General features: G+C 43.8%; 1 protein-coding gene across 1 annotated transcript; it reads right to left on the reverse strand.

Moving 5' to 3' along the window:
• Nucleotides 1–17,538: 17,538 nt before the first annotated feature.
• LEKR1 (leucine, glutamate and lysine rich 1) lies at nt 17,539–106,115 on the reverse strand. Its single transcript, XM_063131954.1, has 14 exons — nt 106,034–106,115; nt 92,486–92,700; nt 76,437–76,556; nt 74,935–75,110; nt 67,927–68,112; nt 64,800–64,924; nt 57,650–57,748; nt 55,470–55,579; nt 44,765–44,842; nt 43,236–43,439; nt 35,778–35,871; nt 30,123–30,278; nt 22,735–23,034; nt 17,539–18,075 (listed from the first exon to the last, which is right to left on the reverse strand). Exons 1-14 carry the CDS (start codon nt 106,079–106,081, stop codon nt 17,668–17,670), a joined length of 2,319 nt encoding a protein of 772 aa, XP_062988024.1. The 5' UTR covers nt 106,082–106,115; the 3' UTR covers nt 17,539–17,667.
• Between the last annotated feature and the right edge of the window lie 38,064 nt (nt 106,116–144,179).

Here is a 144,179-nt window from a genome sequence, read left to right on the forward strand (position 1 = left end):
AAAAAGTTGTATAATTTTTTAGCTTTCAATGCAAGCCTATGGGGGGGGGAAACGGAGCTCCGGATCCGGATCCGGAGCTCCGGGCGGAGCGGAGCGGAAGTGGGCGGAGCGGGGGCGGGGCGGAGCGGCCCGATCCGAAAAATGGCGGATCTGCAAGTGAAGCAGAGCAGGGGGTCCGTGCACACCCCTAATACAAATGACACCTGCTGAAAATCTCTTTTCTCTACAACTGTTAAAGATACAGGAGCCCTGTCCTCCTTTTCATATGGTCACCCTACATTATCCCCACCCACCCCCAAATGTTTATTTATCTATTCTGCTTTGCCTCTTCTTCGATTTCTACTTTTTCATTCCCTTTCTTTTGGTTTCACTGAATAGCACTTCCAGTTTTCGTCTTCGCCACTGACCTGCAAAGACATCCACCGTATTGTATTCCCTGTGTTGTTGGCTAGATACTTTCTGCAAAGGCTCCAGCTTGCCGCCGCCTCAGATACCAGGGATTTGCTTGACCTTTGGTGGGCTTATTTGATGTCAGGTGGCTGAGTACATGTTTGCAGCAGCTACACCTTAAGTGTCAAGCGAGGTGCAAATGTCCTCCTGCACATTTTTAATGGGCTGTTAAGTCTATAAAACATGTCACCGAAACACCGAGTGCTCCATTTAAGTAATTGAAATGCAATAACACGGCACAGCTGTCAGGCTGTATTTTCAGTTGAGCTAAAGGCAGCACATGAGGCTATCCTTTTTCTTCCTTCCATAATTCAAAAGTAAGCCAAAGGATTACTTGTTCAGTCTGTGCCATTCTACAGAGTTACCCTTTGACAGTGGCCTGGTTCGCACATGACACTAACTCATGGAATTCTGGGTTGTAGTGACGCGTGAATCTATGCTAACAAACCACGGTTTGTTAACCATGAACAAGGGCCCCCAACAGTTGTCAGTGCACTTCAGTACCGCTATAAAGCAGTAGTGTGGCTCCTGCCTTTTATATACCTCTTTCATACTTCTTTCATAGTGCAATATCCTGCTTGGTGTAGATTACTCAGTACAGAAACATGGGAAGCTGCCTTACAGTTAATCCATCTAGCTCACTGGGAGCAATAGCTCTCCAGGGTTTCAGGCAGGATTTTTTCCAGCCCCACCTGGAGATGCCGGGGATTGAACCTGAGACCTTCTGCATGCAAAGCATGTGCTCTACGTGCGCTGACGACTGCAGCTGTGTAGAACAATCCAAAGCATGTTTACTCAGACATAAGTCTCCCTGAATCCAATGGGCTCTATTCCCTAGTAGGATGGAAGGAACCACAAACCAGTTTTGCAAGGCTTACTAGTGAATGCCTCCCTTTCTCTCCCTCTGCTTTGTGTGAAGGGAAATAACGTTGTCCCAGAAAATGAAGAGCTGTGGGTTGAAGAGCCTCTGAGAAGGCAAGGAACAGCTCTGGGAGGACAACTGCAAAAAATAAACACAAGACCCATCCTTCCTTGCAGGAGCTTCTGCACTCCCCCATGCCCCCCCCCGCAAAGCCATAACTGCGTAGTAAGGAGTGCCCAAGTAGGACTTGAGACTCAGAAGGAGCTGTTGCCCAGTCAGTCGTAACATCAGTGGCATAAATGATGATTCCTCAAAGCCTCTCCAGCCGATTGAGCATCGCAATGTTCTTTTGGAGTAATTTCATCAATATCTACACCGCTGACCTTGGTGATCGCAACAGGTCCTCCAGAGCTGTTGTGTGAGAACGTGGTGTTAGAAACAGTTTGGCTCTTCAGTGCCTTAGTGCTATTATGAGGTCTAGCAAACTATGTTTATCGTGCTGCTCAAGCACTTCTCCTCCACCCTATCTTTCTGTAACAAGCAAAATGAAGCTCCGCAAGTCATTAATTATATAGGGTGACCATATTTGGGAAACCAAAAAAGAGGACACCTAGTGTGTGTGGGGGGAAGCAGCTTTCTGAGTCCTGCAGAAAGTACGTTATTCCCCCGCCACCTTAAAGAACCCGATTGGAGTGGAGGAGGGGAAAGGATTTCATTCTGCACCACCACCATCCACTCCAATTGGGGCCTTTTCTATCATGTCCACGAATGACCCACTTTCCCCTTTAAGACCTCAATTGGAGCTCGGGGTGGGGGAATGATGTGCCTCAAGAAAGCATGTCATTCCCTCCTGCCATGCTAAAGGCAGCCTTAAAGGGGAAGGTGTGTCATTCCAGGACATTATTGAAAATTGTAGAAAATCCCCCCTGAGAACATGGAAAGAACAAAAACCAGGACAAATCCGGGGAAATCCTGACAGTTAGTCACCCTAAATTATAGGAACGTCATAGCAAAATGGAGTGTACTGTTTCTTGTGTTCATGTGCCAGAAAAGTGCCCCTTTGTAGGTTTACACTGGGACTTTCCTTAAAGACATTGAAAGAGGAGAAGCTGAGTTGGAGTGAAGCCTAATCTATACCAAGCAGGATATTGCACTATGAAAGTGGTGTGGTATATAAAAGGCAGGAGCCACACCAAGCAGGATATAGCACTATGAAAGCGGTATATGGTCTGTGTCAATGGGCCCCAACAGTTGTGAGGATAAAATGGAGAGGAGGAGGATTATGTACGCCGCCTTGGGTTCCTTGAAGGGAAAAAGGTGGGATATAAATGCAATAATAAATAAATAAAAACTTTTTTTGAAAAAGAAACGTATAAAGTGTGTAATAAAACTATATTCTACTTAAAGAGCAGCTGAATTTCACCTCAGAGGCAGCTGTTTCTATGACATGTGTTTCAGATATCATTAGGAAATGTCTTAAATAAATAAACATTGTTTTAAAACCCTAGTTACTAGGATAAAGACTGTCTGCCACAGGACAATGTCTTTTTAATGTTCCTAAGGCCCAGCAAATTATTAATCTCTAGCCTTACATAACACATGTAGTGCAAGTATGATTGCTGCTCTATGCCCCCCACGCCCCCACTAACAGCAGCCTGAAATGCAGGAATTAAAGAAGTAAACGTGAAGCTTTCCTGGCAAGGAGATGAAGCCAATGGGTTGGATCCAGACTTAGGCCTTAGCTAGACGGGGCGATATCCCAGGGATTGCCCCACGATCGTCCCTGTGCATCCACATGACGCATAGGGGATCCCGGGAGCAGGGAGGGATGATCCCTTCCTTTCCCTGGGATATGGCCCTATAGTTGTAGTCCGCTTTTTCCGCAGTCTCGAGATGATCCCAAGGCCATGGAACGTGTGGGCGGGCATTGCGGTTTGTCCCGGCTCCTCGCAGTTACTTGAGGAGCTGGGAACCGTGCATGGGGCGCAGAGCTCCTCAGGAGCTCTCCGCCCATCAGGGGTGGGGTGGGGGAGCGGGGAAATTAATTTTTTTTTAAAAAACAACAAATCTACCTTTCAATGCATGAGCGCTTGTGCGGTCCTTCTGGTTTTTTGAAAAAAACAAAATGGCGGGTGCGACGTCCTGTTCCTCTGAGGTCACCACGTGTAGACAGAGGGGGAGACCTCGTGATAACAATATTGCGAGATCCTCACCCCTCCGTCGCGCTAGACCTGTAGGTATAGCTGAGGCCTAAGTCACTGAAAGTGAACACCCGGAAATCAACAGGTCTACTCTATGACTAAGTCTGGTTCCAACCCAATGACTACCTTTTGTAGTTGTGTAGAATAGCAAACTTCTCTTGTTCCCACAGTGCTTTATTTAAAAGGTGGCCCTTATTCCCCTCATTTCTCCATTCACTCCTGATCTTTCCTCTAACCACCAAATTTTTAAAAGATCTTTTTTCTTTCCTAGCAATCCATATACTCAGAAACACCGGGCCTTGCTAGACCTACCTGTTAATCCGGTGGGGAGTAGGGACAAGGCCGCGCTGCAGCTAGCACGGGTCGTCGCCCCAGTCTACATGTGACATGCGACGGGGTAGGGGAAAGCCCCGTCGCATCGGCCATTTAAAAATAAAACTTAAAGGGGCCATGTGCGCAGGAGCGCACCAACGATAAGGTAAGTCTTTTTTTAAAAAAGGGTTCCCTCCACCCCCGCTTCCCCCCAATGTCTGATCCCCCTGCCAGCTCGCCCCCCCACTTGCTCGCTCGCCCCCCCGCTCGCTCGCCCATCTGCTCGCTCGCTTGCCCCCGCTCGCCATGTCCACCTGTCCACTCGCTTGCTCGCCCGCCCGTCCGCTCGCCATGTCCAACCCCCCGCTCGCTCGCTGGCCCCCCTGCTCGCCATGTCCGATGCCCCCTCCGCCCGCCCCCCGGCTGCGATCTCCCTACCCTGGCTCCGCTCTTCCCCCCATCTCTCCTGCCGGGTCCGCTCTTCCCCCCTGGCCCCCATCTCTCCCCTCCGCGATTCCCCCTCCCAGCCCAATGGGCACAGCGCTCCTATGAAGCGCAGTGCCCAGTGACCTTCTCCCGGTTACTCGCGAGTAAGCCACATAGCTGGGAAAAGCCACAGAACCAGCTAGAGCTTCCGCAGTCCCAGGCTCAGCCCGTGGCTGCGGAAATACCGGGCCACAAGCGGATCCGGTTATCCCAGGTCAAGGGAGGGTTTAGCCCGAGCTGACCCTGGATCCCCTGTGTGTCATCTGCACGCGCAGGGGTGAGCCCGGGTATCAGCCCGGGCTAAACCCTCGTCTAGCAACGGCCACCATTTTCCTGTTTGAGGCTTAAACAACACCTTCAAACCCTTGAAATTACATTTACTGTAATAACAATAGCCTTGTCGGTTTTTGCTTGCCTACAGATACCTGGTGAAAGTTTCATAAATTAATGCTTATTGAGCTATGAGCCTGCACATTTGGTTTTATTACCTTTTGATATTTAAATGCTTTGATTAAAAACAAGAACAACTGGTCCCCTGAATGTGTATCCAGGGCAGAATCTGGTCAGTTATTATGGTGACGTCTGTCAGATTTGGGGATTCATTGCCATCAGGTTGGAGCCAGGATCTGCCTTCTGTCAGCAAAAAGGCTCCACTTACGAAATGTGCCTCTGCCCAATTTTGGGGATCCCCCTTACTGACCATGCCTCACCCCGTTCAGCAGGGCCCCTGACCCTCTGTATAGCATTTTCAGGAGGCTAGAAGGGCTGTCATAGGGAAAAGGGGCCCGGTACCTCCGCTTTTGCCAGCTCAGTTGCACTCACCTTTATCTGAATCCAGCCCATTATTATTTAGTTATGTAGTTACACAGTCCCATCTATTTACACAGCACTTTAGAAAGAACGGGCATGACAGGCACCTGACCCAAGGGGCTTACCATCTGAAAGAGACACCGGAAAGCAAGAGAGGAAGGAGCGAAACGGAGATCTGAGTAGGCAGGAGCGAAATATGTGATTATTTCAATTGCACGTATTTTGGCTTATTTGCAATAAGATATAAGACAAGGTGTATTAGGTTTCAATGAGGGCAAGTAGCTTGAGGAGGCAAGAATGGGGGGGAAACATATTCTGGGATCATATCTTCTGGATGAGGGAGCAGCAATTCCAGAGTGAAATAGGGGTTGAAGGAGAGACTGAAAAGAATGAGATTCAGAAGGAGATAGAGAGAGGGATTGAGAGTGCAGGTGGGGGGCCTTAACGTTTGGAACAGGCATTTCAGGCAGTCTCAGGACAGGGGTTAAAGTACTCAGGGCACACACAGGCTTATCAGCAGCCTCAGGCAGTCACTGGAGTTCTTAGGGTGCAGCAGAGAGCAGCTGCCTGGGCAAAGATGCCTTTCCCATGTGGCCCTTCCACCTGAGCACAGGGTTCATAAGCAGAGTCTAAGGGGTTGTCTATACGCAGGGTGTCTGTGGATCTGCATCACGTTGGTTAGACAATGTAGGCACAGGTTTGCAGCCACTGCATGGCTTCCCCGCGATGCTGCGTTTTGAAAAAATCAGGGATTTACCCAATTTTTTTAAATGCAGCGACAGCAACATGGCGCTTCTGCTGTGTACGTCACTCCTCAGCCAATCTGGGGTCAACCTAGGGGCGGAGCCTGGTGGAAGGCGACCAGCGATTGGTCGCCTTCCACCAGGAAGAGGGCGGGGGAGGCTCCAGAACCCGGATGGCCTCCCAGAAACTCCTTCCTTGGCATTGGGATTACTCGACGCCCAGGAGAGGGAAAGTGTGGGGTTGAAGAGGGAGGCGGCACCAACCAGAACTGGGAAGACAGCCTCTAACATTTAATTACTTTCCCGTACTAGTTATCTGTGGCATGAACGTAGTATTTACTTCAGCCTTCCACAACTTGGTGTCCTCTAGATGTATTGACTACAACTCCCAGCATCCCCTAGCTAGCATGGGAAATCAGTCAACAGTGATGTATTTCCAGCCCCATGTTTTAGGCTGAGGATTTTCAGCATCAGGCCTTGCTAATCCATGACACACCTCCATTGGTACTTCACGTCTTGCCGTTTCCAACTCTACCTTAGAAATGACTGTGGGATTATGGACAAAAGTTGAACATCTGCATAGAAACACACTATGGCCCATCTTTGGGGTACCTTTGTTGTCTTCAAATGGCCACAGGTGCCAAAACCAGGCATCCAGAATGAGACAGGTGGGGATCTCTTTAAAAATCAGCCCTTTTATTTCACTCTCATACCCAGTCCTCCTTTTGAAACGCTGCCCCCCTGACCTGCAAAAAACACCCCCCAGGCGAGTTTTAAAGACCTTTTTTCAGCTCTGCAGCTGGTCTTTTGATTTCAAATGCGTTCAATGTAATCAAATGCCTATTTACGTGAAATTGTTCTTCAACTTTTGCCACAGTTGAGACGCTGAAATCTCTGAAATATCTCCAGCTGTAAACACTGATCCTGACCCACACCCTGGTGCCTGGAATCAATAGGTTTTTATTGCATCTGCAAGAAATAAACAAGGTGTTTTGACAAGCATCTGCAGCTACCCGCATTGCCCTGGAAAATGCAGAGTGGCTTGTCAGTTTAGACCTCCGAAGTTTTTCTCTTTGACATGTTTATGGCCCCATGATGTCACCCTCTTTTCATACACACTCTTGGCAAGTTGACATTTGCAAATGTCCTCCAGTAACTCGTTCCTTTGAATCAGAAGACTTACCAGTGACCTACGTAGCTTTTAAAGCATCAGACTGAAGGAATGCTTGCAGGTAATCAAGGAGAACCAAACGCAGTGGCAGCCGTAGCATGGCTTAGAAAGACAATGCTCTAACAGGTGCTAGACTCTGAATCATACACCTAATATAAATAACTAGACCTGCTTTTAAGAAAGGATTGTGGGAGATACCCAGCCAGAAGCCACTTACTTATTTACAGCAATTGTATGCTGTCCAATAATGGTGTTCTCTGGGGGTTTACAACAATAAAACCATAGCTCAGTGGTAGAACACATACTTTGCAGAAAGAAGGACCCAGGTTCAATGTTCGGCATCTCCCGGTAGGGCTGGAAAAACTCCTGCCTGGAGCTGTGGAGTCAGGATTGACAATGTTGGGCGAGATGGACCAATGGTCTGACCCAGTATAAGATAGCTTCCTGTTCTCCTAAAACATTAAAATGCAATACAACAACAACACATAGCAGCAGCAAGGACAACAGTATCATGAACTACTTAGGAAGCATCATCAAAAGTACACTGCAGATCTAAAATTCAGTGAATTAAATGTGCAGAGATCTAAAAAGCCTGGGAAAATGAGAAGGTTTTCAGTTAGCGCTGCAAAGATTATAAGAAGGACTTCAGGCAAAGCTTTCTAAAGAGGGCATTCCATAACTGGAGTGTCACCACGAAACACGCCCTTTCCCTAGTGGCCACCCAGCATACGTCTCATGGGAAGGACACCTGGGCCAGATCCACACCAAGGAGGATATGACACTTTGAAAACGGTTTGAAAGCTGTATACGGAGCATGTCCTGGGCTCCAACAGTTGTCGCTACTGTTAGAAACCGTTTTAAAGCAGTAGTGTAGATCCTGCCCTGGAGAAGGACCTCTGAAGAACTCAGCCGCCGAACAAAAGACATTTTCTGTTACAACTGACCGGAAAGAGAAACACTTGGAACCCTCTAATTTCCAACTAATGCAGGAAGCTTGTATGGGCTGCTAAAGAATATTTTGTTGATCTCTCTGAGCCATTCCCTATATTGTTTTTAATGACTGAAAGAATTACCAAAACATTTTAGTAATTGTATCTGAGCAAGATACATTTATGCAGGCCAAATATAAACATGACGCCGGGAAGCAGCCTTGCGCAACTCAGATTCTGCTCTCTCACCAAAGAACGAAGGCTGGCCCAAAACACTTTGTTGTCTCCGGGAGAGTCCCCTTGCTGCCCAAGTCAACGTTATTTTGATCCCTGTGCCAAAAAACCCCACAAACACCTCTCCCCATCACTGGCAGTTAAAATACAACACCAATAAATTAAATGACTAACGATTTGCTGCCCTTTCAATACACCCAAAATCTGTTGCCCGAGGCAACTGCCTCACTCTTCCTAATAGTAGGGCCGGCCCTGAGACAGAGATGATACAGGAAGCAGCTCCTGGGATTAAGAGTACCCCTTAACATACAAAGCAGCTTCAGATAGGGAAGGGAGATTTGCTTGCAGCCAGGAAGGTCAAACTGAAAATATGATCCATGCAATAAATACCTGAGCGTTGGACTATATTAATTCAGGAGGCAAATATTGACCAGATTAATAATGATTTTTTAAAACAACAATAACAACAACACACGTTGATCATGTTAAATCTTGGTAGCCCCCCACCCCACCCCCATGCTGATGGGAATCCATAGAGTTGTATCTAATGGTGGCTTTCTACTAGTGAAATGCATTTTTTTGCTCATGCAAGTTGGGGCACCCTGAATCCCCTGAAAATCTAGTCCTTCAGGTCTGGAATAGTATGAGATATGGCACAGAGGGCTGCAAGATGTAGGTAGGTAGGATCAGCAAAAATTGGGTTCCCGGCCTTCCACTAGCGTTATGGGTACATCATGTTTGGGCACATCAAAGTAAATGTTCAAGTCCACCTCTCCAAACAGAATTTAGAGGGCAATGTTTGATTTGTTTAGTTTTAACCTTAATATTAGAAAGGGAAGATGAATGACTAGTAAAATATATAAATGACATCAAAGAAGACAATGCTGTTGCATCAGTCTCCAGCAGTGTGGATGAAGGACGGAGAAGCTAGAACTCCGCCCCCCTCACACCCCAATTTCACGGATTCAGATTGGGACCTTGCAGCCAACTCTAACCAGCATTTTTGTGTGTGAAACTATTTGTGTTAATAACACAGTACGCTGTGATCTTCAGTCTGATGCACTCCAGAACTAGGTGTCTTTGGATAGGTTGTGCTGTATTACTAACCCTTTGGGGTCAAGCGTTTCGAGAGCCTATTAAAAAACATTCTGTTCTGCAATAGGTACAGCACGTTCGCTAGTAACGTTAGGTTTTCATTCCGTCACAGGCACTCATTTTCCTTTAAGATCCCTGTGAAATATTTTTAACTCCTTTCATCAACTGCACCATATTAAATACCTACTTGGGCCGCAATGCTATGCATGTTCAGACCAAATCCCCGTCCCCACCAACTACAACTCCAAGCATTCCCAAGCTAGCATGACTAGCTGAGTAATGCTGGGAGTTGCAAAATGTTTTTGTTTTGTTTTGGTCTAAACGTGCATAGGATTGCACCCTTAAACACTTGGAAAAAACAACAGCAAATAATATCAGTTCCCTGAACACATCTCTCTACGTCTTCTGTTCTAACTATCAGTGGGGAAATTGTTCTTTTCCCTCTTTGTATATTCCAGTGTAAAGAACTCTGTGTAACTCTTTGATACCAGAATCTTTACTAGCTGGTGGGTAGAGCACCCTTTTATTCATAGGGAACACTGGGTCATTTATATCCTGGCACTGTGTTAAAATAATGACAAATACAGGATTCCGGATAGAAAGCTCTTAATGCTGGAATGTTTGTCATCTTATTTGTGCTCAGGGGACAGAAACAGTCTCTTGAGGGCCGGGCAAACATAATGCACAGCATAGGCTCAGTGCCTCCTTGTCAGACAGATCTTCTTTTTCATGATCCAGGGAGGAGCTCACCACACAATGTCAGAGGCTCAGATTGTCCATTGCACAAATGTTCTCTCCAGCGCTTCAGATCTTTCAAACAAAAGCCTCTTGCAAAAAGCTTTCGAAACCGACTCTTAAAAAGAAGATAAAAACCAAACAAACAAACCAGGGAATGATGAAGTGAATGAATGGTGAATATGAATAGATACCTGCTAATATTTGCTCCTGGAGTCTGTACAAAATAGGAATTCGTTCTAGAAGAAGAAAATCTTCCTGCCGTCATCTGAGGCACATTAGAAACAAAATATACAGACAGGTTTTGAAAAAAATGGAAACTCTTTGAGGGGTGTCACAATCCCTGCCATCCATGGGGTAATAATAGGGAGACTACTTATGCATTGTCAAAAAAAGAGAGGAAACAGATCACCAAAGGGGACACCAATTTATATAGTATTTACATACACCCACTTGTATGTATAGGTGCCAATTTGGAAATATAACTATAATTCAAATAGAAATCCAATACTTTCCACCTGAAAAATGCTACACAGATGTTGTGCTGAATGGGGTAAGCTGTGGTGCTGGCCGGAGGAGGGGAGGAAGGGGGGATCCCTGAACATCAGTTGGAGACACCTTCAGTGAGCGGAGATCTTCTGTCAACAGAAGGCAGATCCTGGATCCACCTGAGACTTTGCTATCGCACAGCCTCATGCATGGAATTTTATGGGATATTCAGACATTGTATTCCATTTGTAGCCTTCCAATTAAGGAAAGAAGCTGCACCATGCCATGTGAGCGTGAGTGTTGGGAGGTCCTGTCTGGAAGCTCATTACAGCCACTGCAGGTGTAACTGTGCCCAGGGCAACCACTAGGATGGCCTTGTGTCCTTCTTTAAAATCCTCTATGTAACTCTTTGATATATAGAATCAGTCCAGTCGAAATCCACTTTAAAGAAAAAGAATCATAAGCTAGGAGAGAAGAGGCCCTTAGTCTGCCCATCTACCGTTAGCACCCAGACAACACACTGAGCTATAACAGTCTTCTCTACTATGGTGAGATGCATTGGGTTTCTACTGAAGCTGTAGTTTATTTCTAAATATGAACCTATACATACAAATTAGCATTTGCAAATTTTCTGCAAGGGGGTGTCCTCAAGGCACATTGACACTGAGGAGGGAGTGCCGGGTATCTGGGCAGCCATCCGGGGGTAATCCCAACACTGAGGAGGGAACGCGGGGTTTCCCAGTGACCATCCAGGGACTGGAGCCACCCCTACCCTCTTTCTGGTGGAAGGCGACCAATCACAGCTCGCCTTCCACCAGGCACTGCCTGGCCATGCCTCGGCTGCGACTCCGGAGCAAAGTTTTGGGTCTGTCTTGACACCGTCTTGTGCATCCTCACCTCGCTCTGGAGAAAAAAGTCAGGATAATTCCCTGACTTTTTTTCTCTGCAGTTTTGGTGAAAAGCCCTGGGGTGGGTACGCAATTGCAGCTGTGTCTTATAAATGCTGCCACGCCGCCACACACCCACTCTGGGGCTTTCCGAGCGTTTAGGCAGCCCACAAGTCTCTGTCCACTTGGTGTCCTTTTTTCATGATGCAATTTGTCTTTCTTCACGATGCGTACTACCTGGCAACCAGCAGGGTTTTCTGGGCCTTGGACCTAATTTGATTTCAGGTCCACTTTCCTTTTAGACATGAGCAAGCACACTAACTTGAGAGACCAAATTGTTAGCAATCCTGCAGTATGGTCATTGAATTGACACATTAATTAAGGGACCTTACATCAGAAGACATAAACACGACCTCAATTTTAATGGACTGTACATGCTGGCTAGAAATGCTGGGAGTTTTTTTCTGTCTAAAAATGCACGGGATTGCGCCTCTAGTGAATCGACTATGAAATGGCCCTATCCACACAACTAATGGCGAAGGAGGAGGCAAACAGGACAGAAAGAAAATTTATTCAGCTCTACACGTTTTGGAGGGAATACCTCCTTCTTCAGGAGCTGTTTTATGTCCTTTTTTAAATATCCTTATCTCCAAGACCAATAGTATTTCCTTCTTTTTTTCGAGTGCTAGTGGACACTGTTTCTTTCCCTCCACATTTCTGCCTGTCCACACAACTCCCATGTATACTGCACTACTGTGCCCTGGCCGCAAAAAAGAAGCTAATAATTAATATTTCAGGAAACCTTTACTGAATGGGGCAAATCTCTGAGTAAATATTTTAGGGAAATTTTGGCTATGGAGTTAGGAATTGCTGGATAATATAGCACTATATTAAGTGCTATGTGGAATTATTCTAATTCCCTTTCCAGCCAATTTCACAAAAACAATGCTGCAGCTGTGCTAGAGAGCCCTAGAATGGAAGCAACTCCAAAGACGGATGTATTTATTTTTATTGATTTTTAAAATGCATAAACAGCCCTTCATCCACAGGATCCCACAGGGAAAAGTCCAATAAAGAAAACAAAAACAAACATACATACATACAAAAGCAATTCAAACAATAACTCTTCAACCAGCAAACCAAACAACAATCAATTTAATTTTTGTTGTTTATTCGTTCAGTCGTTTCCGACTCTTCGTGACTTCATGGACCAGCCCACGCCAGAGCTTTCTGTCGGCTGTCACCACCCCCAGCTTCCCCAAGGTCAAGTCTGTCACCTCCAGAATATCATTCATCCATCTTGCCCTTGGTCGGCCCCTCTTCCTTTGCCTTCCTCTTTCCCTAGCATCAGCCTCTTCTCCAGGGTATCCTGTCTTCTCATTATGTGGCCAAATACTTCAGTTTTGCCTTTAATACCATTCCCTCAAGTGAGCAGTCTGGCTTTATTTCCTGGAGTATGGACTGGTTTGATCTTCTTGCAGTCCACGGCACTCTCAGAATTTTCCTCCAACACCACAGTTCAAAAGCATCTATCTTCCTCCGCTCAGCCTTCCTTATGGTCCAGCTCTCGCAGCCATAGGTTACTACGGGGAATACCATTGCTTTAACTATGCGGACCTTTGTTGTCAGTGTGGTGTCTCTGCTCTTAACTATTTTATCAAGATTTGTCATTGCTCTCCTCCCAAGAAGTAAACGTCTTCTGATTTCCTGGCTGCAGTCAGCGTCTGCAGTAATCTTTGCGCCCAGAAATGCAAAGTCTGTCACTGCCTCCACGTTTTCTCCCTCTATTTGCCAGTTATCAATCAAGCTAGTTGCCATAATCTTGGTTTTTTTGAGGTTTAACTGCAACCCGGCTTTTGCACTTTCTTCCCTGCCATGATGCATTCTTTCATGAAACATGCACTTAGGATACTACTACATGGCTTTTGGGGCTCAGCCATGATTAATTAAATTCATGTACTCCACCCTAGCTGATCTATGAATCAGACTGATAAAGATTTTTTTAATTATTTTTAGAATGGTACAAGTTAACCTCTCCCTGCTTACTTTGGAACAAACACAACTAAACTGAAGTGTGAAACTGGGAGTCAAATACCTTGCAACATTTTCTCAAAACTTGTGTTTTTCTCTTTCACCGAATATTTTCGCCTTGATTCCAGTTTTTCTGTACGGAATGGGATTAAATGGAGTAATTCCTAATTCATTCCTGCTGGAGATCACACATTCTTGTTAATGAAATCTAGCCATACCATAGAGCACAGCAAAACCCTGAAAGGATATTCTACTTTTTGGTTTTTAAAATGTGCTTCTGCTAAGGGAATGCATTCCAGAGCAAAACCATGCTCCTTTTGATGTGTTATCCTGCTATGAGACAAATTGTGTATCAAACCCTGCCAAATTTGGCAAGTGCCTGTAGTCAGGGAGGAACATAGGTGTTCACATGAAAGAAACCATTAACATCAGCAAAGTTCTGGCTGAACAAGATGCTTCATATTTTGTGGAATTTACAAAGTCTGGTGAGAGGTGAGCATGTTGGGAGTACCCAGGGGTGGAGAAGCAGAGCAATTTACGTGTTGGAAGTAAACACATATAGAAACAAACACTTTCTTTGCTTGTGTATGCAAAGAAACTTCTTTTGTTTTGTTTTTTGTTTTGTTTTTTAGGATAGGCTAGAAGAGTGAAAGATGAAGAAAAAAACACCTCAAGAAGAATTTCTTTCGAGAACCAAGAAAGAAACTCCAAATGATGCTGCCATGATGGCGGTCAAAAGAGAATTGAGGGAGTTGAGCGGGAACTGCACTGGGCATGTGCAGTATGTGTTGAAGGCGGGGCCTACACCCAAAATGCCTCAGCTGTAGAATCTTCCCAAATGAGCTCCGCGCAGGCGCAGAGGGAAATTATGATTCAAAGCTGTTACTACTGCTGCTCCCAACCCGCATTTAGGAGCAATTCACAAAACTGCCATATCGAGAAAAGGGATCGAGGGTGACTGTCCAATGTGTGCGTGCAGGCATGTGCAAGCTGCGGGATTGTGGGACTTGCAATACAACACATCTGGAAGGTGCTGGGTATGGCGGGTAGAAGGGCATGTTCAAACATCTCTGCTTTCACATGTCACACAGAAGAGCCTTCCAGTGGCACTCAGTGTGGGGGAAGCAATGTCTAATTCAAACCGCGGCTCTGCACAGTGACGCAACTCACTCCAGGCCCCCGTCTTGATGGCGGCGCTTTGGTTCCGCGAGGCCTCCGGCGTCCGCACTTGCGTTCCTTCCTGGCATCTGCATGGGAATGAACGCAAGTGCGGACTTTCTGCCACTGCTGTACTGAACACTGGGAGGGACGGGGGAGGAAGGAGGCAGCCAGAGGAGGATGAGGAGAGGGATGCAGGGTGCCCAAACCACCTCTCCTACCTGGCTGCCCGTTCCTCCCCCCCCCCGTTTTTTTGAAAATATTGTCTTTATCTGCGCAGCTTCGCAGATAGATTAAAAAGATAGGGGGAGGAACGGGTCCGTTCCTCTCCTCTCCCCATTTTTAATTTTATTTACCAGGGGGCTCTCCTGAGCTCCTGGAGGCCGCCTCCTTCCCTGTCCCGCTGATGGCAACCAATCAGGGAGTTCCATCGGCTGTGACACGCCTCTGCAGACAAAAAAGTTGGGGTAAGTGCCCGACTTCTTTTCAGCAGAGTTTCTGGGGTTTGCTCCTGGATGGCTTCACAATGACAGCTGCGTCATGTAGATGACCTGCCGCTACTGCAAATCCACCCCCGGGCAAACCCATCATCTAGACAAGCTCCAAAGCTCCGGAAAGCAAGTCAATGCAGTATATATGGATTGAGTCATGACCTGAGCATGAGGAGAAACGATCACACAGTGACTAGAATAACGTGCCAAACTTGGTGTGGATGCCAGCTTCGCACACCAATCTGAATTGGTTTTCAGCCTGAGAACAGACCGGACTTCCAAAACCTTGGGAGTGCAGGTAGCTGTTGGATTCTGTGGCTCATTGAATTCTCCATACCAGAAAGTATTTCCTGTGCTCTTGGTGATACTTTTTGGTAGGGGATGGAGACTGCTAGCCCTGGGTCACATTTGACCCTGAAGAAGCAGCTATATTGTACCTCAGTTGCCAGCACAGAAGCAAGAGGAAATGTCAGGAGTGGTGGCTGTGTCAGTGAGACTTGTCACTAGAAAGTTGTGGTATGGAGTGCAGTTGTTGGTCGGCCTATCTGTCTGTCTGTCTGTCTGTCTGTCTGTCTGTCTGTCTGTCTATCTATCTATCTATCTATCTATCTATCTATCTAGGCAGCCCTACAGCAAAAATAGTTGCTGGCCAGGCGTCTATCACAAGGGTCACTTTCTGTAAAGACATTGTGCTAAATGCCAAGGACTGCTTGCAATTGCAGATTAAAAACATAAGAAGAGCCATGTTGGATCAGATCTAGTCCAGCATTCTGTTCACACAGTGGCCAAACAGCTGCCTATGGGAAGCTCTCAAGTAGACATGACTGAATCTAAGAATCGAAGGACTTTGAAATTTGAATCCCTTATGGTTAAAAGGACTGATGAGTCTACAGAAAATAAATATAACTATGGTGTGAAGGGAAAACTTACACAAGCAGGGAGCCAATTTGAACAGCAACTCCACCCACATCCATATACTGTATAGGCTGCTTTCCCCCACCCACAGAGGCTGCACCCAAACCACTTACAATACTCCCAGTTGCACAGAAAATCTCCATGCCAATGACAGCTCCCACCAGGAATATGGAGCACAGGCATGGAGATTTTCCATCTGAAATAATCAGATTTGAAATATTACGTTCTCACGGTGAATGCTGCCACATGGAAGCAGTTTTCAGTGGGCTGCATGAGTGGGGAGAGGGGTTAAGTGACACATCTCCATCGACTTCACTAGTTTTATACAACTTATGAGTTTTGAGCTTGTTATGGAATCACCACCACCATCTTCAGGTGTCTTAGCTTGCACACTGTCTGATCTTTATACAAACCTGCAGTAGTTTCCTTTGCCCATTATGCAATCTGCTTATTACTTAGGAAGATACTCTGCCATCTTTCTTCATGCTGCACTGTTTTACTATTGGCAAAGAAGCGGCGACTCGACAATGGAATGAGAAAAGACAAACCTTCAGGAATTCTCTGGTGTTTGAAGATAGCCATCTTAAGTGTGTGCGTCCATGTCCGCGTTGTCACGTGGCAGATGATTTCCCACATCCAAAGCCCTACCAGGTTACTGTAGCTGGTGTGTGTGTGTGTGTGGTTTTTTAGGGCCATGTTTTGGGGAGCAAGGGAGCTTTGGATCGAGAAGATCCAAGGCCACCCGTGACCCACCTTGGGCCCGCTTCTGCTAACAGGAACACCACGAGTAGTAGATCAATACTGACAGAGCTTTTCATGGATGGACAGGTGACCTCTGGGGAGGCGGTGGTGCCCCTTCTCAGCAGGTCTCTGCTGGGGGTTAAGATTGCTTGGTAAGCCACATTATAGCAATGAAAAGCAGGAAAACTCCAGAGGTTGCAGCAACAATTCTACACTGCTTTTATTAACGTTTTAACAACCGAGGCAAGTGACCTGAAAAAGACCCACTGCAAAATGGCGTCTATGTGAATGAAAGAGAGAAATACCTTCATTAATTTACTGATCCCATAGGCACATGTTGGATACAAGGCCGAGTTGGCATTAAGGTGGTACATCTGTGTCTGTATAGTTACACTTCCGATTGCAAGTGAGGGCTCGCTTGATTAAAGGCTCCTCTACAGACATGTCTGTGGTTAGCCTAGCCATCGCCTTTGTCTGCTAGTTTTCTATGTTCCGGAACAAGGCGAGGTGGAGATTCTTTCTCCTGACATCAGCTTTGCTATATGGAGGAAATATTTTTTTACATGGAGGACTTCTCGATCATGCAAGTCCCCATCTGCATCATGAAGCAGTCCAACCCAGAAATCCAGACACAGGTTTACTACCCCCGTGAGAACTAGACCTAAGTCACCAACATTCATTGAGCGAAATGCCCATTCATGATTGCACTGCAAAACATAAACATTTGAGACGTTAAAAAAAGGAGCTTAATTTGATGTGATTAGTGTAATATATATACCCTAGAAACATGCTAATTGCTAGAAAATAATATCTGGTAATGTTTGTCCCCTCCAGGGGGACATATTGAAGTGGCCTAATCATTTGCACCAAAGGTGTGTGTGTGTGTTTGGGGGCTGTTCTTGATGAAAGAGGACTGTCTTTGACTCATCATAGTTCACTCAGCTGCCTTTTTATAACGGCTGTGATCCTCCTCCTCCTGGATTCATCTAGAGAAGACGCTCTTCCATTTGGCAGCTGAAGTGCAGGCAGAGCAGGCAAACTCACATTGAGGCTGCTTTTGTGCCTATTGTAGGCCGATGCGTTAGTGGCTCTCGAAATCATACAGGGTCCCGAGAGTGTTATTCCTTTCCCAGAGTTTGGGCTTTTCTGCCCGCGATTGCTGACCAATGCAGTGGAAGAGGTTAGGCTGCCCTGACTGAGAGAACACTGTGACAACGGGAAGTTTCCTCCAAGTTTCTTTAGCTCCATGACTTGTTCTCTGGCTTGAGCCAAAGCTTCAGTGAGCTCATAGCGTTCCTCACACTCCCTGCGCACCGTGTCCTGGAGAAGAGCATTCTGCGAGCAGAAAGAAACATATATTTCATAGGAAATTGTCAAGACGACCAAAAAGAGAAAAAGTATAAATATCGGGTGCAGAGCATTCAAGGAACAGAGTGCGCAAGCAACGTGTTGTGTGTGGAAGAGCTCGCAGCCCAAGCCCACAAAACCCACGCAGCCACGTTAGTAAAGCGCTCTTTCGTTGTCTTGGGTGTGGTGAAAAAAACATCTGTGGCTGGGACCCAAGGAGGTGCTTTAGATGCACTGGAAGGGACTTAAAAAAGCTTCCCCCCTTTCTTTGAACAGCGGAGTCCCATGCCACATCGCCAACACGTTTTGAAGCTCATTTCAACTTCAAAAGCACCTTTTGCTGTTGGGCAGTGCACATCCACTCACTTCTTTGGACACAGACAGAAACTGCTCCCCCACAACCTGACGACGTCAGACTATATGATCTGAATACATCAAGGAAGGCCCATGCCTTCAACCTGCTTGCAAATATTGGCTTTATATTTGGAGGAAGCTCCAGTTAAATCTAAGCTGCAGATTGACACCATTTAAGCTGTTGTCCATCACCATCCATCTTATGGCACTGAGTTCCACAGGTGAATAATTTCTGCTGCATGGAGAAATGCTTCCCTTTGCCTTCCCTGAACCTGCTGCAAGTCAAGTTTCACCGAATGACACTGTGTTGTTCTCTTTCCATGCAGCCGTCCCCGACCTGATGGCCTCCATGTGTGTTAGACTACATTTGCCATCATCTCCATGGGTCACACTGGCTGGAATTGATTGATGGGAAATTTAGTCCAACACATCTGGAAGGCATCAGGCTGGGGAAGGCCGCACACCATTCATAATTCTGTGAACGTATTTCTAATGACTCCCTTGAGTTGCCTGTTTTATTTTCCTCAACAGAGATGCAAGGTTAAATGAGAAAAGGATTATAATGCTACGGGAAACATTCATGGCCATGTTAGATCTTCGAGCTGCATTTTAGTTAATAAATGGAGCAAAACCTATTTTCCGGAGTCACAACAGAGCAGAAACATTATCTTGCACGAGGCCCGTTGAAATGAATGTGACTGGTGTGCTTTTTTCAGCTGTTGCGTGGCACTGAGAATGATTCATTGACAACAGAAATGCTTGCCAAGGTGACATCATTCAGTGTCCAGAAATGTCTTTAATTCTGTTGCTTGCCTGAAGCCCTCCAAATGGAGCAAGTCAGAAATTTATATAAAATAAATGATCCCCTTTCACTGTAGAAATAATAACTGGGAATGAAGGTCAGAGGTTCACACAGGGCAGGGCTTTGGAGCAGAGTTCCAGAGCTCCACTCACAGCATGAGCAGGGGTGGGTATGTCTTTATGCCGCTGCTTTGCCGCTTGGTTCCCACAAGACCCCGCAGCATTGAAGCTGTGGGTTGGGAATGATAAATCCTGATGACAGGAGGGAGCGCAGGCTACTGGCCGGAAAAGCCGCAGCACCGGCGGCCATTTGGCTTAGCGAGTCCGCCCCCTGCCTTCCCATGCTTACCTGGACCTATCCTGGGCTTCAATCCTCCCCCATGAAAGCCCACTGGCTCAACTCGAACCAAGAACAGTATAATAAGAGTGATAACACTCAAACCACAAGGATATCAAAATAGCTTTCATAGATGAATATTTCAGAAATTTTTACAAATGTACAAAATACAGGCACTTCAACAATATTTAACAAAGCCTGCAATATCAACATCCAATATACATAGGTGAACTATTCACATGAAGCGTCTTTTATATAAACAGTAGTCCGGTACTATTTTGCTGTTACGAGGGTTCTTCTTCAGTATAACGCCACTAAGTTTACAGAAGGAGCCACGGCTACAACAGAAAGAAACCCACCAGGGTTTAGCACCATATCATTCTCGTTTCCTCAAGCCGACAGTAAGGCTCTTACTGAAGAAGAACCCTCGAAACAGCAAAATAGTACCGGACTACTGTTTATATAAAAGACGCTTCATGTGAATAGTTCACCTATGTATATTGGATGTTGATATTGCAGGCTTTGTTAAATATTGTTGAAGTGCCTGTATTTTGTACATTTGTAAAAATTTCTGAAATATTCATCTATGAAAGCTATTTTGATATCCTTGTGGTTTGAGTGTTATCACTCTTATTATACTGTTGTTGTTTCGAAACCACAGCCTTCTATTTTCCTCAACTCAAACCAAGGCCACCCCTGACAGATGGAGGAAAGAACACGGTGGCCTCGAAGCAACTTAAACAATCATCGTAAATCAACACTGTGAAAAAGCGCAGTTTTGGGGGGAAGAAGCCAGACGTGGCTGGAAAGTTGGTGGCTGCATCATATAAACAATGCAGCATCACTGTGCAACCAGAATGGGCTAAACAGGGCATATAGGCAAGCCCCAGGAGAACAGATGAATTCTCTAAGGGCATAATCTTATGCATGCTTTGACCAAAAAAAAAAAAAAGTCCATGGTGGCTGGAGAATGGTTGGAGTTGTAGGCCTTTTTTCTGACTAAACATGCATAGGATTGTGCCCTAAGACCCTTAAGTCCAGAGTAACCCCCTCCCCCTGCACCTCTAATAAGGGCATGAAGTCTAAAGTTATCTAAGAGCACCACTGATGAAAGACTGGGAAAGTGTTAGATGACTTTGCATTTATAAAGAAGAATTAAACTAACAAAGCACACAGCCAAGGACACTGTGAAGGATGTAAATTATGAGCTCAATCACGAACTGATTTGATTAGTGGTGAATCTGAAAAGAGACCTCATCAAGGAAGAAATGAAATCACTTCAATTCAATCTTTTTTAAAAAAGAGACATCAACGGAGGTAATCACAGATTTAAAAGCTGCAAGAATGAATACATCATCAACAACCAAAGACGGGCAAGCCCCTATAACATTCAAGGAAGTTTGGAGCAAGACAGAAAACAGAACTAGTTCCCCAGCCTGGTGCTCTTGGCTATGTTGGCAGGAGATTATGGAATTCCAATACATCTGGAGGGCATCACCTTAGGGAAGGCTACTCTAATGGCAGGTGTCTATTTGTGTGGCTCTAATTTTCAACCATTCAGCAAGTGAGGCAGGCATTGTAGGTCACCATTTGAGTCAAGCACATCTAATTGAATTGCAGAATTTTACAATGAGCTAAAAGTCACTCTGGCCACTGAAACACATTTCTGGATGAGTTTCTGTTTGGCTTCCCTTGAATATTGTAGAGGGAAATGTGGTGTTTTTTAAATAAATGAATGAATAGACGAACTGATGCATAAGAAGAAGTGCCCTGCTGGATCAGACCAAGGGACCACCTGGCCCAGCATTCTGTTCACACAGTGGCCAACCAGGGAATCACCAGCAGGACACGAGTGCAGCAGCACCCTCACACAAGGCCATGCTTTCTTATTGACCCTAGAGCATGTCAGCTTCGTGGCAAACAAAAGGCAATATTGAATATTTGATTCTTAGAGATTCAGTCAAAGGTGTAAACTTTTCCCCATTTGATCAGCTCAAAATGGGAAAAAATCAACCTTTATGCTTAGATTTCTTCCTCCTAAGATATTCATTTTTCTCCTTTGTTTTCCTCTTCAAAAAAATAGAATCAAATCCTAAGAACTACCTCCTCCCCCTCACACCCGCCCTGTTCTCGTCTTTTCCTTTCCTGACCTCTCCTTACTTTATTTTCACAGTGTATTTAGATATTGGTCCTTCTCCTCAGTTCGCAGCTTAATACTTAACAGCGTTTGCCCCCCTTCTCTGCCATTCTCCCATCTGCGTGGTGCCCATTATATTGTAAGCCAACAGACAAGGCCTGCTTTGGACTTCAATGCTGCTACAGTGCTGTGGAGATTTTAAATGCACTTCCCATGAAGTGTCTCCTCAAAAGGGGAAACTCCACTTTTGGGGTCATCCTCTTTGGGGTCGACCTCTCAGGGGTTGGGATTAGCCTGCTGTCAACGTCATGCCTAGGGGAAGTCTTACGAGACCTTTAGGGCCAGGTGTTCCAAATGTCCCGGAATGAGGTGGGAAAGGCTCTCCTCAGCCAGGTCTAGATTGTGAAATACAGGCTGCTCCTTCTTCCAGCTGTTCCTCTGCTGGACTGTGGCAATATCGCAAAAAATGGGGCAGGTGGAATAAATAGCTCTCATGATGACCCATGCGTAGAGTTCTACATGCAATGGAGTTCTATGCAGACGGTCAAATTAATGCATAAATGTTGGGGTCGGAGACCACGTGCTCCTCTCTTCCATACATTCAACAAAATGGCTTAACATGGTTTATTAGATTAGACTGTGTGCTCCCTCCATCCTTACATCATGTGTTAAGTCAATAATAGCCAGTTTAAAAACACGGTTTCCCTGCCAATCCATACAAAGCAGGATATCAAACCATGGTTTGATCTTGGTCTGATACCATACTTTGTAAGGATCACTCAAACCATAGTTTCCTGTTTCAGACATCTCGGGAAACTGGTTTAAGGAACCAGGAAGTATTGAATTAAGGTACACAAGAAAGAGGAGGGAGTGTCTGGAGATATAGCTCATTCCTCGTCCACCAAACCAGTCTGTTGGATCAGGATTGTTACATCCCAACCAGACAAATCTATGAAAAGGGCTTAAGAGATGAGATATCAAATAATGAACCAGGTTTAAACTTGGATTGAATTCGTACCTCTTCTTGAACTTGATTCATATTCTGAATCAACTCTGTGTGCTCCTGAGTCAATTTTTCCAGTTCATAGGACTTCTTTTTTATTTCTTCAGCCATGTCTTCTGTCACTGATTGACAGGTGCTCCGTTCTTCATGCAGTTGGAGCTCAAGGTCTGCAAGGTTTCTTTTAAGGCCTTGCCATTCTTTTTCACATTCATGGTTTTTCTCTGTAAGCTTGGCCTGGGCCTCGCGGAGCTTCTTTTCAAGCGTGTCCATTTCCATCTTCAGGTTATTAGTAGCACTGGATAGCAATACAGGTATCTGAAAGGCAAACATAGTTTTCAGTGTTTACAGGGTATGTTGGCCACAAGGCATCCATCCTTTGGTTAAACAGATTTAAATTGGGGTTAGGAGAGATTTTTTTTTTTTTTGCAAGAGACAGAAAAAATTGAACTCTTCATGTCATAAATATGCAGCATTAACAATACTTAGCGCACATATGAAATGACTGGTATGTTTAAAAAGTGCTTTACAGAAGTGGATTACTGAGGTAGAACGAGAGCAAGCAAAATGCACAAGGTCAAGGAGGAATTAAAAATGATTGAACAGGGAATATTTATTATCATATTTATTTCCCACCTTTCAAAATCATTGCAAGGTGGCTTACAACATGAGAAAGAATGACCCCAAAGAATATCATAGCAAGACAGGTGAGGTGCCGGACGACTGGAGGAGGGCTAACGTTGTCCCTATCTTCAAAAAGGGCAAAAAGGAGGAACCTGGGAACTACAGACCAGTCAGTCTGACATCCATCCCTGGGAAAATTCTGGAGCAGATTATAAAGAAGTCAATCTGTAAACACCTTGAAATCAATGCAGTGATTACTAGAACCCAACATGGATTTGTCAGGAACAAATCCTGTCAGACTAATTTGATCTCATTTTTTGATCGGGTAACCTCCCTTGTGGACTGTGGGAATGCTGTGGACGTCATATATTTTGACTTCAACAAAGCTTTTGACAAAGTGCCCCATGATATTCTGATTAACAACTAGCTAAATGTGGGCTAGATGGAAAAACTATTAGGTGGATTCACAGTTGGCTACACAATCGGACTCAAAGAGTACTTATCAATGGAACCTTCTCAAACTGGGGAGAGGCAACGAGTGGGGTGCCGCAGGGCTCAGTCCTGGGCCCAGTGCTCTTCAACATTTTTATTAATGATTTGGACGAGGAGGTGCAGGGAACGCTTATCAAATTTGCAGATGACACAAAATTGGGTGGGATAGCTAATACCCTGGAAGACAGAAACAAACTTCAAAGTGATCTTGATAGGCTGGAGTGCTGGGCTGAAAACAACAGGATGAAATTTAATAGGAATAAATGCCAAGTTCTACATTTAGGAAATAGAAACCAAATGCACAATTACAAGATGGGGGATACTTGGCTCAGCAATACTACAAACAAGAAGGATCTTGGAATTGTTGTAGATCACAAGCTGAATATGAGGCAACAGTGCAATATGGCTGCAAGAAAGGCAAATGCTATTTTGGGCTGCATTAATAGAAGTATAGCTTCCAAATCACGTGAGGTACTGGTTCCTCTCTATTCGGCCCTGGTTAGGCCTCATCTCGAGTATTGCGTCCAGTTCTGGGCTCCACAATTCAAGGACGCAGAAAAGCTGGAGCGTGTTCAGAGGAGGGCAACCAGGATGATCAGGGGTCTGGAAACTAAGCCCTATGAAGAGAGACTGAAAGAACTGGGCATGTTTAGCCTGGAGAAGAGAAGATTGAGGGGAGACATGATAGCACTCTTCAAATACTTAAAAGGTTGTCACACAGAGGAGGGCCAGGATCTCTTCTCGATCCTCCCAGAGTGCAGGACACGGAATAACGGGCTCAAGTTAAAGGAAGCCAGATTCCGGCTGGACATCAGGAAAAACTTCCTGACTGTTAGAGCAGTGCGACAATGGAATCAGTTACCTAGGGAGGTTGTGGGCTCTCCCACACTAGAGGCCTTCAAGAGGCAGCTGGACAAGCATCTGTCAGGGATGCTTTAGGGTGGATTCCTGCATTGAGCAGGGGGTTGGACTCGATGGCCTTGTAGGCCCCTTCCAACTCTGCTATTCTATGATTCTATGACCAGCCAGGACTATCGGGCTGGTGTAGAAACTGCCATAGTGTAACTTATTGATAGAAAGACTTGTGGAACAAAAAGGTCTTTGTAGCATGTCTAAAGATGGCAAGCAGCAGGGGGCGGGGAGCTGTCGGATTTCCACAGGGAAGGAGTTCTACAGCTGTGGAGCCACCACGAAAAAGGCCCCCATTTCTAGTTCATGCCAATTTGATCTCAACTAATGACAGGCCAGAGAGCAAGGCCTCCCAAACTGATCCTGCTTCTAAAACTCTTAGAGGAAATCTGAGATGATCCTTGTCAAGTGAGCTGTAGTGCTGAAATTCCTAAAGTGCACCTGTGTCATGGAAAGTGATGTGAGAGCAGTTGGTGTGCCACCATGAGAAATCAATGAAATACGTAAAGGCTACTGGGAGCTCAGAGCATCCAACTACAGAGGAGGCTGCCCTCTGCATCTCTGCATTATCACTGCTCTGGTCTTGCCTCCTTCTTACCTCACTTAGAAACAGGTAATTTTGCTGCATGTCTAAATTGAAAGGTCTCTAGGTACGTGACCCATATAACTCAATTACTCCTCTTGCAGGGATGGAGCAAAATTACCCAACCTAAAAGGAGGCTGGCAGTTGTATCTCTGAATGTCACAGCTCCGGGCTTGCTTCCTTTCAATCAGGAAGCACAATTAGAAAACTACCTCATCCAGGGAGGCGGCAGGGTGGAGGGGAACTCCTCCAAGGGTAGGAGATTCTTGTTCTTACACACACACATGGGAAAACTAGATGTGATATTGTGTATTTCTCCCTTGTGTGCTCGATTTCTTTTCTTTACTAAACAGCTGCCATGATGGGAAGTGTATGTGTGATCTAATCTATAGGGGCAAAGAGTTAAAGCCCCCTCCCTCAATGCAGTGGCCCCGATCCAGATTCTTCGCCCACAGATTCAATTTAATAAAGAAAAGGCAGGGCACGTAAAAGCAAAGTACTTCATTCATGTCATATCTTTGGCTGTTAGAGTAAAATATGTGTCCGATTTCAATTCAGGAAAAAACGAAGTGTCCGTAGCTATCAGATGTTTGGGAAACCCGGCTGGAGAGGCTGTTGGAGCCTAATGTTTGACATTACGGTTAATTTTAGTGAAATTACTTGTGTTAGTCACGTGGTTAGCCTTTAACGCTTCCATATGTTTCCATACGTTTCTAGCATCAAGAAATTAACAAGGCTATGAGGTAAGGCACTCTGTCAAAACACACACACACCGATTAAATTTGTGAAGAGGAAATAAGAAAAGAGATTTTCCAAACTTGAAATATCTATCTGGGAACCATATTTGCTCTTTGAAAGGAGTAAGCACACTTAAGCCCCTCCACCCCGCTCCCCAACTCAAAGGTGAGATGGGCCCCTCTCGGAGAGGTAGGATGTTGCAGGTAGGGACACAGGGAGGAACAAAAGAAAAAGAGAACAGTAAAAAATAAAAAAAGGAACTTAATTAGGATTGCCAACAAGCTGGGTGTGTGTGTGTGTGTGTGTGTGTGTGTGTGTGTGTCTTTGCGCTCTGTTAACCCCATAGTGGCTGGGCAGTGGCTCTGTGTTGTTTAAAATACACAGCCGCCAACTCGCAGCCCCATCAGGATTGCCCCCCCCAAAGTGCGCATTTTCAGACTCTCGATTTACAGTGACTTTTACCTTTGCTCTGAGGCTACCCCATTGTTTCCTGGCTTCAATTTGGGCTATCCAGCAGGTGTAGCTTGGGTAAGTGCGGGAACGCAGGGCAGGGGGCGGGCTTGAAAACGGAATGGCTGCCAATGCGGTGTTTTTTTCCGGCCAGGTAGCCTGCACCCCCTCCTGCCCAATCTAGCTATTTTGATTTAGCTTCGCAGCAACGATACTGTGGGCTTTTGAGCTGATCCCCTCCCAATGACGTGTCATATAAACACCTTCCCAGGAAAAACACCTCCTGGTTTCCTCCAGTATCTTTAATAGAGGTTTGATATTAAGAGAATACCAGATGAAGCTTTCTATGGCATAGAGTAGCCTTCTCCAACTTGCTCGCTATGCTAGCTGAGGACGATGGGGTTTACCAGGTTGGGGAATGCTGGTTCAGAACCAAAACATTATCATCTGCTAACTCGCACAGAATTCAGCTGCAGTTAAAGAGGCAGCTACAGGGGCAACTTCAATACCCTATTCTAGGTGACAAAAACAGAGCTGGGAGCAAGACCGATTGAACAAAACTTTTCAGAAGATATCGGAGAGTCTGCCTTCTTAAGTATAGGTGGTGCCAGTCTATATGTTTTGAAAGGGGAAGCACTTGCTGACCCCACTGCAGCTCATTTGGCCATGGTGGGGAGGAGGGGCCTTCTCAAGTGTGGCAGCCACCACGTCGAACCATCTCCCCGCTGAGATCAGGTGAGCTCCTAGTGTGGCGTGTTTGCCCAGGAATTCTGCTGACAGCGAGCATTGCCAGCTATCCCAAGTTATGTTAATTGAGATTTTATTGATTTTATTATCGTCGTTTTACTATTTTCATGATTAGCTTTATTTTAGATCATCCCGATTTTATTTATTTATTTATTTATTTATTTATTTATTACATTTCTATACCGCCCCATAGATAAACCGCTTTGGGATTATTATTATTATTATTATTATTATTATTATTTAAAATGAAAAGCAGTATAGATTTTTTTTAAAAAAATAATTAAATAAATAAATAAACAAAATACAGGAACATCAGTTATACAAGACCTTTTCAGATTATTCTTAGCACTCCCAATGGTTGTGATGCAAAAATGGGATCCACCGCTTGCGCAATGAGGAGTCAGCACTTTGTAAAGGAACCCCGGAAACGAGCGGGTTGGGACAGCTCAGAGGAGCGCCCTTGTGCAAGACCCGCTGACCTGCCGCTTTCTGGGAAGGAGTGTTTCCAAATGGTTTAATTTGTTTTAAACTGTGTATATTTGTTTTATACTGTATGTTTTTATCTGGACGCCGCTCTGAGATCTTAGTGATATAGGGTGGGATATAAATATTTTAAATAAATAAATAAATAAATAAATAAATAAATAAATTTGGGGTTGCTTTAACAACCGCTGGGCTCCCTCTTCCTCACTGGTGGCGTGCAGGCAGCAGAGGCTACTGCCCAATGAGAGGAAGGGAAAAAGAACGCACGTTTGAAAAGACATGGGGGCGGTGCGGTGCAGTGCAAGGCAAGAGTGGTAGTCTTGCTCCAGGCGCACTCTCTTAAACATGATCTACACAGCCATTGACCAAACTATTAAAAAAAACAAAAACCCAATCACAATGGGCACAATTACCAGGACTTGGTTGTTGGGGGAATTAACATTTTCCAAGAAACAAAATATTGCTTTTTGTGTGATTTGTCTGCAACATAAGCACTCATTTGAGGAAAGATATACACGGATCATGAAAGGAAAGGTTCCTCAGTATTATGAACGTAATCCCATGGTAGCCTATATATACTGGGGTGTTTTTTTTTACCAGTTCATCATAATGAATGAATGAGAGTCAGGCCATTGATCCTCCTAACCCAGTGTAGCCCACTCTGACTGGCAGCAGCTGAGTTTAGTGCCTTGGGTAGAAAAACAATCACCTTATTTTCTGACCTGATACTCAAGATCCTCTAAGTTGGAGATGCTGGTGACTGAACCTGGGACCTTCTGCAGGTGCTCCACCACAAAGCTCTGGCATCTCTCTAAAGAATGTAAACTATAAATATTTTTAAAACTGGGGAAGACATGTCAACTTTTAAAATTCTTGAGTTAAGGCTCAGTGTTGTTCTGTGACACTGAGAACACCATCAATCAGAGGCAACATGTTTTTATACTGTTTGTTTTATACTTTGAATTGTTTTAGTTTTTGTGAACCGCCCAGGGAGCTTCGGCTATTGGGCGGTATAAAAATGCAATAAATAATAATAATAATAACAACAACAACCCTGCTCTTAAACCTCCTTACCTCATCTCAGAGGAGAAATGAGTTAAGCGAAAGCAGTCCTTGAGGAACAGGTTGACAATTCATTCTTGGCTTTATTTGGGGGGCGGGGAAAACTAAAGAACTACTACGGGACAGAGCCTTATCAAAGAATGCTACCTTCTAGGAGGATGGCAGTAAAAACACCAAAAGTGTGCAGAGGACAAAAGCAAAGAATCTTTTAAAAAATGAGACGTCAAAATAACGAGTACAGAGAAAGAAGGGATAAAGAGTTACACTTTAAAAAGGAGTAAAGTTTTTTTTCTTTCTTTTTAAACCCCAGTGATGCAGCAAAGTTCCTTGAGATGCTGTGGCAGTCAAAACAGAACTGAGCAGGAACATGGGAACCACACGCTTTGAGTGTGAACATGGAGGGTGGCTGCAGGACATCTGCCAAACTTCAAACCTAGCTTTAAAAGTTTCCCGAATGGAACTCTGTATAGACACGGAAACCATATATGCAACTGTACAGTGGCCAGAAAGAAGAATCAGAATTTATGGGAGGGATGATTGCTCAGTGGTAGAGCATCTGCTTTGCATGCAGAAAGTCCTAGGTTCAATCCTCAGCTTCTCCTGGTATGGATGGAAAAGCTCCTGTCTGAAATCCTGGAGAGCTGCTGCCAGTCAGTGTCAACAATACTGGGCTAGATGGACTAATAGTCTGACTCAGTATAACACAACTTCATATGTCCCTATGTACTTCAAGCATATGGAGATGTGAGAATGACTGAAAAAGGACCAGTTTACGTCAGTTTTCCCGGGACAGCAACACTTGAAGTCACTTCTGCCTCTGAATTGTCAACCTGTTCCTCAAGGACTTCTTTCTCTTGACTCATTTATCCTCTAAGATGAGATAAGTATGTATAAGAGCAGGGCTGTTACTTCCGATTGACGGGGTTTTCAGTCTCACAGAACAACACTGCTCTGTGAGTGACCCAAGATATTACTAAAGGGGTGGTGCTTGAAACTCCCTGAAATTTTATAGACAGGATAAGAACTCAGACATGGCAACCTCTGAGTCCTGATTGTATAAACATGTCCATTTTGAGCAACATGCTGTGAGTAAAACATCCTTAAACGGCCTGCCCATGTCAACAAGAAAGGTTGATTCTGAGATTGTTTATTAATGTCAACCCTAAATCATCCAAATCTCATAGGAACTCAGGCAATTCTGACCATGTGTCACAACCCTATTGTATAATATGACCTACATGATGACATTAAGGGAATGTGTTTCCCCCCGTTCCTTTTTTTAAAAATGTCAAAGCAGTTAATTTTCATTTGCTAAAACCTTCATGTGTAGCAGCTCATCTTGATCTTTCTGATACTTTGCAATTAATTCCTGATGTTTCTGTTTCTCAATATCTAATTCCATTCTGGCATCTTCTTTGAGTCTGAGAATTTCTTGCTTGTGATGGGCTTGTTCTTTTGCTCTATCAGTTTCAATCTAGAAAGCAAAAGATTTGGGTATCAGTAAGAATCTGTTCAATTTAGGCTATCTTTACATTTAACATATGAACATACAATCCAGAAAAGGTAACTTGTGAAAACAATGGGATGTTAGTGAAGTGATGCAGCCTAATCCTTATATATGAAATGTTAATAGGAAATATACAAAATATACAAAAACATAACATATTAATTACATACAAATCTCAGTAATATTGAATGCATAGGTGCAGCTATAAGGGTTTCATATGTAGCACTATTCATAACAGTTTAAGGGAGCAAATCCCTTTTTATTATGAAAATTCATTTTATCTTAAAATAAGGTTAATAAAGGCAACAAAAATAACGTACATAATAATAAATTAAAACCACTAGAACAACAAAGGAATTTGCTTATTATAAATCTTGGGGCCTCGCTAGACCTGCCAGATAAGCCAGCAGGGAGAAGGGGCGACGGTGCGCTAGAGTTAGCGTGCGCCGTCGCCGGCTTCCACATGCACGAAACAACGGGGCAACGGGAAGCCCCGTACCGTCGGCCATTTCTTTTTTTTTAAAGGCACCATATGCGCTGGAGGCCCGCCGGAGAAGGTAGGTGGTTTTTTTAAAAAAAATATAGCCCCCCCTGCTCTCCCTGCCCCTGATTCCCCCCCTGTCTGCTCGCTCATCCTCCCCCCATCCGCCAGGCCCGATCCCATCCCCAATCTTCTCCCCCCCCTTGCCATCGCCGATATCCGGCCTTCCCCCTGCCCCTCTCTCCCTCCCGGGATCCCCCCCCCCGGCCTGATGGGCACAGCGCTCGAACGAGCGCTGTGCCCAGTCTGTGGCTTTTCCCGGCTACTCGCGAGTAAGCGAGTAGCCACAAAAAGCCACGGACCCTGCTAGACGTTCCGCAGCCCCGGCCTCAGGCCGGGGCTGCGGAAAAGCCGCACCATAAGCGACTTCGCTTATGCCGGCTTAAGGCAGGCTTCAGCGCGGCCTGACCCCGGATTCCCCTGTGCGTCATCTGGATGCACAGGAGGGAAACTGGGCCTCACACTGCGCTAACGCCTGGTCTAGCAAGGCCCTTAGTCTATAACTGATATGCCTATGAAGAACATCTAGGAAAGCATCTCAGAGACCACAGGATATTTTGAAGTTCCTCATCCGAGGCTGTAGATACTGCGGGCTCATCTACACCAAGCAGGATATTGCACTATGAAAGTGGTATATAAAAGGCAGGAGCCACACTACTGCTTTATAGCGGTACCGAAGTGCACTGACAACTGTTGGGGCCCATTGACACATACCAGATGCCGCTTTCATAGTGTTATGTCCTACTTGGTGTAGATGTGTCATGGGCCTCCACAGTTGTTAGTGCACTTCAATACCGCTATAAAGCAGTAGTGTGGCTCCTGCCTTTTTTATACCACTTTCATAGTGGAATATCCTGCTTGGTGTAGATGAGCCCTGCTACAGCCTCTGGTTGTTTCTCCCTGCCCCGTACAGCACTGAGGAAAGAATCATGGCAGCTTCCTCACCTGAGGTTGGAGCTCCAACCTTGGGTGAAGATGCAAATGAGGGGGGAAGGAAGTGGAGAGGGGAGGTGCTGAGGATCCGCAACATCCTGAAGCCTCCCAGCTCCTGCCCTGCAATTCGACTAGATCCACTCAAAAGTGTGTCTAGTGAGAAATGAAACATAAAAGAGGACAAAGAGGTGAATCCAAATGAAAATGTATTCTTCTAAACACTTCTCTTGGTGGGGAAGGCTGCTATTGGTCTTCTCACTTTCTGTAAGCCACACCTCTTTTTCAAGCATTAAAAGGGAAACGCCACAAAAGAGACTTCATATCTTGGTTTTTAAAAACCCTCCGTGGTTTTTAAAAACCCTCCATACATGCATCACTTCCGTTACTCATCACTTGATGACTTCCAGCTGTATGGGTGGATTGATCCAACTGAAATCCATTGTGTCTGTAGGGGTGCAAGTTCTATCTGTGGTACCTAAACCGTGCTGGCTCATTGACAAATGTGCACGATTATTTGATGCTACATTTGTTCAAGAGACAAACAAGATTATATGAACAAGCCTTATATCAAACAGATGTCCTCTCTACCTTCCATGCAGATGCCTGGAGCGAGGAGTCTGCACTCTTTAGCTTCCTGAAAGGTCTATTTCTGCTATTTTACTTGTGCTTGGTCATTAAACCTCAAACTTTGAAAACACCTGGCTCTCAAATGTGCATATCCTTTCTCTCGGTATATACTGATTATTCACACTTGACATCATTTTAGGCTTTTGTTAATAAATACATCAAGCTGTCTCAAGCAACTTATTTTCTCACACACAGGATATAATTTTAGCATAAGGTCAGTCTGTTTGCACAATCAGACTCTCTTGTCAGCTTGGCATTTAAAATGCGTAATGAACTAATAGAAATAAAAGACAGCAGTTACATATTTGCTAACAACTATTAAAATGTGCTGAATGTCAAGTGTTCTCAGAAAGCTCATCAGACCAAAGAGATGTTGCTGTCTTTTTCTTGGGTCACTGTGCCATTACATAGGCATAATGTGTTCTCCTTTTAAAAAGAACAATCTTTCAATCCACGAGTTTGTTAAATGGGTGGGGGGAATCTCTTTCAAAATCAAGTTGCTTAAAGTGGTGTTTTGGCATTTAATGCATTGGCTTATAAAAACGTTCTAAAAAGAAATCAATTGTTGCTATGCAACATTGAGAAACATCTTTCAGAATGCTCATTATTATGGTTATTAGTTACCCTGATTTCAGGTGTTAGCTAAATGGGAAACATTTTCACCCTGAGAGTAGCTTCCAATGATGTCAATACCATCAGTCAATATTTATTTCAGTCCTTTTTGTCAAAGAGCCTGTTGACGCTGAGAATTCGTAAACCCCTTCCTGACCTATGTACTCAGGACATAATAAACACTTATGACACACTTCAGTAGCGATGAGGTACACTTCTTTATTCGCATGGAGATGATGCCAAGGTAGGAAAAACTCCATTGTCCTGATTCAGTAGGAAGAAGTATGCGCACCCCTAAGAACATAGAAACGTAGGAACCTGCCTTATACTGAGGAAGACCAATAGTCCATCTAGCCCAGTATTGTCAACACTGACTGGCAGTGGCTCTTCAAGGTCTCAAGCAGGCCTTTTTCCAGCCCAACCTGGAGATGACAAGGAAGGCTGTATATGAGGTCTGGTCCCCATTCTGCAAACCTTTTAGGTGCACACGGGATTTTTACTCCTCTGGAGTAATTGCGCAAGGTTTTGTTGTTGGATCGGGTGCCTCCCGATTAGGAGAGGCTATGTGTGAAGTTTTGTCCCAATTCTATAAAGCCACAAGATTTTATAGACCACCCCTTTTTGGTGCACTCAGGATTTTCATTCCTTGGTGAGTAGTCACGTGGGGGTTTGATGTTGGTTTGGGTGTCTCCTGTCTGCAAACTTCCAGTGTTTGAGAGTAGAAATTCACTCAGTATTCACTCAGTATTTTAACACTTAATTTTTTACTTAAATTATACTGTTTTAACTCTGTATTTTAACCTTATATCAATTTTGCTGCGTGGTTTTATCCTGGTTGTGCTTTTTATATTGTATTTTGTATTTGTGTTTTTTAACTTGTTGGTTGTTTTATGATGTTTTTAATTTTTGTGAACCGCCCAGAGAGCTTCGGCTATTGGGCGGTATAAAAATGTAATAAATAAATAAATAAATAAATAAATAAAATAGAAACAGCGCCACCGCATGGGTGGGAGGACTGCAGCAAGATAGGGGGTGGGGGATGAGTCAAATTACACATGGTATCTTAATAAGCTATTCATGGTATCTTATTAAACCATTTGTGTGGTAGGGGATCATGGATTATTTTTTAAAAAAATCTACAGAGCATAGTTTATTAACCCATCATGGCTATCATGACATCCAAACGCAGCCATTGAGTAACTGCGGGTCAAAGTCTGGACAGCGAATTACCCACATAAAGTACGTGGGAGGAACAAAAGGAGTCAGAGCTGTCTCAGAATGAAGTTTTATTGAGGAGGTGCATTAAATGGCAATTTCATAGTTAACTATGAAGGTTGTCACAAAAAAAGGAAGCGGGAGAGAGGGAGATGAGGAGTGAGGTGACTGCCAGACACCCAGGCTTCACACGGTGATTGCTTCAGTTTCAAGGGAAACAGAGGGGAGAAGCTGCAGTAGGAATTGAAAGACTGACAAGAAGGATAGCGAGAGAGACAGACAGACAGACAGACAGCATTTGTGGGAATGCTTCGTATCATGGTAAATCCCAAAGAAATGTATAAAGTGGAGACTTCCCTTGGCCTATCAAGGCGTTACCAAGTGCAGTCCTCCTGCACTCCCACTTCCAGAGGACTGAACCTGGTAACACCTTGATAGGCCAAGGGAGGTCTCCACTTTATACATTTCTTTGGGATTTACCATGATACGAAGCATCCCCACAAACTGCCCCTCCCCGGGTCTGGACACAGCAAGAAAAAGAGTACTCAAAGCTGGGGTCCCAGAATAAGTCATGCTAAGCTTTTAACAGCAAGACCCTTTTCTGGAATCCCCTAGAATTAGGAATGCAGAGGTGCACAGAGGCTCCAAACATTTCGTTAGGCAAGAACTTTGTTCTTGCTTAACAAAGGAGAGAAGTCTAGGCTGTAGTGGGATTAAAAGTACTTCTTAAGAAGGAAACTCACCATCTTGGGGCTCTCCATAGCCAAGCAATACGTGATACTATGCTTTGATTTGCATTTTGTGAACCGCCCAGAGAGCTCCGGCTATTGGGCGGTATAGAAATGTAATAAATAAATAAATAAATAAATAAATAAGGAACTGGAAGAAGGTCAGCCATTGACAGCTTCAGGAGGTCCCACACTAATGTATAGAGAAGCCTTCCCCAACTTGGTGTCCTCCAGACATTTTGGACTACAACTCCCAGCGCTCCTGACCACTGATCAAGCTGGCTAATGGCAGTTGAAAGCCGAATCATAGAATCATCTGGAGAGCACCGAGTTGGGGAAGGCTAGTTCAGAGGGTGTGGACACGCCTTTGTCCATTTCAATAGAGGGTTTTGGTGGGAAACTTCCAAGTATACCTTGTCCTAGTTCGTTAGACAAAATGTAGTCTTCTCAGCAAAGGTGTTCTGAGGGAATACACAAAATGCTCATAGAATGATGAACAATTTTAGTTATGTTTTGCTCCCTGAGATGCTGGTACTTTTACTCTAAATAAAGAACCATTTTGTAGTAATGTGTAGTGCTGGTTGTTGTTTTTAAGTGCTGTCCTGATTTTACTTGCTTTTATTATGTATTTTTTGTAATAAATGAACAAATGATATTCTTTTGTGAAGTAATATTAACTTTGGATGAAGAATGCTAAACTCCAGAAGAACAGAAGCTGTTAGGAAATGGATGTCAGTCGCGTTTGCTTGACAACTGACTGAAGTTAAAGTAAACAGATAAACATGGTGATGACTGGAAATCCAATATTACCTTTTCTTGCCAGTTCTTTTCGTTCAGCACCTTCTGCCTTAATGTTTCCTGCAGCTGCTCTGTCCTGTTCTGATGGGAAATCAGCACAGACTCCCTAAACAGGACAAATATTCATGAATATTCTGTGCAAAGTGAGTATGAAAACAGCTCTAGATCATGCATTTTGCTTCCATCTTGTCATTCAGCTAGTTTAATTTTTCTTCTTTACTCTAATGCACTATGGTCAGTGGTCATGTTAGACTCTAACCTTGAGAGACTGTTTACATCAGGGGTGTAAATATTAATACCTTAAAGACAGAAACATTTACTAGTATTCAATGCAAAATATTACTGAGATCACTTTCTGTGCGCTTTTCTACATGAGGCTTTTAACCCACCACTTTACCAAGGCTTCTGCTTCCAGATTCTTTGTGGGATTAAGATTAGCTTCTTTGCACGTTGTTTTTTTTACCCAGGGTTTTTCTTTCTCTGCCTTTCTATATGTTCCATTATATGGCCACTAGGTGGTGGTGTAGTATAGTGGAATTGCAGAACTCTGCTAAGGTTTCATGCTACCAATCATGGATATACCTGACATTCCTTGTTAGTGGGGGAAATGCTAAAATGATTCCAAAGAACAGGAGAGGTCCTGGAGAATGGTGACATTGTCTAAAGCATCCACAAACTCCCATGAATGAGGAATCATGAGCGCACAATAAATGCATCATGTAGAAAGGCTCTAATTTATTTCTTAAAATTAGAGCCTAATGAGTTGTAACACATTTGTCTGAGAACTGATATACACAATCCACGTCAATGTGTGATATCCATCATTCTGCACATTCCAAAGGGTAGACATGTGAATGCTCTGGCATGTGTGGAAATTCTTGCCACTGGAAGTGTTGCCACTGCATCAACATACAAGGTGGCATCAGGCGAGCCACTATCTCTCAGCCTCTGCAATACCTGATTTACAACATGGGAAAAATACTACTGACCTACCTTACGAGGTTATTGTAATTTGTTGTATGATTACTGAAACAATGCAAGGTGCTTTGAACAGTTTTTTTTTAATGTATCGTAAATATTCTCACGGAATACTGATTGCTGGAGAGAGGGGTACTCAAGCTCTGCTTGTGGACTTTCCAGGGTTGAGCAAAATTGGCCTTCCAAATGTCTCCACCCTATTTGGGGTGGGGATTTAGATATATAGTTTCTGGAGGAGGAATACTTATGCCTGGAACACTCTTCCAGAACATTTGCGAACTACAAGTTCAATCGCAGTTTTTAAAGCTCAGCTAAAAACTTTTTTTTCCTAAAGCTTTTAAAACTTGATTTTGATCTGACTTTTATACTGTTAGTTTTACTCTACCCTGTGTCTGTTTGGTGCATTCTCTTCCCCTTCTTATTGTTTTATTGTGATTTTATTAGAATGTAAGCCTATGCGGCAGGGTTTCGCTATTTTATTGTTTTACTCTGTACAGCACCATGTACACTGATGGTGCTATATAAATAATAATAATAATAATAATAATAATAATAATAATAATAATATAGGGCGGTGTGTATGTGTGCTGAAATACAAAATCCTCAGAAAATTCTTGTCCAAGTAATTTTGGCTCAGTTTACTGAAATGTGGAAGGGAGTGCATTTCACTTAATATTTTCTGTGCTAAAATTCTCCAAAAGTTTGAGGGGAGCTCAAAAAAGTAAATGCTCAGAAAATTTATCAGAAACCTCTTTTCTGAGAAATTTTAGCCCACCTTTAAATACAGCTTAGCTACTGTGGGGAACAAAATGTTGAACGACATAGACCATGGGTCTGATTCAGCATGGCTCTTATATTCTAAATGTTATTGAGACGTCAAGATGTAGATTGATCCATAGTGTATCAAGGTCCATTTGTATGTGTCTCTGATCATCTAATTATAAGGCTTTGGCACTGCCCTAAATAGCAATGTGGCTTAGAGTGTTCACAGAGACTATAGGCTAAACTTGAGTGTCTCTTTCGGTCTTGCCATTTTGGACACATTTGTACCTTGTGACAATCCCAGTAAGATCCATTCTGAGACTGTGCAGGAGTTTTCAGTCATGTGGAGAAGGAAGAATGTACTGTAGGTGCCCAATGTGCAAGTCGTCAGTTGTGTGGTTACTATGTCCACAAAGTACAAACCATGTTATCAAATTGAGTCCACTATAGCTGGCTACCACACACTGATTGACTTCATGTGATTCAGCCCTGATTTCAGTATCCTCATAGTTCTTTATTCGTTCTCCTTTTTGGGTACAGAAGTCAAGCAAGTGCTAACATGCCCTGTCCCAACTAGTTCAAAGCAGGTAATAGCTTGGGTACAATTTTTATCCCATGTTACATTCTCTCAGGTGCAGCTTGTCATACTGGGAAGTATGAAATGTTTCTGTTAACTGGGGTTGGAATTGGGATTGTCCTGTGACCTGCAAAGATTTCTGGGTGTGTTTCTGGAAGAGATTTTCCTTGACTTAAAGGAAGCTGGCAAGGTTTGAGAACACTTGGTCTAATTATGATCTAGTATAGTTTAGTATAATAAATCGTCTACAAAAAATACGCAAAGTAAGAGACTTTGCATTGGTTCCTTAAAACACAGAAATGCTCTGCAGGGTTCCAGTCTATTCAGAGAGCTTCATGCAAGAAGGATTGGTCATCTTTTCAATGTTGAGGGAAAGGACTATAAAAAGAATAAGGCAGTTCCTGCTCACAGGAAGGACTATGCATGAACTGGAGTCCTCAGCTGAAACTGCTGGGATGCGATATGTATGCTGACAGATCTGGAATGTAATCCATTCCCATCTATTCCTGTTAAATATCTTATCAGAGGCAATACTCATAAAATATTAGGAAGGGGAAAAACAAATTCATGAGGGAAATGAAAAGTCCAGGCAGAAAAGTCCATTTCAGTTCCAAGCAGAGAAAAATATACAAGCTTTCCTCAGAAAAGAATAGTCATATGATTAATCATAGGATTAAAAAAATACTTCCTGGCTTTCTATGTGATTTGTGGCAGGATCAGCAGAGGCCTATATTTGCCAGCACCTAAAGGAGGCTGCTGTTGAACAGGGAGAAGTTTAGCAAAAGCAGTTTTTACCTGCAGTTGCTAAATCCTTCAATACCACAAAGGAACATGAGCCTATTAATTCAGACCAGAGCTGCCAACATTTCATCTGTACTTTAACTTGCATGTGTCAACATTTTTCATCACCTGGTGAGGGGATTTACATGAAACAAATCTATCTGAAGGAGTCCAGCAAGTGTGTTTCTTGACTCAAGTGGTGTGAATCAAGTGGAACTAATTTTTCCGAAGTCTTCAACAAACAGCACATTGCAGCCACCACTTGACAAGCTGCAAAAATCAAGTTTGTCCAGTCACTAATGACTGTCAAATCCATTAATTGTTGGTTCTTTTATATCCACCATGTGTGTGTTTTTCCAAGTTAAACCACTTATGTGTGTCTGTGGCAGGATGTCTGTGTGTGTCAGATTGGAGCCCTGGCACTGAGGAAAGAGGTTAATCCTTTTCCTAATCAAAATACCCTGTCCCCGAAAGCTGCTATTTGTCCCACAGGGGAAGATGTACATGTATCATATGGGTACCTGTATTTTTCCCTCTGAGGGTCAAATGTGGGCCCCAATTTTAGAATGGGGAAAGGCCCAGGTTAACTTCCTCTCCCCCAGTACTGCAATTTCATCTGTCCTCCAGTTTTTGGAGCTGCTTTTAAATTAAAAAACAAACAAACCAAACAGTGGGAGATCTGTTCACCTATCTCCAAATATCTTGTCTTGACCTAAATCTCATCTTCCTTCTAAGGTAAACTAGACTGTGAATCCCCTTGGTAGGCCCTTGTTGAATAGAAAAGTGGTATTAGTGAGGTTCCTATATTAAATACATTGGAAATGACCTTTAACTGGGCCACAATCTGAAAACCCTATCAAACTATAGGTGCTTTGAACCTTTGGGGAGCCTATCCAAAATCCATTAAGAGCTATGAAAACTTGTTGTTTCTTTAATTGCCAATGGATGTTGAATCAGTCCTTATTTAATATGTGACATATGTAACCACAGCAACCTGAAGAACTGGAAAATAATTTAATTTAGTTGAATTATCTGCCACCACTATTGGCCAATTCCAACATTAACAGTTTTTCTCCAGAGAATATACGTAGAGAAATAAGGCGGGGGTGGTGGTGGGTGGATCTAAATGGATAGTGTTCCAATCAATACAGATTGCATAGATTAAGGTATTAAGGATGCTGAAACTTTCTGGATGTACAACACTGCACCCATCATTCAGGAAAACTCCAAACAGCTTCAGAGATAAACCTTCCACTCTGGGCTCCTTGGAGGAAGAGTGAGATAAAAATAGAATGGCTAGATCATCTCGATGCAAAATACTAGAACCCTGGTCATCACATGAAGCTAATTGGTGGGAGATTCAGGACAAATGAAATGAAGTACTTCTGGCTACTAGCCCTGATGGTTGTGTGCTATCTCTAGTATTCGAGGCAGAAGCCTGTGTGCACCAGTTGCTGGGGAACATGGGTGGGAGGGTGCTGTTCCACCATGTCCTGCTTTGTTGGTCCCTGGTCGACAGCTGGTTGGCCACTGTGTGAACAGAGTGCTGGACTAGATGGACCCACGGTCTGATCCAGCAGGGCTCTTTTTATGTTGTTATGTGGCAGCTTCAATGGAGCTCCCACACGCATAACAGCTTCCCCATTCACTGCCATGTCAGGGACAGCTCTACAAGCCTTCCCCGTTGCATCCAGACATCTGCCCCACCTTGCCCAGAGAGCTTCAGCTATGGGGCGGTATATAAATGTAATAATAATAATAATAATAATAATAATAATAGATTGGGGGCAATCACTTCAGAACAGACAGCTTAAAAAAACACCTCCCACCCACCAAGCTATCATTCTGCACAATCATTTTAATGACTGTTATTGGTTTGCAGCCTTAAGAAAATGAAAACATAACTGACACCATTGAGCATGCTGGATTCTGTGGTGCCATTTGTTTGCAAACGTTACTTGAAGATATACCACTTACCAGAAAGGTCCAGCAAACTTCCCTCGTAAGATAGCATGTTTAGAAAAATATACAGGGCACAATTTTACTAGTTTACACTATTTTTGTTTAAAAAGAAAAAAAAGCGAGAAAGATGAATATGACTGTAATATATACATGATAGTCACAACTGAAAGGGATGCACCGTAGCTGAGAATCGATAGTGTGATGGCTGTGTGCTGTTGACTAAGGCCACAGCTAGACCTGAGGTTTATCCTGGGATCATCCAGGGTTCACCCCTGCCTGAGCACTGGATCCCCTGTGTGTCACCTAGATGAACAGGTTTGACCCCTGGCCGATCCGGGGATGAACCTTAGGTCTAGCTATGGCCTAAGACATCTCAGTTACATGCACAGTTACAAGATGGGGGATGCTTGGCTCAGCAATACTACAAGCGAGAAGGATCTTGGAATTGTTGTAGATCATAAGCTCAATATGAGCCAACAGTGTGATGTGGCTACAAAAAAAGCAAATGCTATTTTGCGATGCATTAATAGAAGTATAGCTTCCAAATCGCACGAGGCCCTGGTTAGGCCTCATCTTTAGTATTACGTCCAGTTCTGGGCACCACACTTCAAGAAGGATGCAGACAAGCTGGAGTGTGTTCAGAGGAGGGCAACCAGGATGATCAGGGGTCTGGAAACAAAGCCCTATGAAGAGAGACTGAAAGAACTGGGCATGTTTAGCCTGGAGAAGAGAAGATTGAGGGGAGACATGATAGCACTCTTCAAATACTTGAAAGGTTGGGCCAGGATCCCTTCTCGATCCTCCCAGAGTGCAGGACACGGAATAATAGGCTCAAGTTCCAGAAAGCCAGATTCCAGCTGGACATCAGGAAAAACTTCCTGACTATTAGAGCAGTATGACAATGGAACCAATTAACTAGGGAGGTCGTGGGCTCTCCCACACTAGAGGCATTCAAGAGGCAGCTGGACAACCATCTCTCAAGTATGCTTTAGGGTGGATTCCTGCACTGAGCAAGGGGTTGGACTCAATGGCTCTTTGATTCTATGATTCTAGGAAATCTCATGTTAGCCTTAAGCTCACATGGAAATCTATGGTAGCAGTAATATGGGGACAGTAATATTGGCCCACCTTTCAGGTTTGTCAGCACTGATTAGGGAGGTGGGCTGGAGGACATTAAATGGCCATGGATGCTGAGCAGCATCCTAGTTTATGCGGGGGCTCCTATCATTACAGGCAGATGGTCCAGGGAGGCAGGGGCAGTACAGGCCTCCCTCTCTTCCCAGTGGCATCAGCTTGTAAGGATGTGAGCCCTCCCTCCCCATAGATGGCTGCTAAGGGGTGGGCAGAAGCCATTCTTGTCCTCTGCTCCACTTCACCAGCCACTGCAGTGGGTTGTTGTACAGAGACTAACAAGGTAACAGATGTGAAGCACTTTGAAAATTTAAAGTACTATACCTAGGTGAAGTATTTGTGTGACTACTCTCGATTCAGAGGCCTCAGCTAGACCTACCAGGTCTAGCGCGACGGAGGTGTGAGGATCTCACAATATTTTTATCATGAGATCTCCCCCTCTGTTTACACGTGGCGCGTGACAAACTCGGAGGGAGAGGATGCTGCGTTTTGTCTTTTTGTTTTGTTAAAGAAGAAGAGTGCACGAACTCTCGTGCGCAAAAGGTAAGTTTTTTAAATTTTAAATATTTTTTCCCGCTCCCCCCACCCCCGAGCGGCTCCCAGCTCCTCACAAGTAACTGCGAGGAGCCGGGACAAAACGCAATGCCCGCACACACGTTTCATGGTCTCGGGATCAGCCCAAGACCATGGAAAAAGCAGGCTCAAAGGCTAGGGCGAGATCCCAGGGCAAGGGAGGGATCATCTCTTCCTGCTCCCGGGATCCCCTGTGCGTCATGTGGGCGCACAGGGACGATCCCAGGGATCGCCCCGGGATACCACCCCGTCTAGCTATGGCCAACGAAAATCAGCTCTACTTGAGTTCCACTGAATACAAATGTGATTTGTAAATTGTTAGCTAACCTCTCCTGTTGATTTTAATGGGAATGAAGTATGATTAGCCTCCACTGGCTTTGGGGGCATTATTTCTATTGTAGACCCTATCCATTTAAGGTTGCAATCCTAACCACACTTCATAAAGAGTAAACCCCACTGAGTTCAAGGAGATGACTCTTGAGTAAACATGTTAAAGCTTGTACTAAAAATTATCATCGTTCTTCTGATTTAAAATATTCTTTCACTGCACAGCCATACCTTGCCCTCTGCAATTATTTCTTTGGGTGTGGAGAACTGCAAAGAATCAAATTGTAGGGGACTTTTAGTTTTATGACATTCTCAGAAAGAGAATCTAGGCAGAACATCCTGTCCTGTAATGCCACACGTGACAAGTCATTTCTGATTACCTTTCTTGCTTAAGTGTTACCACTTCTTCCTCCCGCTGTTTGAGAAGGCTCTTAATTGTTTCCAGTTCACTCTCCAAATGGTCGGTTTGTTTTTTAAGATCCCCTTCTTTCCTCTCTTTCTCAACTGCTTCTTCCTGTAAACGCCGGCATGTTTGTTGGCAGGCAAGCAAAGATTGCTCTCGTTCTGTCAGAGTATGAGTAAACCTAAAAGTAAAAAAATAAAAGAGAGACCAAAAGTCAGAACTGAAACATTCAGTATATATAAAGATGTATTTTTACAGGGCTGTTACAGTAAATGTGAACATTATGCAAAGAACGTTTCTGTAGTAAACCAGAATACAGACGAAGTGTATGAAAGGTAACAGGAATGAGACTTGGTAACATCATCATCACCATGTGAACATTATAAAAATAATGTTTCTGTAGTAAACCAGTATACAGATGAAATGTATGAAAGGTAACAGGAATGAGTCTTGGTACCGTCATCACTACTACTACTACTACTACTAGGCAAATCCCATGTCACCGTGGGGACTAGTAGTCTGAGAATGATTGGATAAAAGTATATTTGCCTGTTCCCTTGCGACTTGAACAACTTTACACTTTTAAAATAAAGATACTACAAATAAACCAGCAAAGGAGAAAACAAAACAAATAAATAAATGCTCATTTTAAAAAGATTGTTTACTATTTCTTGAAGTTTGAGGTTGAAAACATATGATGTAAGATTTTTCTCACTCTTGTGTCCTTTCAGTAATTTCTCCGCCCCTTCTCTTATTCCTACTCTAACTATTGTCAACTGACTGTTCTTCAGGCCCTTTCTCAAAATTCTGTGCCTGCCCTTTCATTGGCCCAGCACTCCAAGAGCTCACAGGAATAAGCATTATTACATGTGCATACACACACTGGCCGTGTTCAGAAGACACCTTAAACCTCCTCCCTTCCCAAGCTGCCAAAAGCTCGAACTCTGAACATTTTTGAAGTTTCAAAATTTTCTGCACAGCTACACTGTTAAACTTCAGTTTAAAACAAAAATGAACAAAACTGGTCTAGTAGATCTCGAGTAATAAGCCTTATACGCTATCGTCTTCTTATATAAGATTGTCAATAATAATAATAATAATAATAATAATAATAATAATAATAATAATATACTTTAAACTATGTAAGTGCTTTACTCAAACTAGAGAAGAAAAGACAGACCTTGCTGCCCACTGGCTCACAATTTAAAAGAGAAAGAAATTAGAGAGTTTAACACAAATTGGTACAGGAATAGAGGAGATGGAGAGGATGTGGCAATTAAAAAAACAGAAAAATCATCTGCCTCGGGCATTTTATAATGGAAAGGCAGGATATAAATGCAACAATAAATAAATAAATAAAGATACATCATAAAAGCAGGGCAACTGAGATAATGAAAAATGCTATGGGGCTCCACAAAATAATTATTTAAACAGAACAATTTGATACTCCCTATTTCAGCGCAGTATTTGCATTTGCATACAGTTGTAAACTATTGTGACTCATACCGAGATTCAGATCTTTCAATTTCAGACACCAATTTTTGGAGTTCACTCCGACGGTCCTCAACTTCTTTTGACTTCTTTCTAGAATACAACATTTTGAATAATAAATCCCCCTCTTTTAAAAAATTGACAGAACCTTTCTCATGCCATGGTCTTCATTTGCTAACTTGTTAATGTTGTCTAGCAGAGTTTCTATTTCATCCTAGTGCAAAATGAAGGGCACTAGACAGGACTCCTGTATCTTTAATGGTTGTATTGAAAAGGGAATTTCAGCAGGTGTCATTTATATGCATGCAACACCTGGTGAAATTCCCTCTTCATCACAACAGTTAAAGCTGCAGGAGCTATAGTAGAGTGACCAGATACAAAAGAGGGCAGGGTTCCTGTCCTTCTTTTCATTTGGTCACCCTACATACTAGAGGCCTTCAAGATGCAGCTGGACAGCCATATTTCAGATATGCTTTAAGGTGGATTCCTGCATTCAGCAGGTGGTTGGACTCGATGGCCTTATAGGCCCCAACCAACTCTACTATTCTATGGTTCTATGATTCCTGAACATATATGACAAGAGTGGGAGGAAGAATCTCTTATTTGCCTGGAATGATTTAAATAAGGATGTCTCAGAATACCTAATTGTTGGACTCCCATGTCACAAAATCCATAACCAGAGGTGGTATCCTTTCTGATAGGTGAGCTGAATGAGGGCTGAATGATTTATCCTCCCATCCAGAAAGAGAGAGCTGCCATATCACAACACGAGCAAACCCAGAATTTGTAGAACTTTGTGGGGCTTCTATTGTTTCACTGATCTACAGTTTAGATTTTGTACATATCAAGGCAAAACTCTAGTTTACAAAACTTCTAAGTTTACTGCAGGAGTACTACATTAACATGCCCCCCCATCCCAATTATTGATGTTGATTAGGTATGCAGATACATCAAGCAAAGGCCGAAAAGCAGTGTAAGGATGACTTAAACTAGCAGAGTAAGAAGATTATTAAACACATTGTTTTTGGAATGAAGCTAACCTCTTGCTGGAAGACTGGAAGAAAACACAGTGAAGCTGAAAACAGAGTAGTTTTTATTTTATTTTATTTATTTATTTACAACATTTGTATACCGCTTCACATCCAGACACATTTCGGAGTGGTGAACAAATAGGATGTAAATAAAAGCACCATATTATCATAATTATTACTTTTAAAATGAAACAGAGTTGTGATAAAACTGTAGTCGGTGGCTCAAGGAAGGCTTCCTGAAATAACAATGTTTTCAGGAATAGTAGAACCATAAACATGGCCTGGTAGCAAATAGACAGCCAGTGCAGTTCCTTCAGCAAAGGAGTTGCTGAATTTTAATGTATCAAATGCATACAAGAACACTACAGACAAGTAAATTAAATGAAACCAAAATAGGACTACTTGCTTCAGGCAGCACTATGAGGGTGGAAAAAGATGAAGGTCGGAATTGATGTCCTAATGGTGCAGCAAGATGATTGATTTTATTTATTTATTACATTTTTATATTGCCCAATAGCCGAGGATCTCCATGCAGTGCACAATTAAAACCGTAAAATACAACAAGCATGCGAATAAATTTAAAACTTTAAAAGTTAAAGAAACCTATATAAAATCAAACAAGTTATAGTCCAGGGAAAGCCTTTGTGAACAGGTACGTTTTCAGGAGGCGTTTAAAGGACGTTACATTTTCCACCTTCCAAACCGCATGAAGGAGATTTTTCCAGATGGTGGGTGCCGCTACAGAGAAGGCCCACCATCGAGATTCTTCATGGTGACGTTCCGTTTGTTTTGAAAGTGTTGACCCTAGCTGGGGGTGAGGTTATGCCATCTGGGCTCTGGTTCAGGCAGCCAGCAAAATATCTTGGGACGGCACTACAGAGCTATACTTTTTACAGGAACAGGTGGAAGCCTATTGGCTCTTTGTATCACCTGACCCTTGCCAAGCTGATACATCCAATTCCACCCTATGGCTTTCTTCAAGCCTTTGTATCCTTTCCTCAACAGGGAAAAAAGCAGGTCCGGTGAGCAATTTTCAGCAGGGAATAGCCTGAGAACAAAGTGTTAAGACGCCCCTCTCAGTCCCTAATCTCCAGTCAAGATTTCAGCTATCCTTAGGGGCAATAAAATAAATGAACATTGGGCAACAGTTACATACAACTGTATCTAACATACTATTTGGTCCCTGGGGTTGTCAAATTATTTACTTTGGTGCTGTAGTGGTATACTTTGGTATAAATGTGTAGCCAATTATATAGTCTGTTGATGGATTTTTATATAAAGTCATAGCTTCAAAAAGCCTTTCTATTTGTTCCATTTCTTCTCATCTCTGAAGTCAAAAATAATTAGTCAACTGTCCAATGATTTTATCTACCTAATTACTGTCAAATAACTGCTACATGAAAGTAAACACAATTGTTGAAAAATGCAGGACGACCTTTAAAGTCTAAAGAATTTCTTTTGAAATTTGTCTAGTCAATGCTTTCTATAACTGGCTGTCACAGCAATTTATGTAATTGCTGAATTCAAGTATTCAGTTCAAAAGAATGGTTTATAGCCGTTACATGTGGCATGTAAAAATGATGTCTTGACTTAATAGCATTATGTGTTAACATAACCAGTAGGCATTCCTTTGAAATTTATAGATTATTATTTTTTTTGGTAACATGACTCAAATATTCAAGATTATAGCTGTAAATCCATAGAATATAATAGAGATGTCACAGATCTCAATTCCATCTGAAAATCACTAATTATAGACCAAAAGCACCTTATTCTTAGTAGGGATGTGCTCCGCTTCTCCTCGGACCGGAGAAGCAGGAGCTAATTGGCCTGATCCGCCTTGCCCAGAGGCGGAGGAGAAGCGAGTTAGGGGCCTGGAGGAGCATGGCGAAGAGAAGCAACCATAAGAGGAGCGCTCCTCTTTTTGCGGAGCGATCCGCCCACCATTTTGGATTTTTTTGCCCATAGGATTGCATTGTGGAAAAGATTATCGAATAACTTTTTTGTTTTTAAAGCTATCTTTCTGAAATTTCGTGTGCTTAGAGAGTCGTGGCAGGGGGTCATTTTGAGCCTACTCTCAGCACTGTGTGGTGCGGTTTGCTTGAAGTGCTGAGAGGCAGATTCAACTCCCAGTCATGATCACCTGATGAAGCATCCTCCAATCCCAAAGTTGGAGGAGGGGATAGGCAAAACGGGATACTTAGTAACTTGGGATACTGGGAAACTACTCTTTCTTCGTCTGAACGGACTTTTCCCAGTGTTTTTTAAAACAGTAGTCCCACCAAATGCACAAACACAACCTGAAATCATATACTACGCAAATAAATAACAGACAGGAAACACAGCACTGCTACCCACCCTAACCTTAGTGAACAATTTAATAGATGTGGTGCAAGGGGATGAGGTCCCCTAGGGCATGTGGACATGCCCAGTGCACACACACTGTGTCTTGCCCTTGGAGGGTAATCAGAGCCCTCCAAAGAGTAACCAGTGGAGACTAATGCCTGTCATGAGTTGAAGTGACAGGTAGCTTCTTAAAGACTGGTACTTACTTAGGGCCAGTCAAAAATTGGCATATCCCCCTCCCCCTGGGCACGTCCACTTTCCTCTTACTGGTAAAAGACAGACATAGCCTTTTTTAAAAAAAATTCTTCTTGTTGTTTATTCAGCAACACTGTTGCTTTTAATTCCACCCCTCCTTTATTTATTTATTTATTTATTTATTTATTTATTTATTTATTCCATTTAATACACCCCATAGCCCAAGCTCTCCTGGTTTTTCCTCTTCAGTGAAGTCAGGCAGGCTTTCATTGTGGTTCAACTCCTTATTGTTGTTGTTATTATTATTATTGCTATTACTATTAATTAGTACTGCTATTATTAACGTTACTATTGTTGTTGTTGTTTAATAATGGCTGTGATCACAGTGCAGTCAATCAGCTCTGAAGCAAGGATCACAAAGCTTTACTCTTATCCTCCTAGCCTCCTAGTAGTTATGGGATGCAAAAGAAAAGGCATCTCTCTGTGCTGCTCCCGCCTCACAGGGATGGTTTGCATTACTGGCTTTGAAACAATCCTTGGCTAACTTCCTTGTGCCCCAGGAAATGTCTGCTGCCTGCCTGCCTGCCTGCCTGCCTTCCCCCCAGGGTGCTGCTGTGGTGGGGCATCTGCCGAGACTGACTCCCCCATAGATCTATGGCATATCTCTGCCTGCCTCTCTGCCCGCCTGGTGCCTGGGAGATGCGCTTTGTGGTTCGTGCCCAGCAGCCTCCGGCATGCTTGCTCCCAATCCTCCTCCTCTGTGCCCGCCTCAATGTGTTACTGCTGGCTTAGAAAGAAACAAGCCATCCTTGCCGTACTTCCTTGTGCCCCCAGAAATGTCTGCTGCCTGCCTGCCTTCCCTCCTCCCCTGCCCACCTCGCAGGGATGGTTTGTGTGTGTCTTGCTTTGACTCAGGGGATAAGTCATTCCTGCGCTCACTTAGACTTTTGGAAGTTCCAAATCAATTTTTCAAGTGTGGAAGAAGATTCATGTTTAGGTTTATCTACTCCCCAATTCATGGCATGTTGGGATTTCCTTTGAAATGGCCCCATTGAGCTGTCTGCAGCTTTAAATCCCTGAGATACTGGGGTGTCCGATTTTCAAAAATTCCCCAAAAATCAGGGGAGGCTTGGATTGGCTTGAGGCTTGGCATGCATGGCATGCATGAGGTGTCACGGTGCCTAATTTGAGGTTTCTAATGTGAAAATTGACAGAGATATTGAAAGGGGTGTGAATTGGGGTTAGGGGTGATGCGTTAGAGGTTAAAGCCCCCCCCAAAAATCAGGGGATGATGGAATTTGCTTGAAACTTGCCATGAATGTGGATGTGCCTGCTTCCAAGTTTTTAGCTGTCAAAATGTCGGAGAAAAGCCCATGTCTGAAAATGGGGTGTCCGATTTTCAAAAATTCCCCCAAAATCAGGGGAGGCTTGGATTGGCTTGAGGCTTGGCATGCATGTGTATACATGTATAAGCTATCATGGTACCGAGTTTGAGGTTTCTAACGTTAACATAAAAAAAGTTGTAGGCTTTTTTGGATTTCAATGCAAGCCTATGGGGGGGGAGCTTCGCAGTGAACCGGAGCGGACTATAGGCAGAGCGGAGCGGACCCGATCCAAAAGTTGCGGATCTGGAAGAGAAGCGGATCAGGGGGTCCGTGCACACCCCTAATTCTTAGTACTAGATCTGAAACTAGCAAGTGTAATGTTTCCTGTATTTCAGAATTGTGTCATTTTGTTACTCAAGTGAGCTGCTTTAGTAGAACTATTTCAGAAACCTTGCTGTTATCCATTTGTCATGGTGAGTAACCATTCTTTCTGGCAACCAGCTTATTCCATACATTCTTGAAACTTCTATTTGCCATAAAATTGGACATATGGGACATGTGGATAGAGGGAAACACCTCCCCCTAATAGTGTGTGTGTGTGTGTGGAATGGGACATTTTCTGTAATGGAATGCTACAGCTTTCTCCAAAGCTGTATTGAAGGTCATGCTTGGGCATGGAATGAGTCACAAGAACAGAGAGAGACATACAAAATATGTATGAATAAGTGCACCATTAGGTAGGTAAATTAAAGAGCTTCCTTATTATTCAAACATCTCGTAGGAGATTAAAACTCTCCATGCCAGATAATAAACTGGAAGGAAATATAAAGCACATAAAGAACTGAGTAGTTAAGGAAATCAAGTTTAATCAATATACAAAGGATTCTAGTGTGACAGGCATCAAGGGGCCTGCTCCATGGCCACAGCCCATTGGTGGCACCACATCACTTCCTCCCTAGCTGGGTTTACTCCGGGCCAGACTGGTTTTGCTGCAGAGCCACTGGAGATATGAGTGCAGTTGTGACTGAATCACCCTGGACTCCACCAATGCCATGCAACTTCCACTGTGGGGTTCCCTCCCCCTTGGTAGCTGCTCAGCAGCTGAGTTTTACATTCCACCCCACATCATCAGCCTCTGTTGGCTTGCACACTTTCTCCCTGACTCCTCTCACTATGGGAAGAAGTCAATGACTGCACCTGGAGACGCTGCATGTGATCCATCTTGCAGGTAGAAATCAGGAGACACTGGTGGAAGATGAGCTTTGGAAAATGAAGGAGTCATGCCAGAATAATCATAGAATCATAGAATAGCAGAGTTGAAAGGGGCCTACAAGGCCATCGATTCCAACCCTTTGCTCAATGCAGGAATCCACCCTAAAGCGTCCCTGACAGATGCTTGTCAGTAATATTTCAACGTACTGCTTGGTTTTAAAGCTTTGAAATATGGAGGACTCTAAATTGAGCAAATATTTGGGAATATATTAATCTATCCTTTTTAAATTGGATTTGGCTTTACTACCGTTGTAGATGAAATGATAGGGATGGCTGGAACTTCAGATTTATTTATTTATTTCATTTCTATACCGCCCAATAGCCGAAGCTCTCCGATTGGAGGACTCTCACAGCACAATCCTACGCGTGCCTACTGGAAAGTAAGTTCCACAAAGTTCAATGGGCCTTACTCCCAAATAATCATGCTTAAGATTGCAGCCTCAGCCTCCTTTAGGACTTCCAGAAGTTGGCAGATATGTTTTACAAGTGAGTGATGTGCAGCGTGACATCTTAAACTTCGGCAATGTATGTTCTCAGTGAAATTTAAACTCAGTATGCAATCATTTACTGTAGCAACCACAAAATATTGAATATGTAGTGCTGTTTTCCCCCCCAGAAAGGCAGGAATGAAAACAGGCAAGTAGCGCAACAATTCAAATGACGCTAGAACTGGAAACTCAGCGACATTTCTCATCATTATAACATTACTTCACCTATTAATAACTCTACTTTATATTTACATTTAAACTGAAACAGGATACATTATTTTGCTAAATAAGAGCCAGTATATCAACATCTAAAAATTACATTTGGAAGCTCATTACTGTATATTTATGTACAAGTATTCACGGTGCTTTTCATTTACATTACCGTTAAAATATTTAGAATGCTTAGCAACAGTGTATTTTCTAGTTCTAATATAAAAATGTGAAAGCAGGAATTGCAATGCACAATGTCATAAAAAAACTTGAGTGTGTGTGTTCGTATATATAGAACATGGATGTTCATACAGACACAGAGGACACTCTGCGAAAAGAATAATTATGATTATCCTTTGAGATGACAGTGCAAGTACACTACTCCTGAATGTAAAGTTATTATTTTTTTAACTAGGGCCAGATCAACATCAAGCAGGATATAGCACTATGAAAGTGGTATAAAAGCGGTATATGGTATGTGTCACAGGGCCCCAACAGTTGTCAGTGCTCTTCAATACTGCCATAAAGCAGTAGTGTAGCTCCTGCCTCTTATATACTGCTTTCATAGTGCAATATGATATATGCTTGATATAGATCTGGCCTAAAACCAAAAAAATAAAATCAGCCCAGGCAGTATAAAAAGAAGCTCACTCCTGCATTTGTTATGTTTAAAAGTTCACCTCCTACAATATGGGCAGAAAGCAGAAATATTATTAACAATAAACGTTGCCAATCCTGACTGGGACCGAATGGCCTGCCAGAGGAGATTTGTCAACTTAACACTCTTTCCGAGTTCAAGACAGTCATAAAGACTAATCTCTTTTGGCAGGCAGATGAATTTTAAACCTAAGAATTTTAAGATGTCCTGATTGTTATTTTAATATTGTCTTGGTTTTATATGCTCTATTAATTAATTTTATTATTTGATTTATATTGTATTGTTATACTAATGTTGTTATACTAATGTTCCCTGCCTTGATCCAAAGAGAGGTGGGTAAGAAATATATTATTATTATTATTAATTATTATTATTATTATTATTATTATTATTATTATTATTATTATTGAAAGAACTGTACTTCAATGATAAAGCCGATGCAAAAGTTCCCAAAATTTCTGCTATCTCCAGGTAAGGCTGGGAATATCCCTTGTCTGAAACCCTTGAGAGCCACTGCCAGCTAGCATAGACAGGGCAGATCTAGATGGACCAATGCTCAGACACATTCAGTAAAAGGCAGCTTCCTATGGTCCTCCGAGGCCTGCGCTCATGCACAAAGCCTGTCCATGTGTTGATGGGGAAGCAGGCTGCCAATTTCTCTCTCTGGCGCCAGTCCCTTGTGCTGCATGGAATGCTACCCTGGAGGAATCCGGGTTGGGGGTGGAGCTTGATGAGCTTTCATCAGCTCAGCTCCCTGGACTTTGGATTGTCTTCTGCTAGCTGGCCTGCAGTGAGTCTGGCCAGCTAGCGAATTTCCATTATTTTTTTAATTTGTGCACATTACGACTGCAATTTGTGCAAAATTGTGTAATTCACGCAAGTTGCGCAAATTACACAAACTGCAGCTGCAATCTGCACAAATTACGCAAATTGCCAAGATAAAATGAATACAGCCGAGACGAAGGGGGGGGGGAATGCAAAAAGTCCTCAAAGTTTGGGGAAAACTTGTGGGACAGATTTCCCAGTGATGGACAGAGTTCCCTGCTTTTTGCAAACAGGTGTTGCAGGAAGTTAGCTACACTGAAAACAACCTACACCTGGACTAAAGTCCAGAACCACTAACTTTAATAAGTACAGTGGTGATTGTAGACAGGTTACTAGATCAGATGGATCCAGTCATAGGATCTCTGACCCCACAGGATTATTTTTATGAGGGTTCCAGTGGATTTTCTACTTCAACCCATTCTGACAATAGCCGTTCCTGAACCATCCTTGCAGGCTTTTAAGAAGGCCTTAAAAACATTTTATTTTACTGTGGCCTTCTCATGATGAGTACTGTTTTGCTGCTATTGTCATTGTTTCTTGATGATTTTCTCAGAAGATTTTATTGTTTTAATTGCTCTTTTATTGTGTTTGGTTTTATGGCTTTTAATGTTTTAAATTGTTTTTTTAAATGTAATTCATTGTTGCAAGCGGCTTTGTGAGGGCTTCTGCCCTGAAAGATGGCCAAGAAATGTTTTAAATAAATAAATAAATAAATAAATATTCACCACCCCGTCTTGTAACGCCTCCTCCAGCTAATACCTATTTGATACCCACTCGCTCCTCTTCCTGTGCTCAGCAGCAAGCCTTCTTCACGCAGGGTAAGGACTCGGCCTCTTCTGCACCTGCCGTTTGTGCGCATCCTGAATCAGCCAAGCCTTCGTCCTGTCACGCTGCTTTCTCAGCCCAGGCTTTGTGGCAGCCTTTCCTGTGCTTCTTATTCAAAATGCACGGTCTCTGCCTTGCCTTTGGGTTTGTGCAGGTGTTTTCCACTTAGCAGCCGAGCTGCTCTGGCCCCTCCGCCAGCCCTACTCAGTCTCTGACTTTGCAGGATTTCCTGTTTTCTTTGGTGGTGCATGTGCTCACCCCCACCCCACCCCGCTGCTGGATATTACACTTTGGAGGAGGGGGGGCTGTGTGCAGCTGTTCTTTATCACTCCAGCGCCAGGAACGTTGTACTCAAAAGCTGGAAAAACAATAGGGCTTTTGCCCTGGATCTTGTCATACCATTATATATTCGTTATGCTTCAGCCGTTGCCTTTACCTATTTTTTCCTTTGGCGTAAAGTGTTTTGAGTGTTCTCTCCAAAGCCGGAGTGCTGGGTTGGGTTTTGCAGGATACTGTCAAACAGTGTGTTGCAGTGGTTAGAACGCTGAGCTAGGAGATCCAACTTCACATTCACATTTGGCCATGAAGCTCACTGGATGATTTGGGGCCAGCCACTATTTCTCAGTCTAATCAATATCACAGAGTTGTTATAAAGATAAAATGGGTGAGTGGAGGAGCTCCATCTATGTCACCCTGAGCTTCCTCCTTGGGTAGGGGAGATGAATGAATACATTTTTTGAAAAAACAAGCAGCGCCTGAATTGTTTGAATTGAGGAACTGAACTGCTCCAAATCTCATAGAAGGGGGAGCTGTTGAGGATCCTGTTTTCAAATGAAAGGGGCGTGCTCATAATCTCCCCACCACCACCACCACATTGCTGTTGTTTACTTCCCTGCAGCCCCATTTCTCCAGGCAATTTCTCCCCATTGGGGCTTGGATAGCAGGTATGACCCTGGCTGGGGGGAAAATACCCACATAGATGGGGCTGCAGAGAAATATATCAGTGAAGAGTTCACCTTCTCACCTGCATGTACCTTTGCTTTTAACATTAACATTCACTCACATCTTTCTAGGCCGTTCCGTGTTTAAACAGAAAGGACTGCTACTGTCACATCTATATTGGCATCTCTCAGCTACACCTCACTAAGGAAAAGGGGGAAAATGCATCTCTAGTCTTTCACAGTAAAAGTTAAAGCTACCGGCACCTGTTTCTTCCCCATCTCTTCTCCTGTTCTTTCTTAATATCACTTCTCTTGTTAGCTCATTGTTTCCACAGAAAACACTACTGCATGCAGCTACACCATAATTGCTATTCGTGATTAAAAAAAAAAAAGTATAGGAGAAATCTGGCCTTTGTCCTATGGGTGGCGTTTAATCTGAGCCCTGTCCTACTTGAGAGTCACATAATACTTAGCCCAAGGAGATTTGCTGAGAGATGGTAGTTCACAAATCCATTTCACAGCATTCTCTTAATTACGGGAATTCATGAGGTTATATCTCTGGCTACAGATTGGAGACGTGGCCAATCACTGGAGGACGCATTACGCATCATTCCTTATGGCTACTATAAAGACAGGTCTGAGGATACACTCTTTTTCCGATATGACCTGGCCATTCGACAAATAGGGCTGCTGTCCATTATGCAGACGGAGGGGCTGTGAGGGAGCAGGGAAAGCCCTGAGTTACTTGCTTTGCGTTTCCTTCCATCTGCCTCATACAGCTCTATTCCAGGCCTTGTGACATCAGAAGACCTGCATACTCAAGAGTACTAAGAACAACCCAAATACTTTCCACGCATTATAAATCCTAAAATAAAAATCTGTATTACTTTCTCAATTCGTATTGTAAATTTAATAATGTCATTAAAGCATTTATTTAATCTTGTACTTTAGCACATAATTATAAGGGAATTAGGCAGAAAGAACTATACTTGATGTGAATAAAATTAAGTGTCTTACATGAATAGTTCTTTATAGCGGCTCATTTCAGCAGCTGATTCATGGAACTTGAGTTCAATTGCTTCTACTTGTCTCGTTAAATCTGAAACGAGAAATTATTATTATTATTATTATTATTATTATTGATGATGCACATTTCAGTAGACAGACTTTTACAGTGTGATTTATATATTGACAATTATCTTTTATGATTATTTCTCTTGGCTGTTTTAGTAAAAACTGAAGCCTGTTAAATATAAATCTCTTGAGGCTTTACAATATAATGTAAGACAATGTAAATATGCAATACATGTAAGTTATGGTTATTTTTTGCAATAAAAACAACAGCAACAACAACAAAATAACCAAGAAACAAAATGAACTCCAGAAGTTATAGACAGCAATGCTGATTAGGCTTCCAATAATATTTACATGATCACTAGCAAGTAATAAGTACCTTTCAGGGAGAGTGATCCTATGGCTCCTAGGCAGTGTCTGGAGGCTACAGGATAGTTCGGATTCCTGGATCTGAAGTCCCCGCCCTTCACCCTTGCAACCGCTGCCTCTCAGAGGTCACATAAACGACCTTAGAGAGGAGGGAAAGGGGGCGCTTCTGTGGCAGGGAGGGGAAGGGACTGTGGAGGCCCGCTTACGAAGAATCCTCTGTCCTCCCCTAGTCTCCTTCTACCCCGCTCCATAAAGCTCCATAAAGTCAGACAAAAAGCCCGTCTAGCAAAAATGCAGAGCGGGAGAAGCACAGAGGCGAGGATTGGCATGGCGCTCCTGCAGGTCTGCATAAGCTGCCCATCAGTCTCCGAGTTCGGAGGCTGATGGGCATCCCGATAGGATTGCACCCTAAAAGGGTTCTTTTATTATTATTTTGTTTGTTTTGAACTGATTTTAAATTTGCCTATGAAATGCATTTTAAAAATCCTTTTGGATATAAAAGCCAAAGATTTACATTCCATTCTATTCCACCAAAATCAGAAAGTGATTCTTAAATTTCTTCATGCGAGGTTCTTTTCTTAAAGATAAGCCGCCCACCCCGTCAACTGTCACCCTGGCAGCAGCCATTCCATCGGGCTGCAGTGAGGGAGGAAGAGAAGAATGCAGAGCCACCATCAGAGACCAGCAGTGTTGGCTTCTCTTCTCCTTGAACTGTTTTCCATTCCAGCTAGTCATTCTTAAGTACTGAGGCCTGGGCTTGCTTTCCCTCCCTCTTTCTTCCTAATCCCTTTTCCATTTGTGTTATGTCTTTCAGACTGTTAGCCTGAGGGCAGGGACTCTTTGGTTTTGAGTGATATGTAAGTACCTCTGGGAGTCTTTATTGGTTTAAGAACAGGGTAAAAAAAGTTTTTTAAAAATAAAGTAGTACAGATGGCAATACATTCTCACTGGTCTCAAGAAATACACATAACCAGGAATAAATCCAAATATTCTGACAACTGAATATAAAAATATTCAAATAACTAGCTTAGAAAAATGAGAATATTATTAATGTAGTGAGGACCAATTCACACTTTGCTTTTGGCAAGTTTTTTGAAATACGGGAATCACACGAAACCTTACAATTCCTGTACAGAACTCTTTAACAAACAGAATTTGACAGCAGAGGCTGGTGGTTTCGATGTCAGTAGGTCAGTGAATCCGCTCCAGGTTTCAGTCAGAACCAGTCAGAACTCTAATGGAGCTACCCAAGGTGAACCACCAGTTTCCACTGCAATTTGATTATAATTACTCCATTAATTTTGGCAGGCTTTCCCCGCTTTAATCTGAAACAATTCCTACCCTGATGGGCATCACAGACCAAAATTTAACTTCATTGTCATCATTGCCTAACATTTCCAGAGCATAGGAACAGCACTGTACATGGCTGACGTTCATAATCTAAATTAAGACAAAAAGGAAAAGGAAGCTATAGGAAACATAAAATTTGCAAGCTGATGATCAATAGAAGAGAAGAAGTGGCTTACTGAAAACCTTAGTTTGCTTTTAACAAGTACAAGGGCCCATACAGACAAATTATCATGGCAAGTGATGAAGAAAAGAAACAAGTTTCACAGATGCCCCCCACCCCAAGGAATTAATCTGTCAGTTTTTGTTAGGACACAGTGGCTGCAGAATGGCCTGGCTTCCTACTCCCTGCTGGGGCAATATTGAAGCACCTCCGATTCCACATCTCCAAACCCTGCTGTTTCCCCCTCAGTGAAATCATTCAAACTAACTGACTGACTTTTGAACCACAAAAACAACAACAAATACAAAAAGCTCCAATGCCTGGGAAAGCCCCAAAACATAGCCACAGTCATTGGAACATACCTGAGAATTTAACGTTCCAGAAGAGGAGCCATGATAGCCTGTAAAACCTTGTTGTGCATATCTGTGGGTGCTTAATTTGTTGGTGGAAAGTTGACTCATAAATGTTTTAATTATGAGTACATTGATGGCGCTATATAAATTAATAATAAATAATAGAATACTACTACTACTACTACTAATAATAATAATAATACAGCAGGGAGACAGCAAGCATCTTATAGTTTCATTGGTTTATAGTGCCATGGGTTTTTGTAGGCAGCTGACTGCTTCTAAGTCAATTACTGTATTTCTTCAATTCTAAGACACACTTTTCCCCCCATATAAACATCTCTAAAAATGGGGTGCGTCTTAGAATCGCGGGTGCATTTATTTCTTAGAATCAAAGGTTTTTTTTCTGTTGGTGGTACTGAAGTTAGTGTGCATCTTACAATTGATGGCGTCTTACAATCAAAGAAATACGGTATTCTCTAAGGTGCAACTTCACTCTCGTGCCTAACTAAAGGGCTTGACAAATGGATAGAGCTTCCTGACTAACAAAGGAATTCTGTCTTCAAGTTAATACAGCCACTGGGCACGTTTAAAATTCCTTGCACTTGTGGAGCACAACAGTACACCAGGACAAAATAATTACATCAGTGTAGCGATATCTCAGAGAGGTGTAACCACTTGTGTAGCCTTTAAGCTGGCAGGTCTCCAATCTCCCACCACAGCTGTTTTCCTCCCTGCAATGCTTCTAATGTAGGGATGGGCAACTTATGGCTGCAACTCCCAACAGCCCTTGGGAGTCTTTACATTAAGGGGAAATCTCATTCCTTACCCAGGGCATTTGTGTTTCCTGCTTTTTGGCGTGATTGCTATGGGCTTAATTATATGGACGGAGAAGGGCGACCATGTGGTTTGAATTTAATACTTCCACTCTTTTTAATTCCATTGAGACAGCGCCATCTAGTGGTGGAAGAACCCACTTTTTCAGATGTTACCACTTTAAAAATTGTTCTTTTCAGGATGGAATTTCCAATAGATACCATGGGAGATATCCTGGTCATTCACAACATTGTTTAAAAGACCTGCAAACTTTCATGATTGGCCAATCATGAGCATGCAATAAATCACTCATTTAGAGGAGACACTAGCTGGCATAGACAATGATGAGTGTGAATGGGAGTTGTAGTCCAACAACATCTGGAGGACCAACCCTGAGTAGGCCAACACACGAGTTTGAACCTTATCAGGCAAATCAGCTTCCAGATGGGGGAACTTAGAGCATAACACAGAGAAAGAGCTGAGCTGGCTCCCCCACCGCGCCCCCCCCCCCCACCACACCGCTCCAAATCCTTGTCTCCTTGAACTGCTTTTTTTGTTTTTTGGAGAGGGGGAAATCTGCTGGGTTTTTAATATGTGTATTTGCACAGCCCCATATTTTTTATTAAAAATAATAATACTTGCATTTGCCATAGTTCCACATGACTGATGAAATTTTACTTCCTCGGTTATCAATTGCAGAATTTTAAAATTATGTTTTATTTGTATTGTGAATATTTTATTTATGTTTTCCTCCCCAGAGTGTTTCTTACGTAGCTGTTAATTTATAAGCTGTTCAGTTATAGGCATCTGAAAAATCTGACAAGGACAAAAAACCCATAACTTTAGATTATGTTAAAAACGTATTGTCAATAGCTATAACAGAACTGGTCACAGTGACCTCTTGTTACAGCCCAGGCATTGCAGAGATATTAAAGATTCCACATAATCGTGCTGAATGTTGCGATAACTTTTAAGTGAACCTTTTACATTTTTTTTTAAAAAAAGGCCCATCTTTTCAGTAAATCACATTTACTGAGAGAACAAACTTACATGCAACAAGTAGAAGAGCTGTTACATACAAAATGCTACCATAACAATTTCAACAATCGTTTCAGTAAGAGAACAGAGTTGGAAAGATAAGTGTACCAAAAGGGGTTTGTCGACATAAGAGAAATAAAACCGTTTAAAAAGTGTATATAAGTTTGTCAGGATTCATTAAAAGACATGAATAAAAACAGTTCCTAATAACATAAAATCTAAGGTCCCATTAACATAGACCCTACATATTTTCCATTGGAAACGCTTACATCCGCTGACAGCTTTCACGTGGAAAGCAATAATGTATGAAGCACATCACTGTCATGTAATCAGTTTCCACATGAAGGCCAGCCACTGCCAAAAGCATGTGCTCTAGCATGGAAACTCTCCGTGTGATAAGGTCAACATGTAATAAGCGGCTTTTGCACAGTATGGTGGCCATAACATGAGGCTCAGCGTTAGATTATTTATAAGATTATTCTGCCTTCAACTTCTTGGAGAAAGACTGGGATAAAAACACAATGAATAAATTTGTGACAGATAATGATAAATTAGATCAGCCTGTTGTTTGTTTATTTGTTTGATTGTTTAAAATTATCAACTATCCTTCATCCACAATGGACACCAGGACAGTGTATATAACATTATACAAAGGAAAATACGTTATAGTGAGTTATGAGAAAATTACAAGAGGCAAAAACACACACATCCTATTCAACCTGCAAACAAATATAAAACCTTTAAATTTAAAATTTCAGGATAAGCAGGAACAATTTGATTTGGTGCCAAAAAAAAGCAAGGTTAGCACCAATCATGTCTGCCTTGCGAGAGCATTTCAAAGTCCAAATATTCCACCTAAATGAAGCAAATGTACAACTATTTGTGTATGTGTGTGAATATTATTCTCTGCAATGTTTTTTTATACTTCAGTTAGCATACTGAAACTATAGGTTTTGTTTTTTGCAAGTTTTGTTTTGTCAGCATAAGCCACAACAGCACAATTCACTCTTTAAAAGACAACACTCTTGGGGAGCCGAGTTCGGATACAATCCCATATATACATACCAAGGAATGCAATTGGACTTACTTCTGAGTAGAGATGCCTAGGATTGCACCGTTAAAATTCTTTTATATGAAACTGTTGTTTTAGTTGGAATGCAATCTCACACGGTAAAAAGCTTACGCAGTCATAACCTCCCAAATACATTTTCACAATATAATTTTTCAGTTTTTTTTAAAAGCTATTGTATTTTTAGAGCCATTGTTTACACTAAAGTAACTTGGATAATTCAATAAAGCAGAAGCCAAAGATACTGTTATTTCTTTATTTTTGACATTTCTGTCATGCCTTTCTAAAACAATTATTCAGAGGAAATTAACAACAAAAAAAGTACAGATTTAAAACAATAGTTAAAATATAATCAAAACCAACAGTGTAATCAACCCACAATGAAAACGGCAAAATCAGTGCAGAAGATAGTGACAGAGATAAAATTCAAAATGCAAAAGCTTTCTTGAAAAAAAGAAAGCAATACCTCATCCGCTTGCCAAAAGGAGAGCGGTGAGGAGGCCAGACAGTCGTCTTTTGCCAGGGCGCTCCCGTCTTGGTGCCAGTACGGAAAAGCCCTTTGCTTTGCGTCCACTCGCTGTACTTTATTTATTATTCATTTCATTTATTACATTTCTATAGTTCAGAAGGCAGGGGAGCGCAGTGCACGACCACAGCAGACAATCCTGAAGATCAAGCAGATTCAAAGAGGTAGAGGCAATTCTTGCTGCTTTAAGCAAAGCGAAGGAGCATTCTGAATTAGGGTGACCATATGAAAAGGAGGACAGGGCTCTTGTATCTTTAACAGTTGTATAGAAAAAGGCATTTCAGCAGGTGTCATTTACATGCATGCAGCACCTAGCGAAAATCCCTCTCCATCACAACAGTTAAAGCTGCAGCAGCCCTGCCCTCTTTTTTGTCTGGTCATTCTAGTATAGCTCTTGCAAGTTTAACCGTTGTAATAAAAAGGGAATTTCACCAAGTGCTGCATGCATACAAATGACACTTACTGAAAATCCCTTTTCTATGCAACAGTTAAAGACACAGGAGCCCTGTCCTCCTTTTTATATGATCACCCTAAGCATTCTATTAAAACAGGGGTGTTGAACATCTTTCGGTCTGAGGGCCGCATTCCATTTCAGAGATGCTTTCCGGGGCCACATTCCAGTGGTAGGTGGGGCTGAAGGCCAAAGGGGGCAGGGGCAATACTAGAATGTTTTAGTTTAAAGTTCTTGCCATCAGTAACTCTTTTACAGAGGACAATCCTCTCTCTGAAAAGCTCCGAGAGGACTGTCCTCTATATCCTGTATCCTCTATATCCTCTATCTGAAGGCCTGTCCGTTCCATTCTAAAGATAAAGAAACATCAGAAGGAAGTGCTGGGCCTTGAAGTTGCCCATTAGCACCACCTGGACAGCAGACTGAACAAGACACACACCTGGTCACATTTTCCCACACTGGCCTTAGCTAGACCTACCTGTTATTGCGCGGCGGAGGGGTGAAGATCTCATGATGTTTTATCGCGAGATCCCTCCTCTGTTCACACGCAGTGCGCGATGACCTCAGAGGGAGAGGCGTCACACCCGCCATTTTTATTTTTAAAGAGGCAGCAGTGCACGAGTGCTCGTGCGCAAAAGGTAGGGTTGTTTTTTTAAAAAAAAATCCCCACCCCCACCCCCGATGGGCGCAGTGCTTTTGAGGAGCTCTGCGCCCTGTGCGCAGGTTCCAGCTCCTCATGAGGAACCACGAGGAGCCAGGACAAACTGCGACGCCTGGCCACATGTTCCATGGTCTTGGGCTCAGCACGAAGCCGTGGAAAAAATGGGCCTAAAGTGTAGGGCGAGATCCTGGGGAGAGGGAGGGATCATCCCTCCCTGATCCCGGGATCCCCTGTGCGTAATGTGGATGCACAGGGACGATCCCGGGGATCGCCCCAGGATTTCACCCCGTCTAGCTATGGCCACTATAAATGCCAATTTAGGAATAATTTTCATACTTTAAATAAAAATACTGTTCCTCTCACCACAGTTTCCCACACTATGGTGATAGGAACTGTACTTCTATTTAAAGTATAATAATTATTTCTAAATGGGCATTTATACCTATAAGCATATGCAAATTTTATGCAAAGGACTAGCCTCTTCTGTCTCTTTTCTTGAGTGATGCGTGTCCCCTTTTTAATTTTTAATTTTTTTTATTTATTACATTTTTATACCACCCAATAGCCGAAGCTCTCTGGGAGGTTCACAAAAATTAAAATCATGAAGAGCATAAAAACAACCAACAATCTAAAAACACAAATACAAAATACAATATAAAAAGCACAACCAGGATAAAAACACACAGCAAAAATTGATATAGGTTAAAATATGGAATTAAAACAGCAAAGTTTAAATTTAAGTTAATTAGGTGTTAAAATACTGAGAAAATAAAAAGGTCTTCAGCTGGCAATGGAAGGAATACAGTGTTTGGCAATTCACAAGTGGCCACCCTATCTGTTCCTTCACTAAGACTTTGGAGAGGCAATTCAGACTTTTAGAAAAGTGGGGAGTAAGACATGAAAAAGCCAGGAAATCATCCAGTGATTGGTGGTAGGGGAAGGGGGTGGGGTCTATTGGGCATCCCTGGAGGGCCAGCTTTGGCCCCCGGGTCTGAGATTCTGCACCTCTGTGTTAAAAGATAATTCAATAGGAAGCTAACCCATCATAAGATGGCAGAATTCCATGAGACCCTGGAGAGCCTCTACCAGTAGGCAATACTGGGGTAGATGGAATAAGGTCTAAGGCAGCTTCCTATATGCAGCGAAAAGCAAAGGGTAAGGCCAAAGCAAAACTTTCATGAGATATTCACTTTTCTGTTTTGTTACTGCAAATGTGTTCCCCTAAAAAATCACCAACTCTGTTCAAACGGCACACTAAGCCACAGTGGCTAAGCATTTTGAACTAAACATTATGACTTAGCTAATCATGTGAACCATGACTTAGCATGTCGTGTGAACCATTCCTAACTATGATGGCTACATATGGTGACCATATGGGAAAGGAGGACAGGGCTCCTGTATCTTTAACAGTTGCATAGAAAAGGGATTTTCAGCAAGTGTCATTTGTATGCATGCAGCACCTGGTGAAATTCCCTCTTTATTACAACCGTTAAAGCTGCAGGAGCTATACTAGCATGACCAGATACAAAAGAGGGCAGGGCTGCTGCAGCTTTAACTGTTGTGATGAAGAGGGAATTTCGCCAGGTGCTGCATGCATACAAATGACACCTGCTGAAATTCCCGTTTCTATACAACTGTTAAAGATACAGGAGCCCTGTCCTCCTTTTCATTTGGTCACCCTAGACTACATAAACATGGTTTAAACACGCTCACTACCCATTTGCTGCAAAGGAGTTAGCAGCCTAACCGTGGCTTAGCGTGTCATCTGAACAGGCCAAAAATGTTCTCAGGATATCAGTGCAGCGGTTAATATAGGAAAGCTGCTACAGCCCCTTCCCATTGAGATCCTCCTCCATGGAACAATGGCTTTCTGCGCACGCTTTTCTGTCTTTCTAGCACCCCCAATGGAGACAGATCATTTTGAGAGTTAGAGACACTTAAAATAAATAAAAAATAAGCCTTCTTCCAAATTAGATTTATTGAAAAATAGAAGCATAACTCCCCCAAGACTAGTGAAAGTAAATTTTGGGTTGTTAAGTCCTTTCTTGGATAAATAGAAATTCAGTTTACTAGGGCTTTTTCTTCTTCTCCATGACTGGTCATAATGTCTTTCTGTTTATTGAAAATAAGAGAGCATTCAGCTCCTTCTGGAGGAAAATAGGAATTCAGTTTACTAATTTTCTGGTCATACTGACCTCCAAGAAGAGAAAGATAGATTAGGGAAAAAACAAGCATTTTTAAACATGAATATTTAAAATTATTTGGTGGGAACAAAATGTGCATTTATTATTATGCCAATTTTAGTTTATTAGCCATAACTTGTACTTCACTGCCTGTTACTCAAAAAATTTATCACTTTCAAGAAAACCAAACTACTGCCAGAACTGCATAGAGAACTATATCACAGCTTCATTAAAATGCAGCAGTTAAATTTGGCTGGTTTGTTTCCTAATCAACCACTAACACTTTTCTCAAGGGGGTCCATTATGTCAGTGGAATATTACAAGAGTGGGGCAGGGGAACATTTCTATATGGGGTGAGAATAAGTATGAACCGAGGCCATCTCTTCCTGATCTTTGCGGGATCGTTTTCCTCCTGTGAAGGTGGTGGGGAAGAGTATAACAAAGTAGCTGAAGGGCTGTAATTTTTAATTTTATCCCCCCACCAAAAAAAGATAAGCTACCACTTGGAAAGGCAGCTTGACTGTGCTCAGCAGCCCAGACTTCTGCTCAGAATGTCTCTGGGAGTGATGCAGTGTGATGATGTAGCATCATTGCTAGGGGCATTTTAGGAGAGGGGGGGAGAAGGCTTGGGGCAGCTAGCTATCTTTCCCACCCAAGAATGTCCCCGGGAAGATGCTATGCTGCTACGTCATCATGTATTTTATTTATTTATTTATTTATTACATTTCGATACTGCCCAATAGCCGGAGCTCTCTGGGCGGTTCACAAAAATTGAGCGTTGTGCCCCGGGACATTCTCGACAGATTTTCAAAGGTACGGCAGCCCAGCTGCTGAGTGCAGCTATGCTGCTGCTTTAAACAGTTGCTTAGCCTTTTTGTTGTGTAAAATATTTAAATTTAAGTACCGCTCTACCTGAAAATGCTGTGACTCCCCCCTCCCTCCCAAGATTAACACAATTTTCAGAAAGGGTTCTTTGACCATCATAAGTGCCGAATACTTCAGCTCAGTGCTAGTTTTCCTATCCATCGCTTACAGTTGGAGGGGAGATGGCAACACAGTGTGGTCCTGCAGCAGGCACATGGTGCAAGATACTCTCTCTCTTTCTCTCTATTTAATGGAGCACGAACAGCAACACGCCAAGAAATTGGCCACAGAAGGCCAGATGCAGGAGCAAGCAAGTGTTTTACAGCTCCTTCATTCTGCCCAAAAAACCCAGTTAATTCCTTTTGTTATGCTTCTACTACAACATCATGGACCCATTTTCTAGCACACGACAAAACGACAAAATCCTCAGCCCCATTACCGTATCGCCATTACTGTTGGCTATGGAATGAAAGCCATTCCGTACCGTAAGTACTGCTGCTCAAGGCTTGAAATCACATTTTGTGAGAGAAGCAGCACTCTGCAATTATACTGCAAATTTGGTGAATCAAAGCTACTTCGTGAATAGCACAACCTGTACACTTTTAAAATGTTATAGTCGCAAGTCAGGATTGTGGACCGAATGATGGCATTGCTTTCAAAATGAAGTTTTGAATCAAAATGGCAAGGCAATAAGCTTTTGAATGCACTGGGCTTGTAAAAGGAACAAGAGATTAACATTAAATTTCAGAAAGGAGACCACGAGACACAATTAGCAGAGGGCCCGGACAGCGCCAAAATGGATGGATGTTTAATGTGTCTAATTGCACCGTGGCCTGGCCACATCCAAGGTTCATCGGGGATGCCACAGCTACTAAAACTATCTGGCCTAAAACAATCAGCTAGAACATTTATGCCCAGCCAAATATTAAAAAGAGGTACTGTGAATGCTCCTTTGAGCTCTCATGTGGCTCCAGCATATCAGTGAGTTGAACATTAGTATGTGCTCTTCTCAACCCAGTGACCCCTCTGACACTGCTATCTCCATTCTCCTCCCTTCATAGGCAAATGAAGCATCCCACAGCTGAGTGCTTGAGTCTTAGGCTATGTGTGTTATGACACTGATGATACATAAAATTAGCATAGCTAAAGGACTTAGCCATGAATCAGGAAGTCCCTGATGAATGAATCTCACTTTTGAAATTGATAGGCAAGCCACTCTTTCTCAGCCTCAGTTCCCCCATCTCCAATATGGGAAATAATACTACTTATCTTACAGGGTTGTTGTAAGGGTTACAAGTATAAATGTAGGAGAAACGCTTTGAAGACTTGAAAGTGTTAGACAAATGGACTAGTATTATTATTAAATATTATGATCCCAAAGGAGGAAATGAAAAGGAAGTGGCACGATGAATTGGTTGGCCAGTGAGGAGTGTACCATCATTTGATTTGCAGATATGCCAGAGCCATGTGTACAAAGACTCTTTTTAATGTATCTCTTGGACACACCCTCAGTAAACTCTCCATGGAGCATGATGTTCACAAATAGACACGGATGTAGATCAAAGAGTAAATTAACTGATATGTAGAATAGCCTGTGACTCTTCAGAGGCACAGTTGGTGCAAAAGGTGGCAATTCATGAACCATCAGGTTCGCATTGCATCAGGTGCTCCAGTTTCTGCTCTGGGTCCTTGTATATCACAGAGGAAAGTTCTGGAGATATTTGCAAGGGGAATGTGGTTGATGAGAGGGGTTAACCTTTCTCTTGCCTACCATTCCTCCTCTGGCATTCCCATTCCTGTTACAGGGATCTGACATTCCCATCCCAGGATCTGAAACCACAGTTTGATCCCAGCTTGTAATAATAAACAACAATGTAAATTTAGATTCTCCACGATTGGATGTAATGGGGAACTGTAATTACTCTAAAAGTAGAAACGAAAACTTCCAATCTTCTCCTTATGGCTATGCCAGGGGTGGGGGAAACATGCAAAGCGGTGGTTCATGTAGGTTTGTGTCTCAAGCAGGAAACCATGGTTTTCCATTACCACCTCCATGAGTAGCCTATTGCAACAATATACAGGTTTGAAACATGCCACCTTTCAATGGACCCAGTCACTTGTTCTTAAAATTAACACCAACTTTCTCTTACCTTGTGTTTTCACTTGTAGTTCATGACATCTGTTTTGTAATTCACTCTCTCGTAAGAGAGAAGCCTGAAGTTGCTCAGCTTCCAGTTCAGCTGCATTTGAAATCAGCCTTAAATGTTGCACCTCCTCCTGGAGGACCAGATTTTCTGTCTGGCATTTGCCTAACTTTTGGTTCAAACTGGAGTTTTCTAAAAAAAACCAAAATAGTTGTGGTCAAAGTCCAAGATGCAATTGTAGACCCAACCACAATAAAAAGATATTTTGGTCATGAGATTTATCTGAATCAATTACACTATTTCATATATCTTTATTTGTTGCTACATGTCTCTTTAATACAGGGAAGAGGTGCCTGATAATCAATTTATCCCGGCTATTTAATACTAAGTATGATATGCAAGGTAATTAATTTTTAGTGAAAAACCAGTGTGTTGATTTCTACTTGCAAATGCAGTTAGCACCAGCGAGAAGCCCTTAACCTTCCGCTATTCATTAATATTAGGTAACAGCTATGAATACAGCCCAAGTCATTATTCGCATCTACTCTAAACCTGCACAATTAAAATATTAATATACAATGTTGGCAAGCCTCCCTTTTTTTGGTTAAAACCAATCACAAGAAAGTTTGGTCAATTTCATTAACACCCTGCAGCTTTTCAAGGGGCCCAGGCCCACGCGACGCGGTCAGGGAGGCAGCTGAAACCCTGAGCGGGTGTCTGGAGGCAGTATTGGAATCAATGAGGGCTAACAAGCTGAAACTTAATCCAGATAAGTACTGTAGGTTGGGAAATCTGCTAATTTGGATATAGCTTCAGATCTGACTCTGAATAGGATCACACACTCTCTGAAGGGCCAGGTATGCAGCCAGGGAGTGCTTCTGGAGTAAGCATTGTCTCTGTTAATACAAGTAGTGTCAACTACCAGGAATTCTTTTTACTGGTTTAGGCGAGTTCAGAAGCTGTGGCCCTATCTAGAAAAAGCTGACCTGGCCAGAGTGGCACGTGCTTTGGTTACATCCGTGCTAAATTACTGTAACGCACTCTATGTGCTCATCTGTAACTCGGGCTGATCACTGGTACACCTAGGGGTGACCACATTACACCAGTTTTAAAATCTCTTCACTGGCTGCCGATTAGTTTCCGGGCAAAGTACAAAGTGTTGGTTATTACCTTTAAAGCCCTACATGGTTTGGTTCCAGGCTACCTGCGGGATCGCCTTCTCCCATACAATCCGCCCCGCACACTCAGATCCTCTGGGAAGAATCCACTTCAGCTAGCAAAAGCTAGATTAACAACTGTTACCCAGAGGACCTTCTCTTCTGCTGCTCCCAGACTGTGGAATGGCCTGCCGGAGGAGATTCGTCAACTTGACAGTCTTTTCGAATTTAAAAAAGCAATAAAGACTGATCTATTCTGGCAGGCCTATCCAGTGAAATTTTAGAATGTTTTCAGGATGTTTTAATCGTGTATGGTATGTTTTAATGTGTATTTTATATCATGTTTCCATACTGTTGGCTTTATACTTTGAATTGTTTTAGTTTTTGTGAACCGCCCAGGGAGCTTCAGCTATTGGGCGGTATAAAAATGCAACAACAACAACAACAATAATAATATATCCACCAGGATATTACACTTTGAAAGCAGCGTGAAGATGGTATACAAAAGGCAGGAGCCACACTACTGCTTTATAGCTGTGTGTCAGCTGTGCACTGACAACTGTTGGGGCCCATAAGACACATTTCATATACCACTTTCGTACCACTATAACCTGCTTGGTGTGACTCCTGCCTTTTATATACCACTTTCGTGTCACTTTCATAGTGCAATATCCTGCTCAGTGTAGGTGAGCCCTACATGGAGCTACCCTTGAAGACTATTCAGGAATAGGACTGGTTCAGAATGTGGCCGCTCGAATGCTTGCGGGACTTAGGCTTTCAGATCATATTACTATTCTTTCTCATTTACATAGCTGCCTGTTATTTTCCCAGCCCTACTTAAAGTGCTGGTTTTGGTATCTCCCAACCATCCTATTATATCAAAAACTCACTCTCTGAATGCTTTATGTAACCAAAATAACACCATCCTGCATAAGAGAGAGGAACCCTCCCAATGAGGACTGAGCATTCTCGGAAGGTACAGAGTGCTGGATTTTCCCTGACGGGTTGGAGAAATGGAACCCTAGAGAGAGAAATAGGATAAAGTGTAAGCCGCTCCGAGAGCCTTTTTTGGCTGAGGAGCGGGGTATAAATATGATAAATAAATAATAAATAAATAAATAAATAAATACATTTGGTCAATTCTTGGGGCAGGGGAGGAGGACCATATTCCTTTGCAGGTCCTTACTGAGAAGCTATATGCTATGTTATTTACCAGTCAGGTGGTATACAAATCAAATAAATAAATATATGGCTGTCAAGCCCTTCCAATTCTAAACGATTGAACTCTCACATCATTCAAAGCGGGAGACGTTACATTGCTTTCCAAATAAAACCTTGAATTTGCACGTCGTCTTGAATGCTTAGGGGGAGGAAAGGTCCATCCATGCTGAATGATGCTGTGATACTTATTTATTTATTAAATTTATATACCACCCCATTGCCGAAGCTCTCTGGGCGGTTTACAAAAATTAAAAACAGTGAACATTTAAAAAGTATACAAAATTTAAAACCATTAAAAATATAAAAACAACAGTATAAAACAACAGTGTCCATTTAAACAACAACAGTTCTGGGGTCCATTAACAAACAAACAAACTCATCATATGTTGTTAAATGCTGTTAAATGCCTGGGAGAAAAGTCTTGACCTGGTGCTGAAAAGATAACAATGTTGGCGCCAGGCGAGCCTCATCGGGGAGATAATTCCATAATTGGGGGGCCACCACTAAAAAGGCCCTCTTATTGCCATCCTCTGAGCTTCCCTCGGAGTAGGCACTTGGAGGAGGACCTAAGATGTTGAGCGCAGTGGGAGTGAGATGTTCATTGGGACGGTTAAAAAGGGTGTGCTGCAGTGAGGTGGTAGCTTCCCTCTCAAATGGACAACTGTCGCAATTTCATGGGGTCAAGTAATTTCAGATATTCTTTTGTGTGTGTGCGCGTGTGTTTTAATCTTTTTTATTATTTCCAAACACCAGTAAATAAAAAACGCTAAAAAACAAAATATAATACATATAAAGACACACCCACAAAAATGAGACAAAACAAAATCAAAGAAACAAACAAAACACCAAATAAAATGTTCTTCCAATATTCTCCTCAGCAAAAATATATAACAATGTTGTTGTTGTTGTTGTTATTATTATTATTATTATTATTATTATTATTATTATTATTATTCTTTATCACTGTCAAATCCAAATCTCTAATTTCTCTCTCAACATTTTCTACACTATTGGTTGAATCCACAGATATATTCTTTTTTAAAAAATCATTATTTAAACCACAGGAGATTTAGATGCATCCGCCACTGTGAGCTTTTTTGCAAACCTAAGTGTCTCCTTATGCACTTAATGGTTATTTTTGTGTGTGTGTGTTTGTGTGCGTGCCTGCGGAGGAGGGAGAAGAGCATAATAGTGCCTCTAGGACTAAAAAAATCAAAGTCAACGTCTCTCTCTCTCTATGCCTTGTTCTTAGATATTCATGTTGACGCTCACTTTAAAGATCCACTTGGCTCTCAAGGTTGTAGAGGAATAATGGGGCATTCAGTCTTATTTTTCTTATGATGATTAAATATCAGGAGCTGCTGAGGCTAGAATAGAGTGAGTGGATCTTTGCACTGCTGCCCCACATCGTGAGCCACTGGGACTGCAGGCTGGAATGTTCCCTAGGTTGTGAATCTTCCAAGGCTCTGGAACGGCCTCAGCTAGGTCAGGCATTGGCTCCCTCTGATCTGGAAGGACAAGAAAAATGGGACTTTGTCTGGAAAACAACAGAATCTGGCATTTGACTCCTGGCTCTTTCCCAGTGGCTGTCTAAGAGGATCAATGGAGAGGCCCTCCTTCTGAGACCACCGCCATCAGAGGTGTGTTTGGCTGCTCCCAGACTGTAGAACTCCCTACCAAGGGAGGCTAGGTTTGCTCCCTCTCTGCTGTCCGTCCACCAGCAGGCAAATATCGCTTTATTCATGAAGGCCTTTGGCCTGTAAGTGGGTCTGTTGGGTTGGCTACTGCTTTTATTTTATTCTAGAATTGTTATGTTTTTATTGTATTTAAATGTAGTTTTATTGTTTTAATCCATTTTAATTGTGCCTGTAAGCCACACGGAGAGCCATTTTGGTAGGAAGACAGGGTACAATTCAAATCAATCAATCAATCAATCACTGACATGAAGTGAGCTTTCTCCTATGGGGAGCCAGGCACATTAATCTATTACACTACCGAACAAAGGATCTGACACTGGGCTGGTTCACATGATCAAAATAAACCATGGTAGAGCATGATTTCAATCATCACTGCCTGGGCGCAACTTGTGTTGTCATCCAAACCTAGGCAGCATGACCTTTTGGAGGGGGAAACAACCCATGGTCTGTTGTAGGGTTATTGGAGGATTGTTTCTCCCTCCACCAGGCCATGTCGTCCAGGTTCAGATGACATGATAAGCTGTGCTTGGATGGTGATTATGGAAATCGCGCCCCTATGGTCACATTCCTATATTGATGAACTCCTTCAGTCCAGCCCCTGCTTCACCATCTCTCCTTTCTAACAGGTGTTTGGTGTCATTACTTACAGCCTTTTGCCCACAGAAAGGTGAGCTCTGTACACAGATCAACCCACACACATCTCTGGATGAGTGTTTTTTGTCCATTATATTACATTTACTCATATCAAGCTCTTGTTTAAAATGTATCATATGGCTAAAATTGAGTCTAAAACAGGATGCATTATTTATTTTTGTTTAAAGTATGTATAAGTTGCCTTTTAGGGTAAACCCTGATTATTAGAATTATACTTCTACAGTGGTTTGTAATGGAATACATCAATATATTACAACTTGCAAGGATATTCTGGGAAAACAAATAAACACACAAGAAAGCAAACACATGCAAATTATCTGGTGAAAATTTTTTTTAGTATAGTTCTCCAATGTTACAGCTAAGATTCCATCACTCACATACATGATTTAGAATCCTTTGCTCCATCTGCAACTTAATTTTAATTTGTATAATATTTCTGTATTTGGTGAGTTCCCTTCCTATTTAAACAAGATAAGGATCCAAAATGCAGTCTCCTTTTGCTAAGAATGCATATTTATGCCAGCTGCTGCTGGAATGTACATTAATTTTGACAAGTAAGGGCTGAAAGACTAAAATTGGAGGCAATTATAAGCGTGGTCTGAATTGCCAAGTGCATAAATAGCAAAATGCAATTTCAAAATGGCATTGCCTGCCCAGGGGCACAATGTTCCCTAACCTACAATTTCCGCCATCCAAGCTTTAAAACAAGAGTTTTTTTTCACAGCACTTCTGCCTCTTGGAAAAGAGAAAGTGGCAAACATGATTTTTTATTATTGCCATTTGCCTGAAGTAAGATATTCAGAACCTTTCTACACAAAAAGGCTGAGATAAATGTCATATTCAGCAAGAAATGTACATTTAACAAGACAGCTGCTCTCAACATTTGCAGAACTTCATGTAGTAACTGACCAAAATAATAGCACATCTGAATCTGGGGCAGCAGGGATCTTTTCTAGATTGCCCCTCTAAAAAACATATCCCCACATTTCCCATATTGGGCAGAAACAACAGAGTCAGAGTCACTGCAAAGGTCATGTATACGGAGGTGAAAATATTTTAAATGGATTTTCCTACAACATATCTGATCGTGTCAGATTTTTGGCACAGGTCCAATGTCAGAACAATTCAAAAACATTCCTATGGTACTCTGTTTTTCTGCTATTCCAAGTTTCTGTTCTAAAATTGTTCCAGCAAATTTAACACTTGCACAAGAACACTGGCACATAACACCTCCAGAGGATGATGGAAGGATACGAGGACAGCAGTGGCAACAGCATCTTGCCAGTGTGTGTGTCCCTCACTTGCCCTTTGCGAACAAGAGCATGCTGTGTTGTACCAATGAAGGCCTTGTCTACCCCTTGAGGTATCTTTGGGGACTTCAGATTCCATGACCCTTCAACTCTGTAACTGACGGGGAAGGCTGACAGTTATGTTTTCTGTGATGCAGAAAATTCCCTGTGTTGGATTTGGTTCAAGTCATTTCAAATCGTGACCCACAAACAAAGACAGTCAATAGTCACAAGCTGTTGTATTCAGCTACCTTCAGTGGGCACAACTGTGTGGTGGGAGTGCTGGGCATGGATTCTGGAGACTCAAAGAATGCTTCTCTCTCTCTCTCTCGCTCTGTGTGTGTGTGTGTGTGTGTGTGTGTGTGTGTGTAGTCTAGTTCTCATTGAAGTGGTAAACTTGTACCTGGCCTGTACCATTTTTGACCTGGGGATGGAGACTCACAAGGCTGAATGGGCAGCCATATTTTTAAAAACACACCCTGACCTGATTTTCCAGACACACCAGCCCCCATGGCTTCATTTAAGGTTATTTGACAGTTGTTTAGCCCACAAACAAACCCTGCAGCCTGGATTCACACGAACCTGACAAACTATGGCAACCCATGGGCCCCATGCAAAAATGGTGCCCATAAGTGCCAGTCACAATGCAACAACTCCCATGGGTAAATTAACCCACATTGGGTTGTCATATCGTGTGAACCAGCTCCCTCCCTTCACATAGGAATAGATGTTAGAGAAAAGGTTAAGCATGGACATCTACTTTTCTGTGTAGAATTGAAGGTGGTGGTGGTGATATATAGAGGATCATTCCATATTACTCCACCTGCCATCTGAAGTTGTACAGTCAGGGCACAGTTTTACTGCATCAGTAAGAACTGGGTTTCAGTTGAATATATTTTACAGAGATGCTGTGAGGACAAAATAAATTGGAATTGTAAAGACTGTAAAATGTCTGTAGAAGTGACCAAGAACAAGACTTATAATTTGGTAAATTACCTGCCAATCCTGTTATATTAATGGTTTTTAGCCGTAAAAAAACCTCTCCTTTTAGTGCGGTCCATTGGTTGAAAAAGCTAAATATTCCTTCTTTAATACTGTTTAGTTCTCCTCTGATAAAGGGAAGAAGAACAAAGGCCTTCTTTAGGATAAACATATGGCGTTCCAATGTTTTTCTGTAAAAAAAAAAGAAGAAGAAATAATTGGTCACTGATTTTTAAAACAAAGTTAAGTAACACTTGAAACAATAAACATTTAAAATATTTAGATCTGGAAAGGCAGCTAATTCAATTCTATACCTTATTTAGTGTCAACACATATTCATTCCAGTTGGGCTCATCAGTACTTGGAATGTGTTTTAAAATTTTAAACTGAGCTTCATAAAGCAATTGCAGTTATTTTCTCCATATGGCTAGCTATCCCATCTAGTTGGCCCTCTTAGTATAGATATTTTTGAATTCAGCATGCATGATTAAAAATATAATTGGTTGGACAACATGGATGCTCTACAAAAGATTACAGCTAATATTCATATTTTAATGGTATTGCATATAATTTTCACAATCATTTAACATGCCAAACTATTTGTAAGCCTCTCTAATTTTCAGATGATTTCTAAGTCAGTCTTTCCAAAAAATAATTAATAATAGTACATATAGCCAAGCTTTGACTTATGAAATATCACTCCATGTAGTTCAAGCAAGTGAGTTCAGACGCATGAAGAAACATCAAGGCAACTCTTGTGCAAGAGCTTTCAACAAAGACTTCTCCACGCCTTGCTCCCCTTTTCAGTCCCAGCCACAAGTTGAGTCATACAATAGCAACACAACTGAAAACTACAATATGTTTTGTCTTCCAATTCTGGCCCCTGTCCTTCTCAAGTGGTCTGCTACAATGGTTCAACTTTGTTGATGCCTTTTGACTTAATCATTCTACAGCAAGGATAGGGAACCTCTGCCCCATGGGCCAGATACACCCACAAGAGGTCCCCATCTAGCTCCTGCCAATATTGCCAATAAGAAACAAACTCATTCAGACAACACGATAACCCATAATCAAAAGCTGAGTATGGGTTGAGTGTAGGTTGTCGTTGAACCCATGGATTATTATTGGAACATACGTTATCATGTTGTCTGAACCCAGCCATGCTAACAAACCAAGTTTTGTTAACCTTGAACAACCCATGAATTGAACCCATGGTTTGTTGTTGGGTTGTGAACTGTGGGTTGTTCATGGTTAAACCATGGTTTGTTAGCACGGCTGGGTTCAGACATGATAACCTACATTTCAACGACAACCCATAGATTCAACAACAACCTACACTCAACCCATACTCAACTCTTGAGTGTGGGTTATTGTGTTGTCTGAACCCAGCGACTGTTCTAAACAGTTTCATCAAGTCATATGGACACGCAACTGCTATAATTTTACCAGATATATTTAACTGTGTCTATCGCATAATTTCACTGAAAAAAGTAAAGTGATCTTACGTATTGCCTTACCGCAACAGTTGTGACTTTCTGTACAAAACTTCCCTCTCTTTCTGGAGGCATCTCAACTGTTCAGTTAGATTTTGTAATGCAGCTTGCTTATTTTCAAACTCTAGGGATAATGCTTTCATTCTGTAAGAAGTAAATAAAAGATTTATTTATTTATTTTTACATTTTTATACCGCCCAATAGCTGAAGCTCTCTGGGCGGTTCACAAAGCTCTCTGGGCGGTTCAAAGATAGTATTAGCATGTCCTAAAATAGAATAAAATGCATACCCTGGAACCAAAGTTGCCCTTCCACTAATGGAAAAAACAACTCTTCTGCTCATAAAAGGACAGTTTCTGACTTAGTGGAGCAGTGTTATACCAGAAACATGAACTGATATCTAGAGAGGTTCTTCCCTTTGTACAAGTTCTTGGGCAATCATTTGCATAAGTATGTTTGCTATATTTTCTCGGGATTCCATAATTTTAATGATTTATATTTAAATCCCTTACATTGGCATGAAGCAACTTTAACCTTTGTGAACCGGGCAGAGAGCTTTGGCTTTGGGGCGATATAGAAATGTAGTAAAAAGTTTTTTTAAAATCTGCAGCTTTTTTTTTTTAAACTATAAAGATTTTTTTAAACTATATTTGGAAATTCAAACAAAAAGATTCACAGAAACATATTCAAACTATTAAAGAGCACTTTTAGATAAAAGACAGTTTGGATAACCTTTGGTGTATTTAGACGGGTATATGGATATAAAAATTATATGTACAGTATATACCTTTGGGCAGTTTTTATTCCCAAAGTAAAAATATAGCCAGTGTATCTTTTTCTGTGGCTCATTTCCATCATTATGTTCTGCTTTCTCTCCTGTCTCTCTTCCCTTTTCTATTAAGATAAAGAAGCACATGTTCCTATAGGTTACTAATAAGGCTGTTATCCATCTAAAGAACCATAGTTGGTTAATTACCTAGATTTAAGTAATTATATTTAAATAAGTTTACATGTTATCTGAACCTCAAATGCCTTTTGGGGGGATACTGAAGGAAGTGTAAAATAACTTACAATTAAACAAAACCTACCTCTCACTGCCAGAAGGTCACTTTTGTTTCCATATCATATTATAGTAGCTCTCTAGAACCAAAATAACCTTGAAAGCTAGGAAAGTGCCCCTCGCTGCCAGATCTCACCGATAAAATATATCCTCAGCATTTAAAATTGGCCCTCTCTGAGTCAGAGTAGTACCTATTCAATAGACATCTAAAAGAATACACCTAGGGGCTGTCTAAGTGCCTGGAAAACCCCGGGGTGGTGCGTGGCAGTGCGGCACCTATGACATGACAGCTGCTGCAATTGTGCACTCTCTGCCAAAGCTGCAGAGAGAAAAAATCAGGGACTTACCCTGACTTTTTCCCCTTGGAGCAAGGCGAGGATGCTCAGGACGATATCAAGACAGACTTTCACCTCGCTCCAGAGTCACAGCAGAGGTGTGGCCAGGCAGTGACTGGTGGAAGGCAACCTGCGATTGGTCACCTTCCACCAGGAAGACGGCAGGGATGGCTCTGGGACCCGGCCACCCAGAAACCCTGTGCTCCCTTCTTGGCCTCGGGATTACCAGACGCCACCCAGGGCAGGGAAGCCATGGGGTTTCCGAGGGACACGGCGCCAACCCAGTGCCGTGAAGACACCCCCCTAGTCAAAGTACTCCTCCTTTTTTGGCTGAGGAGCGGGGTATAAGTATGATAAATAAAATAAATAAAATAAAAATAATCAGGGAGGACATCATATAGAGGAATAGAGCTACTGCCCATTCACATTGTGTTCATGGTCTGAAAATGGCAATTGTCAGTTGGGTTCTAGAAATTCGGGGAAGCATTCCACTCCATCATCCTTTTAGCAATGATTCATAGCTTTAGAGTTCTCCACTGTGGTCTTCCTGCCCAACCATTCAGCTCTATATCTTGGAGCACTACTTGCTCCGCTCACTACTGGTCTTCAGCTCATGCCAGTTCCTGACAAAGAGAAGGTCCCTTTATTTCCCAACCTTACAGCAGTCCAATAATAATGAAAAGATTTTGCTGTGCCAGCAAATAAGCGCTCAGGCTGGAACACACTATCTGCTGCGGCAGCTCAATGTCAGAAAACACTCAACAAAACATGACTTTACAACCGGTGTTAAAGGCAGATATGTCAGCAGAAGTATTTACGATCAGGATGCTGGGGTGTGTTTTTTCTTTCTTTCTTGCAGTGTCAACAGGTCTTTAACAGCTGTCCAGTCAGTCATGCAAAGACAAGCCATCCTATTTAGATCACAGATATGAAACATGCCCAGTTCATTGTGAAAGGGATACAAGTAAGAAGTGTTAGAATTGTTCTGCTGAGAGCTGAGCCAAAAAGCCTACATGCTGTTTATATGCTTTTTAAATTGGGATTCCGGTGTGTATGTATCAAGGAGGAAGTCCCATCAGATTCACTGGGCCTTTCTTTTGAAATAATCCTGTTCGTTTGCTAAGGAAGTGTAAACAAACATCCGTAAAATCGGGTGGCAAAGATCATTACTCACCTCAAATGACATGCAAATTGCATATCCCAACAGCTGCCAACAAGCTGTGTATGCAATACAGCCGGGGGGGGGGGGGGGAGAAAGTAGATCTCCAGATGTTTGGAACTTCAACTTTCAGCATTCCTAACTGGCCGTGCTGAGAGAGGCTTCTCAGAGTTGGTCCAAAATATCTAGAGTTCTACATTCTGCCTACCTCTGCTATACAGCAGACTTCCCCAACCTGATGCCCTGCAGATATGTTTGGACTGTTATTATTATTATTAGGCCATGAGATTACAATTTATTTATTTATTTATTTACAACATTTATATACCGCTCAATTATCTAACACAGATTCCAGAGCTGTGAACATAGATCTAAACAGTAAAAGAAGGAAGATTTAAAAAAGCAAATTAAAATTATTCAAGCTAAAAACAAAGGGGCCAGAAAAACAGTGGCTAGTCGGTTGGGGAAGGCTTCTCGAAATAGACATGTTTTCATGAGGCACCAGAAACAGTCTAGTGTAGGCGCCTGCCTGACCTCCAGGGGCAGGGAGTTCCACAGAGAAGGGGCCACTACACGAAAGGCTCTTCTCCTGGTGGGCTCCAATCAGGCCACAGGTCCACGTGGAACCACCAGGAGCATGCCCTTCGACGACCTCAGTGATTGGGCAGGTTGGTAAGAGGGCCGCTCTCTTAGGTATCCTGGTCCCAAGTTGTTCTGGGCTTTGTACACTAGTACCAAAACCTTAAACCTGGCCTGGTAGCCAATAGGTAGCCAGTGCAATTCTCTCAGCAAAGGAGTTGCATGCTGAAAAGAGGCAGCTCCTGACAACAGCCGAGCTGCTGCATTCTGCACTAGCTCCAGCTTCTGGAGCAGTCTTAACGGCAGCCCCACACAGAGCGCATTGCAGTAATCCAGCCTTGAGGTTACCACTAATGCCCATACCACTGTGGCCGAGCAATCTCTGTCCAGAAGAGGCCGTAACGGGCGAGCCAGCCGAAGCTGGGAAAAGGCACTCTGAGCTGCCTCAGCCACTTGAGCCTCCAGTGACAATACAGCCCAACGTGTAGGTGGTAGGGACATGACGGTACGGCAACCCTGATCTCCCCTTCACATGGAGGGAAGACTAACGCACGGTGCAATCCTATGCAGGTTTAGATAAGCATAGCACTGCCTTCTTAATAAAATAAATGCCCTCTCCCTAGTTGAGGAGAGGAAAGGCTACATTCCTAAGACTCGTACCAGATAGAAAGTTCTCCCTAGAATCTAGCATGTCTGAACAAGCCTTGGGTGAACATGACTAAGCTTGGCAGCAATGCATTTCCTCGATGTCACACATATTTCTTTATTTTCCAAGGAAGATGCTTGCATATGGAATAACCAGCTGGGACATACTCTGCCGAATCCTGTGGATAAGCCCTTAAGCATTACTAAAGGCAGAACTGGATGTCCTTCTACTTTTGACATTTGAATCAAAGGTACCTAAAGTATTCAAGAAGAAACACACGCAACTCAACTTATCTTTAGACAAGGCTGGATAAAATACAATATGGAAGAACGGGGTTAACATCATGATATACGAACTAGAATTTTTTTCTTGCCAAAAAAGTCCTCTATCAAAATCAGCAGCGAGTCGCTTTTGAAAATTGTAATACTTAAGTTAACAAAACTTGCAGCTGCACTTCTTGAACTGAGCTCATTGTTCCTTATAAAATAATTACATTCATCTGTATTTTCCTAGAACAATTAAGACTAACATTTCATACCCAGAACACAAAATTGCAGTCCGTCTCCCTTTTAAAAGAGCAACGCAAACAAGAAAACAACTTCATTGCATTTTTTTAAAAAAGCATCTTTTCTCCTGTTTCCCAGGATTGGGTGATAAATACCTCCAGGAAATGACTTGAAAGGAACAGCCGTCTCTCCCAGTTTAGATGAAACTTGCATATGACATTTCTATTCATGGGTGTGTGGTGAAGAAGTGAATGCAATCAATTATTTCTAGACCAACATTCTTGAGATTTATTGCGGTGAGCCGCCTTCCCTCCGAGAAGCAAGGACACAACTCTTTGAGCATCTCAACGAGGTGACAGAGGAGAAACAAACAAACATGTGGTTTGTTTGGCATTGGCCACGCTCATGGCTTATTTGAATGTCCAACAGACAGTGGTGTAGTGGTTAGAGTGACAGACCAGGACTGGGGAAACACACAAAACTCCAATGGTATTTGGTGGGAACAGGGCCAGTGCCAGACTATTTTGCACCCTAGGCAAGGTGAGCTACCCTGTTTCCCCGAAAATAAGACAGTGTCTTATATTAATTTTTGCTCCCAAAGATGCGCTAGGTCTTATTTTCAGGGGATGTCTTATTTTTCCATGAAGAAGAATACGGTACACATTTATTGTTGAACAAAAAAAAAGGTCTTATTTTCGGGGGGATGCCTTGTATTACAGCGAGAGGCAAAACTGGAAGTAGGTCTTATTTTCGGGGGATGTCTTACTTTCGGGGAAACAGGGTACTTGCACCCCCAAAATTGCCAACTTTGATTTTTAAGAACAGATGTTTTGTAGAAAAAATAAAAAGCACAAAATTTGGAACATAAGAAGAGCCATGCTGGATCAGACCAAGGGTCCATCTAGTCCAGCACTCTGTTCACACTCTGTTCATCAGCCAGGGATGAACAAGCAGGACATGGTGCAACAGCACCCTCTCATCCACGTTCCCCAGCAACTGGTGCACACAGGCTTACTGCCTCGAATACTGGAGATAGCACACAACCATCAGGGCTAGTAGCCATTGATAGCCTTTGCCTCCAGGAATTCATCCAACCCCCTTTTGAAGCCATGCAGATTGGTGGCCATTACTACATCTTGTGGTAGTGAGTTCCATAATTTAACTATGTGCTATGTGAAGAAGTACTTACTTTTATTTGTCCTGGATCTCCCACCAATCAGTTTCATGGGATGACCCTGGGTTCTAGTATTTTGAGAGAGGGAGAAAAATGTCTCCCTGTCCACATTCTCCATACTATGCATTATCCTGGGCACCTCTATCATGTCTCCCCTTAGCCTCCTTTTTTCCAACTAAACAATCTCAGTTGATGTAACCTTCCCTCGTAGTGGAGATGCTCCAGCCCCTTAATCATTTTACTTGCCCTTCTCTGCACTTTTGGCAGGAAAAATACCATGGGAGGGGACATTGTCTTATTCATTTATTATTTATTATTTATTTAGAATATTTATATACCGCTCTCCATTGAAAAAATTCAGAGCGGTGTATAAGGTAAAATGAAAATAAAAACAGAATGAAACAGTTAAAACAAAATTTAAAAGAAGCAATAACAGAAATCCAAGGCTGCATGTTAAAGAAGGCTTCTTGGAATAAAGATGTTTTCAGGAGGCGCCGAAAGGAGTACAAGGTTGGCGCATGCCTGACCTCCAGAGGCAGGGAGTTCCACAGGAGGGAATTCTCTATATTGTCTTAGTGGTGCCTCTCCTCAAACACCTTAGAAGGGAAAACGGGGGCTCTACATTTCCCTCCTACCCCATTCCCCTCCTTAAAAACAGAAAGGGTCATCTTTCCTATTTGAAGCATAGGCCCTACATTGAGAATTTGAGAGACCTAGTACAGAAAAAAAATTCTTTGCTTCGATGGACTTCTGAATACCCCTCTCCACCTCTGAATGGATTCTTTTAATAGTAACTATTAGTTTTGTGTGTCTATATTTTAAAATCTGTACTATCAGCATCATATAATGTCCCCTCCCCCATTCCCAGGCACAAAGCTGCGGGGAAGGAGGAAGCAAGGCCCTCTTTAAAACCCGAACAAAAAACTTTTCTTTTTATTCTTCCTTTGTAAACAAAGGCTTGGAATCTGAGAAGGTGATGGATGGATTTGAGCTGGACCCCTCTCCAGTTGGGCTGAGTGGTGGCGGCAGTAGTGGCACTGGGCTAAAGAGGAGCAGAACCCTCTGGCAGGGAGAAGAATGGCGCCCTTTTGGAACGAGCGATTTGGCTGGTATTCTTAAGAACTGCCTTGCCCGATTGGATTGACGGTCCATCTAACCTGTTTCCAACGGTGGGCAGCTAGGTTCTTTGTGGGGGGGGGCAGGAACCCGACGGCAACAGCCTTCCTCAGCGGGGGCAGGAGGCGTGGCCAGAAGAGCAGCACGCCTTGGCAGCCGGCCGGCTCCATTCGGCGACCCTTTCTCTAGGGGCGTGTCTTTTCCCTCCACGGCCCACAAGGGCTCTCTGGCTTCTGCCGCCTCTGAAAGGGGGCAGGAGCACTTACCGCTGCCTTGACTTGCTGGGATCCGAGAGCGCCTGACCTTCTGCTGCGATCCGGGAAGTGGGGGGGGGGAGCCGTGCGGAGCGCTACCTAATTAAACGGCAAATGTGTGGTGTGTGCGCCCAGCAGAGGGACACCAGCCAAGCCTCAAATCTCTCACCGGCACGGATGGGTTTGGTGTTGCTTTTACGAACACGAGCGCGGACGTGCACACACACACAGAGGGCCCCTCTGAGGTCTGCGCCCTAGGTGGTTGCCTAACTGGCCTAATGGTAGCGCCGGCCCTGGGCGGGATGAACGACGACGACTATTTGCTTGTGTAGAGACAGAGGGCCTGTTGTAGCTAAGTGGTGGGGCTGAGCACCCTCCTTTGCCTCTCCTCTCCTTCCATCGTGCACTGGTTTCAGTGTGAAATCCAGACTTGTATCAAGCTAGAGTTCCCTGTTATGCTCAAACCAGACAACTCTGGCTTAATGCCAGATAGCAAGCCAGGAGGCTGTCTTAACATCGTTTGTGCCCCGGGAAGGCTCCGAATCTGTGTTGCGTCAATTATATGATGCAGCCGCCGATTCGGAGCCATCCCAGGACACAGAGCCAAAGACCTGCAGCAGAGAAGTTGGGGATAACTCTGACTTTTCCTGGCCGAGCGAGGTCAGTGCAGCTCTTCCCCGTCTGTCCTCGCTCAGGCGCCGCACTGGAGGGCATTCCCAGGCAGAAGGCGACCTTTCATTGGTCACCAGAAGCTGCAGGAAGGGGAGGGACGGGTCCAGGGAGCCACCGGAAAGCCCGTGCTGCCTCCCTTCATGTAAATAACTTGCTGCCACCCCGCAGCAGAGTTACCACAGGGTTTGGCAGCCGAGCGGTGCCAACTCGGCGCCGTGAAGACAGCCCCCCGGAAAATAAGTCAGGATCACACTTTTGCTAACCAACTTTAAGGCAAGGTTTCTGAGTTTGAACAAAGGGGAACTCTGGCTTACTACAAGCCAGTATCTTTCTGCTGAAGCTGGCACATGACAGGAGGAGCGTTCAGACTCATGCTCGTTCAAAGCCTGAAAACGATTATTTATGAGATGCCTCCAAATCAGGCCAGAGATTAAGTAGAATATAGTGGGTAGGCAACATGGGGCCCCTGGGCACCTCCCCCTGGGTCAGCAAAGTGCCCTGCTCATAACTATGACTTATTTTTCTATTTAATTTTTTAAAAATAATAACTTGTGCCTGGGAGCACCTCCCACTTTTATTCCCCTGAATGTCTCTGGTCCCAACGTGGACTCAGAGAAATTCTTAGCAAGTAAAGAGGGCAGGCAGCTGGAAGCCAAAGATTTGCCCCCTGGTCGCCACTTCACAAAAGGAAGGGACAATTCCAATTTGTTGCTGCCTGGTTAGGATGTTGTCGGGGGTGGGGTGGGGGGAGGCTTTGGGTGTCTTTACATTAAGGGGAAATTGCGTTGCTTACCCAGGGCATTTGTGCTTCCTGCTTTTGGACGCAATTCTTATGGGCTGCATTATATGGGCCGAGAGGAGCGAATGTGTGGTTCGAACTGAACACTTTCCCTTCATTCAGTTCCATTGGGACTGCACTGTCTAGTGGTGGAAGATCCTGCTTTTTTCAAGATTTTATCACTTTAAAAGTGGTTCTTTTCATGGTGGAATTGCCAAGGAATACCACAGGAGGCATCCTAGTCATCGATGATGACATGTAAAAGACCCGCAAACTTTCATGAGTGGCCGATCGCAAGTGTGCAATAAATTGCTTGTTTAGAGACCTTAGTGATGGCAGCAGGGGAAATGGGGAAGAGGGGAGGGCTTCGGGGAACCTTGTGGAATTGGAGGAGGAAACAGGGAGTCTGGAGGGTGACCCAATATGGTGGAGGAGCAATTCATCACAACAGTTAAAGCTGCAGGTGCCCTGCCCTCTTTTAAATCTGGTCACTCTAGTATAGGTCCTGCAGCTTTAATGGTTGTGATGAAGAGGGAATTTCACCAGGTTCTCCATATATACAAATGACACCTGCTAAAATTCCTTTTCTATGCAACTGTTACAGGAGCTCTGTCCTACTTTTCAGATGGTCACCCTAATGAAAGAAGGAAAGGGAGGAAGAGGAGAAAGTCAAGAAGACGCAGCTCTTGTGGGGATAAAAGAGTGGAGCCCAGGAGGGGGGACCTGAAGTCTGCAGAGCTACCAAGATTTCCCCTGCTGCATCCCATTCCCCCCACGTGGTGCTGCCACTGAGTTACCACTGGCTGGGAGTTCCTCTGCTCCACCCACTATGAGAAATGGGCCACGACTAGATGTTGCTTCCCACCCTCTGTTCAGTGGCCCACCTTTTTCATGTTGACTCTGCCCTGCAGGTAATGGCAGGAGAAAATCATCAGAGAAGGGAGGGTTCGGGCAGCTCGCTTAGCGCCACAATCAAAGGTTTCCACCTCTGCTTTGAAAGAGTCCTTTCCTTTTCCATTTCCCACATCCTTCCAGACTGCCGACTGAAATCCTATGCACGCTTACTTGGGACCCCATCCCATTCAATGCAATAGAATTACTTCTGAATAAAGGTGCATAGGGTGAGGCTGCTAAGTAGCCGATTGAGTGCCACTTTTCTTGGTAGAAAAGTGGGGTACAAATCACTATAATTAATAAACCGTAATCAAGCTTACCTGGAACTAAATCCTACTAAAAATGGCAACATTTGCTAGCATAGTATCCAGTGACTGATGTCAACGGCCCCATTAAAGAATGTTAGAAAACTCTCGATTTCTTTAAATAAAAGAAAAGCAGGTAACTATCCATTCCCAGGGATAGTTACCTGCTTTTCTCAATTATAAATGTATTTAAATCTATGAGAATGGGAAAACCCTGGTAAAGTGCAGCAGGGGACAACCAAAATGATCAAGGGGCTGCAGCAACTCCCCTATGAAGAAAGGGGAGCCGTCCATGTCTCAGTCCATGGTTCAATGGTAGAGCACATGCTTTGCATATAGAAGGTCCCAGGTTCAATCCATAGCATCTCTAGGTAGGGCTGGAAAAAACCCTGTCTAAAACCCTGGAGAAACAGTGTGGTGTAGTGGCTAAGGTGTTGGACTAGGAGTCGGGAGATCTGGGTTCTAGTCCCCACTCGGCCATGGAAACCCACTGCGTGACTTTGGGCCAGTCACAGACTCTCAGGCCAACCCACCTCACAGGGTTGTTGTTGTGAGGATAAAATGGAGAGGAGGATTATGTACATCGCCTTGGGTTCCTTAAGAGGAAAAAAGGCAGGATATAAATGTAGTAATAATAATAATAATAATAATAATAATAATAATAATAATAATAATATGCATGTAGAAGGTCCCAGGTTTATCCATAGCATCTCTAGGTAGGGCTGGAAAAACTCCTGTCTGAAACCCTGGAGAGCTGCTGCCAGTCAGTGTCAACAACCCTGGGCTAGATGAACCCATGGCCTGACTCGGTATAAGGCAGCTTCCAATGTTCCTCTGGAAGTTTACAATGTCTGGAGCTCTTTAGCTTAGAAAAAAGGTAAGTGAGAGGGGACATGACAGAATTGTATATAAAAAAAGACATTTTTAGCCCTCTCTCATAATACTAGAAACCAAGGTCATCCCATGAAGCTGAACGGCAGGAGGTTTAGGACAGACAACAGGGAGTACTTCCTCACAAAGCACATAGTTAAACGATGGAATTTGCTACTACGAGGTGTAGTGACGGCCACTAACTTGGCTGGCTTTAAAAGAGGATTAGACAAATTCTTGGAGGAGAAGGTTATCAATAGTTACTAGTCATAATAATTATATATTACCTCTAGTTTCAGAGGTAGGTTGCCGCTGGCTGAATGTTAGAGCAGTGCGACAATGGAATCAGTTACCTAGGGAGGTTGTGGGCTCTCCCACACTAGAGGCCTTCAAGAGGCAGCTGGACAACCATCTGTCGGGGATGCTTTAGGGTGGATTCCTGCATTGAACAGGGGGTTGGACTCGATGGCCTTGTACGCCCCTTCCAACTCTGCTATTCTATGATTCTGTGATTCTATCAGGTGCTAGGGAGCACGAGCAGGAGGGCGCTATTGCACTCATGTTCTACCTCTGGGCTTCCAATAAGCATCTGGTGGTCACTGTGTGAGCAGAATGCTGGACTAGCTGGATTTTGGTTTGATCTAGCACAGCTCATCTCATGTTCTTCAGCCATGAAACAGGCTTCAGGGAAAAGTCTGGACACTGCACATTGTATCCAGAGAACCACAATGCTTTGAGGAATAAACAAGCACCGATTACGCTATAACTGAATTTGCTCAAAATGTACAACACAAGTACTTCCTTCTGACTGCATTTCCCCCCCCCCCATCAAAATTAAAACTAAAGAAAGAAAAATCTTTGTCACTTTGGTAATGTTTAGCATATGAAACTAAGCTCCATGGATAATTAACTCCGGGCACTAAGAGAAAAAACAACCACTAAGAACATGGTGATCTCTTCTGCACTTGTACATTTCACATAAACTGTGAAGTTGAACATCTTGCGATCACAGCCAGCATATGGTTATATGCTGAACACAGGAGAAATTGGCACAGAGCGAGAGCAGCACTCTGGCATCTTGACAACCTGTGCTAAAATGAAGAATGGCAGGGGGAAAAGGGACCAGTAGGCATTCTATCAGAAAAATAAGAGGTCCTTCCTCAAGACTGTGAAAACGAACACCCCCACCAAATCTTAAAAGGAGATGTGAGTAACCATCATAATTTCCCTTCCCTACACAGGCTAGTACTTGCAAACGCAAAGCAACTGAAGGCTTGTTTACTAAACTAGATGTGAAATATGACTGGGATGCTACTGCAGGAAGCCTAGGCAGGTAGGATTTCTGACTCCTCCCTGCCTTTGAACAACAGATCCTCGTGCCATATCACAAACTGCTTTTGAAACTCCAAACCGTTTCAAAAGTTGATGTCCTTCCAACATGGGGTGGAAGGCTGCTGTGAAATAAACACAAGTCCAAAGCCCCTCTGGTTGTACCGAACTAGATCTATGCATGGTAAATCAGAAGCAATGGCCATGGTGAATCTGACTTCTTCTGAAGGAAAGGTTTACACAGGCTAATGAGTGGAGAAAGGTTTGCTAATGCATCCTGCAGAAGATTAAAAAGAGATTCCAGGAAAGACGAGACTGCTGAGTCTCATCTGCCCAAGTGAACAAGAATACAATGCTTGTTTTCCCATGGCCTGCATAAGACAAGCTAGTAATTTATAAATACATAAAATTCGTTTTAGATTAAGGAACAGATGTATTTGATTGGCAAAATAACATGGTATGTGTAACATACAGAATAATATGTAGGCCCTTTCTACACCCATCCATTTTTCCAGGGATCATCCCTGGATCATCGTTGTGCATCCAAATGACACACAGGGGATCCCAGGAGCAGGGAGGGATGATCCCTCCATTTTCCTGGGATAACTGAGATGTCAGTTATCCCTAGTTTACCTGCAGTCCCGGGACGATCCTGAAGACCGGGGGTGGTGTTGGTACCCATCCCGGCTTCTTCCCTCTTCCCCGCGAGTAGCGGGGGTCATCAGAGGGAAGGAGCCAGGACAGAGGGAGTCCAAGACCATCGGGGCGGGGTGGGGAGTGGGGTCAGGCCTTCTTTTTTTTACCTTAATTTTCACTGGAGCGCAAGTGCACTCCAGCTCTTTCACTTTAAAAAAAAATGGCGGCCGTGATGGGCGCAATGCCCGTGACATCACATGACCCATGTGGGCTGAGAACGGCGATCCTGGAAGCAGGTAAATCTGGGATCACCCCCAGCCCCTCCCTCTACACCTGCAGGTGTAGAAAGGGCCTATGACACTGACAGCCATCAGAAACTGCAATTTATACTGATGTAATCTTATTCAATACAAAGCAATTTTTTCAAGAATAACCTTTTAGAGATACTAAACTTTCTTTAAAAAAACCTTCATAAAGACATATATAGACAATAAAACATACACTAGCTTGCATGGAAGAAAAAGGGAGTCGGGATGTTTAGTCAAACACTGCTCAATCAGGATTCTCATTCAATCACATAAAGACAGATTTTGGTGGCAGAAGGTGAGACATGTGTCACCCGAAACTGCCCACTCAGAATTACATATCACTCAGAATCACAAAGGCTCCAACCTCTGAAATCTTTTCTCTATTCAAGCCAGCTTGTGCTAGTTTTGCCAGTTTCTTTGCAGCTCTTGATTTTGAGTAGTGATTGTTCAAAACAAGGCACATATGCTGAACCACTGTGTTAGGTTTCTTATAGCTGCTGTTAACTTTGGATTAGCAGCAGGTTCTATCTTATCACAGCGATAACGGCTGTCAGCAAAAAGATTCCCTCCTGATGGCAGGCCACACATGAATTTGCTGACAAACATGCTGAGAGAGACCCTTGGTGGTTCATAAAAATACTTGGCTTTATTCAAAGCAACACAACGAAGAGGAAAACAATAATTAGTTCCCCATGTTTCTGGTACCTGGTGATATCCTAGTTTGGAATATACTTCAACTTTCAGATTACATATTCAAACTGTTTAAGTGAGCTTGCAGGACACAAAGACTGATAAATTGCAAATTACAAATAAGAAGCATTCCAGAGGGACAGCTGCGTTAAGTCTATTGCAGCAAAAATGACAAGCCTTTTGGCACTATAAAGACTAACAGATTTACAGTGCAATCTTATACATTTTTACTCAGAAGTAAGGTCCATTAATAAGACTAAGGGCTCATCTACACCAAGCAGGATATTCCACTATGAAAGTGGTATGAAAGCGGTATATAAAAGGCAGGAGCCACACTACTGCTTTATAGTGGTATTGAAGTGCACTGACAACTGTTGGGGCCCATGACACATACCTTATTTATTTATTTATTTATTTATTTATTTATTTAAAATATTTATATCCCGCCCTATATCACTAAGATCTCAGGGTGGCGTAACCCATATACCACTTTCATAGTGTTATATCCTGTTTGGTGTAGATGTGTCATGGGCCCCAACAGTTGTCAGTGCACTACAGTACCACTATAAAGCAGGAGTGTGGCTCCTGCATTTACATACTGCTTTCATAGTGGAATATCCTGCTTGGTGTAGATGAGCCCTTATTTCCACGTAAGTAGGTATAGGGTTGTAGTCCTAATGTAGTATCAGCTTTCATAATCTGCTAAGAGTAGTCCATGGTTTGTTGTTGGGTTAACTGCTGGGTTGTTCAGCCACTAAACAACCCAGTGCTCCGAGTTCACATGTCATGCTCATCAACCTACCAACAGGCCTCTCCCACTCATTCCCAACAGCCATGGGTTGACTAACCCATGGGCTATCATTATGTGCAAACTGGCAAAACAGCTAATAAGAAAAAAACAGGAATTGTAAGAATTATTGCGAACTCTACACAATCAGAATGAAAAGTTCACATGCTAGCATGGCCAAATTAGTTAACGTAGATGCTCTCAAACAGTGGTCTCCTGGTGATCAGCAAGACAAATTCCCCAAAGCGGCACGCGCGCACGCACACACACACTGCTCCACAGCTTCAGGTGTTAATTGCATCAAGGACCTCTGTGCCTGTCCTTTGTAAATTGCAGAAAAGGCCACAACTCAATTGTCTAGGGACACCTGGGTGCTGAACTCTGTGCATTCAAGAGAAACGATCAATAGCCCCTTGTGTATACAAAGCATTCCCTCAAATGTCCACCCGGGCCCCAATTCTATTCTTTCTAACCTCCACTCCACAACCAGAGTTTTGATGGCCTGCTATTCCTGCCTTGGTTATTATACAATGGAGTTCCTGATCTATACATTTACCTAATCCCACCCTTGTTTCATCAAATAAAGCTTTTTGCTGCTATTGTCTGGATTATGATGTCAAGAGCCACCTTACAGAGATAGAAGCAGAAGTAAGCAACAACAAGAAGAAAATCAGAAACCTGTAGCAGGAAATCTTTCAGAATGAGACCAATGGTTGGCTAGTAAGGGGATCAGAAATACTCTTTCCACTACAAATCTAGATTAGAAAGGCATTCTATGGAGTTATACATAATAATATCATCCTATGTTAGAGAGCTGTTTTAAGGATTACTAAAATAATATATGTGAACTGCTTGGAACACTCTAAAGTGCAGAATAAATTCTATAATTGCTGAGGCGGCTCACCCCTTTATATTATCTGGATTAAGTTTTGTATTCTAAAACTACCAGGACCAAACACATAACGATTAGACATTAGTGTGTGTTCAGATGTTACAATGGCTCTATGCAAACCATGGTTTAGAACTCAGAAGCCAGTGCTGGTAATATACCCTGCTTCACCTTCCCTCAACTTTCTGGTGTAAATTCCCCTTCGCTCCTCAGCTTTGACTATAGTTTGGCATTACAACTGTATGAAAGCTAACCATGGTTCCATTTATTTAGTGCAGTCAATAGACCAGAAATAAAACCAAACAAGACACAATAATCTTAAACACAAAGCAAAGTATAATGACATAGATACCATCACACAGAAAACAGCAAATGGCCTGTGGTAAACCCCCTAAAATGATCCTTCCAGTGTCAAATTGTTAATTACCTCCTTGCTGTTACTGCCAATGTACAAACCATGTTTAAGCTTAATTCTCTTCCCCCTTAACTTGGGTTTGCAATCACATTTCAAACCCTGGTTTCAAATTCTGGTTAATCTAGGATCCCCAGTTAGTGTTGACCAGAGCTGGTATCGATTGAGATCTAACAGTAAACCATGGTTAAAATCTGACAAGGGAAGGCAGATGACATCTGCATTAGAAAGGGAGGGAGAGAAAACTCTTTTCTTCGCTAATTCCTCATTTGCAAATGATGGTTTGGAAGGAACCAGATTTACACCTGCTGTCTATGCCTATGATGAGAGCAGATGCCCCCATGTCACAGTTGGAAGGATGAAGTCCTAATCTCACTGTCCTCTTCACAACAAGGCAAATATTTAGGTAGTTAGGAAAATGATGTTTCACCTCTGATGAGAGGACACTTCAAAATAACTTTCCATTTCTACCTCCTGCCCCCATTGACGTTAGTAACTGGTGCAAACACTGTCCTCTAAAGTACAGTTCAAACTATGGTTTAATTAACATGAATTCAGCTCGAAAGTATACTTGACACAAGCTGAGTCTGGCAAGCCAGCCAAAGCCTGCTTTCCCCTGAAAGACATTAATGAGTGTGTTAATTTGAGAAACAAGGATGAATAACATGTTCCAACCTTCCTGCTTTTGATTCACTAGCTGCTGTGCACTTTTCAAAATCTCGATTTAGGCGCTGCAGTTTCTCTTGAAGTGTTTTCTCCCGTTCTACGCTTCCCTCGTAAAACTTCACCTTCTCTTCCATTGCTTTCACTTTCTCTTCCAGCAGCTTGAACTCATGAAGGATCAAATAACTGACTCCACAATATTTACACACAGTCTCATCCCGGGACATCTAAAAGAAAAATGGAAGCAATATATTTAGCAAATAAAGTTAAAGAAGTGTAGTAGCTAATCACATAGGAAAATAGGAAGCTGCCTTATACCAAGTCAGATCATTGGTCTACCTAGTTCAGTATTGTCTATTCCCGAGATCTCCAACCTCTCCTGGTGCCTATAAGGCTCTGTGCGCTTCCTAATTTTTAAATTTTATTTCTTAAAATTTGCTTGAAATATGTGTGTTTTCCTGGGACATTAGCATGCTGTAAAGTGAAGCGCTGACTTCAAGCTCTATCTGTATTTGGGTTAAAAAGAGTGGTTTTGTGTTTTGGAGCTCCGACTCCACCTCTAACTTGTATTTAGTTCTTGAACAAGTTACTATTCTTTTAGTCCCACCATTTTCTTTCTGAGAAATGACTGACTTATGACCAGCCACGGCCACCACAGTAGCCATTGTATGCATGGGCAAGCACTCTCATCACAGCCATTTTGTGAGTGCATCCACGACAATCTCTCAACTTCCCAAATGCATCCACTGACTCAAAACGTTTTGGGACCCCTGGTCTACTCTGAAGGCAGCTGCTCTCCAGGGTCTCAGATAGGAGTCTTTCCCAGCTCTTCCTGGAGATGCATGCAAACCACGTACGCTACCACTGAGTTACACAGCCTTTCCACAAATGGATATATTGGCCTCAGAGGAAAGCTGCGGGGGTGGTGAGTGTGTGTGTGTGTGGGGGGGGAAACAGAAATAATATAGCTCTTCCCCCTATGTTACATAATGTTTTCTATATTAGCCAATAAAGTCACAAAAGAGAGGTTAAGGTCCGGGATAAAAGCAGCATCTTGCTACTTGCAAGTAGCAGAGCATCTGCGAATGCAAATCTGTTTAGGGATACTCTTCTGTTTTCCTTTCGTGCTAGCTATAGCAACTTGGAGCTGGGTGACAGCACTGTACAGAATGCAGTAGATCTGGAACAAGAGAAGTCATTTCTACAATGGGTACAGTGTTGTCAGTCCGGGGTTGCTGTGTTCTAGTCTTCCACTCTGCCTTCACCATCTGTTAGTTGCTACAACCAGCAGGGAGTGATGGCAGATGAGCAGAATGCAGTGGCGCTCTTGCAACTAAGGCAGGGGCAATCGTCAACCTCTGGTTTAATACCATTGAAAACCATGGGGGGCTTTCCTTTCATAGTTCACCGAACGACTTAATAAAGGAGGGAATGCTTCTCTTTTTGCTTTCAAAAGTGATTTTACTGAAGATTCTCTGTTACTGATTCCTTTGGATAACACTAATTGTTATATTTTGTAAGTCGGTGATGCTTAAAGAACACTTCAAATAAATGTATTGTTATCATCTCTCGCCTGACAAAACCACGCTTGCGGTCCACCAAAACCATGAGTAGGGTGGTGTTCAGAGAGAGGAACATGTGATGCACTGTACGTGGCACTTCTGAGTCATACAGAAATTATGAAATGTGACAGGTGTGAGATTTTTAATCATCATACACAGGATGTATTACAACACATTGTCTCATGTGTGGGTGAACTTGGGTTTCATGCAAAAAGAGGTTCAATAGCCTTCCCCCCCCCCCACCGTTTTTACAGTTCCATTTTTGGTAGTTCACTCGAACAAATCACAATTGGTTTAATTATTTCTGCTTGTGTGCATGCAGAACAACAATATATGCTAAAACAATATAACTTAAGCACACAGGGTTAGTTCAGGTACATCACGGATGGACTGTTTTGTTTTGAGGAGAAAGGGCAGGCATCACAGAGCAGCAGACAGGGTGGCTATGCAAGTTCCCACCTGTGCTCCTGGACCTCCCTTATCAGCAACAGTCCTTGATGTCCTACTCCCACCTACCCAAAAAATAGCACTCCATATGCCTCCCAGATGACAATTCAGAAAATAAAATATATGATGCAGCATAAAGAACAGTCATAAAGTGGAATACTTCCTACCCAAGCAAAAGCACTATAGGGGCACATGCACAGGATGTCAGACCAAGTTACTTTTCAGACTCCTAAGAATGTCATGTTTCCAAACCTTAGAATTGTAGAGATCATCATATCATGATCTGAAGGTAGATGTTGCCATTTTGGGTTGGCAGGCCCATTTAGAATTTTGAGTGTGGTGGGTGCTCTCGCAAAATGTCTGCCATGGGGGTGAGGGGAGTAGCTTTCCTGTTCATAAAATGGCTGCCTCGACGGGCACAGCAGGTAACAAAACACTATTTTCCAAGATGGAAAACCGGTGAAAATAAAATAAAAGTAATTTGTTCAAGTACAGGGCAGAGGTGTAGTGTAAACACTCTTTTGTGAACCGCCCAGAGAGCTTCAGCTATTGGGCAGTATAGAAATGCAATAAATAAATAAATAAATTTTGAACCCAAATAAATAAAACACTCTTTTGAACCCAAATAAAGATGGCAACGGAGGGCATCCCTTCACTTTGCAGCACGCCAGCCTCCACGTGTGTCTTTTTTTAATTTTAAAAATCTTAAGAAATGAACTAAAAACCAGAAGAGGTTCGGAGCCTGATGGATGCCAAGAGAGGTGTCTACAGGCCCTTGGTCCCCATCTGGAACCACATTGGAGACCTGCTAAAGCTGGTCAGTGCCTGGATAGAACCCTACCTGGGATTCTCATATATGGCACTTTGAGTCGCATGATGGAAGAAAGGTTGGCTAGAAGTGTCAACATAAACAAACAAACAAACACTGGCAAAGACTTTGACTTAAACTACATTTTGAAGGGAATGTAGTTTTGATTAACAAACTAGCTAAAAGTGGGCTAGATGGAACAACTATTAGGTGGATTCACAGTTGGCTACAGAATCGGACTCAAAGAGTACTTATCAATGGAACCTTCTCAAACTGGGGAGAGGCAACGAGTGGGGTGCCGCAGGGCTCAGTCCTGGGCCCAGTGCTCTTCAACATTTTTATTAATGATTTGGACGAGGAGGTGCAGGGAACGCTGATCAAATTTGCAGATGACACAAAATTGGGTGGGATAGCTAATACCCTGGAAGACAGAAACAAACTTCAAAGTGATCTTGATAGGCTGGAGTGCTGGGCTGAAAACAACAGAATGAAATTTAATAGGGATAAATGCCAAGTTCTACATTTAGGGAATAGAAACCAAATGCACAGTTATAAGATGGGGGACACGTGGCTCAGCTATACTACAAATGAGAAAGATCTTGGAATTGTTGTAGATCGCAAGCTGAATATGAGCCAACAGTGCGATATGGCTGCAAGAAAGGCAAATGCTATTTTGGGCCGCATTAATAGAAGTATAGCTTCCAAATCACGTGAGGTACTGGTTCCTCTCTATTTGGCCCTGGTTAGGCCTCATCTAGAGTATTGTGTCCAGTTCTGGGCTCCACAATTCAAGAAGGATGCAGACAAGCTGGAGCGTGTTCAGAGGAGGGCAACCAGGATGATCAGGGGTCTAGAAACAAAGTCCTATGAAGAGAGACTGAAAGAACTGGGCATGTTTAGCCTGGAGAAGAGAAGATTGAGGGGAGACATGATAGCACTCTTCAAATACTTAAAAGGTTGTCACACAGAGGAGGGCCAGGATCTCTTCTCGATCCTCCCAGAGTGCAGGACACAGAATAACGGGCTCAAGTTAAAGGAAGCCAGATTCCGGCTGGACATCAGGAAAAACTTCCTGACTGTTAGAGCAGTGCGACGGTGGAATCAGTTACCTAGGGAGGTTGTGGGCTCTCCCACACTAGAGGCCTTCAAGAGGCAGCTGGACAAGCATCTGTCAGGGATGCTTTAGGGTGGATTCCTGCATTGAGCAGGGGGTTGGACTCAATGGCCTTGTAGGCCCCTTCCAACTCTGCTATTCTATGATTCTATGATAACTGCCTTGCTGGATCAGACCAAAGGTCCATCTTGTTCAGCATTCTGTTTTCAACATAGGCAAGCAGATTCATCCAGAAGCTCAAAAGCAGGGCACGACTCAGATAATCTTCTAGCTTGCTTGCCCCCAAGTTCAACTTGAGCTATCATGAGCAATACCATACAACCATTACAACAATTGGATACAACCAGGGATTACTCTTGCATTTACCCGTCAGCTTCCAGGAATTATACTCTGCTGCACCTGCAGTCAGTGAAGTCAGATACGGGTTCTGGAGGGTAGTACACAGGATATGGAAAGGTGCAAGAAATGCCTATTTGAGACATATAGACCTGTTTTGCACATCACAAAGTCTGGGTAATTTAACCAGTGCACGCTGCTTTCACAAAACGTCCAATTGGGCCAATCAGAGTGTGTCAGCATGATGTGTGAATCTGGACCGCTGTGCTGCTTAGGGGCTAAACAATCCAGCATTTAAGTCATGGTTTGTTGTGGGGTTAACCGCTGGGTTGTTTAGTTCCCAAACAACCCATTGATCCACGTTCACATGATACGCTGGCAAGTTCATAATTTGCTGCTGAACGTTGCCGTGATGTGTGAACAGCTCCACAGGGGAGGCCAGTTATCAGATGCAAAGTAACGGCAGTGGGAATAGAAGGGTGTGTGGAAGTAAAAGGAAGGAGTGGTGTGAGCTGAGGAACAGCCCTCTACCAAACAATCCAAGTTGAATGAATATGCAATCATAAATTACTGAAGTATTCTTCTGAGGCCTTAGCTAGACCTAAGGTTTATCCCCGGATCGCCCCGGGGTCATCCCTGTTCATGTAGGCTATGAACAGAGGCCACCATGAGGGAGGAAGCAGCAGCCAGGCATCTCTCCACCGTGCCTGGGTCCAGCTCCAGCTGAGAGCCCCCTCCCTCCTGCTATCAACTGCCACTGCAGAGGCCACCATGAGGGAGGAAGCAGCAGCCAGGCACCTCTCCACCGTGCCTGGGTCCAGCTCCAGCTGAGAGCCCCCTCCCTCCTGCTACCAACTGCCACTGCAGAGGCCACCATGAGGGAGGAAGCAGCAGCCAGGCATCTCTCCACCGTGCCTGGGTCCAGCTCCAGCTGAGAGCCCCCTCCCTCCTGCTATCAACTGCCACTGCAGAGGCCACCATGAGGGAGGAAGCAGCAGCCAGGCATCTCTCCACCGTGCCTGGGTCCAGCTCCAGCTGAGAGCCCCCTCCCTCCTGCTACCAACTGCCACTGCAGAGGCCACCATGAGGGAGGAAGCAGCAGCCAGGCATTTCTCCACCGTGCCTGGGTCCAGCTCCAGCTGAGAGCCCCCTCCCTCCTGCTGTCCCCTGTAACTGCTGAACTTTTCCAACTAAGATTGTAGTGCCTGAATTTGCTTTCCTTTTCCCCCTCCTCCTCCTCCCTCCCAATCCCCTTTCCTTTTGTGTCATGTCTTTTAGATTGTAAGCCTGTGGGCAGGGACTGTCAAGAAATACTTTTGTAAGCCGCCATGAGAGCCTTTTTTGGCTGAATGGCGGCATAAAAATACTTAAATAAATAAATAAAATAAATAAATAAATAAATGTAAATGACACACAGGGGATCCCAGGAGCAGGCAGGGACGACCCCGGGACGATCCCGGGATAAACTGCCCAGAGAGCTTCGGCTATTGGGCGGTATAGAAATGTAATAAATAAAATAAAATAAATAAATAAATAAACAAACAAACCTTAGGTCTAGCTAAGGCCTGAGATTACCAACAGATGCCACAGGACAATCTGCAATCTGTATCCAGCCTAAACCATCACACAGAATGCTGAAATATTTTAGGATTTACTAAACTGAATTAATTATATGAACATTTCCCCCCAAAAAATGTTGAGGCAGGGGCCGTCCTTCAAACATATTTAAAAGAGTATAGCAAATATAAACCATCATGCTTCCATGTAGGAAGAAACACTTCCAATAAAGTACAGTTATTTAACATTATCTTCTAGCCAAGCCTTGGAAAGATCAGGAGAGATTAGGAGAGAATAATAAAAATGGCAATAGGGATTATTTATTTATTTATTTCTATACCACCCAATAGCCGAAGCTCTCTGGGCGGTTTACAACAAGTGCTGGAAACAATAATAAAATACAGCATAAAAACTTAAACATACAAAATCTAAAACAATTTAGACAACTACAAATAGTTTCAATAAAACATTAGACATGTTTAGACCACTAGCATAAATGCCCCATCATATCCCATTAAATGCCTGGGAGTAGAGGGCAGTATTGGAGCCAGGTGGGCCTCAATAGGTCTCAGATAAGAAAGGTTCCGGAGACGAGAAGAAAAAAGATATTCAGATATAAGCAAAATGGGAAAGAGAAGGGAAACAGTCAAGTTGTTTTGCAAGAGTCAAAGCAATGACATGAATAAAATGCCGTTACGAGACAAGTCATAACTACAATTAAGGGTTCCAATGGAATACCTCACTGCTACTGCATTTTAACTATTCTTTGATAAAACAAAGCGTCTGAGATGTTGGCATCAGGATGGCTATGCCAGCCTTTATTTATCCTAATTTTTTTTCCCCTTTTCCTTTTTCTTTTGCCCCATGAAGCCTTATCATAGCTACAGTGGCTCTGGAGGAAATGAAAAATTAATTCTATTTTTCCTGGCAGTTACAACCTGTGCTTGGAAATATGAAACTGTTATTCAGAATAAATACCATAAGGTTCCAAAGCACTAAAATTACTTATTGAAAGGGGACAAACTGAGCTGTAATGTGAAGGGAAGGGAAGGGACTGTTATCCTGAAAAGAACACTGTGATTTCTTGCAGCACCACCACTTCTGTCTTTCAAAATAAACGGGTTTAGACATTCCACCTCATGTCACCAGTTTGAGCAGGGCAGTGGAGTGAGGAGGGCGACAGAAGTGTTAATTTCTTCATAGTTCCTAAAATGAACAAGATGCATTCAGTGTGGCTAATAAATCTCAGTTGCTTTCAGCTGAGAATTTGAAACACATGCTCATCAGCTTGCTCTTCGAGAAGCTGTTTTTTTCCCGTCTCTATGAACCCCTAAACTCATGTTAAATGGGAGGTGAGGGGGAAGTTTGACTGATCTGCATTATGGTCCTGATTTTATTTTCCCATATGCATTGTTTCAGGCAGAAAACAGAAGGAAATTACTGCACTCTGAGCAAAGTATGATTTAAAATGCTACGAATATGTTTCAGGCACTGACAATGTAAAAGATGAATTTCCTACTGAATCTTTACATGTTAAGTGCAGAGTCAGATCCTGCCCACAATTTAATATGCCTTTGAGCCCTGCCTAGCAGAACTGTCCTTAAGGTTTCCAAATAAACTCAGTAATGGCAAAGGACCCAGTTTTCAGTCACCTCACACTTTGCACTGGGTATACACTCCACAGAGAGGTACAGAAATCATGCTCTTTTACTTTACGATTCTCTTGTCTCTCCGTCTCTCTCACTGTTGAGTTTAGACTCTGCGTTCTGTGTAGGCAGGAACCTCTCTGATTCTGCCTACGCAAGTGTAAGTTGTCATGTATACTGATGGTACTGTTTGCACCTGAACACAATCCATGAGGCACTGCTCCTGCTCACCTCCTGTAGGAACAAATGGTGCTTATATGGCATCCTTTACATCAACGGCCTTCATATCAATTGCATTACCAATCACCATAGAGTGAAATTCCCTACCCACTGACCCCTCCCCCACAAAAAAATCAGAGACCTGCAAGGATAATGCAATTATTTCAGTGCTCTAGCATTTAAACACCACCTGAATAACTGGCCTCCCTAAAAGTATAAAAATACCAAATTATTTATGCATATATGAGTATCATGGCCTGCCCTTTCTTTTGTACTTATCCAGCCAGGACCTGTCCATAATATATACCATCCTTTTTGAAACTGTTTCTCTCTCTCTGTCAAACACACACACACACAATTATTCGATATACAATGGGAATATGGGCAAGTCTGGGGAAATGTGGAGCAGGGTTGCTCTCCTTTACCTGATGTTTATTCCCAGCACATGATATTCAGAAGTCTGCTGCCTCTGTACATGGAGGTACCACTGAGCCATCATTGCTAGTAGCTGTTGACAGGCCAGTCCTCCATGCATTAGTTTAATGCCTTTTTGAAGCCATCAAATCTAGTTATAATAGAGGCCTCTAGAGCCTTCTGGATATAGCGTTCCTTTCTTTGAAGCTATAGACAGAGACATGTGTTTAGAGTGTGGTGAGTTTAGAGGCTATCATATTATAGGGGGGAAAGAGAATGCTGAGTCAGTAAAGAAGCACTGAAAATAACTACGACGCGAGGTCAGCAGAGAGGGGACACGGAGGAGAAGCTGCGAAGTTTGCCAAATGGGAGGTCATATGAAAAGAGGGGGAGTCATATGGAGGGAAATAAATTCACCTACTGGCCCTGAAGCTGTAGTGAGCAATACAGCCACAGTGCGCCATCAACAGCAACAGTGTGACAACACATTTCAACCCAAAGTAGGAATTATTGGCCTGTGCAATCATCTGGATTTGACTTCCCTACACCCGTTGCTTCAAGCCAGAGCCTCAGAGGTCAGCATTGTGAGTCAGCTGCTGAGGGCCTGGAGACTTCTGGCACTGCTGTTCCTCCTCCTTGCTCTTGCTGCCTGTTCACTTGCCCTCGCCAAGCAGTGAGTGGCGCAAAAAAGTGCAGTACTCTCAGTACACCTTGTCCTCTCCCTCTCTGGAAGGCGGTGCAGATTGGGGACGGAAGGAGAACTGAGCAAACGGGAATGGCAAGAGTGGTGAGGAGACAGGCACGTTTCGGGAAGGAGACCCAACTCAGAGGCCAAAGGTCCCTCCAAACCTGGAACTGCTTCAAGCAGAAAAGCAGAATTAACTATTGTCTGAAATTCTTGTCACAAAGAGTTACAACTTTGATACACCTCTTTGCTTCCTCCTCGGGGCTGTCTTCATGATGCCGAGTTGGTGCTGCTCCACCGCCAAACCCCGCGCTAACCCTGATGCACAGTGGCAGCAAGTTGTTCTAATAGGGGGCAGCACGGGCTTTCCGGTGGCCATTTGGCTCACTGGGCCCACCCCTCCCCCAGCTTCTGGCGACCAATAAGTCGCTTTCCGCCCAAGAACTCCCCTGGAGTGGCTCCGAGCTAGGATAGACCGGCTGAAGAGGAGGGCTGACCGCGCTCTGGCTGGAAAAGTTGGAGTAAGTCCCAACTTTTCAGCCGTGCATCTTCGCCTCTTTGCCCCAGGGTGGCTTTGAATCTACGGCTGCGTCATCTAACCAACACAGCGTGGATTTGGAGCCACCCCGGGGCAAAGGCGACGTCAAGACAGCCCCCAAGACATAGCACAATCAGTGCTATGATCTTTAATAGCACCAATTGCCTATTCAGAACTCTGCATGTGTGGTCTCTAATCCAGCAACAGGCAGCAAATGCTGAATGCACACGCAGGTCCTCCTGATCCAGCGAAGGAATCCATGTATGGAAGATTGCACAGATCTCTCTTGCTGGTTAAGGGTAGCTTGATATGGCAAAACACTAGGCCACAAATCTCCCACTGTTATAATGTTATTTTGGTCAAGCATTAAAAACAACAACCACGAATGTCAATGTGCATGTGACACAAATTTTCCTTTGTATCACGCCCCTGTCCCTTCATTTGTCTAGAATTACGTAGTTTTGGTGTATAGGGCCAAGCATGTAGCTCATACCGACTGGTGCTGGTTACAGGGAGCATACAACTCCCCTGTTAAAACAGCTCCACTGGCTTCCGGTCTGTTTCCGGGCACAATTCAAAATGTTGGTTACAAAAGCCCTATAGGGCTCGGGTCCAGGTTATCTGAAAGAATGTGTTCTCCCTTATGAGCCTGACCATGCTTTGAGAACTTCAGGGGAGACCCTTCTCTCAGTCCCACCACCACCATCTCAGGCATGCCTGGTGGGAACATGGGAGACGGCCTTCTTGGTAGCTGCTCCAGGGGTCTGAAACTCCCTTCCCAGGGAAGCTAGACTGGCTCCCTCCTTGGTGTGCTTCCAGAGCCAGGCAAACACTTTTTTGTTCCGTCAGGCCTTTGACGAATAGCCTGGAATTCTGTTTATGGACCGGACCTTTTTTAAAATTGTTATTTGTATTTCAAATGTTTTAATATTGAACTATATTTAATTATAATTTTTACTTATGTGTTTATATAAATTTTGTAAAGCTGCCTTGAGGCCCAGTATTGGGAAAAATCCAGGAAATAATAATAATACCAAAGTTGCAAAATATTTAAAATCTTCGTCTTTTCCTTCTGACATCCAGAAATATAATTCTTATATGCTACTGAAAAATGTACAGTACAATCCTAAAAATGGCAGTAAATGCAGACATGGTGCTATTGTGACAGACTGCCATGTGTACAAGTAAATAATTGTAATTATTTGCTGCACTTTATTCCTCAAAAATATAAAGTACTGGAATTTTTTGAAACATAAGCAAAAACGCAAGAGCATTGAACTGTAAGAACTACTACATCTCATTGCATGATTTACATTTAAAAACTGAACTGAAACAAAGCGCTTGTCATATAAATATCGTCAGGTTTCACTCAATTTCCATTTTTTGTCGTATTATTTGCCACCCAGGAAGAACAGAAGAATGCTGAAACACTAACACCTTCCATAGCAATCCTAAATCCAGGTGGGATGGTGGAATGTGAAGCAGCAGTTCTTCTGCTTGCTCAGGCCAGCCAGGTCAGTAGGTGGAGCAGGAGAAGGAGGTCGCATTGCAGGGCGCTTTTAAAAAATATTTCTCACTTACAACTTGCTATGCCAGCTCCATGTTGCCATAGCTGGGAGGTCCGATCTTGGCCCCTTTGGGGCCGGGGGGACATTGACAATGGGGCTTAGAAATCAATGGATCCAAAGCTGGCTCTGCCCCCATCTAGAGATGAAAAATTTTGAGAAATTTTGAAGCCATTGGGGGTGGAGTGGGAGACACATTTTCCCCTCTCTTTTTTTCTGGGGGAAAAATTGAAATATAAACAATACTTATTTTTTAGTGCTCTTTATAGAGCTGAAGTCATTTTGTTGCTTTAACACAGCCCCCCCCCCCCCACAACCTGGTGCCTGCTAGATATTTTCGACTTCAGCTCCGATTGGCCTCAGGCAGCATGACCAATGGTCAGGAATGCTGGGTATTGTAGTCGAAAACATCCAGAGGGCACCAGGTAGGAGAAGGTTGCTTTAGGAACATAAAGCAGTTTTCCTAAAGTTATTTTATGTATAATTGAATTTGCTCATAAAATCATCATTATAGTTTAAAACTTTCAAAAGTAAACTCAGAAAAACTGTAATTATTGTCTGAAAATGTTAGAACTACATTAAATGACTGCTACAAGCATAACAAACACAGGACTCTACAGAACAAAACCCAAATGGTCAAGAATGCACATTCACTGCCAAGAATGCACAATGGTGGCTCTACTCACATATTGGGAAATTGAGCATAAATGAGGATTATCAGATGGGGGGAAATGATGCCTCCCTGTCGCTTTGCCTCCTGCTTCTGTCCCGCAATAGGGATGAGCAGCTTCCTCTTTCTTCACACGGGGAAGAAAGAGGAAGCAAACAACAACCATGAGGCCCATCCAGTGGGCGTTTTTATGGTGCAACCTCTCCTGCACATGGCAGGAAATAGCTCCAATTAGCGTTACAGCCAGAAGAATCAGATTTTGAAGCCGGAAAAACAACAGAAGGAGCCGGAGACGTGCATGAGGATTGCAGAGTTGTCAAATGTCCCGTGAAGGTCCGTGAGTGGCCAGTCATGAGTGTGCCATAAAACGTTCGTCTGATGACACACAGTTTCTAAAAACGATGTAATAAGAACATTTTTATAGAAAAACTAGAGATGCAAAATGTCTGGAAATAATGAAGCCATGGGGATTTTTTTTTAATCCTCTCTAAGATTCCCAGCATAGTGATTTCATTCATTTAATAAGGAATCAATGAAATGGCTTCATTATTTCCAGACATTTTGCATCTCTAGTTTGCATCTCGTTTGATGACTCTGCAATCCCCCCGCACGTCCTGTGTTTAGTTAACTCTGACCTTTCTTTTTTAACCTATGTTTAACTAATTATCTTTATTTAATCTCTGGCCCAGTCTGTGCTGTGGGAAGGTGTCCAATGGTGTCTCTTTAAAGGCAAGAGAGGATGGATCTGGGGAGGAACACAATCATCCCCTAAGTTTTCAATTAATGTCAGTCACTTTGAGGTTTTTTATTAATTTAATAATGATAATGACAAAAGCTAAGAAGAGGGAATGGGTGTTTATTTTCAGTTTTTGTAGTTGGAGAACACTGCCCTGAGCTCTCCTGCAGTGCACCCAAATACGTATGACTGCATCGGGAAAGAGGAAAGGTATGCATTATATTCATATATTCAAATAAAGCAAGGTTTTCTCACACTCTTAAGGCCAGTATATATCAGTTCAGTCATTTCCCATACAATCTGATAACAGTAATCATGAACGTGCACTGCATTCTGTGATACAGCACAATTTAGCATTACACTTCTAAATTTTTCCAGAGAAACCTTGTGATTCATTTCAGAGGAAAAAATCTTCCTGTAACACAGTGGACACAAGATCCATTTCATCCCTCTGCCTGGCCATCTTTCCAGCCACCCTCCTTCATTATCAGACCCTTTTATTTCCCAGTTTCTTTTGGCAGAAGTTAAATCTGGCTACTTTACAACCTCTCCTCTCTCAAAGTTATCACTTTTCTCAACAGATCCCAAACTCAAATGTTTCGGTTTGTGGGCATGAGTTTGTTTGCACAAATTCATGGGGAAAGCAATCCTATGGCCCCAAGACAGTGTCTGGGGGACATTGGATATTTCAGTTTCCCGGCTCTGAGTTCAGAGCCAGGAAATCGTGCTCCCTGCCCTCTCCCCCTCTCTCTCACAGTCAGCACATAAAGAATTATGCTGGCTGCTGCTATGAGCTCACAAACGCAAGCTTGTAGGGGGTGAAAGGGGATCATTCCCAGGGAAGGGGAAGAGCCTGGAGACATGGGGCTATGAGTGATCCCCAGCTGTCCACAGCCTCCTTCCCTCCCCAGCCCCGAAGCCTCCGCTAGATGGGCAAAATTGCCCATCTAGCTAATATGCAGAATGGGAGGCACCTTCCACTCTTCATTGGATACTTGTAAACCTCTGGGTTTAGAGGCCTACAAGTAGCCAGGGCATATCCTATAAGATTGCGCCTAAAAAATGACACTGGCGCAAAATTCCAAGAGCTGCAGAGTGTGCACATGCAGGAAATGTTCAAATATTGGTATTAAGCTGCAAGGTGCAAAGGTTAAATTGAAATGCAACAAGAGCACTGGTCTGGACAAACTGAAGTTAACCAAAAGGTAAAAAACATCACTATAAAACAGAAGCCACCACATTTCTCTACTGCAGCATACATACCTTTCGTATTTCCTCAGGTAACGGATGCACAGGAACATGACGGTCCATGTCCTTCTATAGTTTAGACAGCGACACAAAACTGTTAATAGATTAAAAACAGATAAAATTATCTTAATTTAGAGTATGCTATGCCTTGGGTTTTAGTTTGGCCAGATACTGCAATCTGGCAACTATATCCACACGTTTACAAAAGCTATCAGTCATATCATGAACAAACAAAGAAAATGAGCTGTTTGTATGGGGGAGAACACGAATAAGCAAGAAAAACTTATCCAGACCCCTTATGGTTGAGATAATGAGATAGAAGAAAGGGGTGGATATATTAGTGACTGTATCACAATCAATAATCACATATAATATAGAGGTAAATGAAATATTTAAAATACTTTGAATGTACTAAATAAAATCGCTAATCTATATAGTTCAAGTATATTCAAACTGTATAGTATTTCATTAAAACATCAATAAAAACAGTTAAAGACCAAACGTGTTTCGACCATGCAAGGTCTTCTTCAGTGGTAAAATAAAATACACATGTACATAAAATGTCAAGAGTTATTTTTGGATTGTCATTGCCACTTCACACTCTAGTCTCTTGCCTTTTAGAGGCTCAATATATCCTATTGTATTCTAGCTATTATCAAACTTATAGCTTTTGAGTAAGCCCTCATGTCCCAACTGTTGGGGTAATTTTTAGATGGCAAGGAGCTGTTTTATGTGGCAAATCTAGCACAAGTTGCATTAGTGTTCCAACGTGTTATTCAGGTTGTTAGCAGAAGACCCTAAACTGTTAATAGATTAGAAACAGATAAAATTATCTTAATTTAGAGTATGCTATGCCTTGGGTTTTAGTTTGGCCAGATACTGCAATCTGGCAACTACTTCCACACGTTTACAAAAGCTATCAGTCGTATCATGAACAAACAAAGAAAATGAGCTGTTTGTATGGGGGAGAACGCCACAGCCAAAACCTGGCGTATAAGAGTGGTGGACAAAATCAGGATTCAGTTCTCCTTTTCACACGTGCATGGATATTAAGATTGAGTGGGGATGCCTTCTTGATGTGCTGTATTTGCCTAGAATTCAATATGCAGGAACCTGAGAGAGAGCGTTTTTCATACAGGCACCCCCAACTGCAGAACTCCCTCTCTGCCCTTATACAGGTGGCACCAGGTCATACAAGCTTTTGGAGCCAATGCAACTCATATTTGCTTATGCAGGGTTTTGACTGAATTTTTCTCTTCCCTTTTGCTGTGTTGAGTAAACTATTATTTAATTGTTATGGTTAGGTTTTTTGTTGATGCTGTATTATTTTACTGTGTTTTATTGTTTGTACTCCACTTTGGGATTATTTTATCATGAAAAGCCAGTAAGAAATTTCAAAGGCTTATGAGCTCCCACTGCAGAGCAGGAGGAGCAGATGAGGCCTAACCAGTGCCAAATAGAGAGGAACCAGTACTTCACACGATTTGGAAGCTATACTTCTATTAATGCAGCCCAAAATAGCATTTGCTTTTTTCTTTTTCTTTTTTTTGCAGCCACATCACACTGTTGGCTCATATTCAGCTTGTGATTTACAACAATTCAAAGATCCTTCTCGCTTGTAGTATTGCTGAGCCACGTGTCCCCCCCATCTTGTAACTGTGCATTTGGTTTCTTTTTCCTAGGTGTAGAATTTGGCATTTATCCCTATTAAATTTCATCCTGTTGTTTTCAGCCCAGCGCTCCAGCCTATCAAGATCGACTTGCATTTTGTTTCTGTCTTCCAAGTATTAGCTATCCCACCCAATTTTATGTCATCTGCAAATTTGATAAGCATTCCCTGCACCTCCTCATCCAAATCATTAATAAAAATGTTGAAGAGCTCTGTTCACAGCTGTTTTCTCTTCAGAATAGTATAGTCACCACTTTCCAGTTAGTCCAGAATTCTTATACCTTTAGGTCAGCCCTCAATACACTTTTTTAGTCAAGTGAGCAATCCAATCTTTGCTTGGGCATGCACTCATGTGAACAAATAGAATATGTGAACTTAGCCATCACTGATAAAGCTAACCAGCAATTCCCATAGTTACAAGAACACTTCTCCGGTCAATTGCTGCCAGTCATACACACAATTGCACATTCCACATACTGTGTGAACTGGTCCTTTACAAGCACCTTTGCAGGAAGGAAGCAAGTAAGCTTCGGTCCTTATGGTACGGTGGTCCAACTTCTGTCTGTCATAACCATCTATGGGCTACTGGCTTTATATATATATATATATATATATATATATATCTTCACACCAAAAAGAAGTCAAAATAAATCCTTTACCTCTATTTACTTTTTTAATGTCATTTGAGAAATGGAAGGTGGAGGCCATGGGAACCTGGTGCAATGGAAGACAGGAAATTTCAGCAGGTATAACAGGTGTCATGCAGGAAGCAAGCTGAGGAGTATACTGTTTCCTTTTTTAAAGCACCAATAAAAGGCAAGGCACAGGAACTGCTACTTCTCTGGCCTATTTTCCTCAATTGGCACTTTTGTCCAACCTCCACCCCTTCCCTTCTGTAGAGCAAGACAGAGAATTGTGTCCAGTATTGACAGGGTGGAGCTGGAGCTCAATTGAATACAGGTTTTGTATTCACCAGGGCTGGGGAATCTTTGGTTCTCCAGATGCAGCTGGACTCCACTTCCCATCAACCCCAGCTTGGATAGTCAATGGCAAAGGATGATGGGAATTTGAGTCCATCAACTTATGGAGGTTCCCCTGGCCCTGGCATGCACACAATAGCCCAGGTACTTTAAAAGGCAGCTGTGAAAGAGCCCCAGCTGTGGACTTGGAAGTAGTGTTCCAGATGAAACAATGACAAGTTCCTGTGTACTGCAAGCAGGGGAGGAGGGCAGAGAGAAAGAGCCTCAGCTATTTTGCTTTCTGTTTTGAGAGCCAACATGGTGTAGTGCTGAGGTGAGCAAACTGTGATTTGGGGGTGGGTGGCCTACAACTCCCATGATCTTTCACTACTGGCTAGGGCTGATGAGGCTGTAGGCCAAACGATCTGCAAGGACATAAGTTGTCCACCCCAGGTGATATGTTGGACCAGACCTGGGGAAACTCTGTTTTGCATTTCCATTCCAGCCATGAATCTCATTTGGATCAGTCATTCTCTCTGTCTAACCTAACTCACGGGGTTGTTGTGGGGATAAAATAGATGGAAAGGGGCTGTACATACCAACTGGAGTTTCTTGAAGGAAGGGTGTGTGCATAATAAACAAATGTAAAAACAAATGAATATTCTCCAGGCTGCATGCGAAAGAAAAGCTGCACCTGCTAGAATTCCCTATTCTACACTATCATTAAAATGGAAGCGCCCTCCTACACTTTTGCTTCTAGTTTGCAAAGATAAACTCAAGACATAAACTTGACGTCCCGTCTGGAATCTGCTACCCCAAATGCCTGATAAAGAAGAGAACCCCGATCCACGGAGTCGGCTTCCGCTTGCCACAGAGATCGCCATGCAGCAACACCTTCCACCCTCCTCTCCATGCTTCCAAGCCACGGAGGAGAGCCCCGCACATAGCCAGACCACGGATGATGGGAAAGATTCCAGGACATCTGTGACAAATCCAGCCTCCTACCGCGGACAGGCTGGTGGCAAAGCCCCGCGCTAACTCACCCAAGCAGGAGATCAGCAGAGCACAGCGGGAGACGACGAGAGCGGTGAGCTCTGTAAACACACTACCATGAGGCACGCCGCTTCCTCGTAGCCCTGGCAACCAACCTGCTCTCTGGCAAGAATCCGGAAGTAGGGCAGACACCAAGGGCGGAAGTAGCTCCTCTGACTTCTTGTATCCGCACCGCACATGGGCAGCATTCCACTGGCGTCCCAAATTACGCTGCCTTCAGTGGAGGCTGATGGCTCCGATTTCGGTAGAGCTATAAAACCGCTCTGGATTTTAGTCGGAACCGGACAGAACTCTAAAGCAGGCATCCAAGGAGCTTAACCTAGTTTGGGGAAGGGTTCAGCACTTTGCATTGCTCCTTTAGAATTCTGGCTGGTTGTGACTGAAACCCAGAATGGATTCACAGCCCCACTGGCATCGGAGCCACCAGCCTCCCCTGGTTGTCTTTGCTCGGAAGTACTCCTTGCTGCGGAGCTCGCTCTCACGCTAGGGTGACCATATGAAAAGGAAGAAGAAATTTCACCAGGTTCTCCATATATACAAATAACACCTGCTGAAATTCCCTTTTCAATACAACTGTTAAAGACACAGGAGCCCATATCTGGTATAAACCTTTCTGCACGGGTGGGGAACTTATGGCCTTCCAGATTCTTCAGCCTACATTTGCTATCATCCTCACCATTGGCTGTGCTGGCTAAAGCTGATGGGAGTTGTAGGCCAAAATATCTGGAGGGCCCCAAGTTGCCCATCCCTGCTTTACTGCTTCAAATGATAACAGTACTATTGTGAGGACATAACGAGCTTAGGAGTGCCAGCTTGCCTTTTCAGAAGGGTGGCAAACTTTAGAGGGACAATGTCTGTCTAGAGCAGCCTTCCCCAACTAGTGCCTTTCAGATGTATTTGACAACAATTGGGGATGATGAGAGTTTTAATCCAACACATCTGAAGTGCTCTAGTTTTGGGGAGGCTGGTCCAAACCAAGATACCAAGGCCCAGTGGAACTTGATCAACTCTTTCTGTTCCCTAGCATGAGGCAGAGTGAGGCAGTCACCTCAGGCAGCAAATTTTGGGTGTCATAAAAGGGCAGCAAGTTTGTCATTTACCTCGTTACTATTGTATTCCTGCTGCCATAGAAGGGGGAAAGTATGGCATTTTCTGCCACATGTACCAAAAAATAATTCAGCTAACTTGGTACTATGCGCCTCGACCTGGGTGGGAGATACTATTTGGTGCTCTGCCTGAGGCAGCAAAACGTCTTGGGTTGAACCTGCCCAGTGGTGATCAATGCCAGGCAAATTGAACTAGCCTATAGAGATTTCATATAGGAACTGGAAGGTGTTGTGTCCATAGACCTGGGACCCTTGGAAATGGGAATCTGATTACACACAAGACTTCGGAGATAGTCATTTATTTTAGTGTTCTTTACTTAAGAAGAAGAAAAGAGCCATACTGGATCAGACCAAGGGTCCATCTAGTCCAGCACTCTGTTCACACAGTGGCCAACCAGCTGCCCACGGGAGACCCACAAGCAGGACATGAGTGCAACAGCATCTTTCAGCCTATTATAGGTTTGTGGAATGGATCTGCTCCGCCCCAAAATGCGGAGCAGAGCTCCGATGAAGCAATCTCTGATGAGGCTTTGTCCTTCTGCACCGTCAGATTACCCGCAGAGCTCTGTTCCATTTTCAGATAACCATTCTATTATAGCTTATGGGAATTAATCAAAATGCTTACAGCTCTGTCATTTTTAAAGGTAGCAGGCAGCCACAGGCAGACTGGCCTTTGCCTTGCCAGTCTGATACAAATCCTGGGGTGGATTGACTGTGCTCAATCCAAGTCATTCAGAAATCCTGGCCTGGCCCAAAGAATGGACCTATCACAAAAACTACAGAAGAGAGGTCTATAGGTCACTCTAATCCAGTTGTGTTCAGCCGGTCGGGAAACTCTTTTAACATAAATGTGTTCAGTCGAAAAAATCCTTGCATGTATGTGATGGATTCTGGTCATGTTGAAATGGTCTCTGGCAAGTGTTCTAGTTTTCCTCGTAGTCGCCAATTTGAGTAACATGCCACCACCACGGTTGCTCAGCTGCTGTGCAAGAGCTGAACTGCACGGAACCCAAGTGCGCTGGAATGGGACTTAAGCCTAATTGTAGCTTTTTGCTTTTGCTCCCATGAACTCTTGGCCTGGGTACAAACTGTCAGCTCTACCAGCTTACAGCATATTCTGTGCTCCTGCATGATAGCCTGCAATGTCCTTGTGTGCACTCTTATAATCCACAGCCGGTTAGGTGCCCCCGGTTCAAGTTAGTAACCAGTACTTTGAGCAGGCACAGCACATCCAGGCACAATCGGAGGAAGAGGCTAGGGAAAGTGGAACCACCTGACCATCTAATGTTAGCAAAACCGACCCACAATGAACCTGATTTCACTAGAACTCCCTGTGACCCGAGAGCTGTCCTTTAAACCCAGGGCAGTCCGTCTAAACTGGGACATCTGTTTACCCTGTACTTGAACTGCTTTTGCTCTGCCAGGCCAGGATGAAAGCTCTTTTGGAGCAGCATGCAACAAAGGAGAAACGAGCTAATAAACGAGATGATTCCCCAGGACTAGGCATTTCTATTATGGCTCCTTCCCAGTGGAATTAATTCCACTCATATGTTCGGGCCTTTTCTTTGTTCTTGGTGATTAGTTCTTCTAACGCTACCAAGGTCAAGGCTTTTGCAACCCGTTTTCTTGCTTTTGTCTCACCTGCCTTTGCCATAACAAGGTCTGATGTACACATTTAAGCTTGATTGTTTAATTTGGCTTTCAAGCTGCTGAAGAGGTTTCATCAGGGTTGGGCAACTTATAGCCCTCCAGGTGTTTTGGCCTACAACTCCCATTAGCCCTAGGCAGCACAGCCAATAGCAAGGGATCATGAGAGTTGTGGCCCTTCAGAAACTTTGGTCTACAACTTGCCCACCCCTGATCTAGATTGACGTTAGAATTGGCTCAGACTCCCCCCTCCCTCTGCTAACTCATTTGTACACCGTTCATGTGATGCATGTACAGGACTGGCAGCTGAATATGCAAACTAATTCCATTGCCAAGCATTACATTTGAGGTGAAGTGATATGAACATTCTGCCCCTGCTATATCACAGATGGTCCGTTCACACATGCAAGTTGTCACTCTGTATTGCAGTCATGATGAATGCGCATGTGTGAACAAGCCCTATGTTAAGGATCTTCCTAGAAGTCCTAGCAGTAGTTTCCATAAGCTGAGATTTCTTCACCATCACCTCTCAGCGGCTGCAAGGACCCTGATTCAACATTTCACAACTCATGAGCAATTTTGTTGTTTTGTGCAATGCTCTTCTGAACCAGCTCTTAGAAGAACCACTTTTTCTGCTTCAGTTGTGGGTTTAAAAAACTCCCACAGTGCAAATAGGTATTAGCACACGGACACACTCGCCAAGCAATGTACTGCAGACAACCAAATGCTTAACACACCCATCCTTCCAGTTTCTTTCCTAGCTTGGGAATCCAAAACAGAGCGTTCATTAAACACCTGGTGGAGGTTTGCGTGTTGTATAGGTCTGGTTTATGTCACAGAATGTCCTCCTGTCTCTGTGGGCCCTTTTATGTGCTCACGCAACATACTCTGCACCGGCAAAACTATGAGCTTGGTCTTGGAGAGGAATAAGGAGATGAGCTGATATTCTCCTCTTTTTATTCTTGGGGAATGTACTAATGGTAACGTAGGATGCTTCCAGAAAAAGAGGCTTTTCTACTGCCAGGTATGCTAACTCAAAAGACACATGGAGACTGTGCCGATCTTTTTACTGATGGCTCCTGATCCACAAGCAGGCCAGGAAGTTCTGGGGGAAGGGCCATAGCTCAGTGGTAGAGCCCTTGATTTACATACATAAGTTCTGAGGGTATCCCCAGGTAGAGCTGGGAAAGGCCTGTCCAAAACTCCATACCTGTTGCCAGTCAGTATACACCGGAGTGGGCAATTTATGGCTCTATGGATGTTTTGGCCTACAACTCCCATCAGCCTTAGTCAGCATAGCCAATGGCAAGGGATCACAGGAGTTGTAGGCCAATACATCCAGAGAGCCGCAAGTTCCCCACTCTTGGTGTGTAGACAATACTGAACTAGATGGACCAGTGTTCTAACTTTATGTTCCTATGACACTGTGCCTTTAAAATAAGCCATCCCATGTGCCCTGTGGGGCAAAAAAGGGGAACAGTTCATTTTTAATATGTTCCTTTTTAAACCCCCACAGTTGACTAACAAGACATAGTGTGTTACTGCTTTCCTTATTTCTAATGGTTTCATTACATAACACGACTCTTGATCAAACATCTGCTACCATTCAGAATTATAAAAAGCTTTCAGCAAGCACGAAGTATGGGAAATAGGCAACACTTCTGCAGTGTCATTCATCAAACTAATTTTCATTCATGTAGGGCCTACTCACTAAGTATTAGTTCTTATTCTAAAACAGAAGTTGCGCCTAACACATAATCAACAGTACAATCCTATGCATGTATACTTGGGTTAAGCGTGCCTAGAGGATTGCAGCCTCCGGCTACAAGTCTATTCACTTACTTGTTAAATCCCACTTCTGAAGTGGGACTTGCTTCTGGGTAAACATGCATAGGATGGATAGGATCACGCTGCACATGTTTATAATCTAACTCTTCTCATAACGTCAAACGCTGCTCAGTTAGAACCAAACTGGGTAAGGGCCTCCCCCCATGTTCTGCTAAACATACTTCCCCTCCCATGAGATGCACTGCAAGCCAAAAGCTTACCCACAAGTAGTTCTATCAGCAATAATAAGAATCAGAGACATTATTTCAAACTTCAGGGGTGGGCAAAGAGATTTAAAGGAAGGGGGAGTTTTATTAAGATCCAAAAGCCCATTCCTGGATGCATGCAAGTTTAAACTGGAAAACCAAAAAAAAAAAAAGTAGTGTGCTTTAAGGGCAGGTGTTGTGACTTTTTAAATACTTCACAGTAATTGTAGCAGTGTTGTTATCAATACAGGTCAAACAAGCATCCTTTCGGAAGTGTGGAGAAGCAAAGGCATTTTGCCAAGCGCTGGTTATGACCTATAAAACCTTTATATGGCTTGGGATCAGGCTACCTAAAGTCTGCCTTCTCCCATATGAACCATCTGATTTTAAGATGTTGAGGAGAGGCCCTTCTCTCAGTACTGCCACCATCCAAGATGCATGTGGTGGGCTATGGAACTCCCTGCTAAGGGAGGCTAGGTATGCTTTATGGTGGATTACTGCATTCTGCAGGGGGTTGGACTCTATGGTCTTGCAGGCCCCTTCCAACTCTACTATTCTATGATTTTATGACTCCCTCCTCTTTGCTGTCCTTCAGGCAGAAAAAGACGTTTTTATTCAAGCAGGCTTTTGCAGTGTAAACTAGTTGGTTGGATTTGGTGCTGTTTTTATTCTTTTAGGGCGCAAATCCTATGCATGTTTAGAACGAAAATAGTCCTACAACCCCCAGCGTTCATCAGTAAGCCATAGTTAGCTGAAGCTAGTTCTAGGACTTTTCTTCCGCATCAACATGCATAGGATTGTATCCTCAGTCGCCTTTCTTAAATAAATAAGCAATCTACACTCAAAATGATTAAAACATTTCAAATAGCTAAGAACAATTTCCATTTAAAACACCAAAACCTTTAAAACATCAGTAGGTACTAGGAGCTCCATCACACCATGGCGCGGGGGAGGCCGGCTCTATAACCGAAGGAGCTTTATAACCGAAATAAATGATGCATAAACACCCCATCATATGCTAGGAAACTCTTGACCTGGCGCCGAAAAGATGGCCATGCTGGCGCCAGGCGGGCCTCACTGGGGGTGCCACTGAGAAGGTGCGGGAACCCCCTCGGGCTGCCGTTCTCACTGAACCGAGCGCAACTGCTTGCCAAGCGATCATGCTCCGAGACGCGGCCGCCCAGGAGGCGAGCTGATGACGACGGAGCCGAGGACGGCGCTGTTTGAAGCAATCGCTTCTCTCGATTAAAAAAAAGAGAGCGGGAGCGCGCCAGAGACACAGAGGAGACACCGTGTTCCGGGTCTTGCCGCGCGTCCGGAACGAACATTCCCTACCCGCCGCAAGCGAGCGCCAGCGTGACTGATTCCTGGGCTGGCCGCCTTTGGCAAGCGGCTTAGAGATTAGGCGGCACCTCCCTGCCGCGACACCTGCTGCATGCCAGCCCGGCGGTAGCAGTGGCGGCTGAAGCAGGAAGAGGGCGCCGGGGTCACTGGGGCGGCGGCAGCGGCGGGCAGTTGGGAGCAGCGAGTGCGTGCGGGCGCGCTCTGCCGCCCGCTCCCCTGATCCCGTCGCTGCACGCAAGCCTGGAGCCCAGAAGGCAGCGGCAGCTGGCCTTGCGTGCCAGCTGCACACGCAAGCCGCTGCACAAGCCCGGGCCCGGCACGCAAGGCGCCGCGCGCACTGGCCCACGGCCCCGCCTGCCCGCCAGCGCCAGCGCCGCGCACGCAAACCACACCGCAGACCTGGCGCGCGGGAGGCCGGCTGCGTCTCGCTGCACTGCAGGGCATGATCCAGCCCAGGGAGGGGGTGGGGGAGGGAAGCGGCTGTGCTGCTGACGCTGCCACAGATCGCCTTCGTGGTCACGATCTGCTTGCTTCCCGCCCGCCAGAGACGCGGCCTACAATGCAGGATGACACTGCAGGGCACGACTCGGCGCCGCAGGGAGACTCCCGTCAGCTCACTGCATGTCACGATCCGAAGGGGGTGGCACCAAAAAGGACGAGGAGATCGGGCGGGGCGGGGTGGGGGCCGCTTCATAACGCTTAGCTGTTTCATGGAAAGGCGGGGTGTCAAGTGTTGGGGGGAAAGCAAGCCCAGCGCAGGAACAGTTTCCTTGAGAATCCAGGTAGCATCCCTGAGATCAGAGGAGGCCAGAAGAGGCTGGGAGGGGAATCGATCCCGATCCCCGTGGTGGGTGCACGGCGGCAATAGCTGATCTGAAAAGCAAGTCTAATCCACAGGGTTAATTGCCACTTTACCCGCCCGGGCAGGACTCCTATGTCTCTTAACAACAGCAGGGCAGGCGGAAATTCAACAGACGGCACTTCCTTCCTGCATCTCCGAAGTGGGGCCATCCGCCTGTTGAATTTCCACCTATTACGCACCTTCTAAAAAGGCATAGGCGCCCGTTAAGGACGAAGATGGCCATCGTGCCCGTGCTAGATACGTGGGCTGGCTGTGATTTGGCGAAAGAGACCTTTCCGCACATGGTCAGGGGCTCTCTTCCCATCTTTATTCTAGTCCCGAGCTCTTATTTAAATCGAATCAGCCTTTTACGTGCGAGTGAATGCAGAATCCCCACGCCAGCCCCAGAGATCCGTCTGACATTTTAGGGCACGACTTTCCAAGGTGATATTGGAGGCGGTGTGTGTGGTTATGCTGATTGTGACTGTTCTAAAGTCTCCTGGTAAACTGGAGATGTTAAACCCCCAACAAGCTGCACTACATCACGGTAGCTCGTACCAGTTGAGTGGAGCAGGTGGAAGGAAATCCTCTCTAGGCCTCGGAGAGGACACGGGGCGTGTGACGACGGCCATTGACCTAGTTGACACAGGCTGACCATAAATCCCATATCACGCACGAAACCCCGGGCGGATCGACGCTAGAACCAGTTTTGAATGGAACAGTACCTGGGAATGGACTACCTGGGAACTCCATGTACATTGATTCCTGCATTGAGCAGGGGGTTGAACTCGATGGCCTTGTAGGCCCCTTTCAACTCCGATTCTAGATTCTAGTAACGACGGTGCCTCTAAGTACGTGCAGAGAGGCTCCCTCACAACAGTAATCTAGCCTATCCCCACCGTTTTGGGGACAGGAACTTCCTTGACAGGAGATGGGACTTTTGCCCCGGGACCTCTCCCTCTCTCTTTCATTTAAACACGAAACGCTCATTTTAATTGTTTATTTCTCACTCGCAGCAGCGCCCAGCCCCACCCCGTCAAAGCCGTCAAGGCAACGACCTGCTCCTCCAGTCCCAGGAGCTCCTCCCGACCCCCTCCGGGCGATGTAGGGCACCGATCCGACTCCGAGGGCGGGCCGTCCCCGCGTCCCTCCCTCTCCTCCTGGCCGTCCCGTGCGCGTCACCGACGGCGCTCCTCGCCAGCTGTTTCTTTGGAAGGCGGCCGCCGCGGCCGCATTATGTATTTTTTCAGCTGCACTTCGCGTGTTAACCCGCTTAGCCGACTGCAGCAACTCCCTCCGGGCGGGGCTTGGAGACGCGCTGCTGGGAGCGTTGCGTGCCGACCTGCAAGCTGGCCTCACTCGCTTAATCCGGAGCTTGGCAAAAGCACCGTAGGCCAAGCCCCTTTGATCGCCCGAAACCAGGGCTGAGGCCGGGCAAAAGGACTGCATCTTCTCCCGGCTACAACTCTACAACCACCCAGCCCCGCACGGGCCTTCCCGGAGGCGACCCGCAGGCAAATCAACCGCGCTGGTCTGATTTGCCCGCGGGTCGCGTGGAGACGCCACACGCGTCCTCACCCCCCCCCCCATTAACCCCACTGTAACTTGGAAATGAGCTGTGTCATCCGCCCGGAGCGCTGCCATAGCTAGTAATCAGGCAATTATTTCGGCGGCCTCCGGGGGCTATTTTGAGACGGTGGCGCGGGAGGGATGTACCGAGCTGGCACGCAGGCTTCGCGCGGCTGTGTGAATATGAACGCAGGAGAGTGCTGAGGGCAGGATCCCAGTCGAGAAAGAATAGCAGGTCTGCTTAGCCCCCAAACCTATTTCGATACCGGCGGTGTGTTCATGTGTGTTTTGCTCCCTGGAACATCTGACTGGGGGAGGTAAATACCAATGGCAGTGGCCTTGAGGACGTGCAGAGTGCCTTTCCTCTCACAGCACAATAGAAAAAGGCCTCTGAGATGAGAAGTGGCATGTTATGATCACGGTGTTATAACTAAAGACTAGTCTTAACTAGGGGGGCTGCTTTGGGTGCAGTCTGGATACCAGCGTTATGTAATGTTTTCGTAAGAAATAATTAAACTCCTGAGAGATGTAAACAGGACAGGATCTGCACTACTGTTTTAAAGCACTTGATAACAGTTTTGACAACTGTTGGGGCCCAGGACACACACCATATACACCATGTAATAGTCAAAACTGTTATAAAGCTCTTTAAAGCACTTTAAAGCAGTAGTGTAGATCAGGCCCGGGTTACAAAACTGCATCTCTTAACAGTGCAAGCCTATGCATGTCTACTCAGAAGTAATCTTCATGGCTTACTCATGGGTAAGTAGGATTGCAGCCTAAGTCAATCCCACCAAACATTGACTTCTCTGGTTCCCTCCCTGTTTCCCCATTGCTTATGTTATATTTGTGTTTATTATACTCTGCTCTTCCTTTCACACATGGTTCCCACACAGTCTTCTACCTGGACCGCATATAAAACCAGATCTGCCTGGCTTTAGCAGCCTGGAATTACTTTGCTCTCCTTCAGACTGTTTTCTCAGACTCTGTGGACATCCTGCCTGACACAAAACAGAGCAAATCCAGTTTCTACCCAGCGGAGGCAAAGCGAGTAGGGAATTTTGCAGAACTGCATTTTACAGTACAGTTCTATGTGCATTTATTTAGAACAATGTCTCCCTGGGTTTAATGGTGCTTACTCCCAGATAAGCAGGAACCAGCTTTGAACCCTATACCCATTTACCTGAGAATAAACCCAATGGGACTTTCTTTGGTGTAGACAAGTATAGGTCTGCACTATTAGTCATCTATTTAAATTGGGGTGGACAACCTTTTCAGCCCTGGGGGCATAGACACACCTATGGGTGCGTGCACACATGCACGCACCCATACACACCAAGCCAACAGCATCCGGGAAAGAGTGATCTATATGAGGATCTCTAGTGGAGGGAGTGGAAAGCCGTCTTTCCACCCCCACAATCCTAAAATGGATTGCTCTTTCCTTGCTGGTAGCAGGACAGAGCAATCTTTGTTGGTTCACTGGGGGAGGGGGAGAGTGAAGGTTAGGCTCATGGGGAGCCACTATTAAGGCCTTTGGGCAGCACATGTGTACCCCTGATTTAAATACACCATCAGGGTAGCTACAGGCTGATATAAATGACACAGTGGGTTTCCCCTCCTCTTTCGATGCATATCAAGTTATCAACGTGTGGGGTGGTGATTCTAAAGGCCTTATCAGGATGTAGAATCGGGGTGGTCCAAGATGAAAGTGTGCTGTTGTGAAAGCACCCAAAGAGAGAGGAAAGCTTTGATCTTGCACATGCATTTTCGGTTTTGCAGCATTTTAAGTTTAGCCCAAGGAAATTGCCATCTGTCCGTGTTATACCAGAAATAGTTTCTTACTCACTCTCACACACATGGAAGAGTTTTAAACTTTATTTTAATTTGCACAGTAACCATAAGGTAAACTGGAGTGCAGCGTAAGTTTTCTGATTGTGCACATCTGCTCCCTTTGTATGAGATAGGGAGATTTGTATCTGCCATTCCAAGCAAGGTCAAATCTGTACAGCACAGATATCTTATGGTGCAGCATTCCTAGGATTGCAGGTGGGAGATTTCCATATTTAAAAAGTAGAGTGACTGGGCAAAGGCTAGTATCAACCCTCTCTGATGGGCTGCTTTTCTACAGGCAGGGATTTTATCCAGAGAGGAGCATTCAAACATGCAACCCTATTCCCCATCATATATGTAGATTGCTTAAGGCTTTTGAGTAAACACTACTAGTAGCAGACCTCCTTTTTTTTCTCCTATGCACCCAAGATTTTGACCTCCATTTCATTAGCGTGGCAAGCGCTGGTCCCTTCACGATTGCTGCTGTACCAGTGAACTCTCTTTTCACTTGTTTGCTCTCCTGTTATTGCACCTGGCCCATCCTGACCCTTTTCCTTCCCCCTCCAGTTCATTGGTTCTTGTTGGGTGATGGACATAGGCCCTACCTCACTCTGGTTTTGTCTAGGGTTTTACCGATTCAGCATTTAATCAGCTGGGTGCTGTTTCTGCAGGTAATGAGGATGGGGTTGGAGCAGCAAAAGTACAAGTCAGTACAAGTCAGTTCATTTGACCAACAGACTCAGCAACCTGGAGGAGAACCGCCCCACCCTCCTCATTCGTCTCAGACCGCCCCCAACCAAAGCAACATAGCCTGAGGATGGCAATACTTGGGGATGGAAGGGTGCATTTATTTCGCATGGGGAAAATAAATTGCACTTTCCCTGCTCTAGAAAAAGATGGAAAAGGGAAGGGAAAAGTTGAGACAACTGCAGGACAGGGACAATGTCATATGACTGTCGTGGGGCAAAACGATAAACAAGGCAGGACGACAGTGCAATGAAACGCTGGTGTGATGGAGCTCTGTAAATTCCCTCAGTACAGACCTAAATATAACATGATTAGATTATCCCATATTTCCACTCTGCTTTCTCTTCTGTTTGCAGATCCTTTTAATAAATCATCACTTTAGTGCAATGCTATGCACTCATATTGCACTTTGCAAGGCGGAAGCTCCTTACAAACATTAATGAATTGTGTGTTGTCACATGGGAGGGCCATATGTCCAAAGGTCAAAATTGAATTGAAGCTTCCTTAGAACACTAAAAAAGCAGGCTTTGTCTCTCCTAATTGATGATATCCCTGGGATTTCCCCTTAGCACTACAGATCCCATCACCCTCTACTTCTGCCCATGGTGTTTGGGGCCAATGGGACTTGGAGTCCATCAACATTTAGAGGGCCACAAGTTTCCCACCCAGTCCAAAATTTGCTTTGTGTAATCACGTTGACATCAATTGCAGATAAGATCCAACCAGCCTTCCCTAGTCTGGTCCTGCCAGATGGCTTGGACTACAACTGTCATTATCCCCAGCTAGCATTGGTATTGACAGATGGGATCCAACTTGGTGTCCTCCAGGTGTTCTGGACTGCAACTCCCACTGGGGTTGATGGGAATTGTAGTCCACACATCCAGAAGGCACCTGATTGGAGAAGACTGTACAGTACTTTATAGTGGACCACCTGAGTTGTGTCACACACAATCATTTCAGTGTTAGGTTTGTGTGAAATCATGTATTTAGCACCACCTCTGTACTGTATTTGTTTATTTTAGTACCCATGCACTTGGAGCAAAACATTCATTCAAAGCTTCATCCCGCGTCCCTGCTTCCCTCTGATTATCCCCGTAGCGCTAAGTTTTCACGGTTGTTGCTTTTGCTACCGGGCGACAGCAATCCTTTGCATACCAGGAAGTGAGTTTAAGGGGGGAAATGTAAAAAGTCATAAAAAATCAATGGATGACCCAATTCAATTCAAATTTGGTATGCTTAAAGCTCTCCCTAATATCTATTACTGTGCCAATTTTGGTGTCTTTATCTTTAAAGCTTACCCAGATGTAAGCATTTCTTTCAAATCCTGCTCCTACGCCCCAGTGGTGGCTCGGAAGGTACGCTCAAAAAGTGGGGGTTAATCTTTTTGTTTTATTGCACAATTAAGGCAGGATGCATGGGAGTACTTCACAATCAAAGCAGATTATAAGGCGGAAAACTTCTGAGTCCTTTGCATGCAATTCGCAGTGATTGCACAGTATAACGCTAGTGTGATAAAGCTCTCATGCTATACTTTAGAAATGACAGAACGTACACTTCAAACAAAGGTTATTTCTAGGCCTAACTATAAGATAGTGGCCCCGTTCAGAAGATACCTTAATCTATGGCTTTAACCATGGTGGTTAAGCCAGAAAGCCAGGCTGTGTTCAGAAGACACCTTAAACCATGGCTTTAACCATGATGAATAAAGCAAAAACAAACAAACCCCTTATTCACTGTGGTTAAAGCCATGGTTTAAGGTGTCTTCTGAATGGGCCCACAGAGAAAACTGCTTATCTGCACCTCTCCCACAAGTTTCCACAAGTAAACTGCACCTCTCCCACAAGTTTCCACAAGTAAAAGAAATGCATCGATTGGAGAAAGGGGAGAAAATTAGAATATGATTACATCATGTCTCATTCACTAGAAATTACCAAGGAAGCATGGAGGGGAGACAGGTTGGTGGGATCCAATCCAGCCTAATATCTAGCTAAGGGGCACTGTGGTGGGGGGATGTGTGTAAAGCACATGTATAACATTGGTGGTAGCAAATGTTTCCCAGGAGGAAGTTCAAAACCTTGCTTACCTCCCTATTAGCACAATTGTCCCTAATGAAAGCTTATCTCTTTTTATTGTTTTTACTTGGGGCTGTGTGCCAAAATTCCTACACAAAAAAAGTAATATAAAGGACAGTGCTTTTGACAACGCCACATGCATAATCTGCTATATGGAATATTTAGTGTAGATGAGCTTTCCCCATTGGCCATGCTGGCTGAGGATTATGGGAGTTGCAGTCCAATACATCTGGAGGGCACCAGGGAAGGCGGGTGTAGATTCACAGGGAATTCACAGCCAATTCTGTTGTCTTACGTGTAGATAGTGCAAATGCACGATTCATGATGCCCACTCCTTTGTATGTAATTATCTGCACATAAATTGCCTGCTGTTTTTTACGTGGACTTGCCTTCTGTGTGAATATTTTATTTCTGCTGAAGGAACCATAAAGATAACAGCCGTGCTTGTAATTATAATGATGTGCACTGTATAGGCGGTGGCAGTGTGAATCTATTACAGCAAAAAGAGTAACAAATGGTATTGTGGCACCTTAAAGATTAACAGATTCATTGTGGGGAAAGCTTTCCTGAACTATAGCTCTCTGCATGGGTTACGCAAAGTGTGTCCTTAGTTGGTAGATGAGACGGAGAGAGTGGGAGATGCTTCCAGATGGATGGCTCCTAGTGCTAAAACTCAAAAGACGTTGAGCAGTAATTCTATCTTTCCTTCTTTAATGGATTTTTCTCCCTGGTAGCAAAAAAGCTGTAAGTAGTGGGAAAACACAGGAAGCTTATGAAAGGAAGACAACGTCTCGTGCTACCAGTAAGAAGCCATTATGCCAGAATTCTGTTTTGCTTAATAGATTTTTTACAGTCAGAAAAAGGACGGAAGAATTGCTGGAAAAAACACGGGAGGATTACGACATTAAGACATCAGCTGGGTTCAGACAGGACAACCCACACAGGATTGAATGTGGGCTGTCATTGTCCCATGGGCTGTTGTTGAAGTGTGGGTTATCTGGTTGTCTGAACCCAGCTGAACAACCCACAGTTCACAACCCAACAAACCATGGTTTCTCTTCATGGTTTGTTCATGGTTAACAAACCATGGTTTGTTAGAGTGGCTGCGTTCAGAAAAGACAAGGACCTGTTCAATCAACATACTAACTGTGGGTTGCTCAAAAATATGATCCGTGCTGGATTAGTGTGTTGTGTGGTGGGAGAATTCCCTCCCCACAGTGTCTGTCTGCTAACCATCTTCTGCAAGATGGTTAGTGGGTATCCGTGTCATGTGTTGGGCCCGGAATGGCAAAAATCAAGAATGACTGTGAGCATAAAGTCTGCTGGGAAGAGCTACCACTACTTCCACCGGTGTTCCTGTCGCCATGGAGTTTCTCCATGGTGGGCAGCCATATTTTTATATTTTCGTCAATGGAACGTCTGCCGCTCACCCATTTGGGGTGCTGAGGATGTGCGTTTAAACCATGTGGAGGTAAATGAACTATGGTGGGGGTAGCGTAACAACAGGGAGCAGTTTGTCATAGTTCTATTACCCCTCCCTCAGCATAGTTCCCCTATCCACCCATCCTCTGTGTGCATCCAAACAGGCCCTAACCCATGTTTCAACAATCCATGTTTCAACAACAACCACCCACACTCAAGGGTTGAGTGTGGGTTATTGTGTTGACTGAAGCCTGGACTCAACATACAATTCCATGAATAAGGACAATATTCTACAATAAAAGCCCCGTGGTGCTTCCGCGCAAGCCTTTTTTTTTTTTCCAATCATGTCAGCTTGCTGCTTCATTCACAGAATTTTACAGGGAATCTAGATGTCATCATCTCCCACTCCTAACCCTCCTATGTTTTCCCAGCATTTCTTCCATGAAAAATCTGATACGGAAGAAAAGATTGAATTGCTGCACAATGCCTTCCGACTGGTAGTGCCAAGAATCATTGGTCTGGAAGCAGCCTGGAAGGGTGTGTGTGGGAGGATTACACAATTTAATTTCCTTCCTTTCCCTCCATGCACACACATATAGTGTGTGTGTGTCACACTTCATGCATCTAAGGAAGTGGGCTGTGCTGTAGTCTACCAAAGCTTACGCCACAATCCAGCTGCAGTTCTATACACCAGGGGTAGGGAACCTCTTTCGGCCCAAGGGCCATAGTAAATTTTGGAGGTGGTCTTAGGGCCACTGATGGGCCAGGCAAAGGAGGTCTGCCCCAAATACCAGCATGTTTCAGTGTAAAGCCCTTACTGACAGTAACTAAGGCCCTTTCTACACCTAAGGATTATCCCAGGAAAATGGAGGGATCATCCCTGCCTGCTCCTCCCCCCTGTGTGTCATTTGCATGCACAGGGATGATCCAGGGACGATTCCAGGATATAGGGGCTGGTGCAGAAACGGCCTAAGCCTTAGGTGAGGCATTTCAATGTTCTAGAATGGTGTGTGTGCAGAAGCCAGAAACCTAGGAGACAGGGTAGGCAACCAGGGGAAGGGTAGGCAACCCCTGCAAATTTGGATCTCAGGAAGGAACCTGCAAGCCTGAGGTTCCCTGCTGCTGCTTTACATACTTAACTGCAAGTAAGTCCCCTTAGAATATATAATTACATTGATATTCCACCTTTTTTCCTACTGTAAGGAACGTGAGGCAGTTCACATAGTTCTCCCCCTCTCCCTTTTACCTTAACAACCCTGCAAGGTAGGCTAGGTTGAGCCAATCACTGGCCCAAAGTCACCCAGTGAGCTCAATGGCCCAGTGAAAACGAGAACCCGGATCTTCCAGGGTCCCCAGTCCAAAACTACTACACACCACTGGCTCTCAATTTAACTCAATTGGGCTTACTTCTGAGTAGACAAGTATAAACTGTTAGCCTATACTACAAAACTCCTTTCCCCCCTTCTTTTTCTTCGCTCATTATTTTTGGTGAATGATGAGCTTTGAAGCTGGCAACCCCGGACAGTAGCCGTAAATCGACCGCTATTATTCCCAAAGAATTTGAAGGCAAAATGCCAAGCAATTTTTTTTTTTTTTGTCCTCTGTAGAGGTAACACACTAATCACGGAAATCGTGCTCGCTCTCTCGCTGTCTTTTGGCCTGAAATGCTGTCGGTCAGCTTACGTGCAAAGAAATGAGGCCACACGACACGAATCTCTCTCCCACCCTCGCACCCCTTCGTCCTTTCTTATCGTTGTCGCCACCGGAGGCATCGAACGCCGAGCCTCGAACGTATCAAAGAGGCGCCAGGTCCTTTGATCAGCATTAGGAAACAAAGGCCCTCCTCCTTCCCCTCTGCGCTGGATTTTGCCCTTTGAACATATGTTCCTCCTGCGTGAGCCTCGCACGGTAATTTGCTTTGCAAGGCGGGCGGGGGGGGGGGGAATTGGGGCTGCGGGCGGAGGGACTGGGGAGCGCCGGTGCGGGGGGAGGGGCCGGGGACAGTTTCCTCCGAGCCGCCTCGGCTCTTCTCACGCTATCGCTGCGTAGATTTCAAGCGAAGGGTGTCGTGCCGATCGGCAGCGAGATCACTTTAAATAACCACTGTGTGCTGTGGTTGTGAAATGGAGCAGTCACGCAGCAGCCAGCCGGGAACTCTTGAGCAGGGTCGGGGGAGGCCTGGGGACTCCGCCTCCTCCGCGAAAGCGTGCCTGGCTGCCCGCTCCTCCTCCCGCGGCTTCGGGTGGAGGGATCTCGCCAATTACGCACGCACAGGCGCGCGAGCGGCGCTCCGCTCGCCTGCAAATTGGAAGCGAGACAAAAGCGGCGCGGTGACTCAGGCGGTTGCGGATCGGTATAGAGCAGAGTTTAAAACGTGAGCGCAGGCTGGAAAGCGCGGGGGCCGGGCGCGAGGGGCGTGCGAGGCGAAGCGGGCGCTCGCCCGCCCACAGATACGCGCCGCGCTTCACGCCCGCTGGCGACCGCCGTCGTTTCTTGCTGCTCTGAAAACAAAAGCGTTTCTTGCTGCTCTCTTCCAACCCCCCTCCCCCTTCCTTTCTAAATCGGGCAACTCGAGATGCTTACTGAACCAGAAATCAGCCCCAGAAATAACTGCGTGGCTTCACACAGGATGTAGGAGGATGGCAACGAGCAATGTTGAATATCTCTAGAATGGGAAAAGAGGATGTGGGTCTGTCTGTCCAAGACGGTGAAACTTAGGCACCTGAAACTTGGCATGCAGGCGAAGGGGGCCCTCGGGGTGTGCACCTGGGTGTTGTTGTTTTTCCAACTGACTATTTTTTTCTAGTTTAATTAAAAATACACGTAATAATAAAAATTTAAATGTGTCTACATGGTTGATGCATGCAGTAACATCTTAAGCCACTAGAGGCAGATTTCTCTAACTAGCTCATAACATAAGCGCCATGCTGGATCAGACCAAGTGTCTATCTAGTCCAGTTCACACAGTGGCCAACCAGGTGTCGACCAGGGACCCACAAGCAGGACATGGGTGTGCTAGCACCCTCCGGCCCATGTTCCCCAGCAACTGGTGTATAGAGGCTTACTGTCTCATACTGGAGGTAGCACATAGCCATTGGGACTAGTAGCCATTGATAACCTCCAGGAATTTATCCAACCCCCTTTTAAAGCCATCCAAATTGGTGGCCAGCACTACATCTTGCAATAGTGAATTCCGTAGTTTAACTGTGTACTAGCTTTGCAGTCCATCCAGGGAAGATGAAAAGACCCAGGGACAGTGTTGTATGCCTGCTCCCTACTATAGAATAGCTTACCTTCAGGGAAATGGGCAGACCCTTTCCTCAGGGGCTATGGGGCTGCATCATGGCAGGAGCTACGCCTATGGGTGCCAGCAGGCAAGGCTTCACTCAGATGGGGGCAGGCACAATATGTCCAACTGTGACAGATTTGTAAGTTTGCTTGAGGTCTTTGCTGTATCAACTATGGGCTATTCCAACCCACACGAAGCTGGGTCAATTCTCTAGAATCTATCTATCTATCTCTGCTGCAATAATATCTGTATCTTTCTATCTATTCTATTCTATCTATATTATCTATCCATACATCTATCTACTCTATCTATCTATCACACACCAACCACCCATATTCAGAAAGACATTTGCTGCATTTTAGCCAGAATAGACTTGTTGGAATATATTTGAATATATTTAGATTGTTTTAATGTCGTTACATTTTTCCCATTGATTTAAATTGTTTTAAAACACCTTAATTTAATTGCTTTATTGTGCTTTTAACTACATGATATTATATGTTATTGTAAGGCTAGAAATGCAGGATAAAACCTAAAAGATATAAATATATGGATAGACAGTTTCGTTAGACCAGCCTACCCCAACCTGGTCACCTCTAGTTATTTTGGACTACAACTCCCAGAATTCCTGACTATTCGTCATGCTGGCTAGGGGTGTTAGCAAAGGTGGAACACGCTTGTATCTACCTAAAGGCCTCTAGCAACAGGGCACTAACTGATGATACACCAGTGTTAACGGCCAGAAGCTATGCACAAACCTGATCTACACGGAATCCTCCTCCCCATTGCACCATTTGCTGCCTGCCGTGGACACTAGTCGTGCACTGACATTACTGGTGAGAAAGCATCTTAAGAATGGCTTTTCCTTCTGGTATGCAGTGAAAGCAAACAGTTTTCAAGAAGTGACTGGAAGTCCAGCAACTCCTATGTATTCATTACTCTGCCTTCGTGGCCTATTAGATGCAGTCCAATCTAATTATGAGGAATAGATGCAAATTCAGGCCCCTTCACAAGCCGAATACTATCAGCTTCTGCCAGGAAAAAAGTTTGCAAGCAATGCTAAGGGCCTAATAATAATAATAATAATAATAATAATAATAATAATAATTCTTGCCCGCCTCTCCCTTTGGATCGAGGCGGGGAACAACATTAGTACAACAAATCAATACATCTTAAAAATTCTTGGTTTCACATTCATCTGGGTAGGCTGGTCTAACGAAGCTGTCTATGAGGATCATCAGACAAACATTTTATCGCATATTCACAACCGGTCACTCAAGGTTCTTTGCGGGACATTTTGACGATGCAGTGATCCTGCCGCGTGTCTCCCGCTCCATTTGCCAGTTTTCCCAGTTTAAAATAAGCTTCAGAAAACACGAATTTTAAAAAATAAGGGCACTGTTCCCATTGTTCTATTGGGGCCACGTGGTCTCTGTACACTCCCCCGTGTAATTTGAGCTCCTCCTTAATGTGGAAGTGAAGCGGGAGCAGAGTAATGGTACTAGACAGTAGGGAAATGCCATTCCCCCCTCCCCCCGAAGGAGCCACAAATGTTGTACGCAAATCCATGTAACAGACTCTCCAATGGTTGTTTTTGTAAAGGCAAGTCCATGGTGAGGAGAAAGGGGTGCTTAATCCTTTCCCTACCAGCCATTCCCTCACTCAGAATCCTCTCTCTCTTTCGCTCTGAAATACACACATACTGTATTTCTTCAATTCTAAGACACACTTCCCCCCCATATAAACATCTCTAAAAACGGGGTGCATCTTAGAATCGCGGGTGCATTTATTATTTCTTAGAATCAAAGCTTTTTTTCTGTTGGTAGTACTGAAATTAGTGTGCATCTTACAATCGATGGCATCTTAGAATCGAAGAAATACGGTACGTCACAGTTGTATTTTCTCTGTGGGGCTCCAGACATACATTCACCCTTGCTAACAGACATCTAGAATTCCATGAGGAGAAATGCAACTGGGGGACATTCTAAACAATTATATTTTTATGCGTATACCTACAAAATAATAATAATAATAATAATAATAATAATAATAATAATAATAATGTATCCTGCCTTTTGCCCAGTACTGTTAACACCTAATCATGTGATGTGTACGTGAGAAGGATGTATTTGCAAACATACCTGCTTTACAAGCACACTCATCAGGGCGTAGCCACTCGCTGCGTCTCCTTGTTTGGCGTACACGCTATGGCAAACCCAGCTTTGCCTCTGCGTAATGTGTGAAATGGCCCTAAAGGCTTCCTCACGCACATCATGCAACAGCCAACCTCAGTTTGCTGGCAGGTGTCAGGGAACCACAGCCTCTCCCCAAGCAGTTCATTTTTGCATATACACATGAAAACATTTTGCAGGTACACTTGAAGCAACTCTGTGACAAAGTGAAAGGGCAATATGTGGATATGAAAGGCATAACTCAGCCACCGCCTTTGCCCTCCCTGTTGTTTTTCTCTAAGGGAAGCTTTGTATTGGCTCAGTGTTCAAACACACATGTGAGGCTTCCCACAGCACTTAAGGAATCACGATGCAGAGGAACAGCCGGCCTTGGAGCGTGCTTCTAGGAATCAAGCTACTACCAAGTCAGGGACTAGGTGCTAAGAGACCTCATTCAGAACCATTTCACATCTTCCAAGGGCGGTCTTTTCCTCCTCATAATGGCTCTGCGTGCACAAAGCAGTCATCTCACAACTAGGATTTCTTCCCTTGTCTAGTGTGAAATACATTTGCCATGGAGTGTTATTGTCACGTTCGCCTCAAAGAAAAAGCAGATAAGGTGAAAGCTTTTTCTCAAACCAATCTTACAGGTAGAAGAGAGTGGATGCTTTTCAGCTTTACAAAGAAGGTGCTGGAATATTTTTTTTAAAAAAAACAATAACAAAAGTTGGTGTATTGAAGAAAAGAGATTTGCCTTTACTCTAAAATACTGTCTTTTATGTGAACATTCTCACAAGTGGTAAGATTTAGCATAGATAATGTAGAACTTCTATTATCCTATTAGTTCCACACAGTAGCACCATACAACAGATTTATTTTCCTTTAACTTACAAGGTTGAGCACAGTGGCCTTCAACTGGTAGATTTGGGGATGCACAACTAGGGTGACCTAATACTTTGAAACTCATATATGGAAAGACAGAAAAGGAAGGAAGGAAAGAAGCAGGCCCCATAATTTACATTTGAGGTAAAGGTGGACATTGGTTTTGAAAAGGATGAAGATGACAGGTCTTGCTGGTTAAACATAACAAAAGAGGGGGTGACCCTGTTCAGATGACATGCTAAACCACAATGGTTAAACATTTTGAGATAAACATTACGGATTAGCGTGTCGTGTGAACCATGACTTAGCCTGTTGTGTGAACCATTCCTAACCATGGTGGCTACATAACCACACTTCAAAGACATTAACCATTTGCTGCAAAAGGGTTAGCGGCCTAACCATGGTTAAAGCTGCAGGAGCCCTGCCCTTTTTTGTAGCTGGTCACTAGTATAGTTCCTGCAGCTTTAACTGTTCTGATGAAGAGGGAATTTCACCTGGTGTTGCGTGCATACAAATGACACCTGCTGAAAGTCCGTTTTCAATACAACTGATAAAGATACAGGAGCCCTGTCCTCCTTTCCATATGGTCACCTGAGTTACCAGCAAAGTGGCTGGGAAGAGAAGGGCACATGGTCTGAATGACAAGTGTAAAAGATGGTGTGGGCAGCAACTGGGATGGGCTCAGAGGGGGGAAGGCAATAATAATAATAATAATAATAATAATAATAATAATAATAATAATTATTATTTCAGCCAGAGGGAAGGTGATGCTCTTTGGAGGAGCCTGAAGACAAAGAGGATTTGAGCACAGATGGAGGGAGGGGCTTGTTATTTGTGTTATGGAGATGAAGCCAACGTGATTAATACCAAGAGATTTCAAGAAAGAGGTTAAGAGTGCCAGGCGAGATGGGGGAGGAGCAATATTCTGCACTTTACTAGGAGGCTTTTAAATCAAGTTTTCAGTCATTGCTATATTTCTCCAACATTGGTGTAACTCCCTGGCCTCCTCCAAGCAATTGAGAGTTGGAATACACCACCAGCATGTTATATTTCTCACTGACTTCTGATTCACATGTACAGGCAGGTGTATACGACACACAGCTGAAAATGTTCCAGAGAAATAGTCAGGTTACACACACGAGAAGAGTCTTCTGAAACCAGATTTATTGCTGCATAAGCTAACATGGACTAGTAAAGTCTACTCCATCAGATCTTGAAGTGTTAAATTACAGCCTTCCCTAACCTGGTGCCCTCTAGATGGGTTGGACTACAACTCCCATGACCCCAGCTGGGGGACTATGGGAGTTGTAGTCCATGCCGCCTGGAGGGCATGAGATTGGGGAAAGTTGTTAAATTGGTTGACAGAATCTATCTATGTATCTACACACTCAAACACACAGAGAGAACTTGTAAACAGTTAGTCCCAATGGCCTAAACAAATAGAAGCAAAGTTGCTGATAAAGTGATTTAAATCAGACGGAGGCTTTGAGTTTCCACAAGACTCTTTCGTGTGAGTGTGTGGCATTGGAAAGTGCTGTGCGTGAGACAGTTGGGTGTTGTAGTGTTTGATCTGCGACAGCTGCTGTTTCACCATATGCAAGTTGCCACCTGGATGCTGTTTATTGTTAAGAAAACTGACTCATGTATTGTGTGTGTCTGGAACCAACCACGTATTGGGGTCACAGAAACACCCAGACGAACATTCCAGCACATCCTCTTCCTGTGCTGCTGGCAACGCTCATGGGTCCCCAACCCCCATTTTATTTTTTCAATCATTTTTTTTTAAAGTATTTTAAACCAGAAGACCAGGCACCCTATAAAGTGCCAGCCTCTAGTGTCATATTTATTAGGGATGTGCTCCGCTTCTAATCGGACCGGCGAATTAGAAGCGGAGCGGGGTGCTTTGCCTCCCCTTAAGGCGGAGGCAAAGAGGATTGGGGGGCCGGCGGAGCATGGCGAAGAGGATCGAGGTGAAGGCAGATCCTTCGCCTCGATCCGGAGCTCCGCTGGAAAGGTATGTTGGGTTTACCGGGCCCTGTCGCTGTCGCCCATGTGGCGACAGCGGCAGGGCCCGGTAACCCCCACCCCCGCCCTCCTCTCCCTTACCTGCCTCCGTCCGCGGTCCGTCAGCGTCTTCAATTGAGCCCATGGTTCCAGCAGGAAGTCTGGGCCGCTTGCGGCCCAGACTTCCTGGTGGAACCGCGGGCTCAATTGAAGACGGCGACAGACCGCGGACGGAGGCAGGTAAGGTCCCCCTCTCCCTTGGTCCCTTACCGGGCTCTGCCGCCGTCGCCGCATGGGCGGCAATGGCGGCAGGGCCCGGTAACCCCCCCCGCTCTCCTCTCCCTTACCTGCCTCCGTCCGCGGTTCACCCTATGGGGGGGGGGGAACAGAGCTCGGATCTGGAGCTCCGAGCAGAGCGGAGTGGGCATAGGCGGAGTGGGGGCGGGGCAGAGCGGCCCGATCCGAAAATGGCGGATCTGGAAGTGAAGCGGAGTGGGGGGTCCGTGCACACCCCTAATATTTATTTCCTCGGAATGCCTTTGGGCCTACTCCTAAGGAAATGAAAATGATGGCACCTGTACACATCTTTGAAGTGGTTGGACACACCTTTCAAGTGCACTCAGCTGCCCAGTAAAAAGGAAAAAAGGAGAAAAAAGTAAACTGCAGTGGCAGGGTATTATTATTATTATTATTATTATTATTATTATTATTATTATTATTATTTCTTACCCGCCCCTCCCTTTGGATCGAGGTGGAGAACAACATTAGTACAACAAAACAATATAAATCAAATACCACCAACCGAGCTGTCACACCACACAAAACTTTTCAGTGGAACTGCACATGATGACTCATGGTTGGATATGAGTCACTGAGTGCTAAGTTCTTGAGTGATGAGTCATCATGTGATCCATGTGTGAATCTACCCTGAGAAGGCTGGAGTAGGGTGGAAGAGCAGAGATGACTTCCATCCTTCCTCAGATTCCACTGGGCTGCACCAACGTATAGTAAAGTAATGCATAGCAAAGGATTTGCAGCACCCCCTACAGCTCTGAGGTGGAGAATGGAAGACTGAAGTAAGGTAGATGGAATTTGGCACTGAGACAAGCAATTTCTTCTCGCTCTTTCTGACTAGCTTGTTTCTTGAACCTAACGGGTGTATCTGAGATTCATCAGATCAAGAGAGAGTACAACAGCTTTAAAGGACAGACTCTACTCAGTGACAGATTTGCAAATCTTTACTGGTTTTTTTGGGCTTCAAGAATTAATCATTTGGACACACAGGGACTCGGCCGTGACCAGCTTGCATTTTGGGGCTGGTGTAGAAATGGCCATATTTATCTAAATGGAAGGCATGGTGGGTGAAGCCATCCTAAGTATGTATGGCGAGTTTCTCGTTCTCTTAGGATATCTCTCTCAAACTGATCAAATCCTGTCTTTTTATAACCTTCCTGATGCAAATAACCTCATCGTTACTTTTGGACCTCGTCATACCTCTATTCTTATTTTTCTCAATGTAACCAGGTCTGCCACTGATATTAGTAACACCCAGATGGAGGTACCCCTGCTATGTTAGACTACGTGCTGCTTCCAGCACTTGACCAACCTCCCTCTTTTCCCAAAAATATATTCCATTATAGTTATCTCACAATGCAATACATACAGAACTAGTCACACCTACAAGACACAATACATTCTTATCAGTTCTACACACTACAATGCATATTCCGCTACAGCATGGCTACTGTAATGTGTAAGTAGGGGCCACTTGGGGAAAGGACCATTCACGCACACTTGTTTTAATTGTAGAGTTAATGCAGAAGGGCAAATGTTTGTATTTGGCCTGGGAAATGGCATTCCTTGACATTTATTTGTTTGTTATTACATTTCTGTACCACCCATTAGCCAAAGCTCTCTGGGCTGTTTACAAGGCAAAGCCTGAAACCATAAAATACAATAACATATTAAATCATAATATACGCATAGACACAGGGAGGAGCAGTTTCTACAAGGCTCTGGAGGGCCCTGTGTTCTAACTGACAGCCCAAATGCCTACTTCTGCCATGATCTACTCTATGTTTTCAATATCGATGAGCATGAATAAGTGCCTGGAAGCGGGAGGAAGACATACTGTAAACATGGCAGCTGTCCAGCCACCAGGCTTACCTTAGTAAATGTGTAGGCATTCCAGAATTTTTAACCATAATGGAAACTTGGTAGGATCACCAAAGGCTAGCTAATAATTGCTTCTTAATCTTTAATCCCTAAAAACGATAAACGGTAAAACTGAGCCTGCTCCAAAAGCAGCATGCAAAAGATAACTCCATGTATACCACCTCAAAGGTGCAATCCTATGCATATTTAGATAGGAAAAAAAGCCCTGCAATTCCCAGCCAGCCATGCTGGCTGGGGAATGTTGAAAGTTGTAGGACTTTTTTCTGTCTAAACATGCATAGGATTGCTTCATTCAGGAAGGGTAGGCTATAAATGTGGTGAATTAATCATACAAGGAGTGATCTGTGAAAGAATACAGTTGAATGGAGGAGGAGGAGGAATTCCCAGTGGCAACTGCAAAGAAGGAAGTGGTTACAGAGGTCCCTAGTCATGGTAAGCTGTAGAAACTCGGGTTCGGCTATTTTTCTCCAAGGACAGTGGATTTTTCCCAACCCTGCTACTTCACAGAACCTGTCCCCACTTCTTGTTTTGTGTCTTCAGTATCTGGACTCAGACAACAGTTATTATGAACTAATATAGTGCACATACCTGGACAGGGGAGATGTGGGTTCATCCCCTGCCTAGTAGCTACGAAGTTCACAGGATGGCCTCACCCAGCTTTTCCCTGGTGTCTTCCAGGATTACTACTCCCAGCATCCCTGACTATTGAGCATACTATGGCCCTCTCTACACCTTCCAGCCTTCCAGGAGGGAGTGGGGGACGATCTCGCAATATCCTGATCATGAGATTCTCCCCCAGGGTGCACACATGGCACGTGATGTGCTGGGAGGAAAGAGGCACGTCACGACTGCCATTCCCCCCCCCCATGAGCGGGACCAGTCGTGTAAGAGCGAGGCCCCACTCCCGCAAAAAAGTAAGTGGGGGAAAAAAACCACCTGACCACACTCCCCTTAAACCCCTCCCCCGTCATCACAGGGATGGCGCAATTGTTCACCTTCCCACCCCCGATGGGCATGGAGCCACCCATTTCTGGTGCCATGCTTACTCACGAGTAAGTGTGGCACCAGGCGGGATGGGCACCCACACCTCCCACGGTCTCAGGACAGTACTGAGACTGAGGAAAGAATAGGATTTTCCAAGGGTTTCTCTACCCCTGGGAAAACCCGTGCCTGTGCGTCATTTGCTCACACAGGGACTCGGCCATGACCAGCATGGACTATCAAGCTGGTGTAGACATGGCTTATTTGGGGCGGATGGAAATTTAAGCTGAATGTATGTGGAGAACACCAGGTTCAGGAAGGCCGGCCTGAGCAGTAAAAATAAATTAACACTGCCCTTTAGCGCCTTGGAGGAAGTGAAGTGCAGCAGTCAATGGCAGCTCCAGGTTTTTGAGGGCCCTTCTCGCAGCCGCTGTTGCTCCTCCTCCTCCTTCTGACCATTGCTGCTGCTTGCTTAACAGGCAGAGACCCAGTGAGCAAGAAGGCCGTGGCATCTACTGCTCCTCACCCCCATCGTTGTCTGTGCAAACGACGGGTAAATAAGCAGGTTACAATGGTGAAGAGGAGAAACACTAGGGTGCCGTTGTCCCTGAGCACCTGCTGGGGTCTGGGCCCTCAGCAGGAGCCAACGAGGCCTACCTTTAACTTCACCCCTGGTAAAAGCAGCCACTGAAGTGCTCCAAGTTTATTTAGCTGTACGTTTATATGCTGATTCTCTTCCTAGGGGCCGTATGTAGGTTTCCCAGGCTGTCTCCTATCCAGACACTGACCAGATCTGGATGTGCTTAGCTTCAGCAAGGTGGATTTGGAATAAAAGTGAAAGCTTTTACATGGTTGGCTGTAGACCAGTGCCAGCTCCATGTTTCTGAAGGCCCTTGGGCAAGCAACCCTCAATGAACCCCCATCTCCCTCAGTCTCCCTTCTGGTCACCATTGTCACCAGCTGCAGTTGCTCCGCACCCTCTTCTTCGTCACTGTTACTACTTGCTAGCTGATAGGCAGAAGGTGAGCAAGCAAGCACGTGCATCTACTGCTCCCCCTTCTCACCACCGTTGTTGTTGTTGCTGTTGCTGTTATTATTATTTGCATTTATATCCCACTTTTTTTCCTCTAAGGAACTCAAGGCGTTCCTTTTTTTCCTCCAAGGAACGCTCCATTTTATCCTCACAACAACAACCCTCTGAGGTAGGTTGGGCTGAGAGTCTGTGACTGGCCCAAAGTCACCCAATGGATTTCCATGGCCGAGTAGGGACTAGAACCCGGATCTCCCAACTCCCAGTCCAACACTTTAGCCACTACACCACACTGGCTCTCAATGTTGACTGAGCCAGAGCAAGAGGCAGGTGAAAAGGCAGGTTACCATGGTGAAGAGAAGGAGGAGCAGCAGCAGTTCCAGGGGGCTCTTGTCAACGGGCCCCTGCTGCAGTGTTGACCCTTGGATGGTGCTTGACCATGCCTCACCTTGGTGCCAGCCCTGCTGTAAACCTGTCAGTCATTGCTGTAGGCTACCAGCCATGCTCTGTGGATTGAGATGGGCTAGGTCAACCATTCCTCAGCTAACTTTTTTTCTTCCCATGATGTTCTGTCACATGGTGACTGTCACAATAGCCAAAAATGACAACATTACAGCACTGTGGTGCAACCAGACAAATCTAAACAGGTGGCAACCCTGTGGGACAGGACAGGACAGGGTGTGCTTTTTATGATGTGCTCTTGCCTTAATTGTGACCTTCTACTTCACAGCTGGGAATAAATATTGCCTAATAAGAACAGGCCTATTGCAATTTGGCTTCCATTTACCTCAGTGGCAAAACTCCCATTAATTTTGAGCAAGTACAGGAGCAGATCCTGGTGGATAATTGGCTGCTATTCTAATTTACCCGGGAAGGCTAACAATCAAATGCTGATGGTTTTGTCATAATTTCCCCAAACAAAAAGCTGTCCAGAAACCAGCAGGATATGGAAATGAAAGATAATAAATATTCAGCACGACCACAAACCATTGCTCCATTAAGCATCGCTTGAACAGAAAACCCTGATTATTTGATTTGTAGTAATTTCAGTGTCCTGGAATTTACCATTCATGCCTTATGCTCCTAAGAAAGGAATAGCTTGTGCTAACTTAAGGCATATCTTTTGGTGGAACTTGAAATAAATTGCCACAAAGAACTTTTTAACTGGGAACACGATGGGATGCAGGATAAAAAACTACGGACTTCTCAGCTAGGTTACGTTTTAACTTCCCACATTTTGAGGGAGCATGTAAAATATAAATCTCTCAAATACTAAGCGGTGTTGCACCAGTCTTCCCACCCCCCACCCCACCCCGCATGTCTAATGGTAGCTTCTGGGATGCGTGTGAGTGATTTAAATCAGAGAAATGGCACATGGAGGAAGGGGAGTTAATCTCCCTTCCCACAGCACTATGGTCCCTGATCCAGTTCTCTCTCTGCAGATGCCTTTACTTGAATGAATGAATGAATGAATGAATGAATGAATGAATGATAAATATTACATTTGGAGATCTGATCATGGAACTCTTACATTCTGTTTAGTACAAGGCCTGCTGGAGGAGATTAGTCAACTTCAACTACTTCTTCTTCTTCTTCTTCTTATTATTATTATTATTATTATCATTATTATTATTATTTATTGCATTTTTATACCGCCCAATAGCCGAAGCTCCCTGGGCGGTTCACAAAATCTAAAACCACTCAAAGTATAAAACAAACATAATACAAAGTATAAAAACATGATATAAAATACACATTAAAAACTGATTAAAAGCATACCATACATGATTAAAACATCTTTAAAACATCCTAAAAACATCCTAAAATTCCACTGGATAGGCCTGCTGGAATAGATCAGTCTTTATTGCTTTTTTAAATTCTAAAAGACTGTCAAGTTGACAAATCTCCTCCAGCAGGCCATTCCACAGTCTGGGAGCAGCAGAAGAGGTCATCTGGGTAACAGTTGTTAATCTAGTTTTTGCTGGCTGAAGTAGATTCTTCCCAGGGGATCTGAGAGTGTGGGGTGGATTGTACAGGAGAAGGCGATCTTGCAGGTAGCCTGGACCCAAACCATGTAACAGACTTTTAGCATTTAAGAAAGCTATAAAGACTGATCTCTTCCAGCAGGCTTATCCAGTGGAATTTTATGATGCTTTTAGGATGTTTTAACAATGTATACTATGTTTTTAATCAGTATTTTATGTATTTTATACTTACTGTTGTTCCCCGCCTCGATCAAAATGGAGATAAAGAAATAAATTATTATTATTATTATTATTATTATTATTATTATTATTATTATTATTATAGTCCTTTGGAACTCTGGAGTGTATGCAAACGCTCTTGATTATTCCCTCATTTAGGTGATTCAAGTAATAAACAATACTCTGCAGTTTCTACTCAACACACTTTAGTAGAGCCTGTGAACCTCCTCATTTTTCCATACCTCCAGGACATTAGTTCTATCAGTACTTGAACAGGAGGAACCTTTAGAATACGGCTTCAGTATTTCTGATGCTTGGGTTGTACAGCAAGAGCCATGGTGTTATAGTTGGATCAGAGTCATGGCATTCTTGTGGCGGTGATAGTGATGATGAAAGTGTGATCCCAGGCTTCCTCCAAGGAGTTCAAGATACTTTGCTTGCAAAATTCTGGCCTCATAGCTATCTTTTCCCTGCAAGGCATAGACACCACTGTTTTTAAACTGTGCACATGACACAGGGGTGGCCAAATTGTGGCCTACAATTCTCATCAACTGTAAGCATCCCCAATGGTGAGGGATCATGAGAATTGTAGACCATTGTAGCTTACCCCTTCACTATCATGTTGCTCTTTATTAATAATTACAGCTAAAAACTTTCTCCTCCTCCTCCTCCAAATGAGAAATTGTGCATTGTCCTACTTATTTCCCCATAGAATTTGTAATGTTTCCCTTTATCTTGGAATGGTAATAAGCACTGCACCGCAGCGTCTACAGCTGTACCAGTACGAGGCTCTTAGCACTGTGCTGTCACTTAGGATAAATCCTAGCCATGAGAAAACTGTGGGGTTGAACTATCTCACATTAGACTGTCTAGAAGTTCTTTTTGTAGTCAGTGATTCTCCTTTCCCATACAGAATATAGGCTTATTTGGAAAAAAGGAAAAAAGCATCTTGACCTTCCTGATGTTATTGCGCAGGCAATTTGTTGAATAAATATGTTACCATACTCTTCTGCAACACAGCCTTATATTTATAATAATAATAATAAAAATGTGTCTGCCTGTCCGTCCTACCGTCTGTCAGCGCCATAGTGCCAAGATTGTGAAACCTAGCCATCTGAAACTTGGCATACATAGTAAGGGGACCCAAGGATTCTCTACTTTGGATTAATTTTGTTTTAAACAAACACTAATTGGAGCCGGCAGTAACACCTTCAGCCACCAGGGGCAGACTTCCCTAATCAGCGCATAGTTTTGCAGCCGATACAGTTTAAAGGCAGGGGAGATTAGTAGGCAGACAGACACAGTTACAGCATTGCCACCACCAATCTATTGTAGGGTAGCCCCACTCAGGGTAATGGAGTGGACAGATCCCTTTTTTAGGGGAGGGGTATATGGGTGTACCATTGACTGAGATGACCAGATAGAAAGGAGGACAGGGCTCCTGTATCTTTAAGAGTTGTATAAAGAAGGGAATTTCAGCAGGTGTCATTTGTATGCATGCAGGACCTGGTGAAATTCCCTCTTCATCACAACAGTTAAAGCTGCCTGCTTTTGTATCTGGTCAAGAGGGCAGGGTTATGTAGCCAGCATGGTTAGAGATGGTTCACACATGACATGCTAAGTCACGGTTCACACAATATGCTCAGCCATAATGTTTAGCTGAAAATCCTTAACCACCATAGCTTAGCATGTCATCTGAACAGGGTCATTGCAAAGAAAGATATATTTGGGCTGTAGGAATTGCTATTAATAAGTCAAAGGTTTCTACTGCTTCACACGCAACCTTTCCTTCTGATCACTTCTGTTTCCTGTTTAGATATCTTGATGGTGCTGCAAAGATAAGCAGTGTACCAGGCAAGAGATGCCCGGGAGTTGTCCACATGAGTGCCCCGTAAAATAATTACTATTATTATGTCGTCATGGCGATACTAAATACAAACCTGTGAACACAGCACTTTATTTATTATGAAGTTCTGTTAAAAAAGAAAATCAAAGTTCAACATTCATTTTAAAAGCCAATAATACATGCAGAGGTGCTCAGACAATTTTGGTGAACAGACTTTTATTAGCCTTCAATGGTTTAACAACATGGAGCAAAGTTCAGAAAATATGGGTGTGCGTGCATGTGTGTACCTATGTAAAACCAGTCACCAGGGAACAATAAAAGTGAAATGCTAGAGGGGCATTATTTTCTTTGTGCTCCAGAGCTTCTCAGAAAAGGGAGCAAATCCCATCATCCATTGGCGGCATAAAGAGATACCAGAACTAATACGATCATATGGAAAGGAAGACAGGGCTCCTGCGTCTTTAACAGTTGCATTGAAAAGGGAATTTCAGCAGGTGTTATTTTTATATATGCAGCCCCTGGTGAAATTCCCTCTTCATCACAACAGTTAAAGCTGCAGGTTCCCTGCTCTCTTTTGTATCTGGTCACTCTGGTCACTGTTGTGATGAAGAGGGAATTTCACTGCATGCATACAAATGACACCTGCTGAAATTCCCCTTTCTATACAACTGTTAAAGATACAGAGCCCTGTCCTCCTTTCCATATGGTCACCCTAGCATTGGCAGGGATGCCAACGGGCATGGCTTCACTCAGACAGGCCAGGAACAACGTACCCAACTCTGACAGCTATATAAATTTGCTAGAAGGCTTTACTGTATCAAACTTAGACCTGTTTCAGCCCATGCAAAGCTGGGCCCGTTCCATATATATATATATATATATATATATTCGTTCGAAACAGACGTTATATCTCCGAAAGCTGTTCACCGATTGCTTTGAAATTTTGACACAACGTTGCATTCGAATACGCGAGCATTGTTATGTAACTATGTTCTATATGGGGACAAAAGTTTGTCTTAAAATCGAAGAAATAGGCCTCCTCAAAACCAGTGCTACTGATCATTGTGACATCGCCAACCAGTAGGCCAATCCACTGCCTCTGCGTCCTCTCCTATTTGCATGTTCTCTCCTATTTGCTCTTATAGGTCATTGTGACATCGCCAACCAGTAGGCCAATCCACTGCCTCTGCCTCCTCTCCTATTTGCATGTTCTCTCACAATTGACTGAGTGAATATAGATGTCGCACCTGTGACAGTTACACGTTCTGAAGAAAGGTAACTGCCAGGAGTTTCCACTAACCTCCTCACCGTAAAAACATCCTTTTTTAAAAACCAAACAGTAGGCCAATCCACTGCCTCTGCCTCCTCTCCTATTTGTATGTTCTCTCACAAAACTTTGCAACGGCACGCGGCTTGCAGTAACAAAATTACTGAGCAACGTCATAGAAGCAACAATCTTGATAGGACCTTTCAAAGGTGAAGATGTCCTCATTCCTCGCATTCCTATGATTCCAACAGATATGCCATTTCAATTTAAGAGATTGCAATTCCCAATTCGATTGGCGTTTGCAATCACCATCAACAAAGCTCAGGGCCAATCTTTAGAGTTGTGCGGTTTAGATCTAGACACAGATTGGTTCTCACATGGACAATTATATGTTGCGTGTTCTAGAGTCGGCAAACCAGACAATCTCTATATCTACTCAGACAATGGAACGACTAAAAATATTGTATATCCACAAGCATTGTGAAATTAAACATATTAGAAACATCCGCTTTGTCTTTTCTTTCTTTTCAATTTAACCAGACTGAGCCACAGCAACGCGTGGCAGGGTACAGCTAATATATATATATATATATATATATATATATATATATATATATATATATATCTTGAATAATGTTCTTCAACTCATTTGCAGCACTGGCCAGTGTGGTGTGGTGGCTAAAGTATTGGACTGGGAGTCAGGAGATCTGGGTTCTAGTCCCCACTCAGCCATGGAAACCCACTGGGTGACTTTGGTCCAGTCACAGAGTCTCAGCTCAACCTACCTCACAGGGTTGTTGTTGTGAGGATAACATGAAGAGGAGGAGGATTATGTATGCTGCCTTGGGTTCCTTGGAGGAAAAAAGGTGGGATATAAATTCTCTCTCTCTCTCTCTCTCTCTCTCTCTCTCTCCCCCCCTCCCTCCCTGCTGGCCTGTTGCACTTTGACAAGAGTGTCATTTATCCAGTGTGCTTATGGCTTCTAGCATCCTCCGCCCCAATTCCTCAGTCTTGGTTACCGTTTTTCCTTAAGGTGCTACATAATGTTCAAATATACGTGTGCATGCACAATGCCAGAAGGAAACATGGTGGCTGGGACCTTGATAGGCGCCACAGAGCAAGATTTTATAGATTTAAGGTGCAATCCGATGCATGTTTAGACAGAGAACAGCAAGATCAGCAGCAGCAATGGCACAAGCTGGAGGGCTGGGCTCATTCTTCTTGGTCACCATGATCTATAAATACCTATTTCAGGTGCTGAGCTTCCCCCAGCAACAGCAGCACAGAACCACAACGCTTGATAGTATTTTTATTTATTTATTTTAAGTATTTTTATCCCACTCCTCAGCCAAACTACACACCCGGAGCAACTTACAATCATTCAGCCAAAAAGACATATTATCTTAAAGCGCCTTCCTCTACCGCTTTTAGTTTAGGGTTACGGTTGGTGAGGAGGCAGCCGCTGCCTGGGCCCAGGTGTTCAGAAGGTTTTAACCCAAACTTAACTTGACTTCATGCTCCCCTTTCTTCCCCAGCCAGGACTTTGCTTTCATTTAGCACAGCCTTCCCCAACTTGGTGCCCTCCGGTGTGTTGGATGGCAACTCCCATCATTCCAAACCAGCAGTGTTGTTGATTGTGCTGGCTGAGATGATGGGAGTTGTAGTCCAACATATCTGGAGGACACAAGGTTGCAGAAGGCTGACTTTTGAAGGAAACAGTTATGGGCTGCATGCCACAAATTGGGGGACTGCAACTCCCATCATTCCCAACCAGCAGTTAGTCGTGCTGGCTGGGAATGATGGGAGTGGTAGTCCAACACATCTGGAGGGCACCAGGCTGGGTACGGCTGGTTTTGCAGGAAACCGTTATGGGCTACATCTCACAAATTGGGACCACGGGGCAGAATATAGGTCCTCAAGTCCCCAAACCTGCCCTGATTGGGAGTGCTAATGGCACAAACGGCACAGAGGGAGGTAGCCTGGGACAGGCTTCCAGCTGAGCGGCACTAAGAGTGCAGAC

Source organism: Elgaria multicarinata, chromosome 8 (assembly GCF_023053635.1).
Source record: "Elgaria multicarinata webbii isolate HBS135686 ecotype San Diego chromosome 8, rElgMul1.1.pri, whole genome shotgun sequence".
NCBI lineage: Eukaryota > Metazoa > Chordata > Lepidosauria > Squamata > Anguidae > Elgaria > Elgaria multicarinata.

Bases quoted from the DNA above. Each gene is read 5' to 3' on its own strand.
- LEKR1 (XM_063131954.1), bottom strand. From the start codon at position 106,081: ATGGACCGTCATGTTCCTGTGCATCCGTTACCTGAGGAAATACGAAAG. The intron at 64,925-67,926 runs GTAAGAGAAAGT...CTCTTCTTGGAG, and splicing joins ACTACAAGTGAAAACACAAG to GTCAGTATGACCAGAAAATT. The intron at 35,872-43,235 runs GTAATCAGAAAT...TGTCCTGTTTAG, and splicing joins GTAACACTTAAGCAAGAAAG to GGAGTCTGTGCTGATTTCCC.